Source organism: Rutilus rutilus (assembly GCF_951802725.1).
Source record: "Rutilus rutilus genome assembly, chromosome: 24".
Taxonomy (NCBI): Eukaryota; Metazoa; Chordata; class Actinopteri; order Cypriniformes; family Leuciscidae; genus Rutilus; species Rutilus rutilus.
The window spans coordinates 9,125,036-9,269,214 of NC_140228.1; the positions used below are offsets into that span (position 1 = coordinate 9,125,036).

Sequence of the window (144,179 nt, forward strand, 5' to 3'; positions counted from 1 at the left end):
CATTGGAGTTTCTAGTTGTAGGTATGCAACTACAGAATAAATCTTTAAATGCAAGAGACTAGTACTTTTCAGTTAACTCAAAAAAGATGTCATTCCTCAAGGTTGGCAGACTTTCGCATTCATGTATGCGGCTGGGTAGAGAACTAGTTTGCAGTCAAATTCTGTAGTCATGTAGAAAAGTGTGCGTGTAAAATGGAGATTAAAACAGTGGCGGTCACCATCTGTTTGAGCGTATGTGGAGAACACGTTTGGAGATGTCTGCTGAGACTCAATCTATCGCCTCAAAGCAATGTCTGCCTATCCACTGGCAGAAGAAAGCTTGCGCAGATGAGGATTGATTTACAAAAAAGTCATGACTGCGGCAGAAGTCTCGAGCCCCTTTATCCCCACTCCCGGCTCCCAAGGTAAACACTCATTTGCTGGTATAAATGTGGAGAAAGCAGACAGAAAACTCATCCCTGATAACCTGGAACTAAAGCAAGACGTGTTAAACCACATCAAAAGTGACATCTATCCACAAAACAAACTGCCTTTATGTACCCACCTCTATCCAGATGAAAACATCTTTGACATTTAACAAAACGCACTCTTTTTTTGTTTTTTTTCTCTCATATCGAGTGAGCCTGTGCCGTGCACCCCTTGGTATTTTGATTAATATACAACGGTCTGCAGAGGATATTGTTTTTAATAATAGAGCACCAAGCTCATAGTATTTGCTTTTTGCCCACAATGTCTGGTAGACGTCTCGGTAAAGATCCGTGTTGAGGAGAATTTGCTGCAGTGGCCATCTGGGACCTGTGAGTGGAAAAGGCAGTAGCCGACGTGTAAATATCAAGTCCTGCGGCCCACATTCACACACCCGCATGCGGTCCCCTAACGTATTAATAGCAACAACGTCACTGATCTTTCATCTGATCTTTCCGTCTTCCATCCTGTGAGCCATTTCAGAAAAATTCAATGGCCCTTAAGTTCCTCAATTGCACGCGTTCACTGCTGTAGCCGACTCTGCTGGTACTACTACAACAACAGCTCTTCTTTTGATATTTTACAATCTTTCTTTTCTCATAGCATGGGTTAGGGAACTATCATTGTGCGCTTTTGACGTTCATTCGTAAACGATAGCTGTGAGAACCAATGAGGTTTGTGTGCAGTTGCTTATTCTCCACCTTTTTCTCCTTATATGGTGCAACAGTGACTGAGCTGCAACAATCAACGTTCTTGTGTTTGCACTTTTTGTATAAATATGAAAAAGTCACACACATGAGTAAATGGAAAGATTTTTATTGCGAATGATCTCATACTCATTTTATTTATTATTTATTTTGTTTATATAAAATACCCATAAATCTCAAAGAAAACTACTTCATGTCTTCTGTTATCTGGTTGATAGTTTAGAACTTTTAGCAAGTAAAAGACCTTTTAGTATAATTCTAAAAATGTCCCCCTTCACATGTCTTTGCGCAAGTTACTGATTTTTACAAAGTAAATGTAAGGAAAAACCTTTATGTTGTTATATGAACACTAACTGGACTGAAGCAACTTTACAACTTTTAGCAAGGTTTTTTTGATTATCCAAACATGTTTTAGAAAAATAATGTTGAAATCTGAGTATCAAATATGATACAACAGGCCTTTAAGGAACATTTATTGTTTATTTATTTGTTATACATTTATTATATGTTTATAGGAACATTTAAGAGCTTTGATCATAAAACTAAGCATTTAAATATCATCTTACTAAGACATTGTTATTTTGCTCAGTTTGGGCCTCTAAATCAAATTGAGAGTATTGAGAGTATGCAAACTTTTGAATTTATATATATATATATATATAATTATAATATGTCAGGATTTACAGGGTTAATGCTTTGCAGTGTCTTAAAGCGTTACTGTATTTCAGCATGACCTGAGCATAAAACTGAACAGGACTGTAATAAGACCCTGAGGTCCACGGGGCACATTTAATACCGCATCCTCTGAGCTTAGCAACTCATACACGTGGAGTTACAGCATGATAGAATTCATCAGAATCCATCAACAGCAGATCTCTGTCATCACTCGGTGCGTATCACACACCGACAACAGTCTCGCGTCTATCCGGCACTTGAACCCGATAAGATAAGACCATCTCTGCAGTTTTTTAAAAGGAAAGTGCTGTCCGCAGCGAGCAGAATCTTGCCAGTGATCTGCTGAAGCTCTCAGTTGAGGGATGTGGCATCTCTCACCCTGCCTCTTACAATGTCTAGTTTTCATGTATCAGCGGGTGAGAAAAGAGATGCTTTCGGTCTTTTCTGCTACCGGATCCTGACATGTGTTGCTCTGCAGAGTCGAGGAAATCAGATTTAATACATGGATATTGGATCTGCAAAAATGACTGAACATATACTTGCATATAGATATATATATCAGGTTATACATATATATTTTTCTTCAATATCCTGTTTCACTCAGAAAGCCTCACATTGTGAAAGTGGGTTTCATGATTCAAAATACTAAATATCCATACTCAACTGTTCTACGTAGATTTGACAGCTCTATTTATTAGCCATTAAACGTTATGGGTCTAAGTAGTTATATAAATGCTTTAAACCCAAGATTGTCAGCCTAAGCGTCCCGATCTAGCAGGTTGTTCGATACACAGCAGGAGAATTACGAGACGGGAAAGATGCTGGTTTCTATTTGGTTCCTGAAGAACCATCCGCTCTGGCTGTGTCAAATCACTTGCACTCTTTCAGAATGCCTCCAGGTATATTCCACTTTCATTTGTCATCCAGAAATATGATGGCATCAGCTCTTCAACTCCACAGAGAGAGTTTTTCATAACACTGCTGCAAGACATTGACAATAAAATATCCACCAATCACTTCTGGAGACGGGAGAAGTCATTGTGGCCTAGGTAAGCAGATTTACATTTGGATGTTTTTAATGAAACACTTGGTTCAATATAAAATCTCACGTTTTGCTGGTATACATTCAGGCACATTAGTTTCCTTGCCTACTGTACTGTATATGAAAGGTGTTGCACATGAGGAACACTTTTATTTACAGTTTTCCTATTTTTACCTAATGTCTAACGGCGAGTTAGAATGTGTCGAGTTTCATGCAATTTGAAGCATGCTAACACTCTCAAAAACCCCTGAAAAGAATATTAAAGTTTGATGCCTTGTCATGATAACAACTTTATCAAGAATCCCAGTTTTACATCTGCAGTGTCTTGACATTATTCTGACCAGCATTTAAAGGGGTGGTTGATTATGATTTCACTTTTCTAACTTTAGTTAGTGTGTAATGTTGCTGTTTGAGCATAAACAACATCTGCAAAGTTACGACGCTCAAAGTTCAAAGCAAAGGGAGATATTTGCTTTTAAAGAAATCACTTTTTAAGGAGTACAACAAATGGCTGGTAGGGACTACACAACATTCCTCCCGGGTTAGTGACATAACCAACCCTAAAATTTACATAAACCCCACCCCCGTAACACGATTTATAGATTATCAAGACAGAATATGCTAATCAATGACTAGAAGATAACTACACATAGGCTAAATTCATCAACTAACCAGTCAGAAATGTTCTGTTGCATTCTACATGTTGCACTTCTTCTTGAGTCTCTCCATCATTGTCTGAATCCGGTTTGAACATAAAAGGCTAAAAGTTTTAGTGCATGTCTGTGTGAGTGCAAGCTGTTGAAGCTCCGCCCCCCGTGCCGTAATCAAAATTAGTCAATCTATGCGGATGTTATAACACACTTCCTGTTTCATAAATTCATTGTCTCGCCACAGCCAAACCGTGTAAAGGCACACTATGCAAGATGTATACCTTAATATAACAGCTTCGAAATCATTTCGAAGGTAAATGAAGTCATAGTAGGGCGAATCATCCCGTTAGCAAAGCAGGGGGGGACGCCGCTGGAAAAACCAGCAATGCAAGTTTTGAGAGGTGTCGTCCCGACAAATCTCGCGAGAATCATGACTTGCTTTACGGCACGACGTCGCATAAATCAACAACATATGAAGCAGCCTCTATGGAAGACACTAGCATGCATTTCAGACGTGAATCATGGCAGATTCAACGAAGTAAACGCGTCGGAAGAGTCAAGGAAAAGAAAACGAGAAAGTGAGACACAGGAGTCCCACTCGGTCAGGCTTTCACTCGTTGGCGAGAGCTAAAAAGCAGCAAAGGATGCAACAGCGATGCTGACCTGGCGTTCTTGTTGATGGACTAGTAAGTAAATCTCTTATTTGTAAACTTGCTTGCGTTCTGTGTTGTATGTTGTTGCACTTGCTTGTTGTATGTCATTTTTATGTTTTTATTTTTATGTTGTATGTCAAGTTGTTCAGTCATCCATTGTTGATAATAAGACCAGTCCACTAATTTCCACATATGTCTAGCAAGCTGTTGATTAGCAGACTTGATAACAAATACTCGTTTCTCTTACGTGTTTTTGCGATATGTTTTATTGCCCAGCTTGCCTCACGAGCAAGTTTACCAGCTGAACTCAGGTGTTGTGATGTGTATTTATCACATAGTCCTTTGTCTGGTTCAGGTTTCGTGTGGCATGTGTACTGTGCTTATGCAAACTTTAGCTGGCATATTTGTATGAAATCGTGAAACATTACCTCGTCAGTAAACATCTTCGGAGGCTATCTGTGCCTGTACGATGTCCGACGCTTCCATCCTGCTGAACAGGTATCGTATACAGGGGGAGGGGGATCAGGTTGTGAGTGCAGAGACTGCTCTGCGTGAGTGGTATTTACGACAGTAACGTTAAATACAAGTACTCCACAGCGACTCTAGGGGTCGCTATTTGACCAAAACGGAAAACTGCATAGTGTGCCTTTAAGAAAACTTCGCAATTTAGCATCGTAAAGGCCTTTAGATGAGACTGACCAAATATGATGTTGATCTGAGTTAGTTAAAGTTTGATGCCTGGAAATGGCAAAAACTGCACAAAAATAGAAATAGTGTATAATGTATTGTTTTTTAGAAATTTTCTTTTCACTTTACAATAACTCTGCAATAACAGTTGGGTTCATGCAGTCCTCTCAAAATGTCTTGGCATGGTACTATGAATTTTAAATCCGATATTCACATTCACAAAATTATACTAAAGTGTGCAAGCTCTGAATCTGTGACCTTTGCATTATTCTTTGTTGCGCTGAGTAGAAACATTTGTGTGAAAAAACATGTGCTTTTAAAATAATGTCCCGGGTTGCACCATATGTTCTTCACAAAAAAATACTACCACTTTTTTTTTTTTTTTTTTGACACATTTGAATATATGTGTGCATAATGCTAAATCCATCGAGAACAACGGCACGGATGGGGCTGTTGGCAGTCAGACAATAAGCACATGAAATTACAGTGTTTATGTTCCCCATGGCTCGTATTCAGCGCCAAGAGCTATTTTTTTTTTTGCCAAAAACCTCACGTTGCCAATTGTGACTATAGGTAAGTAGAATCTGTATTTTTTCAACTTATTCCAAAGGCTGATGCCAGTTTTCTTTCCAGTTTCTGACGGAATACACCAGTTTCTTGCCAGTTCCACTGGCAGCTCTGGTCTTGGTGCTTGTTTATTTCTTTTTTTTAAATCCTTGACTGATCTTTATCCTAGACAAAGTGATTTTGTCCAGTGATTAAATGGAAAGCAAATGAAGATTTTTGCTGCCCAAAAGTGATCTCATCAATGTCTCGACTGTGACCTGAAATGATACCAAATCAGCAATGAAAAGTTTTTCAACTAATTATTCCAAGACCAATTAATTTGAGCTATGCCATCCACATTCATTATATTTCTGCCCTGTTACTTTTTCAACAATTTTAATTTCCCATTTAAATCTTTTTTTTTCCAATACACATCCATGTGTTGTGTTTTCATGTTTTATATGACTTTCTATAGACATATTGATTTTTATGCTGTACAAAAACTGCATATTCTATCCTTTTACACTAACCATAACCCTAAACCAACCCATTGTAAGAAAAGTAGCGATTCTTTTTAAGAAAAGTATTGAGTAGCAACTTTTTAAAAAAAGTATCAATTCTTTTTTTAAAAAGTAGCGATTCATTTTAGGAAAAAGTAGCCTTTTTTAAAAAGCGATTCATTTTAAGAAAAGTATTGATTCATTTTAAATATCGATTTGTTTTAAGAAAAGTATCGATTCATTTTGAAAAAGTAGTGATTCATTTTTAGGAAAAGTAGCGATTTATTTTTAGAAAGTAGCAATTCTTTTTGAAAAAGAAGTGATTCATTTTAAGAAATGTAGCAATTCATTTTGAAAAAAAGTATCAATTAATTTTAGGAAAAGTATCGATTCAGTTTAAGAAAAGTATCGATTCATTTCGAAAAAAGTATCGATTCATTTTAGGAAAAGTATCGATTCATTTTAAGAAAAGTAGTGATTTATTTTTAGAAAGTAGCAATTCTTTTTGAAAAAGTAGCGATTCATTTTAAGAAATGTAGTGATTCATTTTGAAAAAAGTTTCAATTAATTTTAGGAAAAGTATTGATTCATTTTAAGAAAAGTAGCGATTCATTTTGAAAAAAGTATTGATTCATTTTAGGAAAAGTATCGATTCATTTTAAGAAAAGTAGCGATTTATTTTTAGAAAGTAGCAATTCTTTTTGAAAAAGTAGCGATTCATTTTAAGAAATGTAGCGATTCATTTTGAAAAAGTAGCGATTCATTTTAAGAAAGTAGAGATTCTTTTTGAAAAAGTAGCTATTCATTTATAAAAAAACAGCAATACATTTTTGGAAAAGTAGCGATTCTTTTTAAGAAAAGTATCTATTCGTTTTAAAAGTATCGATTCATTTTAAGAAAGTATCAATCAATTTTAAGAAAAGTAGCGATTTATTTTGAAAAAGTATCGATTCTTTTTAGGACAGTAAAGACTTTTCTGATAACTTTTTTTTTCCAAATAGATGTTGTTCTTTTGAACTTGCTCATTATCAAAGATTCCTGGAAATATTTCCACAAAAATATTAACCAGCAAAAACTGTTCTCAACATTAATAATAAGAAATGTTTCTTGAGCACCAAATATTAGAGCATACAGTTTCAGAATGATTTTTGAAGGATCATATAACTGAGCACTAACTTGTTTTATATTTTTTTCACTGTTTTTTGATCAAATAAATGCAGCCTTGGTGAGCATAGCACAAACTTTTGAATGGTAATGTTACACATTGTAAGTATTTAAACAAATCTAAAATTAGTCATTATAAACACTACAAGTGAATTTAAAAAAAATGCAGTCTTGGTGGATAAATAACTTCAAAAACATTTTCAAAACGTACTAACTCCAAACCTTTGAACGATATGAAAAAGTGTGATGCATGCAGTGTGGTGAACAAAATGAATTTTGGGCCAGAGGTTTCCACAGTTCTACAGCAGCAGCTCATATAGTTTTAGTCCCATCTCTGATCGTGCTGCACTAGTGAGAGCTGTCATTAGGAGGAATAGCGGGCTAGAAGCAGGGAGGACTACATTAGCCTAATAACAGACATCTGGTGGCCATTCATTAACTTCCATCCTTGATGTCCTCGACCCTGAATGTCATTTCTTGACTTTGTAGAGATTCAACTTTGGTCAAATCAACAAAAGAGAAGGTGGAGAGGAAAGAAGCTTTAAAGGGAGGGCAGAGGGACAGTGGTAAGACGTTCATTAACTGAGTGGATGCCTGTCGTGGGACGTCTTAGAACTAGTGATCAGAGGGATGGACAGGTTGGAGGATGAGAGGCTCTGATCTCAAATGACCTCTGATTAACTGAGGGGATTTTTGTGCTTGTGCAACATAGGAGCTTTAAATTTTGAAATCAGACTGATTAGTTCAGCTGTATGAACAGAACTGCTCTATCCAACCTAAACCTGTTGAAAGGTCTTATTTTATCCATAACTGTATATAGATTTTCTGAACAATATAAATAAATGTTTGAGATGTGCTTATCTGTACAAAACCCAGTGTTGCTACACATTGCTAAGTGGTTGAGTGAGTGGGCTAAATGGGTGGGTCTTAGAAGTGAAATGATGTGAAGACCACACATACTCAGAATTTGTCCTCTACATTTAACCCATCCAAGTTAGTGCACACACATTAAGAGTCTGGACCAATAGCGATGCTTTTCTTTAGCAAACACTTATAATTACGAACTCAAACAACCAACATTTCTTTTCTTGCAGCTTAATACAATAAACGAGTGTCTTGTGGCAGCCCATTCTTTAGCTGTGTAATACAGTAATACACTACTGTATATAGTAATACAGCTGATAAAAGCACCAAAATCCAGGATTATCCTTAATTTAAAAACTAAAAATATAACAATGTATTTATTAATTTAATAATAATAAAAAAAGAGATGAAAAACTTAAATACTAAATAAAAAGGTTGCCTATAAGCAACACATATATACTAAAATTACAAAAACTAAACCCAAAAATAAATTAGGAGCAAAATAGATTAATAAAACATAAGCAAAATAATTAAATTAACCAAACTTAAATTAATCAAACCTTAAAATATAAAAAATAAAAGCCAATTCAAAATATTACCTACTATATATAAATAAAACACCTTTTTTTAAACATTGGGAATATTATAATCAATCACAGGTTTAAACTTTAGCATTTTCGATCCTGTTGCAATGTTTAAAAAAAAAGAATAGCCAGTTCCATAGTGACATCATCCTACAGGAATCGAAATCATTTTGTGGGAAAACAACACAAACGTCAGTAAGTATTAGCAATGGATTTGATGAATTTAATTTGGATTTCTGACATATCCTGACTAAAGCATATTTCTAAAAGAATACTTTATCCTTTACACTATAAATAAATCTCTTTAACAGAAATACAGCCGTAAATTACAAGCATTTGCATGAATTTGAAGTTCAAAAGGCACTGCGTAACAGAAATGACTCACATAATACACATTAGAGCCATTGTTTTCATACACCTTGTTCTTTGAATATGGCTGCCAGATTATGAAACAGGAAATGGTCATCTTCTAATGAGAAGAGTATTTAACCGTTCAGTTTTAACACTTAGCTGCATTGTTGTTCCAAACTATGTGTGTGTGTGTTATGTACACATCCATCCATTGAAATTACATCCACAATGTCTGGTGTTCACACTTCTTGCTTATCTACTGCTGGAAAGGGCATGCCGTAGGTCTAAATAATGCATTACATCTTTAGTTTATCTTGGCCATACTGCAAAAGAAGTCTATTTCCCCACTGCCAGAGAAAATATGCTTGCAGTGCTGCTAAGGTGTCAGTGTGTGTGTACCTCTGAGACACAGAGAGAGAGAGAGAGAGAGAGAGAGAGAGATGTAGTTCTTGTATATTTGGATCTCTGAGTTTTGTATTCTGGAGAGGTGTGAAAAACTAACTTGGAAAATGGCAAGAATAATCTTCAGTCATACACCTGCCTCTGCCCCAGGGACTCGACCGTGCCAGGAAATATTTTTATATTTATTTGTATGTATTTGTCACATGAGGTTCGGTGACTTAATGAAGCTGTGCTGGAGTAATCTGGACTATATTAGTTGATCAAGTTGAGAAACTGTTTTACCCCCAGTTTTTCTCTAATGACAGCACTATTTTGCATTAAATCATAGTAAGGAATACGTGACTTAGTGTACCTTTAAATGAAACAGTGGATTTCCATATTTCACGTCTCTTGATTGTGATTGGTCAGTCGCTGCATTCGGTGCCCAGACATTTCCCAATATCTCATCCGAGTAACTAACCACCACTAGTGGCTCCATGGCTCTCGTATCACACTGGACTCGCGCTGTCTTGTTTCATTCAAACGCTTTTGGAACCATCTTGCGCTATTATTAATTCTAGTGAAAATGAACTTCTATTAGCATTGATAGATCCATGAAGAACTGTCACAGATAGACTGTGACCGCTGACTCTTATTTTGAAAGGACTGCTGAAGTGCATGTACACCCATGAACAGTTTACACCAATATATACACACACAATCTATATGCTGACAAAACAACATCAGATATACAAGATGTGTGGTTATTTTTCTGCTTAGGTGGTATATAGGTCCTTTATATAGGTTATGCTTATATCATTTTCTTTTCTTTTGTTGGTTGCTTGTTTTGTCTCAACGTTTAATGTTTTGTTTTGTTATATGATTTAACATTCAAAGAAAGCACACCAAACTCTTTTACAAATGTTAACATTTTACAAATATTTATTTCCCCGGCAACAAACATATACATATAAAATACTGTTGTACTCATATTGTGGGTCAAATCTCAACTGGGAAACACATGTGTAGCGATGGCTGCCATTTTAAAGCTTCCATTTGCCAAGTAGGAAGGGCACTTCCATTGTCAGGCATTTTCCTTTGTTTAGACACCACTTTGTACTTAATAGTGTGATGCATAGGTTGCATATTAATGCCATTTGTTTTGAGTATTTGTGTAGTTTTATCTTGCTTTAAAATGATCATTTACCTCTACATGGTATCTTCCAGAAGTGGAGAAGCCTAACTCTATAAAAGGGCTCCTGGTAGCCATTTTAGGAAAGAATTTTTAGAGCGTGTTTGCGTTACTTTTTGTATTTTTGGGCCTGGATATTGGCATAGCCAGAATGCACACGTGAACGACTTATAAATTTGTATATTTATATTTCTCTTTTTTCCTTTACTTTATTCATTTGCCTTAGTTTTTGTCACTGTATATATTTTTGCTTGGTAATCACGACTTTTGCACCAAAATAAACACCCTGGACTGTGAATTTTTCTCCATCGTCATTGATTTTACACCTTCACCGCCAGTACACCCTAACAAGAACCTTTAACATTCAAAGGTTCTTTATAGTAGAAAAGGGTTCTTAAGATTATTAAAATGTTCTTTACACTAAATCTTTTTTTTTTTAAGAACTGTTAACTGCACACCCAGACAGTAACATAGTGTCGGCCCAGATCCGGGTCACATCTGGTACATGTGGATTCCACGCGTACCAGAAGTGGGCCAGATCTGGGCCGACAATATGTAACTGTCTGGACACACTTACACCCCAAGCTGTCTTATCTAGTTACTCATTAAAAAATGTATGTTTTTAATGTGTTTTCGCTATGGGTAGTTTACGTTGTTATTACGTTGTTATAGTCAATTTATGTTTACCACATGCTTTATTTTACTCATAAATTGAAAACCCCCATAGGAAATACCAGCAGCGAATTCGACTTCCATGTTCTGACGTCATACCTGCACCACTCTATAGCCAACTGCATAATTAACTGGACAGCTTTTGGAGTTTGACATGTAAATTCCCGCAAGAAAGATTTCTTATTATTGTGAGAAATTAATGCTGTAACAGATTCTAACTGATTTCCATGATTCCCATTTCAGTTTGCTCGCATTTTATCGCCTCTTATGTTTAAAACATTGAAGGTTACGAGTCGTGAAGTTTCCGCTGTACATATTCAGTGCATGCTTGTGGGATTCTTGAAACATTTTGAATTCTATTAAAATGTTCTTTGTTTTAATACTATTCTTTGTGCCGGTGCTACTCGCACATTCCGGTAGCTTTTTCTTTTGAATTTCTCATTCTCATGAATTCCATGCCAAACAATCTTGAATACCTTTTACATTTCCACAATGGTTTGACCTTCAGGATTCTCCAGCGCTCACACATGTTCTCCAGCACTGTACTTCATTCAGGTATTCTACCTTAAGTGTGAAAACATGAACCCATGCACATTGTTGTAGGCTTAGATTCTGTATTCCTTCAAATCTGACAAATGAACATCCTCATGCAGCCAAATACCAAATGCAGTGTGTGTTCTTCCCTTTTGAAAGTGCATGTTGCCAATGTTTTTGCAGAGATATTCCCATTAGCAGCAGAGGGAACAACATCACCATTACTCCTCCAGGAGAAGGACTTAGATGCCAAGCCAAAGTTGGGCTTTTGTTCTGGGAAGAAAAGCGAGATGCTGAATGGTGGATAATGATCTTACCCAAGCCCGTTGGCTGTCTGAGTTCAGGCGGCGTTCTTTGGGTAACCTTGGTTCACTTTTCCTTTGTTATCAACTTCAGACGGGTCTGAATGATGGTTAGCAACACAAATATCTGAATACTTCCATGAGTATTAGTATGTGATATTAGCTGATACAAATAAAAGTGTTTGTAACTTTGAAAGTCTTACCCTGAGTAGGAAACCATTAATCAAAACCCTGAAATGGTCAACGTTAAATGAATCCTCAGTTTTTAATTCCTGTTATCAGTGAAAAAGTTGGATGTGCCTAAAGTAAAAAATCATCATGTTTACTGAAGCTGAACTTCTTAACAAATGGAAAAGCTGATTTAAAAATCAATAGACTGCCTTGTTCAAGGGCAGATTAACTCCAGATGCAAGAACAAACTGACACGTTGCTTTAAGGGGAAGAAATGCAGAAATGAAAACATGCACTAGATCTTTTTAGAAAATAATCTGCAATATCTTTCCTCCTATAAATAGGAGTGAACAAATGGAACGATGCAGCTGATTTTGGCTGAGCCTGTTTGCTGGCTTGGTTCAAAGAATTTGTTGAATACACAGTGGATCTGCTGAGTATATAGATACACTGAATTGTTTATTCTCTTTGTCAGTGTTGCATCTGTCTGCCATGATAAAGGGAATGTTGCATTTCTGAACCAATATACCACAAACGTACACGAGGTGATGTTGTGAACAGCCAGGGAAGAAATAGAGCGTCTCCGGACCGTTGATCTGTGTTAGGGTATACAGTTAAAAATAACTTTGTCAACACTTATGTAAATGTACATATATATATACCTGTAGTGATTATACAGTATCATTGTTTAAAATTAATTTCCATTAACTACCCATTTACTCAGATTCAACAGTTTCAAATTAACAATATTTCAAATTACATGATTAATCCACCTAAAAACAACCATGATTTTTGCAAATATATGCCATCGATTCCTTAAAGTAGCATTGTAACAGTTGATGGATTATTATAATTTGGTCACAAATTTCCAAAATGAAAAATGTTTGATTGTAGTTCATAAAGAACATAAATGTGAATATCACTTAAACGGCATTTCTTTTGTTTTCTAAGCAGACACACAAATACACAACACATGAAGATTCATAAATCAGTATCCAGTTTCTAAAGAATCATCGCAGATAAAGACAAATGCTCCTGAAGCATCTCCTTCAAAATGAATCATTTAGCAGGCCTGCGTTGTCACACACTCTATAATCGTGAAAACGGCTGTAAAACTTTCTGTTTAAAACAAACCTGCACGATAGATGGGCAGTTTAGTCACAGGCAAAACCAACTCCATAAAACAGGCTCTCAAAGAGACATCAATAGCTGTTAATATTTAATTTTGCCCATCCGATAATGCGTTTCTCTGAAACGAATCATTACTGTATTGAATTTGAGATAAATGGTGTGCAGAAAATTCTGAGGCTTAAAGCATTTTCCACTGTTCTGCAAAGTATGCAATTTATATGCATGTTATATAAAGACATATGCGATTATTTATTACGCTTTCATTTCAGGGACAATTTAGATTCTTCATTTTGCAATAAAACACACATAAAACAATACAACACCACTACATAAAGTCCTTTTTTAAGTTTTATTCACTTAAACTTTTCAGTGTTAAAGCAACAAGAAAACATTTAGAATGTCCTTTGGTGTGATTTTCTTTTTTTACATCTCAGTATATATACTGTATGTAAACTGATATTCTTTGATGCCAGCACGTTGCCAATATACTTTAGGTAAACTTCACAATCAAACTGAAAAAAAAAAAAGTGTAAATGAAATAAAATTTCAGACAAACGTAATTTAATATTTAATTCTGTTTGCACCTTGATTGAACGCACTAAAATATTGCCCTTAAACATATCAGCAATAATACAAAAAGGTTTATGCTCAACATCATCTTTACTCTGTCAAGAAAATAACTTCTGTATTAATACAAAAATTAAATACACTGATGACTGTCTAAGCACTTCATCTGTTTGGGTGAAAACACATCTTTGACCGTGGCCTCAGCAAACAGTCTGTCACATTTCAAAGTCATGAGTTTTTAATCATATTTTTTTGGAGGATAGGGGTTGTGCCACATGAGTGTGACTAACATCACACAGACTGAAAGGAAACCAAAAATATATATATGAAAAAAAAAAAAAATATCAAGAGTTACAGAATTACATTCACAAAAGCACATGGTGGAGGAAGGACGGGGCTCTTGACACAAAGGACACTCTAAAGTTTATTTTCGAGGGTGGGGTCGGGGGTGTTGGCGGGACGAGCTCAATTTGAAAGCAGATCAAAAGTGACATTCTCAATAGATTTCCTTGTATCCACAATGCACTGACAGCAAAGAATGCTTGTTTCTTTTCTTAAGTCTTTTTCCATATTATTACTGCTTTATCTTTATTTATTTTTTGTAATTGTCCAGTTCACACAATCCAGACAGTTTTCCATCGCTCTGTGTCACAATAGCCGAAAGCAGTCTACAGCCAACATGATACCCAGAATGGCTCAGGTGAGGGGCGGCAGCTGGCTTTACTTGTACATGCCGCTGGCTGAACGCAGCTCCCGTTGCCGTGGTGATAAAGGGAGGAAAGGGATGAGTATTGTCCGCTCCGATCCCTGTCACTCTCTCGTTTTGTTAGGGGAGTGAGTATCTATTATGGCTTGGTTCAAGTCTCTACTTCCTCTTATTTGCTTCATAAAGCATATGCTCAGGTAAATTCTATAAATAACACCTTGATTTTCTTTTTTTTTTACTTTTAGATTTTTGTATTGAATAAATTTTTATAAATGCTATTTTTGTTGATGTATTTATTTATTATATTTTGTCTGTCATCCTCTGAAATTTCGCTTTGATATTTGGGCACATTCCACATGGCCGGCCGAGTGTCGGTGGGTCTGGTGCGCTGCTCATACAGAAGAAGCTGGATAGTCAGAGATCTGCCTCTCAAAGGACTGTGACCCAGCAGATCTCCATGAGGAGAACGGGACCCAGGACGAACAGCAGCAAAAGCAGGATCGGCGCAGGGGGGCGGAGAGAAGCCTGGCCCGAGTCCGACCCTCCGCAGCCGCCCGGCTCGTTCTCACACCGCGGTTTCTCACACAGCAGGCCGGTGTACGCCGGAGAACACTGACAACGGATGTTGTTCACACACACACCACCGTTTTGGCAACGCAGAAGTTCATTGTCACACACCCGGGCTGTGGTATTGAGAGGAAAAGGGTAAGCAGAAGACAAACACACACACAGGCTACACCCAAACAAGTATGAACACTTCTATGATTACATAGAGCTCTATCCTGAGATATCATATATTCATCTATTGCTGAAAATAGACAGAAATAGTCAATACAAAGTGCAGGCAAAGTATTGATTGAAATGAATCACAAGTAGAAAACTTAATATCATTATTAATAGAAAATCACAAGTAAAAAAAAGATTGATAGACATTTGTTTTACAGAAACTCTTCAGCTTCGATTATTATAATTTTGTTTTCCCTCAAAAAGTTTACTTGGCATCCCTGCTCATCGGCCACCTCAAAATTGTTTGAAAAAAGTTGAAGTACTACAATTAGTCTGGTTTCATTTGAAACATGTCACTCAAGAGACCTCAGCACTGCCATTAACCCAAACCATTAACATGGCATAGGTTTCTACAAATCCCCGACAATAAATTGCATTCTCCATTGCATCGGGCATCAGTATCTTTAACAACAGGGACACCAAGGCCAGACCTGCTCCCTTCAGATGCAAGCTGTTGAGCAAGCTTCAGGCAAATAAATTCCAGTGCAAACTAGCAAAACCAACACAGACAAATAAAAACCCATGAACAAGCCATGCCTCTCACATCTTCATCAAAGCTTGAAAAGCACTGTAAACCTGCTGATTGGAAAATAATCATCTAAAACACACAAACATTGACCTCTATCAGCTTGCGAGGAACGGTTCTGAGAGGACTTGTGCGTTGCAGCATCTGTTTAATGGCTGTTACTGAGCTATTTTGGGATGGACTGAGCTGACAGGGAGGGCTGGATGATAGAGAGAGGAGGTGTAACTCTCCCAGTCATAACAGGCTGATTAGGGAGCTGGCAGAACTACATGGTCTCCAGCTTCTCTCTCTCCATCTCCTGTGTGGATACGGGCTTTATGGTTGAGTCAGGGAAAAATGAGCCCCTGTTTGTGTCCATAATTCCCCCTGTTCATCACTGCCGAGTCTTTTTACGATGCAGATCAATCGTTCCCTGGTGAAAACCCACACTCGTACCACAAAACAAGACTCAGACACTGGACCTGCAAGATGAACAAGTCTTAGGACCTATCAGTGATTAACACACATATAGATTGAATGCGTTCAATTAGTATTAGTCTCATTAGTATTTGTTAGTAAAAACAAGCAAATCATACATTTCTAGACGTTTGGATACACACTGATATCCGGAACCCGCACATGATATGCAGGAAATTTTTTTACGACATTAGGACAATTTACGGATTCGTTCCCTTGATTTATAAATCATGTGCACATTTTACTTATTCGTTCCCTCCATTTACTAAATCGTGCACAATTTACTTTTTTTTTCTTGCATGTCATGTGCGGGTCTCCGTACTGATACAATTTAATTGTAATAGAAATAATTATTATTATTAACAATACAAAATGATCAGTGTGTATTCAAATGTTAAGAAATGATTATGACAATAAATTAAATTGTGCTAAAGTATTAATTCAATTTAGCAAAATTAATGCATTTGCCTAGTTAGACACTGCAATAGTTTCGATCTTCTCTGTCTGATCTTTAAAGACTTGTTGAAATCAGTGTCCAAATTTAAAGCAATATATAGGTGTTATAGAACAAACTTAATATACAGTTACCTCTGAATACTGTTGAGCCTATTTTCAAAGGTTTTAATGTAATCATAAAAATGATCAGGTCAGTAAAAGGGAATGCTATGTGATATGCTTCTTTTGTTCTATTGCTCTCTCTTCACATGTTAAAAAAAATTGTTTATATAACAGATCGCAGTAGGTCAATTAGTTAATCTAGGTTTTTTTCTTAAAATAATCAAAATATTAATTTAGACCAGTTGTTTTACTTCTGGGGCTCTGATGTAGTCATTTTCCGAGCACATTTTTAACTTGTCTAGCCTGCCCATAAGAAAAGATAAAGAAATTATGGATCAAAAGATGAAAAACAGCTGTTTTAAAAAGAGGCTTGTCTATAAAAGATGCTTTATTGATTCAATCTTTGTAAATCTCCAAGTTGCCCAATGCTCTTTTATAGACAAGATGTTTCCTTTTATAAATTAATCTTATTTTTAAAAGATGTGTAGGACATATTGACTCTTTGCAATTGAGACATCAATGTTGCCTCTTACCAAACTGTACAGAAAGAGGTAAGAGATAATGAGTTGATTGTGTCTGTGGAAAGACTTTTAGAACAGCTCCTCTTTGCGGGAAAGAGCAAATTGATCGATTACCTTTTCCACAACTGTGGCCTTTGGCAAAAGTGTTCTTGTGCTTCATCTAAAGAGAGACTTAAAAGAGGCACAGTTTTGTAGATAACGTATCTCTCAAGAGTTTGGGTCTTTTTGGTTCACCCTAAGAGTTCAACTCTTTCTTTCTCCTCAGTTTGATATCCCCTGATGACCAGAAAAAGGTGCTGAGGCAAGAAGAGCCCCGTCAGTGATTTATAGCTGGTATGGGCAAACAAACGCCTTTACCTTCCAAAAGAGGGGGGCATGGAAACTATTTACTCTGCTGTTGGTTGAGAATGTATCTCTCATATCCTACAAACAGTTTAACCTCTATATCCTACCCCACGCTCTCTAGAGCCCAGGCACAAGAAGGCGTTTTTATCTAATAAATATGAGAACCTATTTTAAGAGAGCAACAGAAGGTCTGTTTATGTTTAAAGCATGTGCACTCACAACAAGGAAAAATGTGCTCAGCCTCCAATTCTGCATTCCTAATTTGCCTGCATGTAAATAAACCGTAATAAGAAAATAAATTGAGCCGTTTATTGGGTTTGCTTTTGATAAGAGGGATAATATTTATTGAGAACAGCAGTAGATTGGATGGTGCGCTGGGAAGAAAAGGCTTATTTGAAGAAAGATTTGAGCTTTAATTGCAAACCGAAACCTGCATACAGATGGACGGGATAAGGAAAACAAGCGTTAGATTGCATTTATCACACACGTTTTGGCCTTTGGGACTTTTAATAAGACAAATGCAACAAACGTAATCTCTTATCTAGGACATCTTACAAAAAAGCGTCTGTGTTGATGACAACATCAAATTAAAATGGTTATGGTGCTTTACCGTAGTGCATACCATTGACTGAAACAGTCACATGATAATGCATCTTCAAGCTGGTGGGAGATGGATGTGTATAAAGAACATGTCTCTTTATTTCTCTTCGAGTACATCTTCTAGAACAGACAGTAAATGGGAGTGCATTTGCCACGTCACCACTTGTACCAAACTCTCTGGTTTACTTAAATCTTGTGACATGTGATGGCGTGAATTTCTGCTTCTCACACTAAACCATCCTCGTACTGTTACATTCAAAGCCGCTTGGAACTCAACATACACATTTGCTGGACTGTCCATCTTACATTATTACAGCCAAAATCCCTCTGTGTTATCTGAGGCTTTGGTAAATATTGACCTTTGATGCTAGGAGGCCATTGAAGAATACAAATCAATGCTTGACCTACAGATCGTTTCAGACCGCAACACTTGGAGCCAAGAGAGAAAACCAACCATCATAATGTGGCCATAACAGCAAACAGCCAGAGAACACAGCGCAGGCGTCAAATGTTCTGCTCACTTCAAATATTAGCTCAGCTGTCTGCGTTCATCTGCTCAAATGCACATGCATGGGATTATGCCGAGATTTGTTTGCATGATTTATCTCTGTGCTTGAGAACAATTCTATTTGTATTAATACTATTAATAAAAACAATTCTGATAAATTCTGATAATAATTCCCACAAAATTAAATCTGCAGTTAAACCACTAACAAGGCAGTATAACAGGTGTGACTGAGCCTCGGATGGAAGTCAGTCCAAGTTTTTTTTGTTCCCAAGTGCTGTAAGCAAACCAAGCTGCTCATTCCCGGGTAAGCCAAAAAAGCAGCAGCAAACAGAGAAAATAGAGGGAGAGAAGGGAGAAGGGAGGGGTTGAGAGAGAGAGAGGGAAAAGAGAGCAAGGGACTGAAGCTGCAGGTTGGTTGGAGGTTCTACTTACATTTGCAGCCATTGTCCCACAAATATCCTTGTAGACACTCATGGCACTTAGCCCCTGTCGTTCCCTCCTTACATTTACAATATCCTGTGCCATTACAGCGATCAGTGTCTGAGCCAAAGGGATTACAATTACAGTCTGTAGAAACAAGACACACACATACACACAGTGGAGAGATGGGGTCTGTGGTCTTCAGCCTCTCAGATCAGCTCATGAATAAAGTCCCTGTTTTCTACACAAAAAGCATTTTCGCTCAAAATGGGCCTCTGCTGCATCCTTCATGCACATTGCTAGTCTACAAAGGACAGATTTATAACCCGTATATCTGAATATTTACCTTACATCTTCCATTTCAAAGGAATAAAATGAGAAGCATCAGCTGGGGAAGGTGAGTGAGGGTGGAAAATGGAAAAAATGGCATTTAGTTTAGTGAGGAAAACGTATATTTGTGACTGTTTAACGTCTTGGAAGTCCCATTATGCAAAAGTGTAGGGCGATGAAGACTATTACAGACTGATTGCACTGTGCATTATGAATCATTTTATGAAAATATATTTCTATATTTAGTTTAGCACTAAAATGAGTGGCATGAAGGGAAGGAACATACAAAAGAGAAAAAGAAAGACAGAGACACGTGGTGGAGGGTTCCTGATCAGCCAATTCGTTTGCTGTCCACAAGTGCATTAAGTCAAATACTGATAATACTGATAATTTCTTAAAATTATCTCATAATTAAATCCTTTGATACTACAGGAAATGTCCGTGAAGGGGACCATTTTATTAAAGTCAAAATGAAAAAGCATTTGTAACACATTTCACTGCATAATTTTAAAACAAGATACTAAACAAACAAACAAACAAACAAACAAAACAAAACAAAAAAAACCCTGAAAAATACAAGTAGATGTGTGTAATGGCATTTCACAACTCAAAACTGCATTTGTTTGTTTTTTGTTTTTGTTTGTTTTGGGAGAAATACTACTTCTTTTCAGTATAAATTCACCAGTATGCCCACAACAGAACTCTCTATATTTAAGGTTTTGCTACAGATCAGATACTTGTTTCATTTCTACAGTAAGTAGAAGACATTAATGCTTATTAATTATCAATGCTTTGCTAAAACACTAACACAGACCTCTCCCATGAAGCACTTTTCACATATTTTGACAGCTCTGTGGCCCTCCTGTGAGTACAGAATTTGCTGGGTTGAGGTGGAGGTCAGAGTCTGTGACCTGTAACACCTAAAGATGTGTGTGTAAGTCACACAGCCATGACCTGCTCCCAGACACCTCTCTCGCTCTCTTCTTTCTCTTGCTTCTTCTTTCCCAGAGTGACATATGCAGCACGCAGCACCTTTTTTGTGGGTGCGAGCCCTCCCAGACACCTCACTGGGGAAGTGTGAAGGCAGACATCACCTCTGTCTCACAATGACACTTTTCTGACTTTATAGTCTGTCTTTTGTTTTTTCTTTGTCTTTTCTTGTTCTTGGTTTCACGATATTTTTTTCCTTTTCCTTTCTGAGCGTTGTAATAAATATAAAAAATTATGTTTTATTAACAAAGTTTGGGAGGAGCACGTTCAGATAACTAACCTACGTAATTAACACGGGAGGAGCTCATTCAGTTAACCAACTCAATTAGCATCAGGAGGTATATATACAGCAGACTTACCTCTGTTCTATGACAGTTTTCCAGCATCCCTCCACCACCCCATCTCCTCACTTCTAACTATTCCTATCCCAACCTGGGATGGAGTACTCTAGGTTCGGGCCAAATTCCGAGCTCGGAGCCTTCCCCTCGGACAGCACGCCAAGTACGCATAACCTTTACTCTATTTAATTATATGTAAGTGTGAACTAGTGAAACACTAATAAACATGCCAATTTTTTTCCTGAGAGTGTCAGGAAATATAATCTGCCATGGATCATTGTCAGATACTTGCTGTTTTTGTGGTCAAATACCAGAGGGATGTGGTTCAACGTGACGTTGCTGACTCACACAAGCATGCGTGAAGAGACTCGGGTGATGACAGAGAGATGGACAGACACAGAGAAGGGAGTGAAGAGATGAAGGATGATGGAGCAATAGAAAGGGAAGGCCATATGGCAGATTTTGGGAGGGTGTGTGATGTGCGTTGGTGGATGGGAGTGCTGGAGGACTGACCTATGCAAACATTCTCATCGTCCAGCTCTGCTGAGGCATTGCGGTAGTATCCAAGCTTGCACAGTTGGCAGTGCTGCCCTCTAGTGTTGTGCTTACAGCTCACGCAAATGACGGTGTTTAGCACCTCGATGTAACTGCAGCGACTGGAGTGACTGAAGCATTCGCAGTCTTGCAAAAAGGGGAGAGAGATGTGGCTGTGTTTAGGGTAAGTGTGTGCGAGTCGCGGCGGCGCTGCAGAAGAGGGGCACCATGGCATGCGAGGTTTGGATGGTCTGAAATAGCGGTAGGGTGGCAGGCACTGCCATGGATGCAGCCAGTGGTGTTAGATGTACGATCACCTTAAGATGAATGGAGAAGCGGTGTTGTTATTAGAGTTCGCCTCGAGCACACCACAGCAATGGAGAGGAAAATAAGAATAGGAATGCCACATGGAAATCAAACACGAGTAGATGTAATTTTCAACCTCGACAGAAGGCGAGTGCAATTTGAAATTTACATCTACAGTATTTATATTCTATTGCTCATGGAGAGTTGTCTGAAATAAATGATGGAGGGGTGTAGTGAAGGAGCTGGAACTTTCAAACATGAGAATAAAACAATGGCTTCTATTTTCTATGCCCCCGAAATAACAAAGCCTCTCAGGTCGAAAACGGGTACACAAACTGTATCCTCTCCACAGAACTACTGCCATAAAAATGAAAGACAAAGCACTTTTTTCAGTATTGATTCTGTCAGCTCCAAAATGAGAAATAGCTCAACCAAATCAGAAATAACTTCCTATCTATTTCCCCACAGCCTCCAAAGAAACCAAACAACGTTTATCCAGGACCCGCAAGGAGTCTGTCCTAGTTTCAAAGTGAAGTTGAATCTCAACGCACGGATGCTGCTCTTGGCATAACATAACAAAGTGGCGCCCTGACCTGCCAGGGACACTTGGTCAACCAACTGGCCAGAACCCTCAATTCAACGGGTCTGACAGATCTTCTCGTTCATAAAGCCTCCATGTCCTTCCCTCCTGAGATGATTCCAGGGCTTTCGGGAGAAATGGAGGGATTCTCATTATCAACATCTGGATTGAGGTCAGGCCTCCTTCAGCAGCCTTTTCCCCCGTCCCCCGACTGGAGTCGTCGAGACAGACATATCTCCTGAAAAGCGATCTCTAAAGCTGCCTGGATATGTCAATCATTCTGTCTGAAAAATGTTTTAGACGGCCCACTTTAACAAAAAAAATGTACAGGCTTCTCGTCTGTGAGCCACTGTGGAGTTATATCAGATTCAATGTTCTCATCCAAACTCGGATCAGCAACATTGACTATAAACAACACATTAATTTCAAAGACTCGTGTCCCAAAAGCATTCGGGACAGAGTTTCCATGCTGATTCAGGATGGAGTTAATTAACAAACTAGTAATATAAACAAATTAAACAATAAAGTAAATACAATAAAATCAATATCTTTTTAATGGTACTATTATACTATGCAAAGTGGGAAAAGTAAGGTCAGGGATAGGTGTTCTGCAAGTACAGAAAGTACAGGACTCACTCTGGATTCATTCAGGGGATGGTGGTGGGGGGTAATTCGGATGACATACACTGACACAGTAGTGAGAGGATAAGAATCGAGTCCTCCTACCTCTCTTACTGTTTGCAACTTGTACAGAAGGAATGGTTGACAAAGCAACTTGAGGAGCTACTGGACAAAATAAAGACAAAACAAATTAAATGAAAACATTAAATCAACAGAAACCCTACATTTTATTATGAACATTAATGTTCATACCAAAAGAAGAATGAAGTAGAAAGAATGCAGACTATTTAAATCCAGTTTCTCTGTCATAAATGATAAAAATAGACAAAAATGTGCACAGTGCACGTTCCATTCCTTGCAGCTGTTGTGGTTTGGAAGTTTCAACGGCTCTGGAAAACAAAAAGCCTGCATTGCTGGCAGAAACTGCTCAGCTGGCATTAGCGTATTTGAGCTTCCCAGGCTTCTTGTGTGAGAGCACGTAAGGCTTAGATCCCTACGTCCCGCTGCCAGTCCGACACAACAGCAGAACAACAGGGCTCAGAACAATCCCAAAGTTATCAGCTTATCATGCATTCACAAATCAACCCAAGTTTCAATGAGCACTATGTCCTTTACTAACCTCCAACCCCCAATTCAATCAAAACCACTGTTTATTCAGGCATGCTGTTTGCATGATGTTTCTCTTTGGCCATCTTTCTGCGCAATGTATTAACTTGAATCAGTATATTTAAACAGCCATGAAAACTCCCTGGCAGGGCTGAGAAAAGATTGAGAGGGCCCAAGAGAGAGCGTCATTCCTAATTAAAATGGAGGGCATAATGCTTTAAATCATCTTCGTGTCTTTACGGCTGTTCAGCTTGTTTCTTAGAAATGCTGATTGCTCAAAAATCTCACAGCTTTCAGACATGTCAGAAACTCGTACGCGAAAGAGAAAAAGCAAAAAGAACATGTTTGTCCATCTGGAATGAGTCAGTATACAACAAATGTACAAAAAAGACTAGCTGTCAGCAAACTTCTGCTGGATCTGTTTCACTCTTATAGCAGTCTAAAAATTGTTCTGTGAGTCAGATCAAAGGAAATTTTATCCAAGTTGAAAAATATACCCTACCTTGATTTCGGTTAGCGACACCTAGAGATGAAATGTTCTGCCGAACTGCATGCAAGCAGGAGAAATCAGGTGTTAATTGAATGCACTGGCTGTCGGATGTCAGATGCACTAGGACGGGTCAAGTTTGGACTCATGTACACATAAACAGCTACACACATCTCCAGATGGGTCATTCATAAAGTTGAGCTGATAGGCTCGATGAGGACAAGCAACCAATGGACCAATCACAGGTCATCTCTAGAGATTGTATGTAATTGAGCTGTGTTTTTTGGCTTACTCTATATTAATACATGGGAAAGATGGCTGACAGAGATGAAGGGAAATTGTGTCAGTGTTTCGGATGCACCATGTGAGATTGGATTGTGCGCACGTGTAATCATGGTTGCTTGAGATACTTGTTAAATTCATCAAATTGATTAATTTGAAGTGTGCTTCTGGATAAAAAAAAAGGTGACAACTGAAATGATGATTTGATGGGAATATCCTTATAATTACATACAATTAATTTCCTTAGATGCGGAAATATTAAGACTGGGAACGGGGCAGTCTCTCAGTCAACCTCAGAGGCAGCACTAAAGCGAAAGGACCAAACCAAACGTTCCTTCCCTCCAACACAAACATGGTTAAGTCCCTTATGTGCTGCTTCATGGTTGACCTCAGTGTGTGGGAAAAGTGTGTAAAACGAGGACAGGGTGCAGGAATTCCAGTGAGGACACGTCTATGAATTTGAATTCGATTTTTTTTTCACCAGGGACATAGCATGGTGTTTGGGGACTCGGAATGCATGCAGACGCAGGTTACTGACAGGGGAAACCCATCTTGAAGACCCATTATGAAATGGCCTCTATGTCCAATCACATTGGGAGAAATGACTCTTTTTCCATGTGATTCGGGGAATTCCGTGAAAATAACTATGAGTTTTCAGTTCAAGCTCCAGTAATATTTTATGACAGAAATTAAAGATGAAAAACAAAGAATTGTTCTTGTAAGATTAATAAGATAATGTTAGCTGAGGGTGTGTCAACATTGTAAAGTGTTTCTCTTTCTTTAGATTAGTGTTTGGCATTTCAGCATCACCTCATTAGTTGAAGATTTGTTTGTTTTATGATACTCAACCTCATTAAAACACAAACAAGAAAAAAAGGAATGTGTTTTTACAATTATTTCAAAATGTGATTAGGCATTCTTTTGTAAACTAAAAAAAAAAACAATTTGGATCCATCAAACTAATCTAATATTTGGAGAAACACTTTTTTTCCCACAACTCTTTTCATAGAGGTTTTGTCTCTTTATTTTTAATCCAGTTAGACACAAAGATTGAGAACACAGCAGTGAACAACCATTGGAGATACTATCAGTTTGGAAGCTATCAGCCCTCATAGTGACGGATGAATCCAGTTGTCCTCTTTCATCACATTACATGACACTCACACATGCAGAAGCCAGTGTCATGATACCCATGGGACAACGTTGAGCACTTTATTATTGATATAAATGTGATCCGTATTACCAAATGATTAGGAGCGATGCTCATCACATCTGCTCTTCATTAATGTTTTTGTTGGTGAAAATTTGGATAAAAATTGGATAAATAAGAAGTGACAGCTTTTAATCAATGCTGTGATGAAATGCAATCCTGTACAGCCAAAATCTCATCTTAAAATATTAATTTTGCTCTAATGCCTGCATTAGGCAATTCTGGCAGGCTTAATAAACTTGAAATAGAATTGGGAAAAGTCAATAAAGAATTCAATTACCCTCAAGCAACTCTGAGGAAACTGCAGTGTTTTCTTTTTCAGTCTCGGGCAAAACATCTCCGGCCTCAAGGACTCTCTTTACAAGCTCTCTCTCTCTATAGTTTTTATGAAAGGGAGAGAATGGTGTTTATAATTGTTATAGTGATGGTCAGAGGACAGTTTTTATGGCTTCAGCTCTTTTTTTGGTGATAAAGTATCATCAAACTGTTCAGGACCCTAGTTGTACTGTGAGTGTCTCATCTTTGTGTCTTTCTGGATGGAGGTGTGTAAATTCACCATGAGGGACAGTGAGTGGATGTTCATGTTGATGATTGCATAAGAAATAATGGAGTGAGCCCATGCAGAAATGGCACAGCTCAGGCCATGCTTTACAGCCAAAGACAAAACACACTTGAGGAGAGTGTCCACTTGGTTTAACGTACATTTCTGATTAAAAGTGCAACTTGTAGCGCAGGTTTTTTGTTCACTAATTTCTTCTCAACAAATGTTCATTGGTAGTACTATATTGTATGAATAAATCAGTACAATATGAATATTGTAATGAATATAAAATCCTTATCAGCCTTATCAACAATAATTCCAATGTTCATTTTTGAATATTTGATTTGTGCAATGTTATCTCATACATCTTTGATATGTTATACCAATCTATCCAAAGAGGAAATGTGTATATTTGTCCTGGCCCCAAGAGAAGTGAAGCGTATGGAAATATTCAAGGCTCTACATGCATTCTGACTTGTTCAATATCTCTGTGGCTCCAGTTTTCACATTCAACCTCCCTGCACCTGTAACTCTATCTGTCTGCTGGCTTATGAGGCCCCTGGCAGGACCAGATAATACCAGATAGACCTGCATTTCTCATATTAAAATGATATTCTCCCCTTTCTGCTTCTAAGCCCCTATCTTATTATGTGGCAAAACTGCTGTTTGCTAGAAATAGCTTACCTTAACCCTGTTCTAATTAACTTCAAAACTAATCACATTAGGTTGCACAGTTTATAATCAATTGGTCCAATGAAAATCAGAAATCAACGTTTAACCAGAAGTGTACTTGAGGTAAAGTGAGAAGCAAAGCTGTTCATCTCGCACTTCCTGTTGATTTAGATCTATGAGTTTGTTTACTTACTAACTGGACCAACGCTATTTGGCAGACCTAGAAGAGAAATGAGAGAAGAGATTATATTAGAAACAGTATATATCAATAGCAATGGCAACAAACAGCAATTTTAAAATGTAATAAAAAGTGAATTTTTTTTTTTTTTTTTTTTATGAAAAGCAATAATTACATTTTACATTCTAGAAATATATATTTCCATAAAAATACTTAAATGAAATAATCATTACACAATAAATATTAATAATACATATAAATAAATATTGATAAAAAACACATACAATGCACATAACATGTAATATAGGGTGTGTTCACACTTATAGTTCGGTTCGTTTGGTCCAGACCAAAAAAAAAAAAAAAAAAAAAAAGTTTAGTCCTGGTCCGCTTAGCATTCACATTTGCATTTTAACACCATATAGGGATTCATTCACAACCTGACTGATCAGCTTTTATGATGTTTCGAGACGGAACTTCCCGAACATCCAAACCAATGCTGTGTGCTGGGCTAAATTTGCTCGTTGTATGTGTGTAGCCTACATATGATGGTGTTTTGACTCGTGAAGAGCTTATAAAATGGTTACATGGTTTACATGCCTTTGGTCTGTGTTGCATTCATAATTGATTCAAACCACACCAACGTTTGGACGGAGACATCTTTTCAGCGGTCTCGGTCCACTTGTTTGGTGCGCACCAGGGTTTGCATGGTAGCGTTCACACTTATTCAAATGAACCGCACTAACAGAGCAATCGCACCAGGATTCATTTTAATTGAACCAAAAATGCCAAGTGTGAACACACCCATAATCTGTTTTTTATGTAATAAAATAGTTTGCAGTGTACTGCTGGACTATCTCTCACTATACTTGCTACAGAACCTGAAAAAATAAACAACCTTGGTAAAACAACTATTTCAAACAACTGATGACAGCAGAGAACCCCTCTAGGATAATTCATAATTTTTTTTTTTAAAACACAAAGCAAATCCAAAAGTAGGAACAGGTTCAAGTATTATATCTGCATTCCTAATAAATAAAAATAAACATAACATGGTGAGGTATAAGATTTTGTGCTACGTTTCAAACAGACCATTCGGAGAGCAGTGAATGAAGATTTTCCTTTGAACGATGGAGAACTCTTGGTGAGCTGAACTCACGCCCCTGCAGTGTGCCATTGATCAAGTGTGCGCCATCTAATCTCTCTCCCTGATCTCTGCTTCATATGGACAGTTAAGAGTCAAATTTATGACCTTTGGAAGGAGGGTTGAGAAATCACTTGGAAAATAGGCACCTCCAGGCACCTCCAACGAACATGTGTGAAGACTGAGACAGAAAGATAGAAGACGGAAAGGAGAAGAGAGGACAACCTGCATAGGGAAACATAAACTATAACATCATGCTTTTGCATTCACATCTATTATGCCAATACCAAAGAGAGATTGGTATCTGCCAATACCTTGATTTCATTGATGAAATCTTTCACACTTCATGTACTTGGTGTGTTTCAACCGCAGGATCCTAAATGAAGTTCCGGGTAAAAATGTCCCCCTCAGAAAGTCCCTGCTTGTGAGGTACTACTTTTTCAATGTTCAGGAACTTTCAGGGGTGGGACTTGGGCACTGAACATGCTAATTGGTTGAGTTCATGCTGCATTTTGATTGGTTGACTCCACGCAGCATTTCATTTCAACCACCATTTTTAAAAATCTGTTGCGGTGTGTGTAGTCCTACGTCACCGGACTAATTTGCCTAATCTTCACAGTACTTTAGACTGCAGTGGAAACGCAGAAAGAAACAGGTCTGGGGGGAAAAATTGCGACAAATTGTTCCGGGTAATTTCGGTGGAAATCTCTATGATATTCTGGTCCACAGATACAGTAAGGCTTGGTTCCCTCTTTCAATGTCTTTTTTTACTTGAACTTCATCATGGAAAAATTACAATGATTGATGCTGCATCTGACACCACAGAAACAAATACAGACGTCTCTATATACTCTAAACAGCATCAACAGTGTAACACAGCACCTCTCATAGCACATTGTCCGCTCTCTTTGCTTTAAATACAGTCAGGCTTTTAGTCATGGTTCTCATTCATCCTCAAGATTCATGTAAGTGCTATACAACCTCATTTTTATTTATTTTTATTTATTCACCTCTCCTCTTTTGAGTTGGACAGTCGTCTGCCTGAGACGGACACAAAATATCATGTGTCGTATCATTAGATTATCTTTCAATCAGAGCGGTTTTCAGCCCCCCTCACCTGCTGGAACTCTCCATTATGTCAGAGAGCAGGAATCAAATTGTGAAGCCTGATGCAGAAACACATTAGGCTGCTTATGTTTATTGCACACTCCATTGATTTTTACCATCTGAACTTCTGCACTCTGGGGTCACTCGAGTCTCCAGGAACAACTGATGATGGGCAGGAGTGTGTGTGTGCTAAATGAATATATATCCAGGAGGATTTTTCCAATTTTCCTGTACCTGATTTTACATGTTATGTTGTCATCTTTTATGCTATTGTTTGTTTAACACACCTAAAATGACTGAATGAACTCTCTACACTGCCAGAAAATGTTTGCAAAATTTTTACCTTTAGTAGCTTAATGGCTTATTGTGTTGTTAAGTTTTGCTTATTGAATAATTATTGATGTTTGTGTGTGTATGAGAAAATAACCAATAGTAAAAAAACAAAACAAAATGCAAATATTACAAAATGTGACATTAAAAGTGTATAAATCACTTGTTTTTCTAAAGTAACACTGTCCAAAAGTGACACCAGGTGGTAATTGGTGAAATACTAAATACTTATATAATAAATACTTGTTTAACATTTATTAGGCTTTAAATAATATTCGCCTGCCCTTCAATATATTAGGGCTCAATTCTTTCTATGGGCCCAGTCAGACCGGTTCAGATTTTTACTTGCCCTGTCAAAATGCACAAAAAGTTATTGTTTTCACTGTTTTTGTCCAATGTAACCTTGTAGACGGTGCTTTAAGATTTTTAGGTAGGTCTAACAGGTAGGATATATACAGATATTGAATAAAGTTATCAAACACTTCACAGTCTTCACTGCATAAATGATAAATTAAATATAGATTAATCCTTATTAAAGCTACAAACGATTTTCTCTGTCTTTTGTTCTTTGATTAACATTAAGCGAGCTTAATAGGCTGCTGTCACTTTAAGAGCTGAAGCATATGATGCAGATCTGACACACCCTATTTTCTCAACTCTTTACGTACATTTAAGACTTTATTTAACTCATTTAATTAAGACTGTGCTTGCAAGGATACTCCACAAAACGGGCATGAGTCGTGTGTGTGTCACACAGACAAGAGATTCACACACAGATGCAAGTATATATTGCACTGTATTCTCTTTAAGGTCTTATCACATGTGAATGTTTAAAAGCATTTGCTTGAATAAGAGCGTGATCATTTAACGTAATGTAACGCTAGCCAAAGGATGATGGAAAAAACGGATAATGCGTTAATTGCGTTAAATATTTTTAAAGCGTTAAACTGAAAAGAATTATTTACGTGTGCTAACACGTTAAATTTGACAGCACTAATATATATATATATATACATATACATATATATAGCAGTGTGTGGGACTTATTCCACATTCCTTCTATTCATATTTTAGACAAATACTTCCTTGATTTCGTGCAAATCCACCTTTCCACAAATTAATAAGACCCTTTTCTCACAATCAAGCAATTATGCCATCAAAATACACCTACAATGTTATATGAACCCGCACAGAATGATAAAGAATAGACAGTCTCTCGGGGGGAAAATCCATCCACACACACCTAAACACATGTTATACTGACAGTTAATTTTTCAGGCTTCCTCCCAGAGGTTGACGGGACGTAATTAACCCAACCTGGGCAAGATACCAGATCTGTCCTGCCCTACATAACACACTCACACGCCTGCCAAGTCATCCAGCTTGAGGGATTCCCGCTGGACGGCATGGAAATTGTGACGACTTCCTTTTTTCTCATTTGAAAGACAATCTGTTCCTTAACCGCCCACTTCCGTCGCCAACAAAAGGACAAACCCCTCTATGATGCTTTATTTCATGTTTCATGTTGGAAACGGAGCTAGTTGAATTGCTGGTGGCCTCATTATTGTTGTTCTAGTAGAACAACTTCCTGACCTTCACATAGTCTCATCTGTTTGCTTTTTCCATCCACCTGGACTTTCCGGCAAAGCTTATCTACAATATTTCTACCCTAGGCAAAGTTTGTAATTACTTTCCCTGGCCACTTACATCTCATGGCCATCCATCATCCATTTTCTACACGGATGTGAGCCGTGACATACACAAGCAACCGCGCGGCTCAAAACGTAAGGAAATGACAACCCACACCGGTAGAACTTGTCGGCCAACCTCTGCTACAGTAACGGCACCTCCATCTGAATGTTTTACAGGGCAGAGTGAATAGATTTGTACGGGAGATGGCAAGTATGAAAAAGTGCCTGCGATGAGTCACAGTCACAGTTAAGATTCTGGGAATGCGACACGCGGCGGAAAATCCTGTGATGGAAGAAACAAATATTTGAAAGAGAGATTACCGTTGCGGCAGCACAGAGAAAGATGTGGAAAAGGCAGAGTAAACAAACCAGGTCTCATGGGGGAATAAGGAGAACATAACACAAAATAAAGAAAGAGAAAAAAGACAGAAAGAGAGAGGGAGCGTAATATGCTTTCGGAGTTGACACTACAAGAGTCAAGATGGAAATGGTAACTGTGGTGGTTGTGGAGGACATGCAGCCAGGGTGGAGATGTTAAAATGAATAATTAGATAACACAACTCGTACAAAATAACTCTCCTCTTCTGGGAGAAGACAAGATGGCCACCTGGCCCTTCAGATAACACTAATTAGAGCATCCGTACGGGCAGTGGAATGAGGATCGAGGACACGCTTAATTACACTTCAAGATCGTCCATGTTACAAAACAAGAAAGGCAAACATCTTCTACAGGACTGCGCACGTTCTAAGGCGGGAACTGTCTTCCTCACTTCCTCCTTGAGTGTATGATTTCCTATAAGAAAGTTTGCATGTCTGAGGATGGCAGGTGGGGGAGGAAGGGTACAGCTGTTATAGTTTCAGCCCAGGAACGAACCATTTGATTCAAGGACGCCGAACAACGGCAGGCGAACACACTGACATCTGGCAGCCCTTTACTTATGTACACTAATTAAAAAACAAAACCAGCCATCAGTCGTACACTACGGCACCGCTGATAATAATTTACTCTCATTGCGACTGTCATCTCCAGATGTGTTGGGCTGTCTTCGTTAGCTAGGCTGAACAGAAGTAAATGAGGTATTATGAATCTCCTCCCTCGGTGGATCCCGCTCAAGCATGATTTCCATGGCTTCTGTTGTGTGCTGAGTGGAATTTTGTATCCAAAATTAAATGTTAAAAAGCTGTAAAATCAATAAGTCGCATAAAAGCATATATCATGTTCAGCTTTTATCTTCACCGACTGAAGCCGAGGTCAATGAGGAACGATAAAAACCGTTACTGAAACTGTGTCGGGACACATCTCTCTTTAAGTGCTTTGATCACAAGTAATTTACAAGGCCAGACCAGTTTGATTTGAAGTTTCATTTGCACAGTTTAATCCTGCCAGGACAAGAGGAATTAGTCAGTTCTCTGTACAGAAGTGCTATATTAAACCACAGAGTATTACTCAGCAGAGACGTGGAAAACAATTAGCATTGCTTGCTAATCCTCCCATTTTTAAACTTTAACAGGGGCTTGCTGATCTTATGTGCGTGAACCATACCAAATGCCATTGCTTCGCTTGGGAACCAGCAGGCACAGTGCAGATCAGACCTTATTTTCACTCGCGTCGTGAAACCCTACATCAATCTGACAACCCATAAAACACACAAACATTAGTCAAGTTTAAGAAGGCATTTTAGATTCAGATCAGCACAGGCCAGAACATTGTGTGTGAGTCCCATTGCCGCCTTTTCCAGGAGGGAGAAAATGGGGGCGCCCTCATCACTTCCCCTCTCTTCGAGATCAGAAATGGTCTGTCACTGCTAATTCTCCAACTGATCGCTCTCCGACTCGCCGTTCTGATGTGAAGCGAGAACCTAGCTACTTCCCAGAAGTCTGAGCACGCTTTGACGAAGAGTGATATCCAACACTCTTTCATCAATCTCAAGCTCTTTTCTTGATTTGTCTGACCCAGTCGGACTAAGAGGAACTACTCTGCCTTCCAACGACACAAAAAAGAAGAACTAACACTACATACAATAAATTACCAAACTACAAATTACTCATAATTTCAATTAGTAAAACTGCAGTCAAGATACCTGTATCTATTAAAAAACAATGTATCTATATATAATATCCCTCACAAAACAAAAATGTGAGTAAAAATGAGCTTAAACTAAGAAAAAACAATAAAATAGAAAATGCAATTTTTTACAAAGTGCCACAAAAAAAAAAACTTTTTTGAAAGCATTGTGATAAACAGTAGCACTTATTTAAATACATATTTTGCTTCAATAAAAAGAAGACCGAAGCGAGAGAGCAATACACTGTTAGCAGTAAAACATTTTTTTTTAAAGCATAACAATGCAACCTGTAGTAAAAAAGATGCTATTTGTAATTATTTATGTTTGTCTCCATTGCCCTACCGCATGGTATCAAGCACAAAGAACTGTTGTAAAATCAGCTGCAATTGGTTTTAAATCGTCAAACTGCTTTTCTTCTGTTTGAAATATTATTATTATTGTTTAATCTAATTATTTTTAATCCAAAGGGAATGTTCTAAGAGCCTGTCTTTTACCGCATTATTATGTTATGGACTTCTCACTCTCCTCACACAGGAGGACCATAATAAGGGGTTTAAGGTGAGGCTATGTTTTATAGTGGGTCCAGAGTCTGCGCTGTCTTTTTTTAAAATAATGTCCTGTCAATCTCAGTCCTTCAAAACACTCCACTGGCTCCTGGAGAGTCATGAGGTACAACAGCTGCCAGAAGGCACGCGTCGCTCCCCTTATACACACGGAGGGACACACAAACACACGGAGGGACACACAAACACACGGACAGACAGACACGCACGCACGCACGCCCGCACACACACACACACACACACACACACACACACACACACACACACACACACACACACACACACACACACACACACACTCTCTAACCTGCTGAAGACTGAAAAGAAAGTTTTGGTCATATCTGTTATATGTGCTGCTGCTTTAGTCCCAGAAGCATATGTTGAGTGCTAGTTTATTTCAGGGCAAACATTCTGTGTGTTGGATTGAAGGCTCTGTCTTCTGTCATTTGAAATAAACTGCAGTGGTCCCCAGGCTTACAGACAGCACTGGTTTTATAAAGGCTAACTGTCCTTCTTTATAGTTCTAACATTTGATATGCGCTGTTTTCTGTGAAAGAAAGGTCCTACAAGTGTTCTGCGTCTTTCTGAAGGGTAAACACTCCTTAAAGGGATAGTTCACTCAAAAGTTAATTTCTGCCATCAGAATTTTTTCTTCATTTCAATGGACAAAAACAACTGAAACCTTATTCAAAATATCTCATTTTGTGCCCCACAGAAGAAAGTAAGCCATAAAGGTTTGGAATGACATGATGGTGAGTAAATGATGACAGCTTTTACATTAAACTATCCCTGTAACCAATAGCATGGTTGCTTAGGCACTTCCATGCTATTGCTGTCATTAAAGCTAAAGGACGTACCAAATAGAAAATAATGTTAACTTTTCACTGAAATGGTAAATGGTGGTAAATTATTTATTTATTATTATTTTATTTTTTTACTTTGTAACCCACTTTATACTACGGATAAGAATACCATGGTACCACCACAATTTTTGGACTTGGTCACTACCATCTGTAGTAAACAATAATGACCATATAGTTTGTAATTTAACATAAGTAAATCAAATATTAAATATGTCTGATAGACCTTCTTAAAGTTGAGAAGTTACTGTGATGTGTCAGAGTTCCTGTGAGGACCTGGTTTTAAATTGGAAGTAGGGTAATGGCTTCTGGGGAGACACCATGAGCGCATTGTGAAAGGTAGGACATCAGTAAGAGAGATGGTTTATGGTCAGAGTAAAAGGACATGTGAGCCTTGTTATCCACAAACATAGAGCCCATATTGTTCTTTCCAGTAAGTGGAATGGGAATGTGTGTGTGTGTGTATACTCACAGATATTTGCTGTGCCCTTGGGGATGGGGAGATAGGATCCAGCGCTCCAAGCTCTGGCCTGATAATTCCTCTTACAGCGGCCACAGTCAGGCCCCGTAGTGTTGTGCTCACATTCGCAAGTGAGTTTCTCTTTGTCAAAGATGCAGCTGTTGGCATGAAGGTTGCACTTGCACCTGTCAGGGTAAAAAAAAAAGGAAATAAAACATATGCCCTTGTGGATTTTCAATTGTGGGGTTCAATTACACCCGAGAGGGGAGAAAAAATTGGAACCAGCACTTAGAGACCAGAGTGACCTTGTAAATCATTTGCATTTCAAGTAAATGTGCATCTGCATGTGGAGGTATTCTGAAGCTTCCAGAAAGTGACTTCAAAACCTTGCACACAGTGTCAAGGATTCTGCAAAATCCACATCATTATTTTTCAGTTCTTTTTTTTTCCCTTCTCGAAAGATAGGTTATTTATAATTATCCCACAGGAAAAGAAATAGTTACAGACAGGTCACACTTTCAAAGAGAGAAAGAAAACAGTTAAATAATCAAAAAAAAATAATTAAGTGGTGTATATTAGGCGCATATGTTGCACACTTCTTTATTTACATATTCACATATTAATATATATGCTGAAGCACTTGTGAATGATTTTAATCCACAGAGGCAGTCATGCTTTAAATGTTGGTTATACATTCACTATGGCCACTGAGGACAACCCCCATGCAAGTGTCTCACAGCGAGATTTGCTCACCCCAGTTTCCTCTCTAAGCACGCAAATTGATTTTGTATGCAGAAAGTCAAAAGATGGATATTTCTGTGACACTCATGCAGAACTGACGTAAAGAAATGTGATGCGGTTAAGTGAAACTGTTCTGCAGCTAGAATTGAGTAGCTTAACTTGTTTATATGTGTGCGTCTGTGTTTTTCAGTTCACCATGCAATACTTTAAATTAAATTGACCATCACTTGCGCAAATATTTTTTTATACTCATAAACTGAATAACATAATAAACAATATGTGGTAATAAACAATATGGTCCCACTTTATATTAGGTGTCTTGGTAACACTTTACAATAAGGTCTCATTTGTTAACATTAGTTATTGCATTAACTAACTAGCCTGGGTTTCCCCATGCTGCCTTGAGCGCAGCGCGATTTTATTCACGCTGCTAGGCAGCCTGGATACCATGGACCAGATTTTCGCCTCAGCTAGGGAACCAATCACAGAACGGGGACGGAGCAGCAAGACGATGACGACATAACCGCGCGCGCGATCTGCTTGCAGTCGTCGAGATGGATGCTAAGGAGTTGAAGAAAATAATAGCTAGTGGAGATTGTAAAGTTGTCGACAATACGTCATCAAAAATCAAGTCCAGTGTGTGGGAGAAATTTGGAGTTATCTGAAGAAAATATTGTGAAAGGCTTTGCTGCAAACATTTTCGTGTTGGATAGCCGCAAATGTGGAACTTCATCCCTGTGGAAGCACGCAGAAACTGTGGTAACAAAGCAGTTCTATCGAACGGTATTTTTCATATTTAACACAGTATGTGTGGTGTGCAGGGCGTGTTTGAACCCAAAATGGTCAGATGTAGGCTAGACGAAATTGCGTGGCATATAGTGTTGTAGCCGCGTCTGTTCGATTGGTAAAATGTTATAAGGCTACTCAGTTTTGTGGTAACGTTAGCCATGTTCTTCATGTATCGGCCTTTTGACAGCTTCGGCTGAAGTTGTCCTTGTGTTAATTGTCGTGTAATAACTTCTGTATGACCTGGCAATAAACATTTTTGTAAGTGTGTCTATAATGTGATAGTCTAAACTGATTTTATTTCGGGTGCGGGTCGGGTGTCGGTTCTATTTTAAGCGGGTCGGGTGCAGATTTTAATTAGTGCTGCTGTTGGGAAACGGGTCGGGTGCTGTTTTAAGCACTGCGGGTGCGGATTTACAAAATCGGACCCGTGCAGGACTCTGGTGTACACATAAATCTCTGACCCATCGTCGTCTTCTTCGTTGAATATCTGTTGCTCTACATACGTCATCTGGTATAATTGAAACGATTGGCTATGAGCTACGTACAGGCGCATTTGATAGACATTTGTAGCGTCCAATAAACCGCTCTGGGCATTCGTAAACCACGCCTCAAATACGAGAAAATGAACATGTGGTTCCCAGACCACGTCTCAAAGAGAAAGAGGTCTGACGTTAGCCAGGCTATTAACTAACATTAACTAACCGAAATTAACATTAACAAAGATAAGTAAATGCTGTAGGAGTGCAGTTCATTATTAGTTCATGTTAACTAATGTAGTTAACTAATGTTAACTACTGAAACATTATTGTGAAGTGTTACCAGTGTCTTAAACTACTATGTACTAACATTTACATTTATAATGTGATGCAATGCACTTATTATGCACATACATGTTTTAACATTGTACTTATAGTATTATAAATACCTGCATGTAAATCCATCTGAAATTAATTTCCGTAATTACAGCTATAATTACACTGTTTACCCTTCCCTTCCCTTTTAACCCAGCCTTAAACCTACCTATTCCACTAAACCTGTCACTAACCTTACCCGTATCCCACCTCAGTAGCAGAAAAAGTGTTTTGCAATACAACATCAACACAATACAAACAAAAGTACATTGTACTTATTTTTTGATGTAAGGACAAAGTAGTTAAAGACACCTACTATAAAGTGTGACTAACAATATAAAAGTACAACTTAATATTTGAATATTAGAAACCAGTAAGGAATAATCCCCGGCTAGCTGTGCATTAAACTATTTTAATGCATGATGTGGAGGCAAAGACCATCCGATGGGAAGCAGAGGCTTGTTGTCTCCACAAAGTGCATTCAAATTGTTTAATGCACAGCTAGCCGTGAATTAGCCTGCTTATAGTATGGTCATTTGTCAACATTGACAACTTAAAGATGTTTTCAGTGCAATATTTGACCAGAAGGGTAAAATTGATGGTTATTTTCGTCAGTTACGGCTTGTTTGTTCTAGCATTCAGCCTGCTTTCAAATCAAACACAGAGATAAAGTAGTTCGTGAGATTACATTTATTTGAATGAATAAACTATAGGATTCATTTGAATTAATTATTGAGAGAGAGATGAGAGATGGGTACCTGCATCTGTTCAGCGTATCTCTCTCTATTAACAATGAAGCTGTGAGTTTAATTCCTTCAGAAATGCTGAGAAATATTAGCCTGGGTTTCCCCATGCTGCCTTGCACGCAGCGCGATTTTATTCACGCTACTAGGCAGCCTGGATTCCATGGACCAGATTTTCGCCTCAGCGAGGGGACCAATCACAGAACGGGGAGGGAGCAGCAAGACGATGACGACGTCTATGCGACACACCGAAGCAGTTTGTTTATATCTATGGATCCAACATGGCAGCAGACATGTTTGCTCATGTTTGTCTTGCACAAACGGCAATAGTCGCTGAACGCCATCGTGTACACATAAATCTCTGACCCATCGTCTTCTTCCTCGTCGAATTTCTGTCGCTCTACATACGTCATCTGGTATGATTGAAACGATTGGCTATGAGCTACGTACAGGTGCATTTGATAGACATTCGTAGCGCCCAATAAACGGCTCTGGGCATTCGTAAACCACGCCTCAAATACAAGAAAATGAACATGTGGTTCCCAGACCACGTCTCAATGAGACGAGGTCTGACGTTAGCCAGGCTAGAGAAATATAATGTAGCGATTAAGTAGCGAAGCCCTGGCCTGGCCCACTTGCCTGCTAATATAAATGTATTAATGTAAACATTTTTATGTAATTATTATAGCTGAAACTATTCCTTGTGGTAACATACAGCATGTCACAGATGCTGTCCATAGATATTATGTAAAAAAAAAAAAAAACGGAATTCCTTTAAAGTTGATCAGCATGATTCTAACAGATTAAAGTAACACTGTAAAAAAAAAAAGCAAAAAAAATAATTATTATTTTTCAAAAGCTGATCAGTCTCTAGTCTTTGATCTAACTTTTTCCAGACTCATGATGTCTGCCGTCTCTCTTTCTCACACAGGTTTACGATCTGCCAAGTGTGGGTACAGAGGAGCATTATTAAAACCATTGTGTCCGAAGAGATGTACATGCAGGGGCTGATAAATGTGATGCACCGAATCACGTTTGGAAGTGACAAATGACTGCTCAGTCCCTGCACGTATACACGGGTAGAATAAATGAGGGGGCATTATTCTCCAGACACCCTGATTTGCATCTCATTATCTATAGTTTTTATTTATTTATTATTTAACAGAAGGGCATGTCAAATCTCAATATCATAGGACATCCTCTTTAAAACTGGCACCTGTCAGCCAAGCATGAATCTGTTGCTTCTGTGACATGTTAGCAAGCTTGCACACATAAAATCTCCAACCAAATAATGACACATGATGCAAATTAGTTGCTGATATTATGGTGGGTCATTAAACTGCATATAAACAGTGAGTAATAGACTTCTGAGACATATTAAAACCACACAAGAGTAAAAACCATAAAAAAGGGCTGCTTTACAGGGGCATGAAACAGTTCCAGTGGGCATAGTTTTTTTCTGAATTATAAAGTACCTCATTTACTTTATTCATAAAAAACTATGCATTGCAATGAACAGCTCGCTAGCCTTAACTAACAAAGCTGGTCCAGCGACCGAGCAAAACAAAGCCATCGAGCTGCAAGGAGTTAAAGGCATGCATGGCATTCTGATTAGGCCTCCTTATTCAGTTCAGGTGGAGGTCTCAGATTCCATGCACTGCACTTCTTGTAGCTTGACCTTCATATCCTCTTATCACCAGAAACATTTTAATCACGGTGTTGATATGAGGCAGAGCTGTGCTGCTGATGTAATGAAGGGGACAGAGCAAGGGCCTGCTGGGTCCCTTTGCCGTCGGCATGGTAGCATCGCTAACAGAGACGAAACATTCTCGTTCCAGTCTGGTCACCAGGGGAGATGAGGTGCAATAGCTGCCTCAAGGAGAAGTGCAGTAAAAAAATATATTTAATTAGACTTTAATGCCAAAGCTGCTCTCCAGGGCTCCACCATAGAAACTCTCTGTCTTAATTTAGCCAGGCTTTGCCATATTCACAAGTACTGCCGTGTTCTGATAAAAGATTATGATGCATGTGCATTTTGCTTGTGTGAGTTTCCACAACAGTCTAAAATGTATGCAAAATACACAAAAGAGCACCACAAATGTGGTCCACATGACTTGTGCACTATACTAAGTCTTCTGAAGTCATACAATAGCTTTTGTGTGAAAAACAAAAATGCATTTTGTTATTTACTGGAAATCTTCCCCTCCACCATAGCTCTTAAATTTTGCCCTCGTCTGTGTATATTCAAACTCAGAACCTCAAGATGTGTTAAGGGACAGCTCACACAAAAATAATATATAAATCTGTCATTATTTACTCACACTCAGTTTGGAACAACGTGAGGGTGAGTAAATGATGACAGAATTTTCATTTCTCACTTGTTATAAATTGTATAGACGGCTAACATGCTACAAAGAAGAATATGAAGGAGGTTTTTGTTCAGTCAGCTTTGAGTCTAACAGAAAAGTTTAAAGGCTGAATGTCCTCCTTGAAAGGCAGGAGGCAGAACATGCTTATAACGATTTATTTCTTTATTTATCTATCTTTTATTGAAATTCTAGCCTGAAGCAGTCTGAGTCTGTGACCTCCAAAATAATAGAAACTTGATTGACATCGAAAGCACAAACAGCACTGTAGTCTCTCTTTAAATAGTCCCCCTCACAACTGACCTCTTGAAAAAAAGAGCTCATCTTCATCAATTCATATCTTATCTGCTCTCGCACCAGTTCAGAAAACCGACAGTAAAACAGCCCCCGTTCTCTAGCCGCCTTGCGCCGTACTGACTTATCAGTGGATAATTATTAGCAATTATCTCCAAATGAAGCTTACACATGCATGGCTAGGCATGCTGATCCAACCAAAACAGGCTGAGCAAAGACAGGATGGCCTGTGAGTGAGCAAAGTAAGTGAAGTAATTATGTTCAATTAAATGTGCAGGTGTTATTGTAATACAGAGAACATGGTCAAAACTCTCACTAAAATAATTATTTGATCATGTCAGTGAATAAAAACCATTGTGCAAATCATTAAGATACGAGGAGTCAAACAAACTTTAAATAAATAATAAGAGTGTTGCTGAGTAACTGGGGTATCGCACAGCTTCAGAAGACTTGGAATATAGCGCACAAGTCGTATGGATTCATTTGACTTTTTAGATTACCTTTTGTGTTCCACAGAAGAAAGAAAATCATATTGGTTTGGAACAACACAAGATCACTGTTAAACCTTTTCCACCGACACGGTTCTGGTGCGGGTTCCCGGCCTTTGTCTGTTCTCGAACCGTTCTGTGCATTTCCACTGCAAAAAAAAGGGGGGTTTCGGGCCGGAAAGATCTATTCAACTCCGGCCCTAAACGAACGGACCAGGGGAGCGGGGGGCGGAGAAATACTGTTGTATGGGACGCGTTATGCATGTCACATTTGTTGTTTAAACACCTTTATAATGATCACGTTGGTTAATCTATAAAACACGACGGGAGCCGGATCTGTCAGATTTAAGTCACTTAAGTTCATCTATTTCTCCTGAAATACATAAATGTAAGTGGCTGGTGAACACGGTAAAGAATAGAGTAAACTTTATAGTTACTGTGTACAGTATCTGATATGAATAAATCACAATGTCAAATTCTAATTGAAAGGATTATTATTGCTGCTTCCATCGACATCAGTGTATTTAACAAACAAATTTTTTTTTTTTTTTGTTATTGCCTACATGTCTGAAACCTAAATGAAACATTATGTGATCGAAAAAACGGAATAGTTGTGATATAAGAACAGCGCTGAGCATGTCCGTCTCTGGCTCAGCACCAGCGGAGGAGCAAAGATACATATTAATTTAGTAGTTTATCACGTCACGCACTGAACGTTCCAATCACACTGGTGTGAATGTTAAAAGGGTTCAAATTTCTCGTTTCGGGGGGTGGAGAGGGGACAGATTGTAACTGAGGGGGCAATGTCATCATTAGACTGTCAGCACTGAAGGCAAAGTGCTTTGGTTCTGAAGTGGACTTGAGTCCCCAAAAGTCTAAATGCAGAACTCAGGTCTGTAGCCATTCAGGTGTGGTATCTTGGGCTTTTTGAGGAACAATGGCTGCTCTTTTGAAGCAGATGGGAAAACTGCAGTGCTGTGCAGTGCTGCTTTCAAACATCCAGTTACTTTGAAAACGTTCATACTAACACATCCTGGCCAGCACAGTGTTACATTTCTATCCTTTATCTTTATCTTTTAACATCCTTCAGTAATTTTGTTCAGCAGCATCTGATCTTGCTTTTCCATTTTTTTGAAGATGTTGGCTAAATTTTGATGATGGGTTTGGTTGACGTAGGGTGCTTTTGGGTTTTTGAGTGAGGGCTGACTGTTTCTCGTCTTTGTAGTTCATGCATTCCTGTAGGCTTCCCCTATTTTAGATAGATAGCTGGTTCAAAATTGTTTCCCCAAATATTAAAAATAACCATGTTATGATTCCTCTTTCTAGGATGCCAAGTTCTTAGACACCTTTGTTTCTTTCCGTTCTGATCTACTTGGCCATCTGCTGCCACACTTCTGATAAACAAGCTTCAAACTGGATGTAGACACCAAACAAAATTGAAGAAGTGAATCTCTGAGGTGATTCTCTGCTTTGGTCTACAAATTGCGGCCCCTTTTCTCCATTTTTTTAAAAAACATTTTCTGTAAAGTGTTTACTTCTCCATCCACTGTAAAGTGGTTACTTCAGCCAGTTCTGACTCTTTGTGATTGGCTGTGAGCAGTAGCGTGTCATAGGCTGACAAGGTGAGGCCTGAGTACCGCACCTCACTCTGAATCTGAGATAAATGAAACAGAGCATCTTGTGTGCTGACTCTAATTGCCTCCTGACAAACACAGACAACTGCTCCACACCACAGCATAAGGAAGTGAGAAGTGGGTGCAATCTCTCCGAGACACATCTGTGCAACTATTGCTTTTTGCTAAACTGCATGTACTTGACAGCAAGAGAAGTTAGATTCAGGGACAGCTTAATGCCTTGGGAGCCGAAGATGACCATCTGAGAAACCAACTCCTCTGGGTTCAACTAGACACAACAATATTTACTAAAAACAGTTGATAACAACCTGAACCACATTCATCCTCTCACTCAACCGCTAATGAGTGACAAACATGACAATTCAAAGTGGCCATGGTGGATATGTAATGGATATTCTGTACTTTGAAAAGAGGACTGTGGATGTTGTCTAAGGCTCTAGGCTCACAATTATCAGACGGCTTCACATTTTCTAAATATAAACAAATGTTAGCAGAATGCAGTGAGGAGCTAAATTGGAATAAATCTGAATGACCCTGAAGCCAAACATTGCCACTGAAATTACAACACTGTATTCACAATTCATTTAACAATTTAAAGAACATTCAGTCGTCCTACTTTTGTTTTGTGCAGCAGCCACAAGCTATTACAGATTGTTAATGTAAGCCCCAAGACATTCATATTATTCAGGGGTCAGTGAACTAATCACAAGATAAAGAAAACCTGGAGAAACTGGAGAGGCAAAATATATTCTGGGCTAATGCTGTATTCAATTCAACTTGAAAAGCCTGAATTTCAAAATGACTACTTGAGAAAGTGCAATAGAATGCCAAATGAAGTTGGACTTCCATGGAAACTTTGTCAGAAATCTAGAACATTGCACAGAGGCCAGGTGTATAACATCATGCAAAAAAAAAAAAGAAGAAAAAAAGGCAAAAGTATGAAGAAGGTTGATAAAAATAAACGAGTTTAATAAAAATGATAGATCAATAGGCTGTATGAAACTTGTGTATTGTACTGGTTATAATAAAGGCACAGTCTGGGGAGGGTTGTGAGATAAATGTCAAGGAGATTCTGCTAAAATGAAGCAAGAATATTCCTTCATTTCTCCTTGAGTGAACCTTTACAGGCACCAAAGTGTGTTTCATTTCTTTCTAGCGCCTTCAATCCTAGAATAAGATTGAGAAGCTAAAATGTAGATGCAATGTGCTTGCAGCATGTCTAGCCAAAATACTTCAACATAAAATTGATCATGATCTATCTATCTATCTATCTATCTATGATTCAAATTTGAATTATTTCAATCAAAATTCAGGAATAGAATTGAAATCTACATTCATTCTCAATTCAATTCTGTAGTGTGCGATGGGTAAAATGAAAAAAGGACAATGAAATCATTGTAAAATCTAAAAAAAAAAGAAGAGAAAGAAATTCCTATTCATCTGTAGATTTGTGGTTTACAACGAATCTCACAGCGCAGGCACCAGAAAAGCCCTTATAAGCCTGACAGCCGAGCTCACCACACGCCTGCCATGACCATACAGATGACATGGCTCTCTCTGATGGAGTATCGCTGTGGGAATTCGTTTTAAACAAAACTCACGAATCTGGCTTTACACAGCCAATCTGTTGTCTTGTTTCCTGTCCCTTTCACACCACTGCAGCAAACAGCTTGTGTTTCAGTATTATCATTCTGGAAAAACAAGGGTTCGTGACCTTCTTCGATTGCTGAATGTGTAGTGTGGTGGATGAGGGATGTATTTAAATTTTAATGTGTCGGGTCTGAAGGAGGTGGGTAAGAGGAGGTCGGAGGATATCTGTGTTGTAATGATGCATGGCTGTATGGGGCTGGTGAATTGGCCTGGCTCAGATTGCCAAGTTCTCCCCAGACGCTCTGATTAAAGACTCTTAATCCATCATCAGAGGCAGCCTGAACCGCACAGATGTGCCCGGGGTCAGAGGGCAGTTCGCGATTGGAATCCTACAGCGCTTTGCGTCTTAATCTGTCCCATACAACAGGCATCAACCCAGAGTGAGAGAGAAATATTAGATGTAAGCACCTCATAAATTTTTAGCTAAAACATCTTGAGACATAAAAGATGTTCATAATGCATGTAAAAGCTTCTCACGCATAGTGATTGAAAGAAACACCACAGTAATCTAACCAGGGTGACATCTAAATATTGTGTATATGTGTGGGTGGGTGTGTCAGATGGTTTAGGGTGGGGTTATTAGAGGCAGAGATGTTGAGTGAAGGTGAGGTCAATGAGGGGATTACTCAGATATCCATCAACAGTTGTATTATGAGTGATGTGTTTCATGAATGAGGCCTAATGGATGACCTCATGTGCCTTAACGTTTAGTATGGACCTTGAATGAAGCAAGACAGTGAATAAAAGCGGCCCAAACTTTCCTCCTCAGAAGGAATGACAAAGTTAACCCTGATTTTGACACATTAACATAATAATTCTTGCGTTACAGTGCTAATCTGGAGGTAGGCTAATAGCTTTATTCCAGTCAATGGCTTTGAACGGGATAGGGATTTTGCTGGAACCTCTAAATGGGATCAGCCTTTCCGGGGTAACAATATGGCTTTGCACTGTAAAAATCCTCCCATCACCTCAGTATTAGCCCTGCTCATGGTGCTAAGCTGTGTACATTTGCGTGCATGTATGTGTTTATGTGCATGTGAATTTGCACATGTCTGTGACAAAGAACGTCTGTCTGCATGTGTTGATTTTTTCACACTGTGTTTGTATACAATATGAATTCACTGAGGTTTTCTACCCTGAAACACAATTAATCCATTTGTGTAGTGATTGCACACATGTTCCTTTGCTGAACGCTCTGTAAAGGAGGAGGAACAGAATAAGGGCTGTGCCATCTGTGAGTGATCAGGTCAGAGAGAGATAAAGAGAGAGACACAGACAGAGACGGTATGAGTGAGTGGAATGCAAATCAGCTCTGCTTGGGAGGAAGGAGACTTTGTGACAGTGAGAGAAATGTTCATCTTCTAAACAGTGATTCAGGCACACACACACACACACACTGAAACTCAAGAAATATTCACACTAATTGCCAAGGCACTTTCACAAAATATACAGAAATCACTGGTCACATCAGTTACATTTAATGTGCACATGAAATGACTGATTTCAAAGTGGATATGTGCAACATTTGTGCTTGTAAACACACTGGGCCTCTGATCTGCAAATTGCAGGGGAACGCTGAAATATACAGCACCTTTCGCGGTCTTCTTTTTTAATTAATTTTAATATTTGATGTAGTCAACACTTCTTTTTAAAACCCCTTTTAAATCAAACATTAGCAGGAGGTTTTTGCAAATAAATGTCACCCTCTTGATTTTGTGAAATGTGAAATGACTATAGCAGTGCTCCCACTACACGGCATCTGTTTCTAAAACACCTTGTTTCTAGACAGAATTGATATATGTGGAGTTTGCATGTTCTCCCTGTGTCTGCATGGGTTTCCTCCGGGTGCTCTGGTTTCACCCACAATCCCAAAACATGCCGTATAGGCGAATTGGATACGCACAATTTTTGGTAAGTGTGAATGTATGTGTGAATGTGTGTGTGAGTCCCGACTCCCAAGCCATGTAATGGGGAGGATTGGTGAAAGACCTGGCAACCTACCCAGAAAAAAATCATTGCCAAATAAAATCATCTTGCGTGTATGGCGAGAATAGGCCCATAGAATCAACAAGAGTCAGATAAGACTGAAATGGTTAATGATCGAATTAATATATATAAATTAGAGCTGCACAATCCTGGATAAATTGAGAATCATGATTTTTTTGTTTCAAACAGAGATCACGATTCTCCCACGACTCCGAACAAACAACTAAACAAAATAACATAATTTATAAGAGGTTCTGACAAAATGTTTATTGCTGCAGTCTATTTAAAATTAAAGTTAAAAAACTGTTTGAATGAATGATTCAATGACATACATTTTTTAACAGTCACTTGTCACCACCTGGTCGCATAAAGATGTTATCTTTACAATTGTTTTTTAAAGGGCGTGATACTTTCAAAAGGTGATTTACTCTATTTTGACCGCTACCGTAACATCAGTGTTTATAACCGAACTATACATTTATCTCAGTACTTATGTGATAATAATAATATTTGTAACAGAAATAATGATATTGTGTGGTTTAAAAGACTGTTTGTGAAGCTGTTTTATTCTTATACATGAGAACTGCTTATACATGAGAATGCTTTTTTGCATCTTATCGTGCTTGAATGTTTTAATAGCACTTGAATGAATGATAGCATCATTATAATGTAACGCTAGCCAAAGGATGCCAGGAAAAAAAAAGATGCTGCAATAATTGCATTAAATATTTTTAACACGTTAAACTGAAAAAATTACTCACATGCGTTAACGCGTTAATTCTGACAGCCCTAATATATATGTATATATATATATGGGCTCGACATTAAGCCTTTTTCATGTAAATCTGTCATTAGGCGCGTTTCCATTACAGATTTGCACAAAACTTTTGTGATTTTTTCTAAATGTCAAGAAAAAACGATTGCGGAATGACGGAAATACTTATGAGAGGCTCATATGAGGTGTTTCTGGGTGTTTCTCCCTCATTTCTGCTTCGAGGTCTTGATTGTGGCATTTATTTGAGGTTTAGAATCCATTATTCCTGTCTTTTATGAATTTAATAAAGAACTCTGTCTCGTATTCTGTCCAAACATACCGCCTCATCTACTGTACGTCAGGTGACCTGGAAATGCGCAAAAACTGTTTCCATTGCAGATTTGCGAAATATTTATTTCTCGAATTGCCTGAAAAACCACCTCATGCGAGCGTTAATTTTTTTTTTTTATATAAATGGGAGCCTTTTCCGAAAATGACGTGTTTCCATTGGGCGTATTTTCAATTCGCCATTTCAATTTGCGCAATTTGAAGGGTAATGAAAACGTGGCTATTCACTTGTCCGAGAAAAATAAAAAGTTGCTTGTCCGTAATAATTTTTTTTTGTGTGTGTGTGTGTGTGTTATATAATTATAGCCTATATAATTTATTCTGAAGCAATATATTCTATAATATTCTCATCAGTGTTCAATCAGCTTTTATATTTAAATCTGCATCCTGTAATATCTGCACCTAAAAGATATTAGAGTTTGGCCGCATAGTACTTCAAACGGTTTTATTTCAAAAGAGCAAGAAAAAGTCTGCTATGATTTGGCCTTCTTTAAAATAAATTGCTGTCTTCAATCTAAACATAGTATATTGTTTAAGAAGGGTCAAAGAGTTTACAATACAGGGAGACTGGTTTGCTAACACCCTCTAGGCTATGGTCTGTCTCTCTTCTGACTGAATGTGCTGGATCAGGCAGTCGCTGGTAATCAGTAAGGGTGTCTAGAGGCATCCAAACGTTCAGCATGTTATCATTAACACAGTTCTCAGTCAGTCAGCAGAGTCCCAAAAGACACAACATTCTCTTCACGGTGAAGCGAATGCATTTCTCAGTCTCTGGATGACTGCTGCATTAATGATAAGTCAGAGTGGTTCAGCCGTTCTTCTTACTTAATGTCAAACAGGTGAAATAATTATCAGCATGTTTACTAGGCTTGCTGGTTGCAGGAATCTGGAATGCAACTACAAAATGTTGGGTAGTTTTTTAAATTAATTTTTATTTAATGAGAACACTCAGTCTCATGAGCTTGGTTTCTTTTTGATGGACTTTCAAATACATATTTTAAATCAGTGGTCTGTGTGTGTGTTCATTTGTGCATTAACCAAAACTTCACCTTCTGTGAAAGAAGTGAAGGAGAAACCACTCGAGCCACAACACTGACAGACTTAACAATAAACACAAATATTCAAATTAATCTACAGATGTCATTTTCATTTAATTTGATGAAATCAGCACCGTTCCAAAACCTAGTGAGATATTTACCTATCCAGTATTTCAAGGCAGCGGTTTAAGATATCACCCAAATTTTCTAATTATAATTATACTTTTTATAATTAACACAAATGCTGCCTTTTAAGATGCCTTCAATCAGCACTTCAAATATATGGCAGTCACAAGAATTCACTGTGACATGCTCAGTGAAAAAATATAAGAGAAATGCTGATTATAAATATGTCATTCAGTCCTTGCAAGTATAAACTAAAATATTCCAATATAATTATAAAATTTGGATGTTTTTTATTTATTTATTTTTTGTGCGTTTATTAATTGATGCCTATTTAGAGTGTTCTCAAGCTCACTGGGGTTTGGGACAGGACTAAGATGTTGATCCACTAATACTAACACATATTCACTAGGGATGTCAAAAGTACTAGTATGATACAAACTGCCTGCCAATACATATAATTAGATATATAACAATATGTGCAGTGCCAGGAGTACTGAATCCATATAGCCTACTGTGTGACTGACAGGCTCCTTTCCGACTTGCTTGTCGGTCAAATGTTGAACAAAAATATTTTTTCAACACATTTTTAATTCATTTGTTACTGTATTAATAGCTTAATATAAATCAAATTAAATATTAGTTTGATTTTCATTAAAATTTATATTAAAAGTCAATTTCATTGGTATTGGAATTACTAAAATTATAGTATTGTGACATCCCTAATATGCACTGAATGTAAAAAAATATTTTAAAAATCCCTGCAAAATGTGATATTTGATGGAGGTTTCCTCTAGAGTGGTGCCTGCATTTAGTTTGCCACCATAAATTGCTCCTTTATAATTCATAAAATCAATTGGCCAGACAAACAAAGAGCACACCAGCAATTTTTTTTTAATAGGAGCTAATTAAACATGTGAACTGCGGAGTGATTCACATGGAACAGAGAGAGATTAGCCCTCCCCCTTTCAATTCTGACCAAGCATGGCAGTCACGCATCAGCCCAGCACGACACACACACATGCACACGCGCACACATCTGGGACCTGGCAGCTGGGCTACCCAGATACAGCGCATTCTGCTTCTGTTTTGCCGCACAACCCTTCTCCTCTTCTCTCCCTCATTTTTTTCTACCTCTACGGTCTGCAGGTGCACTGCTTGGGGAACTCTCAAAGCAGTGGGTATCTTATTATGGGGAGGCGATGGTGAAGAGAGACAGAACAGTGAGCCCCATGTGCTCAGACAGGAAGTGCTGGGCAATATGTGAAGCTCTTTGTATGAAAGCCGGTGAAAACCACAGGCTGTGAAACACCAACGAGCAGATCTGTTATCCGTAAATAAGTTAAAGAGAGTGTACAGGTCAGCTAGATGCAGGAGGAAAAGATCTGAAAGCAAAACAAATGAACTGAGAGATTTTCTGGACTGCAGGAGTGTCAGTGTTTCTGTTTTTGTCTTGTTAAGATGCTTTAAATGAGCTTCTGCGGGTCTAATGGTAACAGGGCTGACAAGCCAGGTGTCACCTTCCATTTCCTTGAGTGATGCTACCTGTCTGTTATTCATTTATTCTGAGATATACAACTGCCTGCTCAAGAACAACAGAGAAGATGAGCCACAAAGAGATGCTGTTAAGTTTGTGCATGAAAAAAACATTTACTCTTTATTGTGTTGCTATTCTTGTTTTTATTTTTGGTTTGCTTTCTTTTTCTATATTTTTATATGTTGAGTTTTTGACATTTGAAGTATTTTCAGCTGCTATGAAAGATGCTATACATATACTACCACTACTACAAATAAATAAATATTATTTTTATAGCATGATCAAAATATATAATATGTATAAAAAGATATATAAATATTAAGACAGTTTAAAATCATATATATTCTTAAAATGGTTCTAACAAGCACCTGCTTTAAAACTCTTTAGAAAACGTGTACGAGGACTGCTGAGAAAGGGCCGTGGTCTTCAGAAGATGGACCAAAATCAAGGTCAGGATTTAGAAAGATGTGGACACAGGTAATCAGATGCAGAGAACAGAACGACTCATCAATCATGGGGAGAGCAGAGTTACTCTGAGGAATTGCGAGAATTAATCCATCACCTGCATTTGGTTTAATTCCCAAATCGTTGAAAGGAGAAGTCAGCTAATGCACTCTTATGAGTGAGAGGGAACACAAGAATGCAAGTTAAAACAGCGAGAGATACGACTGATTCAGGCTGTGAATTCTGGGAGACTGAGAATAAGAGCTGAACATTTCTTGAGTTGGCTCAAGGGATGCAGTGACAACAGCTATGTATCTGCAGGGTCAAGTGTGTATTTTTACACATTAAATTGTTTTCTTAGCTGAGTTGACGCCTGGAAACGGCGTTTGTGAATAACATGATGACTGGGTGATGAACGAGGTGCCAGAATCAATTGGGTGTGTAATTACACTTCATCATTTGGATCTCTTGTGCTCCGATTCTGTTTCTCACAGTAGAAACACACGCACACACACACACACACACACACACACACACACACACACACACACACACGCGCGCACGCGCACACACACACACACACACACACACACACACACACACACACACACACACACACACACACACACAGTCTCAGATTAACTGCCTGGGCAGCAGCTTCCTGATCTGTCAATGGTGTTAAGAGGTCAAATGGAATTTATCTAAATCGGTGTCCATATCAACCAATATAAAAAGTTGCACTGGAATTCTTCCATCTCTGTAACAATAGCACAAAATCAAACACTTTAAATAAAATCACAGAAATGCAAATCGGATTGCAATCATTTGAGGCCGGGAGGTTATAACATGATTAGATTAAGTTTTGTGGTGAAAGAGCATGTGGAACAGAAGACTGCTGAAACATCAGATGACCGGACCAATGAAATGTGCTGATGTGGAAGAGCTGAAGTGCCGAGCGCAGCACATGAGATGGCAAGAGGAAGATACAGAGTGGAATGACTTATTCTACAAGGGGCGGGGGTGTGGGTAGAATCTCGAAATTAGCACAAATAGATTATCTGTCCTCCGGTTCCTGGCCTCAGCACGGTCTAAGCAGGCTGGAAAAAAAGAAAAACACATTGACTCCTCAGCAAACGACTGCCCATCAGAGCAACCAAGGAGGACCGCAATTAAGCGATCAATCACCGTATCATCGATCCCCAAGGGAGACAACTGTATCCGGGGCCTAACTAAATATGCAACGGTTTTGCACAGATAACAGTAAAGCATTTGAAATGGAGTCTAACATTCTTTAACAAGACTAATGCATTCATCTTTTAGTACCCACTGTTTTTTTGTTTTTCAGATGAATAAGTAACCATTAGGGGTGTGCCATTTCATACCATCCACGATAACACCGGTATACATATTTACATAATAAAAAAGTGTCATATCGCGATATCAATGATGGCGCATGCGTCTTCTCTCGCTCGTCTCTCAAAATGGGTTGCACAAGCCAAGCGCTACAGGCGGCGATACTACACTATCGCGTTTAGGAGTCAGGACATGATGGAATTGTCACTTGCACAATCAGGCCAGCAGTGATAATTTTCACGTCTTTTTAAGTCTTATCAGATTAAACATTCAAGCGATTTTAAACTATTCAGTACTCGTGCGCTCTTTGAAAGATGGTTTTCTCTGCGTGCATAAATACAGTAAAGCCGCCTCACAAACAGCTCGTGAGTAACAAAAGTTATTTTTCGCGGATTATATCGCTTTAACGGGGAAAAACACGCAAAATTGTGTCAAAATTCCAGTCTTATCCAGTAAACACAGTCGGTTATGTCTTAAATAAACATAAAACACATGTGACAGTGTGACAGACAGTATAATGAAAACGGTAATGGATCCGTGCACTAGCTCTAAAAGTGACAGCAGTCATGTGACTGTCATTAATGTTGTCGTCAAAACAACAAAAGATAGCTTTGATTGTAAGGAATCAGAATTAATAGCCTATGTGTTTAATTTAGTCAGGACTAAAAGACTACCAGTGTTATTTTACATTTGATTACTTTTTTCAGTTTCTGTAGTATTTCTGAATACTAGTCTTAGACCTACCAAAAAACTTTTCTCTTTATTTGTATCTTTATTATTTTGTATTATTTTTTGCTACTTTTTTCAATTTAATTCAAAGATTGAAATCAAGCTTCCTCGTGTTGTGTAAACTCTTAACAACAAAATTACACCATTGTAAAAACACAATGAGTGAGCAAACATTTAGGTGAGATAAATGTAATAAAAAAAGTGTCTAAAAAAATGCCCTTTTGTTTGCACTAATAAATGCTGCTGCTTGCCAGCTGCAATCACCAATAAAACGTTGTTCCATATATTTCTTTCTATATCGTCAAAAATATCATTATCGCAAAATATTGTGATATCATTTTGAGGCTATATCGCCCAGCCCTAGTAACCATGTAAAGACGATCAAGTATGGACTGTATACAGTATATGCTACTGTGCAAAAGTCTTAGAGACTTTCTGAAAAGAAACGTTCTGTTTCTTCATGTAATAACAGACTCCCTCTTTTAGTCAATAGGGAAATGTCAAACAGTTAATAAGCCTGTACTGGTCTGCTGAACTGACACAGACAAAGACCTGCTCAATGCACTAAATGACCCATTCAACCGCACACTACTCAAATCACTTAATAAAAAATTAATGCTTATCTGTAAGATTTGCTAATTCAATTTCTGTCCCAACTGTTTATCATGTGGCACACAACGATGCATTCATCTCAAAAGACAGCATGACAGTTGTAATTCAAAAATGTAAAGATCGTCTTTTAGGCTGTTCAATGAGACATTTACACCCATCTTTGTCTTCACTGCAAACTAACAGGGAACAGTAGGAGTCTTCAGTTCTCCTGCAGAGACTATGGCTGAGCTCGAGAGAAGGCTGATGTATAATGCATACATTATACATCAGAATGAGTGAAGGCCAGCAGTGTGTCAGAGGAGACAGAGTCAGACTCAAGCTGTTCCTCCAGGAGCCAGCTTCATCCCTCCTTTAATTACACTCTATTGATCAAACACAGATGGAGGGGGAATGAAGGATGGAGTAAAAGAAAAAAAAGAGAAAGACATGGAAGGACAGAAGTGAAGAAAGGGAGAAATGAATGTTGTTTTCAGACTGAGAGGGAGAAAAAGAGACTATTTACTATTGCTGCAGTATATAGTATACACTGCACAGTATGCAAATTATATGTGACTTACTACATTTGCCAAAATGCTTACTACATGAAATAATGTATCTCACAATGCAAAGTGCTTGACTTGAACTACCACTGTGTGATGGATAAACCTAAAGTAATATCAGCCACAAAAATGTAACTGAAAAATAAAAATAATCTAATAAGGTTCACATCAGGGCTTTTCAGCATTACAAAGTCTCTTCAGAAAAAGGTCAACCTCAACAAACAAGATGCTACCTTTCAATTTGTATTTCTAACATTACATATCAATCTGCTCTTTCAACACTTACATACTTGTCCTTCATAATTAAATATTATATTAAATCATTATTATTCATTCGGAATCTCCATACAACAAACGTTAAGTGTGCGACAAAGGTCTAAAGTGTATATTCTCTTCTTTTCTCTTTCATTTTGCTGACCTACTTAGCTCTCTGTTCCAGGGCTGCATCTTGGCTCCTTTGTTTCATACCGATATAGACTGAATCTCTTCTGAGATCAGGAATTTCTGTGCTTGGGGTCATCCGCCTCCTGCCAGACTCTAGTGGCTCATGCACCGTGAGGCAGAAACACATTTCAGGGGATGAAGGAGTGTATGCTTCCTGTGAGCATGTGGAGGGAGATGAATCATGATTCTCCATGACAGGGAGGCTCGGAGAAAAACCCGCTACAACGAGCATGCTGCTGAACTCTGGATTACCTTTTAAGAAACAAAACGACAAGTCACTGCTCTCATAAATATCTGTCAGAGATGACACTCACCGATCATCATTGTGCACCATTAATGAGAACACAGCCTTGAGGGAGGTATAAAATTTACAACCTTTTGTGATCAACTGTCATCTTCACCAAGTAGGGTTTAGAAACATCCACACACTCAACACACAGCATTGTACACTCTGATGTGAAGTTTACGGATTAGACTTTCTTTTCCTATGCAGTCTAATTTCCCTATAATTCAACAATACTGATTGATTACTTGTTAGTAAATACTTTTCAGCATATCATCATCATAATCATAACCAACATCATTATTATTATTAATAAATTATATTTATTAAATTATTATTGCATAATTGTTATTGTAATTATATTTATTTCGCATTTTCGGGTTAATTTGTTGTGGGAGATATTACTTCTGGTGCATCCTTTAAAAAACAGAAAGGTACACCAACATTAGATACATAACATTTTCTGTTACCTGTTAAAGAATTAGCAAGTTTAGAAAATAGCAAACTAAAGAAATGGACAAGCAGGGATAGATGCTGAAATAATTAGTCTCCTTTTTAAGACCCCAAAAAAAAAGAAAAAAAAAAAGAACATTTAAAGGTGAGATGAGATGGAGGCAGGTGTGGCCCCTGATATGTGTATAATTAGAGAATGAACTCCTGTTTATAGCCTGGGTGCCAGAACAGTGAATTTCACAGTCTTGAGATTGATCACAGAGTGTCAAGAAAGAAAGTATATTTCAGAATGCTGCAAAAATTCTGACCATGCAAGAGTGTAACAAAACATGAAAAACACTCCAAGGAAGCTTTCTGAATTCAACAAGGTTCTCGTAGAAATGAAAGAGTTAATGAGGATGGTAGTTAACAATGCTTGATTTCCAAGGTACATATTTGCACTTAAAGCTACAATATGTAATTTTTTTCGCTGCTAGGGGTCGCTAACCTCTTACAATAACAAAGGCGTAGGTTGATGACGCATTAGTGGAATTATGGAACTTGTCGTTATGCTGATGGATCTAATAATGTTTATGGATGTGTGAATACATTGATGTTTTTAACATGACTGTGGTATGAAGCATGGCACGATTGCTAATGAGAGACATCAGCGCCACACGCGAGTCCCGCAGATATAAAAGAATAAGGACATTTCATTCTACCGAACTACACGCAAGTGCAGAATTACTACTCGCACATGTCAGTTTATTTGACGAATTAAACTTGTGAGGTAACGCAGAACTGTTTCACTTGGGTCTACACTATCACACTAAACTGCATTTAAGTGTGTTGAAAGTTATAATGTTATTCTATGTGTTAGTTTGTTGGCTGTATGAGACTAGCAGTAAGCTAGATCAACATTAGAATAACATGCTGTTGATATTCTAACATTTCATCATGTTGAGCTATATAACATTGATTAGTTTTATGTACATTTGCTCACCTGTCACCTGTGTACATTTGCTCAGCGGCATCTCTGTCAAGTCGAAGTTAGTCGCGGACGTGGAGCTCTTGGCATCTAGAAAACGCCATGCCGATATCGATCCTCATTTTAGTTCTCCTTTTGTCCTAAAGTCTGCTTGCCATGGTCCATAATGTTTGAACGAAACAACAACAGCGTAAGCGTGCCGCTAGACGTAACGCAGGTGTCCACGTCTGTCACCATGGTTACTATGGCAGTTCGAGCGGAAACCAGGGATAACGCGGATATTACGTCATTGACAGGCGACAATGACCAGGGACGAGCCATTATTTAAAATTGGAATTTCTCTGAAATCTTTGGGAACTTTTGGGATATTGTAAGTACACAACTGTAGGAAATATATCACTGTGCAAGTGATTTTTGGATATTTTATTACAAAAATCTAACATATTGTACCTTTAAACTAAATGTTTCACCCAGAATGTTATCTTTTTTAATGCATTGTTAATACTAATTGTAAGACAGAAAAGGTGTTATACACTGTAGTTCTGTCTAGCTGTTTATATAAATCAAGCCTATGCATTATGGTGCGTTCAAGTCCTCCTGGGAAGTTCATACGTGCGAGGTGGGAAGCCGTGTTTACGATGGCATGTGCGCTCAAGTCACTTTCGTCGGAGTAAGATGGCGGAGTACTTTCTCTTAATTAATTACACAAAAATACAGTAAGGTTCTTAAACTCTTGTTCTAGAAAATGAAGAACAAAGAAATGTGCATCAGGTGTGCTTTGTTTTTTTATGTTTTTAATTAATTTATGATGCCACTGCCGACTTTATCGTTACATGTTGCATTGTTATATTATAATGCCATAATATTCTGTGCCGGGAATTAGCTTACTGCACTGTAAATAGAAAAGCCTGACAATATCACTAAATACCTTTAAGTATTGTGGTATTCCGCCATGTTTCTCAGTGACACGCCCACAACTCGTAAAGATCGGGGCTTAAGAGAAAATCCAGAGCTCCCCACTGGTATTTACGACATTGTGGTCGCACCATAACACATAACGCACCATAACACATAACCCCTAAAATATAAAGCAAAGTACACCTACCCTGCCTTCCAATACACAGAACTACATAATGAGAAACGGATTGTTAGGAAAATTAAAAAAAAGAGCCAATGGCAACAATCTACAACCAAAATTCGACTGCAACAACAAGTAAGCCAAATGTCTTACCTGCCATGTACTTTAATGTCAGAGATGGCGTAGAAGTATCTTGAAAGGTTGTTCTCATCCACCATGGTGGCGCCCGTGGCAGGCCTGAGCAGACGTACGCGCAGGTCAGTAATGGTGAAAAAGTCTCTCAGGTTCTTGGTGGTGTCGAGTTGTCCATACAGCGAGGCCATATTGTGCAGCTTAGGCCCGGCGAACAGTGCGAAGCGGTCTTTGATTTCGAAGCGTACAGTCTTGTCATTCTTCCACACGTAACCTCTTGAATATTCCTCGGTACAGATAATGTCCAGCAATGTGTGCTGAGTAATGTCTTTTACCGTCTTGGGCTCCATAGTAAAAGCATCAAGGCAGTCAGTAGCGTAGAACTGGTAGGGCTGCCAGCTCCGTCCATAGTCCAGAGACTTCTCCAAAACCATCTGCTCAGGCCGACCTGACTCAAAAGTGATGACAATGTCATCAGTCAGCTCAATAGTCTTGTTCCACGACAGGGTTATGTTGACCGCCAGAGGTTTAGGGTATTTCTTCCAGGAGGTGGACTGCCAGAAGGTGGTGGGGTTACGGCCCTCAAAGTCGAACATGAGCTCAGCAGGGTGGGCCAGCTCATCTGTGGCTGCGTCACACTCGTTGTTGCACATATAGGGGTTTTCCTACAAGATAAAGAAAATAAAGAAGACAACAGTTAAATAAGAATCCAAAAAAAAGTGTTTTTTTATTAAATGTATCACATGTTTGCAGAAATGGGGTATAGGTCGGTCTAGGCAAATGAGATGAAGAGTACTCATATTTACACATAGTACGCACTGGCCTTGGTGGCGTTATTATGGAAAGGATGCAGTGGTCCAATCTATTCTCCAGCTGTTGGCTGAATCTATATAAGGACCGGCCATTAAACGCACAAAGACTCATAGATCTTTTTTAGAGCCATTTAAAGTCAAGTTCCCTCATGCACAACCAGTAAAACCAGTCTTGTTTAGCACATAATTTATTATTGCCTGTTTTAAGTTCCACCTATCCATGATAATAAAGAACAAGAGAATTTAGTCTCTAAAGAGCTAAAAATGGACATGGATTCATGTTAAAATGCTCATTAAAAAAGTGAAAAATATGAAGGTCAGACTGACAAAATGTGAATAATACACTCTCCTCAAGTCATTCTTTTGCATACAGGCTACCTTGTTCAGCACCTTGAGGTAAGGACACCCAGAGGTGCACTTTTGTCACAGCCACCACTGGCAGGTGAAAAATATACCACGGATCTACAATTCAGAAAGAGGCATTGAAATAAGTGTGCTGCTGGCTTGTGCGAAGACTGTTGGTGCCCTCATGTCAACTGCCCTCCTTCACCCTATACCATCCCCCTCTCAAACATTCACACTAATCAGCATACTGGTATGTTCTGCTGCGCCACATGCTGGTGTGCGCTAAGCAGGGGCTCGTGGGGCTGTGATACTGTAGGGTGGCTGTGTCGTCCTCCAGGAAATACCTCTCAAGAGGAACAAGCTCCAATTTATCTGAACAAGAAACACAGCAGCTGATTAAGTGGGAGATGTCTGTCTCTCTGCGGGAATCCACAGGCCTGGACACTAGGGATAAAGGCACAGTGATAAAGGATAGGTGGAGAAAGGGACTGCGGAGAAGAAAATGAGTGACACAGAGGCAAAAGGAGCGCTTCTGCTAATAGGCTTTTCCTCTTGCCTTGTCCTCCAAGGCAATGAGACAACAAAGCCCTGACAACCATTGAACCTCTTAATTTTGACAAAGTGGCATTAATATGCTCTCCAGCCAGCCCATACAGAAAAAAAAAAATTTGAAATATATTTTAAAGTGTCAAAAATATATGTGGCATATATTCCAAATACATTGAAATATATTTGCATTGTTGGTCACTTATATTTATCATTTTGAAACATATTCTGAAATATAACAAAAATATATGATGTTAAGTGTGAAATTTATTTACATTTATAACATGTAATGTAAAATATATGACAAAAAATATATAGTCATAAAATGTTTAGCTTGCTAAAGAAGGGTCGAAAATGTATTTTGATCATAGTAATTCCTCTACCTTTTCCCCTATACACAACAGTAGGCTACCATATTTCACTACTGTATTATGACACACAGCTATAATAAATACTGTACTTACATTTAAATGACTGTAATGTAAAATGACAGATAGTTGCTTTCCTAGGACTATTAGGCCATATTAGGTGGCACGTACCTAACACTAAGTGCAATTATTAGATTTATTGTTGTGTTTTATTGACATCTTTCCTGAAGTCATTATATTGAAAATATGCACAATATTTATGATGCAAGTATAACAGTGACACTCCAACAGTGAAGTACACTTAAACAATAGATAGAACTCAGTGTCTAACACTGCATACACACACTATTAAATAACTGTATTCAAATTTCCACAGGCCACCAAGGGACAACTGGGGACAGCTGTCAACTCAAAAATAGCTGAACTCAGATTTAAAATGAAATAAATAAAAATTGAAAAAATAAATTGAAAATGTGTTGTTTGTTTGTGAAAATGTTAACTTTAAATTTCAAAATATATTTCAAATGAAACATTTTGCAAAAGTTAAACCATATATGACCATATATGTTGTTTATCGACATATAAATATATTCACATATTTAACTAAAATATTTTTTCAAAAAAAATATCAAAATATATTCTGAAAATATATTTCAAATATATTTCTTTTGTGTATGGGAGTCCTCTACAGCTGTGCATATAAGCTTGGAGAATGATCAGACCCACCATTGAAGTACACATGCCTCTCACTAGACAATCCAGTCAAGAGGCAGAGCTGTTCATGCTGTTCTATCTCAGCATGTGCTTTAGGCACTAGCCCTCTTATGAAGAATTGTGATTGGTGTCTATAGCACTCTATATTTAACTAGCAAGCATCAAAACTACTATTGCTTATACTTGGAATGTAAGATTAAGGGATTTTAACAAACCCCTACCCCTAAGAATTAAGCTTTAGTGCATAATTTTCCTGCAAATTATGTTCGGGTTTTGAACATGAATGATACCATATATTGCACAGCTTGTTGAGGGGAGGTATGCAATTACTCCTGGCAAACAATAAAACAGGCAAACAAATTTTCATCGATGTCATATCTAGAAAGACTTTAGGATGGGCTCTTTTGACTCTCTAACAGCTAAATAGCAATGGATTAAAAACACTCTTATCATTTTAGTAATCCAGCATTGTGCCATAAAGTTTAAATGTGTGGCGAAAAAATGTATTAAATTAATGTGTGAATAAATAAATAAATATATAAACATTAATTTCCTTGTAAAGAACATGCCAACTGTACACATTTGATGTATCATTATCATTGGAACATGCTCAATGAACATTGAGCATTGCACACATACTTGAACTCATCCCATATCTCTGCTCAGCACACATGTATAAACATATTCTGACTCATAAAATGCATTATGAAATTATTATGAAAATTAATAAAGAAAAATAATACTAAAAAATAACATTAAACAGTAAACGTTTAGTCTTCAGTCACATTCATCAAGAGACATCTTTAAAAGGAAAAAGTTCTTTCATGCCACTGAGAGCATGTTAAGGTTTGACTCACATTAGAAAAACTGATGTAGCTGTCACATTGACAAAAATCATTAACTACTAAAGATGTTTCTATTGATCCTAAACTGATCAGGACACCCAGGATACTTGGAACGGGGGTTGCGGATTTTGAGGGCTGGGCTCAGTTGGAAAATAAGACAGCTTTCTGTGAATTGGTGTTAATGACAGTGTAAGGCTCCAAACCGTGTAAGGTTAATCCCATCCACAAAGAGCTTGATGAACAAGAAAGAGGTCCAGAGATAGAGAGAAAGCAAGGCGAGAGAAAGAGAGATGTACTGCACATGCACTCAGCTGCCTGGTTCTAATCCGAGCGAGCCTGTTGTCCCCATTAAATGTGTTCTGGGTAATTTCACACCAACAAACACGCACACAATCATCATGAATCACCTCTCACTTGCTTACTAAACACAGCCTTAAAAAACCCACCCATCCTACAAACGCCGTTTGTCTGTTCAGTGCCTGGCTGAGTGTTTTTCTCACGGCTGATCACACATCTCTGTGGAATGAAGATGTATTATCAATGCAATAATTTGTCTCGAACAAAAGAGTGCAAATGAAAGCCATGTCAAAAGCCTGCCTCTTCACAGCCACAATTAACAATGTATGCTTACACTCAGTAATGACTCCCATTATTTTCCTGCTGATAATCTCACAAATTGCAGGATCTAGACTGAAGGCTCTTTCACATGACTCATGTGCACTGAACTCTATGTAGCGTCAAGCAACAGCATTACCACTGCCCAGCGTGCAGGGCATTGTAGCATGACTCTCAGAGATCAGACAGTATTAACTATGACCTTGTTTGCCGACTGACCACTAAGAGTTGCGCACCACTCAGAATTTAATTGAGAATGCCTTTTCATTTCCTGAACTGTGATTTGAAATTGAATATTAGGAAGTAGAATTAAAGCAAAACAAAATGTAAAGAAATAACTCATTTTTAACAATAAAAGCAAAGTTTGTCAAGACAAACATTGAATGTTGCTTTGACAAAGCCTAGTTCTGTAAAGAAAGTGACGCAGTCTGCAGTACTTTTCATAAGGAGGTCAAAGTGGTGAATGAAGCTTGAATGTATGAAAATGAAAGGTGCACTGAAAGCCCTGTCATGAGTCATGTGAAATGGCCTCAAAAGCGTTAACTGTAAAGACAAATATTAGTAGTTTAGGACCTATTCTGACCAAGCCACGTGAAAAATTATTATTCAGCTGGGAATTTCTTGTCGAGGGCAGAAGTGAATGAGATACGACTGTCCCACTGGCAGGCAAGGCTTCAGATTACCAGATCACCAATGTGACTGAGTATAAATTTACTGTGGCTGACAACAGACTGAGATATATAGGACCAACCAATCAAACAAATCCTTTTGTGTGACAGATGTTTGTGACATGCAATCTGGATCAAAGTTTGCTCTCTCTGTCTCCATTTCTCTCTCCTTTAACAAAACACGTATGTGCAAAAATGCGTACATACAATCACACTCACACATGCCCACACACCAATATGCGTCGCAACTCAGCAAGCGTTTTGTCTGTTCCATCACTCTCTTGCCATGCTTTTCACGTATTTGATTGTGGCTGTTTTGAGCTCTTCAGAAATGACAAATAGATCAATATCGTTTCATTGGAAATGAAATTACTATGCAGCGGCCACACTGAGATCAGTGCTCACGTTGTGAAATCTACTGTGTAATTGTCTCAGCTAAAGGAGACCAGTGTGAAGAGCGATTTCTCCTCAATCATTTCAAATGTTAATGTCTAATCTGTCAGATGCCGTTTTGCCAAACCGTATGACAGGCTCAGGTCAGTTCATTTGCATATCTCTTTTTCTGGTGCTAACATGAAATGATTTAAATCAAACTTGTTCATATGACACGACATTAGCCACTAAATTACAAAGGAGCAAATTTGATTTTACGTGTTACAGATAAACATGAGGGTTTGGGCATGTGATTTCTTCTCTTTTTCTCTTTTTGTCTCTCTCCATCTCTCTCTCCCCCCAGACTGCAGTTAAATCCATCACTTGTGCATAAATGAGACCTTGGTGGAGTGATAGATTTCTCCAAGGCCTTCGGTTTGATTGAAGCTCCGACTCCTTTTCAATCTGCCTCTGTGCTCTTGCAAACACCTTTGAGCTCGTCCTGCAGAATAGCCACAAACGCACTTGGGCTTCACCGCTACGCTGCTTGAATACAGGAAACACCGATTACTGTGTGTAATAAAGCCCAGGATAAATCCCGCCAAGAATTACAGTCGCATTTTTGATCTAGAGGTCAGCGGGACGAGATAGCAGACGAAAAGTGACGCCAGTTCAATTCCTACCTGCCAAATGCATGGACACATAAACATGCTGCCTAGATTTAAAATATACATTATTCACACATAAGCTTTTAAAGGGTCATGAAAACCTAAAACACATTTTTTGAGATGTTAACAGATATGTACAGGTTGAACATCAATGAAAATAAACAATTGCACTTTTATTATTTATTATTATGGAAAAAGTGGTTATTTTTTCATTTTTCTGCGCTATTCCGTTCTTCCAGTTTAAAAAGTAAGTTGAACCAACGTCACAATAAGTCAGGTATATGCATTAATTCGGAGTTGCGGCTGGAGAGTACGCGTCTACGTCATCAATTTCTGAGCTTTTCGTTTCAGCGCTGTTCGTTCACCTCTGTCTCTTCAGCTTTGCATTCAGACACGTGTTGTAAGTGTCCATTTCCTCAGTACAGTAGCACAAAAGTGTTATTTGCATTTCCCCACGATGCGGTCAGAGCTGGAGTTTGACTACCACCAACACATGGAAAATGACTGTCACAATATTTAATATACCAGAAAATGATAGATAGATAGATAGATAGGTTCAAGCTTGTGACAGGTTTTCTGAGGCTTAACACAATCTGTTGCAGACTGTCCCCACTGTGTTTCATTGAAAAGCAACAACGTATCATTTTAAATGGCCTGGGCGACTTCCCTATGGACAAACGGTGAGAAGGGGGAAAAAAACATCACGATTCAAAAGACACCACTTAAGAGTCTGTATTCACAGATGCAGATCACACCTACTGACTTCCAATATGTCAAGATGATTCCTTGAGGGATAAAAAGTGAACAGCTGCCTGCACCTTTACGAAATGGACTTGGTAAAGCATGTTAAAAATAAAAATAAATAAAAAAAAAACCTTGAGAGCAGAGCTTTGAAGATTAAGCCTCATTCTTACACTGTAAAACTTTACTGTAAATTTACAGCGAATTTCCTACAGAATTGTACTGTATTTCCATAATACAGTATTTGGCTGTATCTTTTACAGAACAGCTGTAAATATACAGCACATTTCTGTTTTCAACCCGATAAATTCGTAATACAGTATCATACTGTAAAAGCACTGCATTGTGGGATTGATTTCTTTCGCGCTCAATTCAGTTCAAATGTGACGCGAGCAGACAGTAGCTACTACAGGCAAACTTGTTTTGTCAGCGGGATTCAACTGAACAGAATAATCATTCCTGTTATCAAGATAAACAGTGTCTGCGAATCTGTGAGCAATTTTTAAGCTTTTGTGAGCTTCGGTTCGTGTTTCAAACATTAGTTGCCTGTGACGCAGCAGAAAATGGGAGACATTAACTTTACATGAAGACGGATGGAAGAATTTGTCATCTGAATAACCTGCGCCTGTGACGATTAGTGGGATTTAGAGTTTGAGAAGATGGAAAATTGTTCAACTGAGTGATACGGTAAGCCAATATATATATATATATATTTTTTTTTTGCGTTCGCATTTCTAACATACGTTGATTTCACGAATGCATTTGGTTTGATTCTGCCGCGGCCGCGCAAACAATTCACTCTGTTCCACCTGTTTACCAAGTAACGTTAACTTCGATATTTCACATAATAGGCAACATATACCATGTTATTTGCATGACCTGCTTTTGATATATATATTTTTCGTTTCAGGCTTTGTAATCTGATGACGGTCCAGTGCTAATGTAAGTACTTTTAAGTAGTGTTACAGTTATAGTCTATGTGGTAAAAAAAATTCTATCAAATGCTGTCAGTTCTGTGATCGTGCTTTTGAATCGTTGTCATAATTTTGCTAGCACAAGAAAATCCATGTTCCTAATGCTGTTTTCAAATGTAGTATTCCTGATTGCCATGCCATGGTCCTACAACTAACAATTCAAAGAGAAGTTAAGACGGTGTTATCCTTCAAGCAGATAAGTAGAAATTATTCAACAAATCTCATTAATCTGTAATATGTTTTATGTTTTGGTTCTGTTGATCATGGCTGTGCTGTCCTTTTTAAAAATAATTTCAGGAATTTGCATCGCTGATGTCCAGCAATCTACACTTGCCAGAGAGTCCAGGCCTTATTTCCTGGTATGTAGCCTAAACATTAAAGGGGTAGTTTAAACCTAAAATGAAAAGCCATCATTTACTCACTCCACTGCAAAATATATTTTTCTTAATTAGTGTTTTTTTTCTATTTTCCAGTCCAGATATATAAAATTCTTACATGAAGAAGCATTTAATAGACAAGTAAAAATTGTCTTGTTTTCTGAAAGAATATGTCAAAATTTAGTGAGTTTATGCTTAAAACAAGCAAAATAATATGGCAGTGCGTTTTATCGTTCTAACCCTAATCAATTTACATTTTTAGGTGAAAATTTTAATTTATAGAACTATGAATAGATAGACAACTACATCGAACCACAGTGGAACCCACAATAGTTATTTTAATTATTAATATTATTTATTAATTCATTATATTATTATTTTTTCAATTACAGGTCAATCTCTAAGCAACCAGTGCTGGACATTACGTTTGGAAGGTCAAGGTGTGTGTGGAAAGGATCACAGCCTAACTTCATCATGGCCTGGCAGCGCTGTTTGCCTCCTCCTATAACTTCAGCTTGCAGTACAGGAAGAGGCAGCACCTTGAGTTTGTTCAGAGGTTAGTCATTAGCATATTTGCCATTCATATAAATATTAGACTGAATTGTGACTTTTCGTTACAGTATTTATTATGTTGACTACTGGTATGAACAATATGGCCCTGGTTTCCATACTGGGCTTAGCTTAAGACAGGTCTAGGCCTTAATAAAATTAGGGTATTTAAGCAGCTTTTATAAAAATGTCTAATAAAAAAAAAAAAAACATTACTGGTGTGCATCTTGAGACAAAACAGTGACAGTCACATATTTCAGATATGTCAGTGCAAGTTGTTTTCAGTTGAAGGATTAGTGAAAATTCTGTCATTAATTATTCACCCTCATGTCGTTCCAAACCTGTAAGACCTTCATTCATCTTCAGAACACAAATGAAGATATTTTTGATGAAATCTGAGAGGTTTCTGAACCAGCCATAGACTGAAACATCTTTGTAACTTTCAAGGCCCAGAAAGCTAGTAAAAACATTGTTTAAATAATCCATGTAACTACAGTGGTGCAACCTTAATATTATGAAGCGATGAGAATACCTTTTGTGCACAAAAAAACCCAAAATAACGACATTATTCAACAATCTCTACTCTTTCACGTCATTCTCCTACGCTGTTGACGTAGTGTAAACAGTGTCAAGTCACCTTCATTTATATAGCGCTTTTAACAATATAGATTGTTTCAAAGCAGCTTTACAGTGATAATAGGAAATTACCGTAACATAGATTGTTTTGGCTTTACAGCAGCTCTAGAATAAAGTTATTAGATCGACTATTTTTGACTGTCAAAATGCAGGCGGACACAGTTTCCGTGAGTTGTTCAAAATCTTTCTTTTTAGTAAACTCTGTGTACACAAACAATGTTCTCAATGCTGGAGTTCATGTGTAGAGTCTCTGGTGATACTGAGAGCACAGTTTCATGTTGTGTCGAGCCTTCTTAGTGTTTTAAAAAATAGCGATTTTTGATGCTATCATAGTCGTGCCCCAAGCACTCCCATTCAAAAGGCAATTTGAACGAAAACGAAAATACGGTCAAACTTAAAAGTGGCGTTTCCATCCTAATTATGCTTTTAAACGAAGGTTTGCCTCGGGTAGATTAACAAAAAGACCCTAGGTTGCATTTTGGCAAGAGTTATCCTTTAATACACTCCGGCCCACTCATCCTCACAAAACAGTGTAGGAGAATGACATGTAAAAGAAGAGATTATTCAACAATGTTGTTATTTTGCACACAAAAAGTATTCTCGTCACTTCATAATATTAAGGTTGAACCACTGTAGTTATATGTACTATTTACCAATGTTTTTACCACCTTTCTGGGCTTTGACAGTTGCAATGACATTGATGTCAATGGAGGGACAGAAACCTCCCAGATTTCATCAAAAATATCTTAATTTGTGTTCCGAAGATGAACGAAAGTCTTAAGGATGAGCAATAATGACAGAATTTTAATTTTTGGGTGCAAACATGCATTTTAGTCTGGTAAATGTCATGTTTAACATTATCATGTAGTCATGTATGCAATAAACATTGCAAGGCTTGCAATTAAAGTTAAATTATTTCTGTCACAAAGGTTTGGGCTGGATTCTGGCAATGTGTGCTCTATATAAACAGTCTATGGCTGCCTTTCCACTGATACTCTGATGGGACCTGATGAGGGGATGATATTAAAAGTTGTAGAATAAAACTTTAAATCTGGCAACCCCACTTCCAAAAGTTTAGTTAGTTGACAGTGCACATGTAAACAGACACATTGAGTTGATGTATTTTAACCAGGGCAGAAAAAATATCAGTTATTGATCACAACATCCAACATTGCATTTTTTTTTTCATGTTGTTCAGTTTTATCCAAACAGTTTAGTCGTTAAAACCGATATCTGGTTTTTATTTACACATCTTTTGTGCTGTCTCTCTTTGTCAAAATATATAAACTCAGTCCATAATATTTCATTGTTTTTTTTTCCTTTCTTTTCTGCCTTTTAGACGATTTCCTGACATCAATCCTGAACGTGGATCAAAAACAAAGAAAGGACAAGTAACTTCAAAGAAAACTGGCCAAGTTGTGCAAAAAAAGAACACTTCTGTCCTCACTTCTGCGAAAACTTGAAGACTTTGAATGGGATTTCGTTTGCACTTGAATGGACTTCAAAACAGAAACAGGAATTCACTGCCATTATAAAGCTTGGAAGAGCCAGGACATTTTTTAATAGAACTCCGATTGTATTCGTCTGAAAGAAGAATGTCATGTAGACCTAGGATGACTTGAGGGTGAGTAAATCATGAGCTAATTTAAATTTTTGGGTGAATTATCCCTTTAATTAAGTGCTAAGTGTTACCTGTTTGTTGTTAAGTGTTAAAATTGCATTTTATGTTTAAAAAAAATTCAGCCAACATGTTCACAGAAGGCAATTTTCTGATCTTTGCTTTTAACCAAAATAAATGTTTTAAAACCCAGAAAATGTTGTTTTCTTTTTCATAGTGTGACTACTATACAATTTATTGCTGTAGACAAGTTTAATATTGTAAAATTATGTGGTATATACTGTATTTGGTAATTACAGTGGAGTACTGTAAATGCTGTTTACTGTACTAGTGCTGTAAAAATACAGTATGTGGCTGGCAACCCAGCTGCCAGTATTTTACTGTAAATTTACAGTACAACGTTTTACAGTACAATACTGTAAATGCTGTTTACAGTACTAGTTCTGTAAAAATACAGTATGTGGCTGGCAACCCAGCTGCCAGTATTTTACTGTAAATTTACAGTGAAAAGTTTTACAGTGTATATTAGTTGTTTATCAAAAGCTCACCACTAATTATTGATGGCTTTCTGCTGTCATTTAGCATTTAGAGAGATTACATGTCAGATCTCAAGCTGATGTGTTGTGACAGCAGAACTCTCTCCAGCCTGCAGTTGTCTGTGTGTTGTGCTGGGTCAGCATTATCAGGGCCAGAGCTTCAAGCCCCCTTTGATTGTTCGAAAATGAGAGTACAAATGAAGTCAGGATGAAGTTAGATCTTCCACCCCTAATGTTCTAAGTATTACAGAGAACTTCAAGTGGTAGTAATTATTTCCTCTTTTCAATGCAATAAAGTGTGTCCATTTCTTTTCTTCATAAAAGCAGCAGCCATTACATTCAGGGAAGCACCTACAGCAAATCTCATTAGACAATCACAAAAGATCAAAAATACCACACAAAGTTGTCTGATGACCTGCCCCGCTCAGTTATTCCTTCTTTTGATCTGCCTGAATTAATCAGTGATATTACACAGAGCTCAGACTCACCACACACACATTGCACTTGCACATAAAATGAAAAATACTAAACTCTAAACAGAAGTCTGACATACTAAACATAATGTACACACTCTTTTTAAGGTGCATACAATTTTTTAAATGTATTAATATTTTGGCAAAATGGTATTTGTTATCTTACTATTTTAATTTATCATTGTAATCATAAAAACAGCACAAGCAGTTTTAACAAGCTCAAAACATAAAAAAAAAAAATCTTACTTGCACTTTGAAAAATAAAGGTATTTCATTCTAAGAAAACTGAATTTAAAACCAGAATACACGGGGCGCATACACTGCAGCCTCAGGATCATGCTCAGTCGTGGTGAGGTAGTAAGAAAGAAGTAGGAAGTAGATCTTAGTACCCCAAAACACCAGAAAAAGATACTTTTCCAATTAGTTGCTAGTTGTGGGGGACGTTTGCCAAACATGTAGCTATCTTTGTATAGCGTATGTCGTTCCACACATTCTCCCAAGTTTATTTTTGACCATCGTCCCTGATAATTTCACTCTGACCTAACAGTTTGTGCTGCATATTTCAGCATGGATTGCTTTGAGAAGCTTTCACAATGTAGGCTTTGCAAAGAGGCTGTTATTGAATGATGGGGCAGCGCCAAATTTATTGGACCTGACAGCAAATTTGAAACATAAAAATGTGTTACTCATTCACATTCAAAACATTTAGCCAATCAAAGCCTGCTAGCAAAAATAGCCTGTTTAATTCTAAGGGAGTTTTTGAATCAAAATTCAGAATTGGTGCAAGTTGCTAATATATTTGATACTCAGCCAAAGCACAAAGTAGTCAAAAACATACTTTAGTACAGAAACTAATTACATTTACTCAAATACTTTACACCACTGATTATAAACATTATAAGAGGGTTTGAGAAAAACATGTTAAAAATACACAGTAAATCCCCTTTAATAAAGCACAGGGACTGGAACAGTTCAGAAACGTATTAAAGCAAATTCATTGGCTTTTACAGAATTATTTACACACTCTTTCTCCGTGCCACCCACTGTGATCATTCTCATTTTGAGTCTCTCGGCAGTTAACATAGCATCATTAAATAGTGCATGGCCACAGTGTCGTAGACCTGATAATCCCGCCTTTGTCTTGAACTGACTGACAGATCATATTTCCTCTTTCTTCAGTCCTTCTTCCCTCTTCATCTGTGTTTTCTACCTTCAGACAGACATACATGTCTGCTTCGCCGCTATGGCTGAATAGCTGAATGAACAAGTGTCTCGGTGTTGACTGCACCCTCCTTTGAGGGCGCCCAGGATAGAAAACTCATTTCACCTAGAAAGGTGTTCAATTTTGCAGCATTTCCAAAAGACTAATATTTTTATGATAATAGAAATGCGCTAGATGCGAGGAGACAAGTGTTGGTTGTAGAGATCCGCAAATAACATTGCTGCAATTCATAATGTCTCATAAAGATCTGTGATATGGACCCATATTGTTCCTGCCAGCTACAACTTGCATTTTAAAAGTAATTTCTCAGCCATGTCATTGGTGAATCTCTGTAAATAGCAGCCTGAGGGTTTCATTCAGAATAATTTCATAACAACTCTTCCGGGATTTTCTTTTCTGACAGGGAAATTGTCCCTTGATATGAGAAAACATCCTTTGAAATCTTAGGCCCCTAGAACAGCTATTTAAATCATAATATAGTTTTAATATTTTGTGTCTGCTTAATTAAAAGTCATTCATTACTGTTGGCTAAGATATCTCCCTTTGTGTTTAATCTGGTTTATATTGCAATTCTGACTATCTCAGAAAAGCAAAAGTGGTTTACTGCTGAAGGTGTCAAAAATATTTAGTCAATTTGACACCTTCACCATTCTTGGATATAACAACTCTTTTTGAGGCTGTATTTTGCTCATGTTTTTCTGGGTAATGGAACACTGTGGGATGATTAAACTCAATATGGCTTTGAATGTCGTCTGTTTGTGGCAGACTGCTTTAGTGGTCTTTAAATTCAGCTCCTACCACCCTTGCCGATCAGTGAACCCTTTTTGGACCATCCGCCGGGGATTCTTTTACTCTTTTTCACAGCTGAATGTGAAAAATGATTGACAGATGATTCTAGGGACCAGAGAACAATCCTCTGTACTCTGCTAGACTTATTCATGTGTGCACACAGCACACACACAAGCATCTTTTGTGTTTACAGAGAAAGAAAGGGGTGAGAGAGACAGACACTGGGGACAATGGGAACAAAACAAAAAAAGTTTGAAGGTGAATGTGCATTCTAAGCATGGAGATGGTTTTTTTTCTTTCACGTGTAATGAAACCAGGATGTCTTTCAGTCCAGACGGACTCATTTGCTTCCTGACAAGCTGCTATTAAGAACTTTAAAAGGACCAACTTGGCTGATTAACTCCACTCCTCAGAAATAAAAGATGAATTAAGCTCTCTTAAAGTGACTAATTAAGCCTTGAGACTAATCTAATGAGATAACCCAGAAAATAGCATGAAAAGCCCTACATTTTCATTCTACACTTGTTAGAGCTCAGCGTGGGGGTCCACAAGAGTGTGTGTGTGAGTAGAATCAAGTATGGAGAGTTCAGTGTATAACTTTAAATATACCTATATGTCATATAACTTTACAGAAATAGCAATAATACAGAAATATATAAAAATTCACACAAAAAAATAAAAATAAGGATGAATTCAAATATCTTTATCTGATTTTTTTCTACATAAAGTGTATCCTTGCAGGTTTTGAATAGCACCACTCAATGAAAGATGTCCATGAATTTGACTTTCTACAAATTCATGAAAGTTCTGTGTGAAAAAAAAGTTTCTTTTCTTTTTATATCAATAAATAAAAGAGCAAAACAATTCCTTCTCTCATCTGGAACAGTGAGTTCACAACAAACATATTTATCATACTTCGGATACTGGAGATAGCATCCTAACAAAACTACCTCATAAACGACTGGCTCAAGGGACTATGAGGAGGCACAAATTTTGTTAACAGCCACTTGTGCACTCTGACTCACACAATAGATAAACCTAACATACGCAACTGATTCTGATGTTAGCATGTGACTGCCGATATGAGACCACAGTTGATTGAGCACAACACCCACATCAATGCTGAGAGCCATGCAAAATACACACTACTATGTGAAATTTTGTTTTTTTTTATAATATCCAGCAAGGATGCATTAAATGAATCAATTGTGAGGGTACATTTTTACATGGTTACAAAAACAAAATCTATTTCAAATAAATGCTGTTCTTTTAAACTTTCTGTAAATCAAAGAATCCTGAATGTATCATGGTTTCACAAAAACAAAGCAGTAAGACTGTTAAATGTTTCTAGAGCATCAAATCAGCATATTAGAATGATTTCTGAAGGATCACATGACACTATGGCTGCTGAAAATTCAGCTTTGCAATCACAGGAAGAAATTGCATTTTAAAATATATTTCTAAAGTATATATTACAACAAGTGTCTGTGCTTTCCGTGAGTAAATGTTAACTTTTGGGTGAACAGTCCCCTTTAGGTCAATGTTTTTATATGTAGAGTCGAGTTAGGTGTGTTCCACGTGTTTTGTTTTTTTAACTAATCTAAAGCCCTGGAAGAACTTGTGTTTTTATCATTGAACAAACTATAAAAAATAAAACTGTGTGAGCCCGCGTAACCCTGCAAGCACTTCCACCCCACATTTTTATTAAATTATTTATTTCCATGTTTTAAATCTCTGTCACAGACTGAACATTCTGCCATATCCTTCTCCTTCTGTCTCAACCCTTCTTTTCTTTCTCTGATGTTTATTGTCAAACTTTTTTTCATTATTGATGTTTATTGTCAAACTATTCATATCTCCTTTTCTGCTATTCCATCTGTTTCTCCAACAGGCCCCTTAGCTCCGACTCTCAGCCACTTCTCTCGACTCTGTCTGACACATCTCTCCTTGAGATCGATGCAGTTGACAGCTCCGACTGAAGTTCTGCGCGGGGGCTTGTGATTTTTAGATGCGAAACGGCACAAAAAAACCTCCCTATCCTCTACTAAAACATTTTTCTTGTATTTCTCTCTCACACTCTCTTTATGTCACTTTCCCTAAGAGAGAGAGAAAAAAAATATTTCCTTTGGTTTGTATCTGAATTATTTAATTAGTTACGAGTCAGAGCGTAAGGCCAGAGGTAGAAGTGATGCACATGTGTCTTGTATAATGCTGGCCTTACAGTGAGGGAGCTAGACCAGCACTGATGCAGCTATTCACAAGCACATGCTTACACATACACAGAGTGATCTTTCCTTCCCACACTCAGTACACCACAGTAGCACCTGTCTGTAGTATCTGCCACTGTATGTCTCAAAGCTGCCCCAGATTTTGCTGCAGACTTTTGGCAACTGGAAAAAAAAGAAAAAAAGAAAAGAAAACCCACTTCATTCCGTTTCTTGTTTGTTGCCGCAAAGATTTGGATTTAGCAAGCAGATAATATCCATTTCTCAAAACATGTTCTTGTCTGTAATTGTGGACTTCTGAAGTGTCATCAATCATTGTCCAAGTAAATATAATTCCAAGTAGTACAAGCCAGGAAGTCAAGTCAAGGAATAGTAGAAAATCACTTCCGGCAAGCCTTGACATTACATCTCTCTGAGGTAAATGGTCAGACCCAGCAGCACCTTGCATGACTCAGGGAGAGGTCCGAATGAGTTTTAAACACCCTTTTGAGTGGAAACATCATCAGCCATCAATTTGAGGCGTTTTCTAAACAACAGCTCACTCTGAAAAGATAGATTTAGAGAGGTACAAGCACAAAACATTTAGCAAAAATCCTTAAAACAATCCCATGACTCTCTGTAAAAAGCACAAGCTTTAGGTGAATTAATCCTGAATTAATTAAATGAATGGTCCTGTTATGCCCTTTTATTAAGTCTTGATTTAGTTTTTGGTGTGTACTAGAATAGGTTATGCTTGATTGTTCAAAAAACACATTCTTTTTCACTTATTTTACATTATTGCAGCACCTCTCTTCCCAGTCTGACTCAAACACACCGTTTAGTTCCTGTTTCGATTAAGCTTCTCCTATATGAAATGTGCTCTGATTGGTTAGCTGGCCCAGGTTGTTGTGATTGGCGAACCACTTAGAGCGTGTCCCGGAAATGTCATGCCCCTTACCATAACCGTGAGTTGCATCTGCTCAGGTGTAAATATTAACGATGCTGTCAATTTTGCCATACCAATACGTGCCTGATTCAGACCCTGAGAATGTTTATGAACCTTTGCAAACACAGATTTTACAGGACGCTTCAGAGTGGTAAGTTCCTAAAGATCGGTGAACAGTCTTACAAAAGCGAGAGCTTAACAAACGAAGGGGTGGAAAAAACTGTATCCCTTCGACATGGCAACAACATGCTACTAAAGGTCTTCTTCTTCATCTTCTCTAGCGCAGCTCAACCAGGTCTAACCCCCTTTTTTTGCGCATTCAGTGAGTGGGAATTATTTAAGAGTGACATTGTGAATTCAAAAGATCTGGAAAAAGCGCATTGTAGCCCCAACAAGCCGTTTATTGTTTAAAAGTGTTTTCTGTTTAAGAGAATATCTCCCTTTGGAGTGGACTTTGAGCTTTGTAACCTTGCAGATCTTTTTTATGCTCAGACAGACAGACAGATAGATAGATAGAGCATATGTGAGCATCTATCAAGGCTTCTTCACTGAGAAATTAATACTTCCCTCCAGCGGAGTGTGTGTGGGGCTCTAGCCAGCGGCAGGGGGAGCTTGGCTGTTGGCAGAGAGGTGTGATATCCCTGCCAATCCCCCTCTATCCCTCCGCCCTCTGATGGGAATATGGAGCTCGCTACAAGTAATTAAATCAGGCGCCATTCAGCTGCATAACTGCCTAAATTACAAGAATGACAGTGAAAAGGAAACATCAAAAGAATCATATTGTGGATCTGTAATTAGTTTGGATTTAATTTGGCGTGCTACTGACGTATTTGCAACAGATACCTTCAGGCATTATCTACAGCCCAATCAGTAATTTTGCAACAATTTAAAAAAAAAATTAAGATATCTGGTGCCATAGAATTGTGTTAGCTAACTGCGTGATTTGTATACACATTTCTGAAATACATTACTTGGACACAGTTATCTCTGATAAAAGAAACAGATCACTCTAAATTTGTAACGTAGACGTGCATTTTCTGTAAAGCGGCTTTGAAACTATATGTATTGTGAAAAGCGCTTTACAAATAAATGTGAATTCAATTGAATGGCACAACCATTCAACTCAAGAGATCTGATGGACCCTGCAGGACTTATGAACCCACGGGTTCTATCATGCAGTCTGAACAAGGGTTTGAATAAGGGTCTCTTTACTCAAACTGTTTAGCTGAGGCATGCTGTGAAAGCGATCCTTCATTTAATTTTGGCAGACAGAGAGGAAGAGAGAATGCATGGGCTGAATGTAGACTGGAGTGGTTTTAACTGTACCGTCAGACAACACTAAGGGTGCTTTCACACTGGGCTTGTTTGCTGCAGTCCGAGCCCGAGCGCGATTGTTCCCGGCGCACCCCGCAGTGTTGGTCTGGTTTCACACTCAACTTGATTCTATCGAACCCTGGTGCGTTTGCGTGCATCTTACGTCATCACAAACGTGCAGATAGAAAACAGAACGTGGGTCAATATATTGTGTTTTTTATTCATTTGGTGCTATTATGCACATGTTTACTGTGTGTTGCATAAGGTGGCTTTCTGCTGCTTGCAAACGGACTCTTTTGAGGAGACAGTGGATTTCCATTAATTTGTTGCCCTGATTCCACACGCTATGTGCGAATACACTGCAGGCTCACTCTCGCTTGTATCCAAGGTAAATCATCAACACTATCATCCCTTACATGTGTTTTATTTAACTAAATACATCATAATCAGCTAAAACGGATGCGCAGGTTACTTCCGGAACAAAAGCGCGCACCCGAGTGTGTGTTGCTTTCACATTCACGCGAACCGCGGCACGTTTCGAGTGCCAATTATAAGACTTCCTGGGCATCTTCATGATGGGTGTTTGATCACTACCATGTCTATGTTCTGTGCGGGTTTTTTCTCTCTCTCTGTACTCCTCTTATTTTTGTGTTTTTTTTGCGATTGTGAAGCACTTTGGGCAACAGCTGTTGCATTAAATGTGCTATATAAATAAATACATTTAATGAAATTATCATCTTGGCTTTCGTCGATACACAATAGCACAACCCTAAAACTTTCCATTGATGAGTGACAATCATCTCCTTAATTACTGCAAGAAAACGCAACATATTCAACTACATAATCTGGGCAAGTGAAACACCCCCTGGGAAAACACTGCCTTTATCAAGCTATGTAACAAAACCACACTAAATTAAAAGGCAATGTGGCCACTGTGATAGTCAAAGGAAAGAGCGTTTGTTTGCTTATTAATTTTTAATTGTTGCACTTAACTGAATGGTTTCGTAAGATAATGCAGCACTTTGCTACTTCAGTTCATCTCCCGAGAGTTCGTTTGTAAATGTGAGATAAATCATCCCAGCAAACACAAACTCAAGGCTCCTTAGCTCTCGAGGTTTTCAAGAAAGACATTTTTTCACATAGACAGTAAATTTGTGAATGGAGATAATATTTGTTTCCAAATTTGCACTGGTACAGTAGCAACTACCAGTCTTAAAAAGATGTGGGGTATAAGAAAACAAAGTACACCGACAGAAAAGGAGCTCTTATTGGTTTTCATGTTACTGCTTGTTTTACTGTTGTTTCGTAACAGCTCTGTAGTGACTCCCGAGTGACTGAGCACACAAAACTATTCTGCATGGAATAGTACGAGCTGCGGCTTTGTGATCATCTAAATTTATCTACAGAAATCAATAGTCCTAATGAGCAAAAGTGAAGAGCATCAAACGGAATAGAACGAGATGATGTGTATCAGAGCTCACTGTATTGGCTGCTTTAACAAGGCTTAGAAGAGATAGATAAATTGATGAAAAAGAGGGAGCGGCAACAAATTCTGATTAGAAACAGAATTACTAATTGCAAGAAAATGAGAGACAGATATAGAGCTGCATTTTTTTCTTCTAATCATTCAAACTGGATTTCAACTTCCTGATACTGTTCCTGCCACTACCATATCTAAATGAACCCCCACACCTTTGCCTTCTCACTCTTTTTCTCTCTTGTCTCCCAGGGCTGATTACTTCCCAGGTTGGATGTCATTTATCCCCTTAGCTGTCGAGGTGTGGGCCAGACTCCTCTCAGCTCTCTGTCAGCTCTGAGGGACCAATGTTCTGAGGTTGTGACCGTGGTTAACTGGCTGTCCTTTTTCGCCCACCCCGGGATGGCACGCACTGACACCATGAGTCAGCCTCCTGTCTGCTCCTGCACACCCCCTGGGATCCACTGGCCTGGCTGAGGATATTGAGTCTTATTTTCAAATTGCACCTGATTATAGTATTTTGCTGTCAGGTACATGGACATATTTGACTATAAACTGTGTGCAATGTCATGATGGTAATGGCCCTGCTGAGATAATGTGTAATTGTTTATAATTCAACGCAGCACTGAATAATATTGAATGTCAACAGATTATGGGTATGTCAAAGTTTTTGCTCAGACCAATGCATACACGGGGGGCAAATTATATATAGTTTTGAATCCAGTGGACCTAAACCCATCTGCTCTTGAAACCGAAAGCATTACATTTTGATGACTCCCAAAGGTGACACAGAGAAAAATAAATGCATAAAATTCAAAAATTCACTAATTGAGAAAAATAGAAAACTCAAAATAAATAAACTAAATTTGTCAGTGTTTGTGACAGCTGTCAGCAGTATTATTGAGTGAGTTTGTAATTGCCATGCAGCGGATGGTTCACGGCCGAAAGGGAACGATTGAAGATGTTTTGGTGCTGCCAGTCAGAGACATATCAGCCTTCCAAAATGATCCACTGAATATTCATTAGGTTTAACTCACTGAAAAAGAGGTATGCCTAGGTTTGCTTCATAATAAAAGCTGCAGAAACATTAGATGTGTGTAAGTTAATGAGCGTTGGTGTTCTTTTCTGACCTCCTTTGATAGTGGTAGCATGCCTATGCATTTTCATTACAGCTCAGTTATATGAATGCCATGTAAAAGGCTTTCTGAATTATGCATGATGACATTGACAAATTCCAATATTCTGAGCAACCACACAGAAATGTTTGAAATTCTGCAGATGAACACATTGAATTTTATTAAATCTCTTAATTAACCGAAATGTATTGAACATTTTAATTGAAAAATAAAAAAATAGTGCTATTCAACCAGATATTTTTTTTTAAACATGAATGGCACATTTAATTTCATGGAACACAAATGAAATGGTAAAGAACAGTTCAAAAGAACCAATTTGTGAAAATTAGTATAAAATGAGTGTGAAATGAAAATGAAAATGAGTTAGCTATAAAGAAGCCTATATTTAATACAAATAAATAATACTAAATTATACATATTAAATGATATCCATAATTTGAAATGTAAAAATATATAATATCAGAAATAGCTCCAGAAATAGTAATAGGCCGTAAACTTAATAAGTGCTGCATTAAAACGTGCCCTGTGATATCCAGTTTTCATTTCAACCTCTTTATACAATCAGTGGTTTTGTGTACAAAATATAAAATGATTGATCAGAGCATGTTACAAGGTTGCATCTGTTGATTTCTTTTCATAATTTTAGAATTAAACAGCTCTTTTCCATTTCACTGAAAAACAGGCTTATTGGAAGTTGAGGAACAGTGGTAAAATCGCCACAGACTTCAAGAAATAAGGCAGACAGAACAGTGTTCCAAACAAGATTGGAATGGGATAGTAAAAGCTTTGCTTGTGCTGTCTTTAGTGTACACCATCTAACTTAACATGGACTTGCAAAATGCAGAGATAAGCCAGTCACTCAGACGGCAGCCAGACTACATATCACCATTGCATGCTAAGAAGACCACTTCATCTCACACCTTAATCCAGATCCTAAAATCTCAGCCTTTATGTTTCCTCTGCCCACATCTGAAACAGTCACACTTAAAGGAATGGTGAATGGGAGGTGAATCCCCCAGTGAAATCACCTGATGCCCAGTGTCAACAGCAAAGCTATTCCTGTTCCACTTTAAGCCTAGATAAGCAACACAAGCAAACTGATAGACATACAGAGATAATGGTAACACTTTACAATAAGGTTTCATTAGTTAACATTAGTTAACTACTTTAGCTAACATGAACTAAGAAGTATTTATCAATCTTAGTTCATTCATTTCAACATTCACTAATGCATTATTAAAATCAAAAGTTGTATTTGTTAACATTAGTTAATGCACCGTGAACTAACATGAACAAACAACGAACTGCAATATTTTTATTAACTAAAATGATTTATAAATACTGTAACAAATGTATTCCTCATTGTTAGTTCATGCGTTAACTAATGTTAACAAATGAGACGTTATTGTTAAGCGTTCCCGAGATCTCAAATCCGATCCTAAAAACACAGTAGCCATTAACCCCAATATGGGTGAGAACAAAATGGATTATTTTATAGCAAATAAATCATCGACTAAATGCAAATTTTCATATAATAATAGTACATTAAATGCACTATAACAATTAAAAGAACCAAAATTAAGATTTCATTAATGTAAAGAAAATTCGGCAAAAGTCATCAAACTGACAGCTATGCTGCACATAACCTAAAAACAATATCTTTATCGAAAAGAGTTTACATGAAACGATTATGGCAGAAGACATGCCTAGACTTCCAAATTGCCTGTTTAAAAATAGACAGCAGAAATAACTTTGGACAGAGATAATTCCATGGAAAGGCCTGTCGACTGGGGAGAAGAGCGGCTTATGCTGTGTTCTTATCTACGAGCAGAATAAACCCCGACGCCGTGACACATGGCACGCTGGCACACACCTTTACTTTCATCCATTCTCTGAAAGCAGAACAGGGTTCAAAAGCATTAGAAGAATTCAGTGCCAGTGTAAAGCACCGCTAGAGATCTTTAGTGCTCACATACTATGACATTCTAAATAGGTTTGCTCTCAGCAGCAGCAGCAGCAGAAAAAACACACTCTGATAACATTGACGTCCAAGCTAAAGTGCCATTAATTGGCAGAAGGCTATTGCAAAGTTCATAGAGAGAACCATTTAAGCCTGGTTTTCTACCATCCTTGTTTGCCAATCGCAAGAATATGTGCTGCAAAGTTTTTAATTAGAGCTGATCATAGTTAAGAGTAAACCACACCAACAACTTTAAGCAACCATAATGGGCACTGCACTCATGGCTCACTCTAGAGGAAATGTTTGAGGGGAAATACATTAGGAGGAGTAATTAGGATTATTAGCAGGGTGTAATTTGCTCAAGAGGAATAAAACAAATTGCTGAGGCGTTTCTAAGCTAAATCGAAAATGAATACAAAATGAATGGCATGATGAATAGAGGGACTTTACAAATGTTGACATGAGGGGCCATGGTGTCACCACCAAACCACCTAATAAGCGGAGAACGCCACAGGGTCCAGGGATATTGTGCCAGATACCGTAAATGCTAACCTGTGGTTTTCATGCAGCCATCCTTTCTAGGTATATTCCAGCCTGGTCTCATTGGTAATACGTAGGTATTAATACATAACTTTCAAAGACGCAAAACATAATTTTTTTGTACGCTTGGATAGATGCTGAAACGTACAATATGTATCGGAAACATTTAAACATTGTTCATTTAAAAGCGGCGCTCATTAATCAGTGTATTATGTTACCATTAAAGATGCGCGCATCAACCGTCGCCGAATCCGCTGTTGAAGGTGACGATCATCCATTTATAATCACGCGTAACAACACAGAATAATTGTAATTTGACCATCGGGTGCGGATACTTAAATCAAAGAAAATGATTGGGGCGGGTGGATGATTTGTTTTTGGCTGCGGATTTGGGTGACTTTGCATCTCTAAAGCAGTCAGACTCTGCCAGGCGTTAACAGCTCGGGGTGAAAACGGCTAACGTGGTTTATCAAGTTAGTGGTATTACCTCCTGCATATTCTATTTGTGCGTGACATGAGCGCACACAGCGTGTGTCTTCTGCAGGTCGTGCTTACCAGGTTGTTCATAAAAGCCGAAATGTGCCCAGATGTAGGCTTTTAAAGTAGTTGGAGCATTTTTTATTTTCTCGCACTCGCGTCTCACCTCCCTCTGCCATTGTATGCTACCGCGACAAACCACGTATGCGACAAATGACGTCAGAAAAGCGTCAGTACATTATAATCGGTTATGGTCTATTACTGAACCGATACCGAATCGTACCTCGTCTGCATCGCGATGCATCGTAGAAACGATTCATTTCGACACCCCTAATGAATAGTAATACAAATTTGTACATCGGTAAAGTTGTTCATACATGAATTATGAATGGTTTTAGTGCTGTCAATACGTAAATATTTAACGTTTTAGTGCTGTCATGAACTACACTTTACATCGAGATATTAATTGGCCCGTATGAGTTATTAAATACAAATAAAAGAGTCATCATCACTTGTATGCATCTGAATTGGGGTTAAATGTCAGATAAAAAAAATGAATTAATAATATTTTGTTTTAAATTCAAACCGAATAGAAAAATCGGTACTTTGTAATCATATTTTCTGGATAAGGGAAAATGAAGGGAGTTTTTTCCTAAGCAAGCAAGTCAGTCCTCTATACAGATTTACATTCTCACAAGTTTTTTCCTCATGCATGCAAGGTTTTGTTCTTCTCTCTTTAAGGCTGATTCACTGTGAAATAGCAGCTTGAAACAATAGGAGCTATAAGAAAAGGCTCTAATGAGATTTCTACAAATTCCAGCATACATCAAAGAAAATAGCCCGTAGTATGGCGGCTGTCGTTTTGAGCTATGAAGTTTGGTGGGGTGGGAGAGAACGAACACATTAAACACCATTAAAGAGCCCCTTAACACGCCCCGAGATGAGCCGTGACTCCCAGAGCAACATCTGAGGCTCAATGTGTGTCACTAAATCACTTCATTTCTATTCTCTAATGTGCAGCGAGAGGATACAATACATTTTAAGCCAAGGCTTTTGAAAACGACGACCCGCTGAAGTTACGAGAGTCTCTCATTACGTTGTCTTCTCTAACTTTGGACAACGACAGCCTACATCCCCCTGTAAAATATACAAGGATATTAGCCACGGAAACGATGAATAATGCTCTCATTTTCCTCGGTGAGATAATTAAAATGAAAGAAAAGCATATAATAAAAGGCAATGCTACGTTAGACAAGCTGTGTGGTTTGCAGTTAAGACAAGAAAGGAGAAATGGAGGTGAGAAAGAGGAGGGGTCCCTCCCCAGTACATCCAAGCTACTTATGATAACTAAACTGCAAAAATGAGTAATGCTGAAAATGGCATGGTTATGGTGTCACAACTAGGGGTGGGCGATATGGCAAAAATATAATATCATGATTTTTTTCAGAAAAATAACGATTCACGATTGTATCACGATTTTTTCATGTTAGTTGAATTTCAAGTGACTGAGTATTGCAGCCAAACTAATGTCCTTGTTTTAAAACCAAAGCCTACAAGGTAACAAAATATAAAATAAAAAAGAATGGCAGACATTTAGGCCAAAGTGGCGAAGATAAATAATTAATTTATAAATTATAAATTAATAACAAAAGAAAATAAGAACAAAGATAAACATTACATATACACAACATTCAAATTAAATAAACAGTGCTTTATTTTTTCAGCTACAAGTGTATTTAACAGTAGCATTCAGGAAAGAAATTAAATGAACAAATATTAAAATATAATACTAAATAGACTTCACTGTATAAATTATACATTGGTTCTTATTAATCCTAAAGAGCAGTGAGTGATTTTCTGTGTTTTGTTTTATTAACATGGCTAGCCACATTCTTCAAAATATCTTTTTTTGTGTTTAGCAGAAGAAATAAATGAATGCAGGTTTGGAACAACATTAGAGTGAGTAAATAATGACAGAATTTTCATTTTGGGGTGAACAATCCCTTTAAGGACAAGCGGCAGCATGTTTACTGTTAGGCTATGCTGTCACTTTAAGACCGGCACGCATCTAATAAACACGCATATGACACGCACCCGTACTGTGTTTATGCAAACCTTGTGTGTATTTGACAGTATAAGCTCAATAAGACTCGAAAGATAACGTAGTCCAGTATACAGGCGCTGTTTGACAGGCTTTTAGTGCCTGTGAGCTTTGGGTTTATGCGCTCAGAAAAGCACGTTAGAACAGCAAATCAGCACGCAAATTAAATGTTTAACCGGCATGGCTTTAAAGCACATGTAAATAATGAACTTTTGTGAATTGCAGTGTCCCGTGAGTGTAACTTTACCTCTGCCTTAACATGTGATGTGAATGCAACTGATAGCACGATACTACGATATTTCTTCAAAAGTAGATCGTGGAGACATTTTTATCATCCACGAACAAAAATCGTGATATCGCACACCCCTAGACACAACCACAAGTTCACTAACAATATTACCATATTTACATATCAGCACCTATTCAGCATCTTGGTCCGCCCTGATAAACACCAGTACACACAGGTTAGCCATATTGGTGGGGGGGGTAAAATGCTACAAATATGTAGAATGTGTTTGTTTGTTTGTTTATTTTTTGAAAAGAGAAGAGTAGATAGGGAAGATGGGAGGGGTTGAAGACAAAAAAGATGTCAGTATAAATAGAAGGGAGTGAAAAGGGAGAAGTTTAAATGCCAGACATGTGCTGGCTGCTGCCTGCGGGACACAGACTTGCAGACACTGCAGTCCATCCACCAACAGACTCAATTTACAGATTGGAGAGCAGCAATAAAGAGCTAACAATCTCACTACAGACAGCACTTCTGTAACCGTTCTGTGGCACGTCCATTTCTCTTCTTCTCCTCGCCCTCCCAAGAAACTGTAATTTGCTCCTGTTTTTTAATCAGGGTCTCACTAATTAAATGAAAGCTCTTGGGCCTCTCCTAATTTGGTCCTGGGACAGTTTCATTTGCGCAGTAAATACTGATTATATCAAAAGAGTGTATGTGCGATATGAAGGTTTTGTCTCTTTAATCAAAGAAAGGGGGATTTTTCTGAAACTGACTGCTCTTCGACAGTAACAGGACTAAAAAGGATAAAAGACAGTGATGTTCAGAAAACAACGTTTACATTTTAAACATGTATTATTTAAGAAAATATTTCTTTTTTATGAATAATTACAATCAGAATTCTTTTATTCAATCAGAATTTTACCAAGTAATGCAGTTTATTCAATCAGAAATCAAAAGGAATCGGAAACATTCTCCTGGACGTTTTTACTTACAGACAGAACCCATCCATTAAATGTGAATGAAATTGAGTAAGTGTCATAAATATTTGTATGCAATTTTGAGCTCTTCTGCAGCAGTAGTCACACCTGACTGTGGGCTACTAGCAATAAGCTCAGAAGCACATCAGCAATTCATCAAAAAAAGCAAATGGCATTCTGCAGTAAATGTCTAGGGAAATATTTAGCATTTGATTCTCATTCTGATTGCATTGTCATTGATTTTGAATTTTCTCTGCACTGCCTGGGACAGACATAAGAGATCATTGCATTTTTTAACTGTCAGTCAGTTGAGGAGCTCTGTCTGGGGGCCAGTGAAGACAACCAGTCTCTCTCTCTCTTTCCTTCTGTCTTCACACGGCTCTCAGAAAGAGAGATCCAGCCCTCGAGGCCTGCAAAGAGCCTCCTCAGCCCTTTTCTCATTGCCTACTATACCTTGAAAAGACAGCTTTTTCTTTTTCTTTCCTAGCCCTATTAATCCATCCTCCACTGACCATTCTGAAAAAGATAGAAAATGAGAGAGACGGCTTGAATTGTGTTTGTAAAGTTTCTTTTTTTTTTCGTCTTCTTTTTTAATCAATCCCCTTCACCTTGGTCAAGAAACGTTGCTGTTCGTGGTCCATTGCCCATTTAAGGAGATCAATGTTTTTATCGATAAGGTCCTTCCTTTCCTCAGCTGTTTCTGTCAGTCTCCAATTAGTAAATGGCTAGGCTTTGACATCTAGAAACCGCACATTCTTTGTTAATCTCTCTGTCCCTTCACAAACACACACACACACATACACAAACTGCTGGCGGTAGATCCTTCTCCTATTTAGCACCTAAACTTTTGAACAGTCTTCCTAACATTGTCAGGGAAGCTGACACACTCTGTCAGTTTAAATCTAGACTAAAAACGTATCTCTTTTACCTGGCATTCATGTAGAACATTACATTTCTATTATTCAAATCAGTTAAATGATTATTAGGCTGCATAGATTAGGTCAGCCGGAACCGGGGACACTTCCTATAACACCTGATGTACTCGTTACATCATAAGAAGAATTGCATCTAAGCTAATGTTGGTCTTTCTGTTTATTACGAGGTTTACTGAAGTCAGCCGGGCCGTATCCAGATCAGATGGTGGACCTGCGTCTGGACCCATCCACGACGCATCCCTGAAGTGCCAGCCTCATCTGCCCCGTGAAGGCCTCATGGACACCTCAACAAACCCGCCTCCATACCGGCGTGATGACTCCGACTTCCAACCAGATGGAACTGGATAATATTCTGAATGTTCTGATCCAATCTGACTTCTGACCTGTAATGCTGCCTGAATCATAATCATACACTTTTCGCTCGTTGGCCAGAGGAGAACTGGCCCCCGACTGAGCCTGGGTTCTCCCAAGGTTTTTTTTCTCCATTCTGTCACCTTGATGGAGTTTTGGTTCTTTGACACTGTTGCCTTGGCTTTTGGCTTGCTTAGTTGGGGACATTTAATGTTCAACAATATTATTGATCTGCCTTACTTAAGGTGGATGATGACGCTATTTTCTTCTAGAAACAAACTGTTGTACTATTTTCATGTTATCACTGTGTAGCTGCTTTGATACAATCTGTATTGTAAAAAGTGCTATATAAATAAAGGTGACTTGACTTGACAAACAGGGTCCGAAATTAACATCCGGCAAGCGCCAAATGCGGGTAGATTTTCCGTTTGGCGAGTAAATCTCAAAAGGCTATTCACCACACTGGCGGGTGAATGTTCATACCAAAATATGAAATATTCAGCGCGCCCTTTTCAGCGCGCACGCGCTTAACGCTCTCATCTGTTGACAGCGCTGAGGAAAAAGGATATGTGAAGCTCCCGCCACTGGAAGAAGCGGTCGCCGCCCATTTGTGTCCTCCCACTGCTGGCAGTTGGAGAGCAAAGGCCGCGCACCCATCTAAGCCGTGCAGAACGTCTTCAGCACTCGCGGATCGTGCATACTCCGCCGCTGGCCAGGCTGCTTCTGCTTTACACACCATGGCCGTTCTTTTCTCGAGAAAAGGAGTTTTCTCCTATTTCCCCAATGATAGTAATATTTCATATATTTCTCTCATTTTGATCAATATATAGATTTTCTTTATTATTCATTTCAAATTTTGCTCTGGACAATTTTTTATGTTTGTATTCAACATAATACCTTATTATCTCAATTAAATGTACTGAAATGAATGTATATGTGACAAAAAAAGGCTGTTTATTATTTTGGCCGGTAAAAAATATGCTTGGCTGGTGGATTTTTTGCCGTGGCAGGTGAGCCAAAAAGTTAATTTCGGACCCTGCACACACACACACACACACACACACACACACACACACACACACAGTTAATGTGGCTGAAATAGTGGATCCATGTGACCCAGTGCAACACTGTGAATAATAACGGCCTTCATGGATCTAATTCAGCAGTGCCAAAAGCAATCCGTAAGCACACCGGATGATTCATTCAAGAGGGTAAAATATTATAGGTGTCTTAGCAGTTAGTGTGTGATGCATGTGTCTATGTTTAATGTTTTTGGATAGTAGTTTATTTTCTGCCTCTTATTGAATCATTTTACGTTTCACAGTCTTTTCCGTTTTTGAATGCCAAACAGACTGTGAAAGTCACCATGTCTGCTCAGCCAACACAAGCATGATGGTGCTACAGTAGTAACAGATAATGAGACAGACAAACAAACAAAAAGAAAGAAAGAAAGAAAGAAAGAAAGAAAGAAAGAAAGAAAGAAAGAAAGAAAGAAAGAAAGAAAGAAAGAAAGAAAGAACGAAAAGAGAGGGAGGAAGGGAGGAAGGGAGGGAGGGAAATATCTGTAGCCTAAAGGCAGAGACAGCAATTAAAAGTAAATGGATCCCAGGGCCCGTTTCAGATAGGCTACTACAGATTTCTGCCTATTCTTAGAAGCTGTCCTCAGAGAAGGTTTGAGCTGAGAATTTTCCATGCGTGATGAACTGTGGAAACCAACAAAAGCCCCATTACCAGGAGAGGGATTTAGCCTCGTCTTGCATTAAGAGAGGGAGAGAGAAAAGAAGCCCTTAGTCAAATGGAATACATTAAAGAAAATTCCCTGTGTCATAGAAATAAAAACTAGAAGCCAAATGACAGTGCTCTCATTATCTGCAAACTAAGAGCTCCAGTGGGACATATTCATAGAGCAAATTACAGACCAGACAAAATTATTTTCCAATATTCTAATGTACAGTTTGACAGTGACTCAGAAAAGTTTGCGTTAATTTAAGGATATAATTTTCAAGTTGAGCAGAATTTGGTAGTTATCTTTTTTGTGCCATTCTGTAAGGGTAAATGTCAGGATAAATGTTTATATGAAAATCATTTTAACTTAAGCTACCTGTACTTCCTCCAATCTTAACAAGAGCAAGATAAGATGGTACACTGCGTGTGTGTAGGTGCTAGGGTTGTGCCAACTGACAATAATAACGTGTAACGACAATAGTCAGAGATATGGAGATATGGTCAATGGCTGATGCCTTTGATGATATCAAGACAATAACTGGCTCATTTTCCCATTGATGTATTAAATGATTATTACTCTTATTATTATTATTATTATTATAAAGCTAGTATTTTTATTATTATTATTATTATAAGGCTAGTATTTTTATTATTTTAATATTAGGACCCACAATTCATTTGCCTTCCCTAATTTCATAACAACATCACCACATAACCACACTTGTAACACCGAAACGCACGTATGAGGATTGAGGACTCCTCAATGAAAATGTTATTAAAACTGACTACAAAACAAATTTGAATTGCAAGGTGATCTATTCACAAACTGTCAAGAGTGCTTGTTATAAAAGAGACATCATTCTTATACTGTTGTTATTTAAGATGAAAATGGCATCATTGTTCGCCAGCATTTTATTTTGTTTCCAAAGCACATTAACAAAACATTTAATGACAGTAATAGCAATTACAAATTATTATTAATAATAATAATAATATCACTAAAATTATATGTGTTTAATAACAGTCTTTAGGTCTGAACACAGCACAAATCAGTCAACTGTGAAAATCAAAAGCAGCTTCAAACATGACTTAAAATACAATAACTTGTTTAATAAAGAAATATTGATTCTCCAAATTTTTTCGCTGTCATTAATGTGGTCCACAAGAGGAATATTAAGCTAGCAAATTAAGATTGATATAGGCTACAGTTACCAGCTTATGTTGAGTAAGAATCTCGTCATCTCTGAGAGAATGCAGCGTTAATGCAGCGACAGATGCCAAAAGCTCGGTCAGTTTTTTATTTCACTTTTACTTTCAGGGAATAAGTGAGCGTGTTTACATGTACGCTCTAAACCCTATTTTGCTTAATAAGCCGACAATGTTTGTGGTCTTGTAAATGCATTAACCCGTATTCCTTTACCGGAGTAAAGTCATTAATGCTTTATTTAACATCACAAAAGACATAATAAATGGAATAGGCCTACTCAGAATCAGATACACAAATGATTAGGCTATGTTTTTACCACCTGGAAATAACCTGATTTATTAACACTATTAATAAACACTCCATCTTTACTAGCAAAATAAAAAAAATATTGTCATTTTCCATGATTATAACATGATTTTGAATTATATAAATGAGTAAATAAACAAGTAAATAAATGAGGAAATTTATCAAACTACCCCCCCACCCACGATAATATTGTGTATCGACAATCTCACAGGCTGACGATAGGACGATATGAGGCATATCGCCCAACACTAAAAAGCGAGCAAACTCCTAAACCCCAAAAATTTCTAAACTCAAGAATATGAAATGTTTCTGCTAGACTTTCGAAGAGATGATGTCAACGAACTCTCTCTGAGAATTTGAAATGTCAGACATGCTCTAAGTCTTATATTTTTGTTCTAAAGTGTTGTACTAAAGCCTGACCAAGATAGATAATTCCATCTGATTTGTTAATATTTAGAGTGTTAGGCTCTGATACAGAGCAGCCACTTCAGTTTGTTGCTACCGTAAGCCTTTGATTTCTATCAGCTCTACGACTCGGCTAAAAAGAAAAGAAATAAATATATCAATCATGCAGCACAACTCCTCAGATGTTTAACAGCTCTATTGAAAAGTAATTAGTTTTTCAATAGTGTTAAAATGCAAATATTAGCCTCAGTCCATTCATGAAAGTCAGCACTTTTGAAAAGCTGCTTTGTGGCTGGTTTTGTGCAATCTCTCAGCATGAATTCGGCATGAATAAACTATTTGATTAAAGTCGAATGTCACCATTTGTCTGAGACAACACTGTATTGGCAGGAGGCTTTTCCCCTCGGCTTTCATCGAGATGCACATTTAAATATGAGAGGAGGCATATTGTAGCTGACAGCACACTCAAATCTCACTGAAATGTCAATGCTAAGCCACTTGAGGAATGGCACCGCTCTGAGAGAAGGCTGATGAACCAAAATGTCTTCCATCACTTCTTGAGCTCTGCAATATCATGCTGAAATATGCAGGAAAAGGTCAGAATTATATATCAAAACATAAATAAAGTGGTGTCACTTTATAGAATAATGAAAGCTTGAGTAATGCTGCAATGGGACAATCTTCAGATAAAAGCCATTATGATTTTCAAACCACAATCTAGTTTTCTTTCTGCAACTGTGTAATTGTTTGATTTTCCTTATTAGAAACAGCTCTCTGTCATTCTGTTCTTCTTTTTAGGATGTAAAATATCACATGATGAAAGGAAAGGTCCTTTACGGCTGTTGCATTAGTGAAGACGTCTCTCTGAATTAGTGTCATGCCACATCACTGATGAACAAGCCATTTGAATTATATCTTTTCTAACTGTAGTCTGTACGTATAAAAACCTATTTCATTTCAATAATCCTTTTAGTGATGCATGAGGTCAATCTTACAAATGTGAGCCTTTTTTTTTTACTAAAACTGGCTGAACTGAAAGCTAGAGAGTTAAAATCCAATACCGAGGGGCAAGTGTGGGGAAAAAAAAATCAGACCATAATGAGTGTGAACATGGAGAAATTGAGAAGCAAGGTGACAGAAATGGCTGATAGCAATGACCAGGTTGGAGCCGTTAGATTAAAGTCTAAAGGTAGTGATGGCACAGACCAAAGCACTGTTTTAGGCCTGTCTTAAATTCATTCTAGCAATTACTGGAAGCCAGCTCAGAGACCTGAGCAGAAGTGTAATATGAGAGAATTTCCAGAGGTTAAATACAAGGGCCAATTTTTTTATATGCTCAAGGGACCAGGAGCTTGAGGTGATACGCATTTATAATGAAATGCTAGAGAGATTTCCTTTAAAATTTCAGATGCTGAGACAGAGAATGAGACAGAGATTTGTGAGCAGTACGTGGTTTTCTGGTGTAAATAGAGAAGAGGGGCCAACTACCACCCCACTAGTGAGTGCACAAAGGGTGAAAAAGTGGATGTCTACTGACGTGGCATGTTTGGCATTATTTTCCCAACTTTGGACAACAAAGGCACAAAACATTCAGACACAAATAGCACTTTCTACAGCACATCCTTCAGCTTAAAGAACGGCTGGATAGGCATTAATGTGGTTTAGGCCACAGAGGGTCAAGTTTTTGCCATAGAGAAGGTCATCACCCATGGCAGTATAAAAGCTTTTCACAAATGGATCTGTCCAGCTTCCTGCACTTCAGATTGCAGGGTAAAGCATCGGTCTCTCCAGTGCTCGGTTCTCTCCAGCCCGCAGCGGGTTTGCTGTCTGCCTGCGATGGCTGTTACGGGTCTAATCAGCCCAACAGCCTCAGAGAGGGAGAGAGAGAAGCCCATGGCCAGCCTGAGTAGAAATCAATTACGGAGGATTGAGCTCTTGTATAAAGAACACTAATGGCAATTGCCGGAAATAAAAGAATGATTACAGACATCATAAAAACTGTTATTGGCATAATCAGTATATCTATGTAATGTCTGCTGCCAATTTATGGCTAACAGCTCAGAAATTGATCGGTCTCGATGCACTGGCAGAAAACCGAGTGGGCTTCAAGGCTGGACAATAGCAATTTATGTTGCTTGACAACACAGGGGCCTGATAACCTAGCAATAAGAGAAGTTTTACAATAAATATTGTATGTAAATATTGCCTATAACTGTACTCAACTGTTAAATCAGGAACTATATTTCTATTATAAACACCACAGACTTAAGTATAGAGTAATACTGAAGCCAGGAATGAAGGCAGGTATGACCACAGTGCACGTTGTTTGTCAGTCATCTGTTATTGCAATAATATCTGACTGGTGTACTAGGGTGAAATTATGTGTCAATTTTTTTTTACTCTGGGCCCTTGGGAAACCAAAGAGCGGAGCTATATTGTGACAGTGACCCTCCAAAATGGATAACAGCCCTTGCTATAACCTTGGGAATCTATCAGAGGGAGTCAGCATTTTCAAAAGTGCCTCCCAGATATGGCTCTGAATAATGTATCCTATGAATAAAACACATTAGTGACAAAACATACTGAATAATTCACTTTTCATTCCCTGCACGCCAGATATTAGGTCCTCTGTCACTCAGCGGACTTTCATTGGACTGTCCCACTCCACTCGTTATTTTCACCTCTTAAATACTGTAAACGGCCTCTCGCTGACTCTCTCTGAACCTGTAGTAAAACTTTAGAGTCTTGAAAACACACACATACACACTAGGCTAACACAAGTAAAACTGATAATAATTAACTAATTTCTAATAGTGCAGGCCAGCTGTGAGTTTCAAACAGCATGTGTAAATGAGGAAATGACATTTTTCTAATTAAACACTTAGTCCTGCCCATTAAAAGACATACAGCTCACCTCCTCAAAGAAAGCCAGATTTTTGAAGTGCCTCTTTCATCTGTCTCTCTCCTCTCCTCTCTTATTCTTTTCTTGTTCTCATTTTCAATGCTAATGACAGACAGCATTTTGTTCACAAAGACCTAATGAAGGCTTCTACCAAAGCTGAACTAGATAATTGAAACAGTCAATGGCACAGGAAATGGACACCACTTACATTGACACAAATTTGACGTTAACTGAGATTTCAGCTGCAATACTTCTTATTAGCAGTTCTAATGACTTTGTCAGGTACTTTTGAGCATCTCAGTTCCTAATGGTGGTAGATTTCACAGATCCACCCCACATCCTCAAAACTATTTAACTTCCATTATAGTCTGCATGTGGCACCATGCATATCAAATGTGAAGCACATAAATAAGTGAAATAAAATTAGATGAAGCCACAACAAGTAGTAAATACACTGTAGGTGAAATCATATGATTCATTCACTCACCAGGGTGCAGTAGGTCTCTGGTGGGTCTCCACAGGTGATGTTGGGTGGGTCAAGAGTGACTTTTAGGAACTTGGTCATGTCCGCGGCTTCGGGCTGACAGGCCATGTAATACCAGGTCGGGCCTTCGTCCGTGTAGCCATGTGACTTGCACAAGTCATAGTGTCCCCAGGTTGTGGGATAGTGTTGCGTGGCCTGACACACAGTCAGCCATAATGCCTGCAGTGTCAAGAGCAGCGGGAAACGCATGGCTGCTTCCTTTATTCGGGCCGCCCCTCTAATAGACTATTCACTGTGATGTAAAGTATCCGTCTGCTCCCTCCTCTCAAAAACGCATGAGAGAAAGAGAGATAGAGAAAGGGGGGTGGAGAGGAAGCTCTAGGTCTGGTTTAGAAAATAATCCAACTTTTGCTGAGCGTAGGCCAGAAGAACTGCGGCAGCATGCCAGCTTCCCTTTGGTCACTGTAAGGTCGTCAAGTTTGATGCTTCAATCTCCACCTCTGGTCTTTACTGTGTCCACTGGGAAGGGGCAGGATGGCAGGCAGGGTCGGGGGTGCCAGCAGAGATAAGAGAAGTGGAGGCAGAGAAGACAAAATGATCAGTCAGGGTTGGAGAGAGAGTAAGGCTTCTGAACCTCTGGTGAATCGACTCTCTGGCTAAATGTTGATTGACAGCCGTCTCAGCTTTGCCTTCTGTCAATCATCCTCTATTGCAGCTTGGCATCTGCACTCTGCACAGAAAAATGAGAGAGGTGATGGTGAATATCAGTTAGGGGATAGAGTTTGACAGCAAGAGAAAATTAGCGCTCTGACTCCTCTGAGGTGGTGCCATTCAGGTGTCTGGTGTGCGTCACAGCGAAATATCATATATCTAAACGGCCATCAAAGAAAACGTGATCTTGAGAGCTTTCATTCATTAATTCCTGGCTTTAGCCATAATCCCATGCAGGCCCGTTCACTTCCACCATGCCTACACTTAAAATGTACTTTTGATACTATGTATAGACCAACAGCTACGTGTAACACTCATCGAAATGACAGGATGTAGAGGGTTCAGGTCAGAATTCAGAGAATAAGTGCAAAGCTGATGATTGCTTCTGATGCCTTTTGTATGGGAATTGATTAAATTCTGAATAGGAGGCAGACTCACGAGGTTACTTTCACAAAAGTTACTATAGAAACACGTCATCTTCTGCTCAGCAGCAAGCTGAAGTCACTTCGGATCCCCTAAATGGGGACTGTAAACTGGCTGTGTAGGGAGATAATAATGTGAAACACCTGTATTACATAACATTAAATGCTTTTTCCCTGTTATTATGAAAAGAAGCTCAACATCTAAATATTTCACAACATGCACTGCACATAGAAACCAGAACCACCTGGAGAATCCAATGCATTACTGACTGACAGTTTACTCACATAGCTGAAGAAGCAGGGTTGATCTGAACATGAAAATAGCCCTATTAGGTTAAACTAATGCTTTTTACACCAGCAAGTGAGTTATACCATTCTAACCATTCTTTACCATACTTTACAAAAGTTCAATATTTAGCTTTTAGTGAAGATGAATATGGTTTTTAGCTGACAATGAAATTATTGATGGATTGTTATGGTCCCACGTTGCCTCATCTTCGTCATCTTCACTCATGATCCTACTATAATGATTTCATTGAATATATGTAATCAAAGTTCTCTATTAAATCCAGAATTATCCAGTGACTCATTCACTCAGGGATGTGTGGGGCCTTTGAAATGCAAGTCTGAAAATACAAAGCTGCAACAAGTAATGGAACTTGCAGGAAAAATTCCACTTCAACAAAATTCTGCTTTTATCTGTTGTGCTTCAGAAGTTCAGAACAATAAAACGATGTACTGAAATAAAACCAAAATACAAGAGACATACTAGAAGGATGAGAAACAAAGCAAGAAAAGAAGCCATGCCTATGGTTGCATGATATCTTTATCTTTGTACAACTGAGCGGTTTAAAATAATAATAATATGAATCTTCAAAAAAGTATCCTAATAGATAATTCACATTTTTGTTTTACTGTATTTGATACTAATACTACAGCAGTGTTGGGAAAGCTACTCTGAAACTGTAGTTTGACAAGATACTATAGCTACTGATAAATGAAAGTAGTCAAGATACAGTCAAGGTACCTTAGTTAGAAGTAACTACAACAACTATCAAAATGTAGCTAGCTACATTGAAACTACATTGATTTGTTTAGTTTTTTACAATGACATTGTATATTACAAATAACTGAATAATTTTTAAAGAAGAATGTTTTAGGTAGGCTAAAAGGTAGGCTCACACATACCCCTTTTCCACCAAAAAAGAACTGGTTCAGAACTGGTGCTGGTTCAAAGTTGGTTCAACTTGCGAACCTTCTCAGACCCTGTTTGTTTTTCAACTGACTAGAGAGCCCAGCGAACGACGTCGTTACGTCACTGTGTACGTTGCCATAGGCTACGTCTTAGCTTTCCTAGAAACGCTTGCGCCAAATTCAAGCATAACAATTACAATGGCGGACTACATCGTCTTTCTGCAAATGTTTCTCCTGGCTTTGCGATCCTATATTGGGGTCAGAAGAAGACGTTTAGAACACATTTGTGCTGCTCGTCTGGATTACTATAGACACAGGTTACGTTCGAGAAGAAGTTCGACAATAACCCCGCCCCCAACGTAAGCATGACGTGGTAAAAGAACGGTTCTAGTCCAGCAAAGAGTTGGTGCCGCTTTGGAACCAATTTTCCTGGCCGAGAACCGATTCTTTGGCTGTCGAAACACAAAGAACTGGTTCGCGAGTAGGCACCGGCTCCGAACCGGCACCAGCACTGCCTTGGTGGAAAAGGGGTTACAGTGCGCTTTGCTCTGAAACACGCTGTTACTCCCCAACACTGTACTACAGTACAGTGTATATGTTTACATGCATAATCTTGATTACGATTAATATAAACTGACAAAGTTTAAGGTAATTTAAACACCTTAAAGGATTAGTTCACTCCAGAATAAAAATTTCCTGATAATTTATTCACCCCCATGTCATCCACATTTTGGCAAAATATATGTTGCTAGCAAAAAAATAAATAATAATAATAATAATTAGAATATATGGTTGCTGATGAAAAAAAAGTATTGAAAAAAGTATTGATAGTCAGCAGTGTTTTGTTGTATGCACATCAGAAGATTCTGTTTATTTAGACAATCAATATACCTGTCACGCAGAGTCTAACAATTTCTCCAATATTATATTATTGTTTGTTAGATTCAATCAGTTCGTAACCCTTGCTAAGAGCAATCAATACGGAGCATGTGCGTTTCGCAAAAGCACGGTTTCTGCACAGCACAGCTACAAAATGAAGAGGGAGCAAAGGTTGCCAGTTCCCCCTGATGGAGGCTGGCAGGGGGATAATTGACGACGACTTACCAAACGTTCTAAAAGCGGGGGCCAGGAGCATTTTAGTGCTTGTTAATCAGTCTGTCCAGTCAATACAGATGCTGACCCCACACTCATCCCGTCACCAGTCCCACAGTGATCAATTAACCTTGTGAGCCCCAAACGAGTTGAGGCGGTGAGTCAGATCACAGCACAGTTTCGCAGTGGACCACCCTCAGATAGGAGCTCTTTCCTCACCAGAGCAGAGCTCATGCACATTGTAGTGCAGAAAGGATCATTTGCACAATCACTGTCACCGTAAAATCACAGAACAGGGAGTTGAGTGGGGTGTCTGAAATAGAGACTAATCTCCATTTAGAAAAACATGGAGCATGAAATCACATCTCAATCTGACTGTTGACCAAAGCTGCCTAAATAAAAGGGTGTTTGGTGCCAAAAATCTGGATCAAAGAGTTCATCATAAATGAACTTCAGCAAATATTTTAGGATCAGAGATGTACTTAAACTTTGAAAATCACAGATTAGTCATATTGGCTGTTATGAAAGCCAGACCAAAACCATGCCTTCAAATATGCATTAGGGAGGAAAAAAGAAAAACAGCACTGAATGAAAGTACATTTTTTTCCCTGCTTAACTAAGACATTTAACCTAAGGATTAATCGAAATGAATACAAACAGAATTGGAAAAGGTCAGTTTTTTTAATGAATTTTAAAGTATGGCCATGCCTTATTAAAACTCATCACATCCATCACAATGACCATTATTCAGAACTATGGATGGAGGGCGTGATTAGATTCCTCCAGATTTAATAAGGACAGAGTGAGGAGACAGTGAGGGAGAGAAAGAGACAGCAGGGAGAGAGAAAGAGTAGGTGGGACGGACTTCTCAACGGCTGTAATGTTGAGAACAGGGACCAAAAAACGAAGGAAAAAATAAGGCAAACTTGTGGCATGTAGCTCTCTATAGGCACAAAATCCAAACGTGCAGGAACGAGGCACTGAGGGAGAAAGACGAGGGAGGAAAAGAGGACAGTGTAATGAGCCATAAGAGATACAGGGAGGATAAGTGTCTAGGGCACATTAAAGATCACACAAGCCCGCTTGTTATCACTTTCCATGATCCATATACGAGTCCTCTTAATTATTCTGCGCTGCCTCCGGTGATGTGGCTGGCGCAGAGTGGAGGATGCATTATGACACAGAGCGGGGTGATTTGAGGCAGGTCACCTCATCTAGCATCAATCGTATTTAACACGGGACCCTGATGAGGAGATTCACAAACAATCTCATTGTTTAATCCCACCATTACAGGGCAGTCATATTCATATGCATCATCTGCTGGTTTAGCATGGGAGGGGGAACAAATCCTGGTGACCATATTTGTATGTTAAATTTTATGGGGATATTTTTTTTTTAGCCAGTGAAATGAATGAAAGAAGCTAAAAAATACATACTGCTGTGAAAACAAACAATTCAGCGGCAATATAAGAGTGCTTTTATAATTTAAAAAAAAAAATGTTTTGCAAGAAATATGAATGATTACTGGTGATTTTAGCTGTTCCAACAGGAAGAATGTGACACTAATGTTGATAAAATAATTACATATTATTTAGCAAACCTTGAAATAGTCTAAGTGCATGCTGCATTCCATGGTCATTTTCTGACATTTTTTCAGGCATATCTTTTATTTTTTTCTATACTGTTTACTTCTTTTAAAATATGCAGAGAGACTTTTATCATTTTGTCTCTAAATTGCTTATATTCACGCTTTTTCTTTTTTCTTTCTTTACTCAGATTGCAAAAAAATGTTTTTTTTTGCTTTATTTACTTTAAAAAACTTTAGCCAAACTTTCAACAAGACTTGATATAGCAAAATCAGATTTCTTTTCATATCGCATATAGAAATGAATTTGCTTTCCCCCCACAGGTGTAGCAGCAGTCAACAAACCAAGAGTCAAATGACAAACATGCATCCCTTCACTCAACTGAATATGTATTTAAGAATGAGAGTTTCACCAGTAAGCTACATGTCAATATTAGATTTAAACTGATAAATCATTCTCTGATTTCACATGACCACAGGACTAAAACTAGAAGCTCCGTGAACACACCCCTCCTTTTCTTGGTGTCCACTTCGATCTTGTCCCCTGGGCCATTGAAGCATGCCTGCGTGTCTAAGCCTCAGAGGTGCTCATAAACAATGGCCTGCTAAACTATACTTGCCAGAACAGATACATGTCTGCTTTTAATTTCATTAAATATCAAATTCTATAAACCAGCCTCCATCTTGTATCCCAAAATCCTTTTCTCTTGTCGCCACATTGCTCGTTCTGCCATTCAAGTCTCGGCCTGTGATAGAGAGGGAGGTTCAGCGCTCGATGAGATCTGCACTCTCGGGATTTCTGCGCCCGCCTGCACGGGATCAGTGATTCTACCATAAACAGCCTGCCAATATGACAGGTCTCATAAATAAACATTCAGTGCAGCAGGGAGTGAGTATGTTTTCCCTAAACATGACAGCCCGACACATACACCCACAGAGTCTGATGATCTCTACTCTAATCCAGACTTAACCACAGCACAACCATCAGCCATGTCACCTCTTCTAATATTCAGGTATCAGAGATATTTCTTTCATCGTAATGTGTGGCAATTGCAAGCAGAAGGCATGATGATGGCTGCATGTGACTCAGCCTGTCAGTAGAAGGCAAAATCAAAGCACAGGTTTGTCTACACTTCATGAGAGCTATTGGACCTGGCAGACGTCCTATCCCATAATGCAATCTAATTTTCTGCAATAGACAGGTCCCTGGCCTAGGAAGAAAGGGATCTCCCTGAGCACAGCTGCTAAGCCTGGCTTGACTTCTCCCACTCTTGCTCTTCATTCTCTCTTTCTTTCGCTCTCCTCGGCATGTTCTGTCACTTTCTGTTCATGTGTGAAGGCGCAGGACGCTTGACAGGGCGACTCTCGACTCTAGCAATGGCATTTGTGTTGTGCAGCTTAGCTTCAGGGGTTTGTTTCTCAAGCTCCGCACACAAAAGCCCCTATAAGGCTTGTGTTGTCACAGACCTTCTCCCCTACAATCCCCCCTCCGCTCAAGACATCAGCCTCCACCGCCAAGCCCACACTTTGCTGCGACATCGGAACATGTTATGCATTATTAAATATACTTTTCCTAAAAGGCTGCTGTGGCATTCAGTTTTCATCGCGATATGTCAGACTGCTCAAAATATCCCACTGGAGAACGAAGCTTGAAATCATTATCTTGGGATGTTGAGAATAATTTTGCACTAAACTAAAGCTCAATGCTCAAGTGCATGCTATTATTTCCTCATTCCATATACTTACATGAGTGATTCTGCTAAATCTGAGATGTCATAGACGCCTGATGATGATGATGATGATTGATACTTACAATTCCCCCATTCACCATACAAATATTTTGCAACAAAGCATGACTCAAACGCAACCTCTACCCTATGCCTTTTTGCTTAAATTAAGACTGAATAAAAGTAGATTGTAAAGATAACATGCACTGATTATTTAAAAAAGAAATTATGTTTTATGTCAGAATCTATCTAGTCATCCATCTATCTATAGCAACAACATTTTAAATGTATATGAATGTATACACGCAGCATGCATGCAGCATAATATTTACATATGCATTCCTATTTAAACAGAATTATTGTAAGTCACATCAGTCAAGTTCTGTTAAGCATTCCATTTCAACTAGTTCAGATTTAATCTATATAGCTACACAAAAACTAACATAAAATCCATAACAACCTAAATCGGTTACGGGTGAACAAGGAAACGCCTATAAAAACTAAAGTTTATAATAATTAATTCAGTTTGATTTTTAAAGTCAATTTACAGTAACGTTACATGTAACATAAACTAGAAATGGACATTATACTAATCGCACTCCAGCAGCATTTGCTAACCACTATCGAAACAGTACTGTGCAAATGAGGTACTATAGAGTTTTATAAAGTTTTCTATACAACAAAGTTGCTTACTTTGACGAATTAACACAAATTAGGGCATAGCAGGTAAGAGTTAACCGTGCGTGAAAGCAAGCAAGACATGGGCAATAAAAGCATGTCGACCGCAAGGGGGCGCTTCCATTCGCATTTTCTCAAAGGAAAGTCCACTCTCAAAGGTGATAAAATCATATTCAGTTCGCATACATTTTCTACGTGTAGGCTATGTCATAAATAAACGTTTTCAAGGTTACAGTAGAGCTTGCACGCCAGTATCCGGTTAAAGTAAAAGGCAATAAAACACAACTATTCTGAATGAAAGCTGTGAAAAGTTAAAGCTGAAGCGAAATAACATCACTAGACCCCATAAGTAAACTATTAACGTATGGTAAATATACAAATATACTCACAAGCCAACCTAAACTTAACAAGGAAGGGGGATAACGTAAACTGTTACTCACGTCATTGAGATTCACTCTCGATATGAAGGGTCCCGCGGAGGACTGGGTGTTCAACAAGTTCATGAATGACCATAGAGGATCCTCTTAAAGACGGCTTGTTAATCTTGATGTGATGAGTTCGGGGAAAAAGGAATCTCCCCCACCTCCACCCTATCTAAACGGGCTGACTAAACAACGACTGAAGATGTCAGGCGGCACGTCAATCTTCCCTTAAGACGCGTGCCACATCTTTCTAGTTCGAGACGTTACTGAACTGAAGCATTCATTTCTGAGGTAACGTTAAACTTCAAAGGAAATGTTATCAGTGCCAACAAAATGAACATAAATTCAACCTCTGCGTGTGTCCCAAACAGTATAAACTCATAAATCCCACATTTTCTCCTCCTTCATCGTGTTTTCTTGTGTGAGCATCATGACAATCACATCAGAGCCAATAACCGTCCTCACTAAACTTTGAATAGCCAAGTGTCCGTTCCTCCTGACGCCTTTTTTCAACCGACCTATGTCCCAAAAAAAGAGATTCCCTTCTTGTTTGAGGGGATAACGAAAAACTGTTATTTTCACTATCTCCTCGACGTTTTGGTCGTGAGCGAGACACGAATCGCACCAATTAGACCCGCGCGCACCGAGAAGATCCTCACGCGCATTCCCTTACGCGCATATTCCGCGAGTGTTCGGCGGGAAATGGTGGCTGGGGAAGATTACGCACTTGGACACTCCACACACACTCTCTGCTTTTACACATCCACTCAGCCCTCACTGTTTTCTGCTCAGCCTCTCACTTGCTCTCTCCCAGCAGTTTAAAACTCAGATGGGACTTCAGCAAAGACACAAACGGGACAGAAAACAGTCCCCGTTTTTTATTCGGAAATAAACAGATAGCCTAGTTTTTTTTTTTTTTTTTTTTTTTTTTTTTTTTTTTGGTCTGATGTGGGGATCTCTTCACTGTAAATACTAAGTAGGATATACCATCCACTGGGTCCTAAAGGTATGCCAGAGCTTCCATCTTTGGTGATTGCAATTCATTATCTATCCAACAAAGAAAATTATACTTACAGCCTACCTAAAATGTAGCAGCTTTTTCTATTAAAAAAACTACTGTATAATTTCACATATATTTTGTTAAAAGCCTACTATTGATTGAATGTTAAATTAAATGAACTAACTAAAATTATGAATAGCCTATATTACAAATAATATTAAATATAATATAATATAATATAATATAATATAATATAATATAATATAATATAATATACTCATTACTCAAATTATTATATTCACTTTACAGAGAAAAGTTAAAAGTAAAAAAAAAAAAAAAAAAAAAAAAGATTGGCTATATATAAAAAAATCCAATAATTTGCTTTAACTCACACAGACCAGAAATAAATGCGACGAAAAATCACTTGTATTGCAATACTGAGTGGAGAACGATGGCAATACTGAGTAGAGAGCGACTTGGAAATGTTGTAGATTTTAGCTGTAACGTCTACAAAGTAGAAATAAAGTCCAAAAAGAAATAAAATTAGTTAATTATTAGAAACAATAAAAGCTAAAGTTATTACTATCTGGAGAAGCTAAAGTGATGCATTGCAAAAAACACTGATTCTTTTCAGGCGTATGTTCCAGTCTCCAAATTGTTGTAAAAAGCCAAAGTGGCCTTCTTTTTTTCTTTTTCAAAACAACAACTAAATTACCGCTAGTATCTAAGTTCAAGCACCCTATCAATATGCAATTAACTAATGGCATTTAAAACTTGTACTGCATTATATTTATGAAAAGACTATCTTATAAAGTGTGGAAAATACTCCAGAAGCTACTGTTGCAAGTCAACTGGACCGTCACTGATCAGTGAGGACTACATAGATAAAAATGAACAGCTAGTGATAATCATTCATCTCATAAAGAGGCAATGAGTTCAAGCTCTGCTCATTTATGTAGTTGCTGTCAGAAAGCTTTTTATGGAGAGCCAATAAACTGATTATTGCCAGTGGCAGTGCGAGACATCCTACACAAAAATTGATTGTGCTTTTCTTTTCAACCTATGAGTAATATCTGAAGTAAGGTAACAGCAATTTAGCAACTTAAAAAAAAAAAAAAAAAAGATTTTTACACCAGCAAGGTCCGCTGCCAAAGCCATAAACAAAAAGAGACAGAAGTGCGCAAAAGCGCATGGTAGATTTTACGCACTGCAGGCGAAGGAGAATAAAACCATCCATTTAGGGGGGAAAAAATCAGTAAACAATAAGACTCGTATTGCATTAGCGTGTTAAGTAGCCTAAGTTGCATTTAAATGATGCTTTAAGAACGCCGACAACCCATGGCATTCCCATAAAACACCTTGCGCAGATCAAAAGTTTGGGCGAGAAGCACCCATTACTCATGCATGCATTGAGATAAAAAGTCTTCATTGGCCTCACCTTCACTCAAAATCTTCAATCCGAAGCGTCAATCCGAACAGTCCGATGAGATCTCATGTTGCACACCGATATTTGACGGCTTTCAATCGGGACATCTTGGAGACGCGGAGCTGAACTCAAAAGCGACCACTCCTGTCCTCGGCTCCGGGAGAATGGTGGTCTAATCGAAGGCACAAATGGCACTTCAGCGAGTCAAACAACTCAGCAAACAAATTCGACGGCGGGGAAACACTTTTTAGGTTTTAGCTGTTAGGTTTTGGTGAAGCCTTATTTCTTTGAGGTGAATGTGACAGTTGAGATGCCTTGGGAAGGTGGGATTATATTCAACATGTGATGTGGCGGATGGTCGGAGGTGCAACTTGAAAAAGATGGATCATTACACATATTAAACGTAAATCATTACAATAGTGATGAAACTATTATCACTATTGCTATAAATCATATCTAAAAAGTACTATATATATATATATATGTATATATATATGTGTGTGTGTGTGTGTGTATATATATAATATGTATAGGCCTATATATAAACACACACACACTAGAAGCTTAAATACATTCTTCAGGTTTTTAGACCATTGCTAATGTCAAAAGTCATGTCTAGAGACTTTTTTTGCATATCATAACTGCATATTCAGAAATGGAAGGTTGTATGTCCTTTAAAATAGTTGTCCTCAAACTAAATGAATGCCAAAAAAATAATTACTTGATTAAAATGTTTTATTGCATGCATGAAATTAGCAGATTTGTCTCTGACTCAAACCTGCACATCTAGATTAGTGATGGAGAAAGAAGATAAACTTTCTGTCATGGACCATTTAACCTAAAAGTGGCCAGTCATTAGCTCAGACAGGAAGGTCAAGTCGCTGATTTGAAAACCTATATGCTACATAAAAGAAAATTGAAGGTGACTGCAATACTGAATAGAGTAATTCATGTAAAATATACTAAACAGCCTTCAGCTTATCATCATGCAAGTCAACAGCAAACAAACAAAAAATCCTATGAACACACTGGTGAGAATAAGGCCATCTATACAAGCAGATAATGTATATCACCAATTGGTGTGCGACTCCTAAACACACGCTTTAAAAATCAATTGATATTCTTCCTTCACAGGCAGTGCACATCCGCTGTGTGTGTTTACCATTTGATATTCCGCACAGCCATGCATCTTAAAATCTATCATAAAGTTCAATAGCTCACTGGTGCTGCAATTGACTTGGACAGGCAATCACGTGACTGCATCAGCCAGTAGGAGATGACGCCTGCGTTTCCTTCAGCGCTGTCATACCTTTCAGTTATTTGAGAATTGATGTCTGCCTCTCATGTGGCTCATCACTGTCTCTCACATCTGAGGAGAGTATTGAGTTTCATCTGTTCCGTCCAGCGCATATGTGTCACATGGCAAGAATGAAGAGAGATCACTATGAAGTGAGATGTTTCCACCGATGGTTCAACCCTTAAATAAACAATAGCATGTTAACATTTAGACTAATTCCTCTTCTGATTATCCAATAAGATGGTTACACTTTGATTTATTGTGACCTATAAAAGACTTTACAGTGAAAGTTGGATAAAAGTCAAACAAGTTTTGATCTTTGCTAATCGAAATACTATATTAAGCATTTGCTATGTTAAACCTTTTTGTTCAACAAAAGAAAGTAAGAGATGCTGGTTTGTAACAACACAAGGATGAGCACAATTATAATTAAAATTTTGGGGTGAAAATATATGTGGCATGTAATCATATCTCTGCTAAAAATGATTGGCACTGCAAAGAAAATGTGTCACATAACAGTGATTTTATCAAATAAAGCCATATATTCCACAAAGCCTTATTAGCCTTATAGTTTTAAGCCTGGCACTTTTCAACACATTTAAAACTGAGCACCATTTTATATTTAAGCTCTAGCCTCTTCTTAAGTTTACTGACATGGAAAGGTAATATTCAGCAGCAGATGATGTTCCTCCAATACTGATCTCATCAAACACACAATCATACACTCATACTCATGACTCATACAGTCAACAAAATAATCCCTCAAAATTCTAATTTGTTTTTTAGCTGCTGTTCATTAAATCTATCGCCTTGAGGGCAGATATCACACCATGAGAGACCTTGTCACCATTGTTAATGAAAGCAAACTGGCCTGCTAATGATGATGATGACAAATTGAAGATCCGCCTATAGTGCCTTGGGATCTGGTCTTCTAAATTAGGATTTGTCAATAACATGCTTCCAATTTGTCTTCTCGCGAATCAAAAATATTGGTTACTGTAACTGGCAGGCGGCAAATGATTTCCCCTGGTTTATTTACAGTAACATCATTAGCATACCAGGGGGATGTATTGGATAAAATGATATGCCTTTGTGGATGAAACTCATTGAGGCTGTCTAGGAGACAGAGACAGCTTTGATTTAATTTGCTCCTACTAAACAGCTATTAATAGCAGGATTCAATTAGATGCATTTAATTCTTAAATATGGTAAGATATTTTGATCTATTGGTATTAAATGGAATACATCAGATCAAACGTGGCTCTGAAAACATGTTAATGACAGATTGTTCCAATTAATCGTAACATAACATCACATAAATCCAAAGAAAATGAATTTACTTTGCAACAAATCACTCTCTGCGAATTTGAGGATTAGTAACTTCTTGCATCCGAAATGCATTCAATGGTAATCCGAATCACAGCTAAAAACTGATGATGATTGCGTCATAGGAGGTCATTGAGCTTAAGCTAATACATACAACAAATGAGAAATTAGTTCAGAATGGATTCCACAGCCACAAATGTCCCTCAGATCATCACTTTGAATGGCCTGTACACATTTCACTAAATACCTTGGGCTGGATCAGAAATCGCAATTCAAATTCAAATGAAGTACCCCAAGAGAGTATGCGATTTCAGACACAGCCAATGTTTGTCAATAGTGTTCTTTGTGCTAAGGCGCACTGTAAATATAAGTTATGCCAAATTTAGTACCCATTGGTCATGAAATGTGTTTATTGGGTAACTTTATTATCAATTGGCTAAGGCCTGCTCCAAAAGGGATTATTTTGCTAAATGCAAGTATTAAATTCAGATAATCATATAATGCATTGTTAAACATACAAATCACTGTACATATAGGTTCATCACCCTTTAAAATGTAGAATAAAATGCATACAATATCATGTTGTTAATGTCAAAGGATGTGCATCCAATTAAACTTAAGAGAGGTCACCTGATAATAGAACAAAAAAATGGGTACTTTGCTGGCAAAAGGGGCTTTCAATAAAACTTCACTGCCTATACAGTAAAAAGGTGAAGAAATACGTTGAAATCGGTGCTGACTAGAGAAAGCAGAGAAAATAAATGCCGTTTTCTTCCCTTTTGCCAAGGTAGGAAAACTTCAACACCCATAATGCACCAAGCATGTTGGCGTACGAGGCCACTCCCACCAGTCTGCTATGGATACGCTTATCAGAGTCAAACAACACCTTGCTTTAGCAGAAAATACTTCTTAGCAAACTTTTAGACATAATGGTGTCGATATTGTTCCCGTGTTCAAGAATTCAAAGAGTAAACATTTAGCGGGGGGTGAGTTATTTCCAGTGAAGGATCCAGCGCATTGTAGGCAGTGGCTAAAGGCTGTAAAGAATTGTAATTACGGAGAGAATGCCGAGATGAAAATCTGACATTTTTAAATCATCTGTTTTTGAAGTCTACATGTGACCCTGGATCACAAAACCAGTCACAAGTAGCACAGGTATATTTGTGGCAAAAGCCAACAATACATTGTATGGGTCAAAATTATCGATTTTTCTTTTATGCCAAAAATCATTAGGATATTACGTAAAGATCATGTTCCATGAAGATATTTTGTAAATTTCCTACCGTAAATATATAAAACATTTATTTTTATGAGTGAATGCAGCACAACCGTGAATCGATTTTTTTGCACCCTCAGAATCCAGATATTCAAATAGTTGTATCTTGGCCAAATATTGTTATATCCTAAAAAAAACATACATCAATGGAAAGCTTATTTATTCAGCTTTCGGATAATATATAAATCTAAAATTACAAAAATTGACCAATGTGACTGGTTTTGTGGTCCAGGGTCACACATTTCAAACTAGATGACCAGCCAAACAGAAGGTACTTGTTTTTTTTTAAAGAAACTGCTGTTCTGTCAGTTACATTTTAAACTAATATACAACATCTGGCACAGTGGCTGATAAATCACGTTTCCCTTGTCGTTTATACATTTCCAAGTGTCAATTCTCCTATTCAGCTTATGTTGTGGTATTTAATTTACCAATAAAAATATTTTCGCACAAAAAGGGTCACCAGCAAGCAAATCCAAAACCAATGATCTAACCTAACCTCAATGACTTGCAAATATTTTCCTAAACTTTATCTTGAAACTGAATGGTTAGATTATAGCCAGTTGTTCCTGATGTCCTCCACTACAGGCCAAACAAAAGTGGAATGATTGTTCCATTTTTCTTTTTTTACACAATACGCAACATTACAGAGCTCAGGCAAGCATTGTTTATTTTTGCACATGTGCTGTCCATAGACAGGAGTTTAAATCGGATTTCCCCCCCAGGACCCTTAACATACAATTTCAAGGAATAATTCATAATGAAAAGTAGGTCATGTGTGAAACCAAGTGGGGGGGGAAACAAAAACAAACAAACCAAAAACAACCAAAAGGAATGCTAATGGCATTTATCATTATTTATTACCATAATTTGAAGTGAATCACAAATTATTTTATTGAGAAACTGCCAACACAGAATATCCTACTGGATAAACTTAAATTCTAGAGGTGAAAATAGGAATTTCAGTGCATCCAGAAGGATTCTTTATGACTCTTTTTATCGTTTATTTGATTAAAAATACATGAATTCAAAATTACCATAAAAACCATTAGCATTCCTTCATTTTTTGACTAGGTAAATAACTACAAATAGGCTATATAATGGCCGAACTTCTATTTAACTTCTAAATACTGATCAGGGATAGTAAAGGTTTTGGAGTGTTTTTTCTGTTCACCTATCACATAGTCCACATGGATGCATATGTGTCTAGAATTCTCCTCGGAGGGATACAAACTGATCTCCCCCTCAACTTTAGTGTCCTGCATCACATCCACAGCATCATCCAGATACAGCACAGCCTGCTTCCAGTGCGTCTCTGGTTTGAATGGAGATGTGGAGAGCACCAGGGCCTTCTCCTCAGCGGGGAAAGTCACGGTGAACCACACGCACAAGGCGTGGATGGAGGACGAGCCGAAACACTGGCAGTGAAACACTCCCCTCACATCTCTGAGCTGCTCGAGTGTGACTGTGTTCAAATCCAACTCGGCAAACTTGCACGGGTGGGAGAGCACATCCTCCACCGTCACCGGATTCACAGTGATGTCTTTGTTCATGATGCACTTCCTGGCAAAGTCGTTCATGCAGGACATGTCCACGCCGTACTGTCCTTTAACGGTGCTCCAAAAATTCAATCTGCCCTCCACCACCAGATCGTTTATGGGAGCGATGTAAAGATCCGCCCGGGACGGTAATATGAGGCCACCGGGTTTGAGCCACTTATCCCGGGCAAAAATCACAGAGTTCAGCATGGATTCGTGGAGGAGCGCGTAGCCCATCCACTCGCTGACAATCACATCCACCTGTTCGGTTAGTTCGATCGTCTCTAGTGTAGCTTTAATGATTTCTATTCTGTCCTCCATCTGGTTCAGTTTTACTATTCTCACAGCCTGATCGGCAATCGAGCTCGCTTCGACTGCATACACCTTCCTGGCACCCGCTTGCGCACAGAATAAGCTCAAGACGCCGGTTCCGGCTCCCACATCGAGCACCACTTTCCCCTCTATTGACTTACTGTTTTTAAAAATGCCCATTCTGTACGTGTTCGTGCGCACTGTGTCTGCAATCATCTCTTCGTGAATGGTGACATCGGAGTAGCTGTCAAAGTACATGTAATCCTCTGTACTCCGGTCTAGTTTTCTTTTCTTAGCACCGTGCTGTGACATTTTCCCCAAGTTTGCCATGCGTATATTATTTTCTCCCAAGTAGCTTCCGTTTCTGAAACGCAGCTCGAAAGGCATCATGGGACATGTAGTTTTTAAACACGAACTTGTTCCTCGGAAAGAACGTCAATTAGTTTAGAAATGAACTACACTTCCCATGAGTAGACAGATATTCTTAATAAAAACGCATTTTTTCCCCCATTAAAAATAAATGTTCCTATAGCCTATACATTTTTGGGAGCTTTCTTTGCTATAATTTAAAAAAAGTTATAATGTGACAAAACAACCACATAGAAAGAGACAATCCCATAATTCATAAATAAACTAAATCATGATGTTTGTTAGGTGTTGAGTTAGTCTGTTTAATAGACAATAATTATTGTTATCTATAAACAATACTGAGAGAGAGAGAGAGCAAGAGAGGGAGGAAACATTTTATAGGCTACTTAAAGAGACAAAGTCAAGCATAATCTATCAGAAATTCCTGATATGCAAGATGAATGTACTAGCCTAGCGCTTGTTTGTCACAATATATCCATGGGGTGATTTAAGTTAATACTGCATTCTGGCCCACACAAATAAGTGGATTAAGCATGATGAATTCTCACTTCTTTTTTTTTTTTACAGTGAATGTTAGCATTGCTGTCTGCCTGTTTGGCAGAAGTTCCGGGACAGCTGTTTAAACTGACTGTGCCCAGCTGTAGCCGTACTAACATAACACCAGGGCTCCGTCTGAGCCAAACTGCATTTTCCACCATGACGGATAGCATGATCTGCTTTTAACCTTAATAAAATAGCTCTGCCTCACCCTGGGCCGTCACTCTCTCAGTGCACGCTAAAGGCTACACACTGACAGCAGGCTATTCCTCTTAAATACAGTGTGTTTTATGATTTCTTCTGCTTTATCTATGGTGATAAATGTTCATGGTTGGATTATAAGATCTGCCCTTTTTTTCAGCATTGTCCTTAGATTGAACTCATGGAGTAGGAAGTTATAGGCCATGGATGCACATTTGTTATCTATCTTTTAATAAATGATACCTACACAGATTTCTTTTAACAGAAAATTAAAATATCACATAAGGACAGTGCATATACATGCAAGGCTGGAAACCTTTCAGTTTAGCTTTGAGTGAAAATTATGGATTAGAAGACTACACAATGTTTACATGGTACAATGACTACTGTACAGCCTCCGGGTTTGAGTGCAACACCCATATCTGAAAATCCAATCAATAACCGATACATAGAACCAAGTCCCCACTCTACTTTTTTTTTATATATATATATATATATATATAGAAAAATGTGCATAACAATACAGAGGAAAAGATCTGTCACTTTGGATTCATTGCGACTTTAAAGTGAATATGAAATCAAAATGGACCCTATTTACTTTGTTAATGCACGTTAATGGTCCTATTGTGAACAATGCATCTATGCAAAAGGTCATACAGGCTATTAGGTAGTTAACCACTAGCTATTTAGGTATTGTTTCAGCAAACTAGCATTTAGTCTGGCTCCATTCTGGTACGTAATGCTCAATTTCCCTGTCCAATCATTTCCTGCCAACTTTGAATATTTATTTTATTTTCTCATCCTTTTAAAAAGTCGATAAAGGTATTTCCTATAGCTATTTCGCATTGTTTTTTTTTGTTTTTTCCACCTGCTGTCCGTGAGCTTATCCTGCTGCGACTCACTTTTAGGTGTCACCCGTTGAGGAAAAGTGTATTAAAATGTGCTGTTTTGCAAATTTCCCTCTACTGTTTCTCTCTTTCCATATCTCCATAGTTCTGAGTCCTTGCAATGATAACACAGAATTTCCACATCCTGTGAATGTTGATTGGGGGAAAAAACTGTGTTTGCACAGACATTGGCACCTGATCTCGTTTTAATTAAAATTGCACATCACTGTTTGCCCATCTAAAGCACAGACTCTGAGCTGATTGGAAGGGGATGGACTGGCAATGAAGGAAGAGACTTTGCTCAGTGGTCCTGAAACATGTCTGGAAAACCTGAGATAATTTCAGAGCAGAAAGATGGTGGCTTCTGCGAAGGGAAGAGACTGGTTGTTCAAGCATGAGTGTAACAGCGGGAAACCAAATCACTTTGGACAATGAAGGATGTCCTGAAAACATTTGATAACACAGCTCAAGCAGATTTTTCCTGGGTGGCTCATGTTGTTTCCAATCCGCCTGCTGAATCTTGTTTGGTTGGATCAGTTAAGGGTGAGGACATGTGATAAGTCTGCTGTAAGGATGAAACTAGAAGGGGAAGTTGCAATCACTGCAGCATATTGGTGGTTTGATTCAGTTGTAGCAGTGCCAGCCTTCCGGCACGAATTTGATTCCAATCTGAAACAGCAAGCACATTAAAATCTTTGGAAGCAACCTGTCGAACAGTCAGTCAAAATGTTTCTTTCAGTTAAATAAAACAATAATGTTTTCTGCTTTTGTTTTGGCCTCTTTTGAGAGGATGGTGCGCTGTTGTACATAATCAAATGCAGTATTTTTAACAACCTAGACTTATTAGGAAAAACAGGCCTCTACTTATATTTTTGCAAAACTCCCCCCCAAAAAATTACATTTAGGCCTACATACAATTCCCTGCAGTTTCAAGCTAAAACATATATTAGTTGTAATAAAGAAAACACCAATTTTTATTAGGGGCTGTTTATCTATTAATAAAGACTTATTTTTGTGCAGCTCCTTGCATAATACTATGACCTCAAAACACATTTACCATAGTGCGTGATTTGTAAACTAATACATTTTGACATTTGCATCACATAACCAGCTCCATTTGTCTGGCTTATCTGACATTGTAAACTTACACATTAGCTCACCTGGTCTTGCATTGCACTTGCATTGTGCTCTGAGCGTTTTGGTTCAGGAGGATCTGTAAAAGGTGGCTGCTGTTTCGGTTGTGGTGATCTGTCTAACTCTGCATAACATGAAACGCACTGATGACGTGTGATATCTTCGCAAGCAGGTGTGCAGCGGAGGTATGGAAATACATATGTTGACAGGCAGGTAGGACATTGTATCATTGCATTCAGACCGAATGCAATGACTGGACGAACATTTTGTGGTCTTACGCCTTCCACAGACGATATATGCATATAAATACATTTAGACCACTTAACTTAATGATTGCTATTAGAATGTGAAGGGACATTCAACCAGCATAACAAAAAAAACATTGTTTTCTGGAACAAATCACCTACCCTGCCTTTAAATACTAATCAAAAATGGCATGGTTGCTTCCGCAAATGCATTTTCTATCTCACGTTTGATGATTTTGTTAACACTATCTGTTAGGTTTATAGCAGGTGTAGGTAGTAGGTCTACATTATTTTCAAATGCTATTTACAGCATTAACCTTTTAGCACCACTCACCAGACAATTGATTACCGAACTGCCTCAATTCTAATAGAAATAACATTATATAAAACATTGCCAGATTCACGTTGATCTGTTTGAAATAAAACTGAAAGCGCTTTTAGCGCCACTCACTGGACATTTTACTTTGAAAGTGTCTCGAAACGTGCAAGAGGCAAACAATTCTCCTCGTTTTCAATTAAATGGATATACGGATGAGTGCGCTAATCCCTCGCCCACCAATTTAAAATGCAGAATTACAGCAAAATTACAATACTTGCTAAACAATATTAAACACAATGCATGAGGTAACACATCAATAAATGGTTGAAACTGATGAGCTATGTAAGCCGGGGTCAGACTACAGGAGTTTCAGGCCGATTTATGCCCGATTTACCCCTCCCTACACTCAGAGAAAAAAATCGTGTCCAGGGCATCAGTCAGTTTCCGATGTTGTTCAGCCCAGATTATCTGGTAATGTGAGGCGTTTACAGACCAAACCTTAAACCTCCCGATCTGTCTGTGGACACATCAGGCACAATATCAAACATGTTCCACAATAGCCGTGAGACAAGTCTACAAGGAAACGGAAGTGACAGAACTTTTGAAATGGCGACCGCAAAACAGCAAGCAGCTGTACAGGTCTGGTGGACAATAGAGGAGAGGAACGGCTGGTCGAAATGTGGCTTTATGATGTCTCCTCAAAAGACTTTCTTCTTTAGTTTTTCTCACTACAAAGAATACGTATTAATACAGAGAGTTGACTTGACAGTATCCATTTTGTTTACATCCCCATGAGACTACGTGAGGTGCTAAATCTGGCATGGTAATCTTAAATCTTACAGTCTGTGATGCTCCATGATTTTAAAATCTTGTAGTGTGTGCAAGTTTGAGATTTAAAAGAAGAAAATCTGTGAAAATTCTCCTTATGTGTGTGATGCCACCAGTTTCACAATCGGTAACGATTTAAAAACTCCTGTAGTCTGAGCCCGGCTTAAGTCGCCTCCGGAGGTGACCCTAGAAATCCGTTCAAACCAAAGAAGACTGTTAAAGTTTTATGAAATCACACTCTCATACATTGTATTTCAAAATGTGTGCGTGTGTGTCTCACTTCTCTTGCCAGTTGCTGTCGGAATTCGTGTGCCTATGGGGAAATCATAAGTGCTGACAGCAGGACTGAACCTGTCACCTGCCTGACCATCGTGTGTGGCTCTCCATCAGCGTCAGGCCTGCGGGCAGTACCGCCTGCCAATCTGCCCACTGTCGCGCTGGCCTATTCAAACATAAAACCCTTCTGAGAAATTAATATGTGATGCTCTGGCTGAAGATCGATTCCAGCTGGATCAATATGGAAGTGCCTTGATATTTTACTCTCGTAGAGAGGCGCATATTAGACAACAGCAGTTTGTTGAAATCTGCGTTTTACTGAACATTGATTATGACTGCAATCTCTTTCCAACTGACAAATAGGTTGATAAATAAGAAAGAGATTAGTTGGCTTTGTAAGCTAAACAAAAGGCCTGTTACAGATGTAAGGCACGTTGCATTCTTTATTATCCTATAGCAATAGCAACTGTTTTTATTTAGAAGTGAAAAGAAAGAATTTACCCCTTAAGATTGGAAAATAGAATAATTCCATTTAGTATTTTACAATAACGACAAGACATAAATAGATATTAATAAGAATAATACCAAAAGTCTGTAAAAGTTTACCCAGGAGGGGCTTCTTGCCCTAAACAGGAGGCCATATTAGCCCAAGATGGCCTCTTTGAATATTTGTGCTATGACAACTCATTTAGCAAATCTTTTACTTATTTTATTTTTATTTATTTTTTAACACATTGGCTAATGAATCATCATCCTGCAGACAAAAGAAAGATCAGTAGAGTTTTTCCCCCACAGTGTTGCTTCATGTTTAGAAGGTATTTACAGAAGAGATCTCCCCCACTGGGCTCTAATCAGCATGGAAGGACGACACACTGGCACTGCCGAGCACAAAAAATCAGTTCACAGCATCATACGAGACTCTCAGAACAACTGATATGTATTCTGAGCCTGATTCTATTCTATTCTATTCTATTCTATTCTATTCTATTCTATTCTATTCTATTCTATTCTATTCTATTCTATTCTATTCTATTCTATTCTATTCTATTCTATTCTATTATTTTCTATTCTATTCTTTTCTATTCTTTTCTATTCTTTACACAAATATCATGTTTTAAGCATAAATAATATAAGCCTTATGCTTAAAACAAGAAATAATTTGCCAGTGTGGTAAGAAAATAAAATGTAAGATTGTCTCTGAAAACAAGTCTTGTCATCTAAGGCAATTTAGCTTCTCAAGTAAATGATGTTTAAAATTTGTGGTAAAATACTGATTAAGATTTTTTTTATTACCCAAAAGAAAAAAAGAAAAGAAAAAATGCAGTAAGAGCAGCGTTGTGGAGTGCCAATTAAGCATCAGATCATTTTGTGGTGTTTGGTCTACGGTTTGCCAGCATGAGGTGAAATCTGTGCATCTATTTTTACTTCCAAAGGCTTGCACCCTACTGTGTTCATACTGGACACTATCAGAACATCACCAATTAACAGGCAGGTGCTAATAAGGTAGACAAAAGCCAGATGGAGCAGAAGATGAAAAAAGACAGGCTACAAGACGTTGCTTGTTCTTTTCATGATCAGAAATTAAAATATATTCCTACATGCACATTTAAGTGTAACTAGAGGAAATCGTTGCACAGCACATCTCACAAGGAATCTCCAACTGAGAGGAAATTATTTATATATTTATTTTAACCTTTTATTTTCTCCTTGTCTGAATTTGGATGTGGATTATTCATACTGTAGTCTACTCACATGGACAGACATCAAGGCATTCAATGGGATTGGTGTCATGGAGCATGATTAGGTATATTTAAAACAAAGCACAATTATCGTTAAAAAAAAGAAGAAATGAATGATTTTAACCTTAAAATAATAGAACAGCTTAAAGACATTGGGTGAAATGCAAAGTTATTCCAACTACTGAGGTCTTTAAAAGCCTTATATGAATCTCTGGTTCTGTCTGGCACCATGCACTATACCAGACCATAGAGTGAGCCAAACCTCTCTCAAGGAAAGACTGAAATTAAACTCCTTGAAATTGCTCTCCACAAACCTGACCTTGAAGTTCGGATAAACAAAATCAGTGACCCTCAGATGGCTTTGCAAAGAACACGACTCTCTTGAGTGAACGGCAGCTGAGAGGGTTCTTATGAGACGGTTCCTTATACAGACCTGGGCCCGCTCTCTAAACAGAACGCCATATTTCATAAGCAGCCAGACTGAGCCTGTGAAGAAAACGTGAAGAAATAAAAGGAATCCATTTAGTACATTAGCAGGAGGTATAATTGGTAAGATCCGTTTATGTAATTGCACATATTGATTTTAGCTGTGATGATCAAAGTTAAAATTAAATTAAATTAAAGCAATGATGAAACATTGGGAATTTATATTTTTGAAACCCATCTCCAGTGTACTGAGCAATAAGATAGATAGATAGATAGATAGATAGATATTTACACACTCCCAATCACTGTTGCAGATCTGAAAAAGAACACGTTAGCTTTCTTATTCTCTGTGGTCTGTGGACTTTTCCCACATGCATCTCTGACTCAGAGATTCTGCTCCAGGTGTTGGGATATCAGCAAACACTCCTGGGTATCTCCGTTCTTGGCCACTGAGTTGTTTGTGTAAGCTGTGTCTTTGTGAGGTGGAAGACTCCCAAGGCGTTTAATCTTCCAATACCACACGCTCTTAAATAAATCACAAGTGTGAGTGATTGGACGTTGGACACAGTGGACGTTCAACAGGACTGTTCCTGACAGAAATCACTATTTATCTCAGGTATGCAAGGCATGTTCAAGGTTCCAACAAACCACTGAAATATTAACACTGCCCACCTGCACTTTTTCTCCTCGCTGTGAATTATACAAGACGGTCACAAAGTTCTAGCCATTTGCTATGCTAGCTAACTTACAGCTACCTCTCTCAGCACATCCCTTCCCTCATTCTCACTGGTTTCTGCTATCTATCTATCTATCTATCTATCTATCTATCTATCTATCTATCTATCTATCTATCTATCTATCTATCTATCTATCTATCTATCTATCTATCTATCTATCTATCTATCTATCTATCTATCTATCTATCTATCTATCAGACAGACAGTCAGATAGATAGATAGGTAGATAGATATTATCTGCACTTTGCTTGTTTGGAATTTTGAATCCTAGAACATTCTATCGATAAAAAACATATTAAACTTGGCAGTATAGTTGTAGCTGGCTGTTAATGTTTTGCTGTGGCGTACGACACAGCTGGTGAAATTTAGCCTGGGGGAGCGAGTGATGGCCCTACACAACACTCAACTGAGGGCATGTGCCCGCGGGGCACCAGAGTGAGTGGCCACAGTGAGGACAAATAGACTGCTGGATTGCACAGACACTGGCCTTTATCTAAAACAAAAAGAGAACAGTATCTCTATTTTCATCCACATATAACTAACACAAACGCCCCTATGAATGTGCTAAGTGTGCCTTTCATTTACCATATTATTCTATTAAATCAAACAAGCACACAGTGTTTTGAAAGTTACTGCTGAATAGCCTCCAGAAGTCTTAAATAATTGCAGTCCTAATTGGTGCCTTGTGTCACCACTGAAATTTGAAAACAAGCCAGTGGCGCCATCACAATTTTTTTCTCCCCATCTTTATAGCATGGGTAGAATCCATTCCTCCATTTTTTTTTCTTGGGAAAAGTACAAACACAGTGAGGGAAAACATTTGTGATGATAGAATTATCCAGTGAGGTATGGGGACACAGGCAGGATGGTGGCGAGCACAGCATGTCATTCCGTAACACCCGGCTGCATTCAGTTAATAAGCCCTAAATAATATCCTGTGACCAGCTTGGCCCTTTATCACTGGGATTTGCCCTGTGTAATAAAGTCAAATTAAGCTGGATCAACCATTTTAAACTGCCTTCACAGTGCACACTCAATGAGTCTCTGGACACAATGGACTGTGCCGGTTGTTAGCTGACTGTTCATAAACCATTGGGAATTATGCACACACAAGCATTTCCACTGACATCATACAGCCGCTCTCAAATGAATGCAGATGGTTCCTATTTCAGAATTATTTTCTCCCAATTAATGTTACATTGCTCTGGATATTTGGTGTTGTAAGGGAATACACAATGCACAAGTGTTATGTATTGATAAAAAGTCTTGTTCTCTTGATGTTCTGTTATGGAGTCAAAGTCTTTAAAGGGACAGTTCACACAAATTGCAAAGTCTGACATCATTTACTCATTTACTTTTTGTAAATAAAATGAAAGTCAATGAGGTCTAAAACAACATTAGACTACATCGACTTCCATTGTATGGACGAAAAATGTCTCATATTCTGCAGAAAAACAAAAATGAATCAACATGCAAAATTTTCATTGTGTGAGTGTGAACGTTTCCTCTTTACTTTTATGTACTTCTCTTGTACGTTCATTTTAACATAAGGATCATTCATTTTCAGTGTTCATTTATTTTTACTAAACATTCATTCATTTGGACTCATTCATGTGTTGGTGGGAATCTCAAGTGATCAGACTGACTGAGAACGTATAGATAAAAGATGCTGACATATATAAAAATCTAAAAAACATTCTTCATAAGAATTTCCTTGTAATATTTTCGATGACTATGCACTTGTATCTTCATAAAATTACATGAATTGATTAAAAAGAGGAAGACGAGAGGAAACTTGCATAACTCTTCCCTCCAGAATTCATGCAAACCAAATGAGACGTAATAATGTAACATGATAGATTACGCACATCGGTCACCATTCTTTGCATAATTTAAACCACATAATGATCTATATTTAACTGTTCAGAATCTCCTCTCAGAGTCTATAAATACAGTGGGAAGCTACAGCGACGCTGACATTTGTATGGCCACGCTAATGACCAAATGAAGAAAATGTAATACTTTTGCTAAAAAAGGCTGAACTAAGTTTCCTACAATAGAAGCGCATTAGATGATGAAAACCACTCCCATCTTTCTTATCACATAATACGTTGATGAACTAAATACTTTCAAAGGACAATGTGCAGGTTTAGAAAGAAATAATAAGAAAGACACAAAACAAACTTTTCAACTTAAACCCATTTAGTCATTGTTGCAGAAACACAAGAGTGCCAGACTTTCAACTATCAGGTAATGGGCTCTCTGAGTTACTTTTGTCAGGGTTGTTTCATTCGCCGTCAGAAACATGCTTGAATTATTGTATTGATTTGTTTCGGTGTCAGGCAATCTGAAGTATAAGATTTTGACCCAGTCCGTCCATGCATTACCAGGTTTCTTTATCTGTGGCATTACAACTGGCAGCAGTTTCAGCCACGTTCAGCTCTGCCGTTGGCCACGAATGAGACATCACACTTCAGTTACGTCCAGCACTATCTATATAAAGGGGGCAGAATCCAGTTAGTAACAGAAAGGGTTTGTAAAAAGGATTTTTCAGGGCGTCTTAACCTGACTTCCCTCCGCTGCCCAAGGTCCCACTGCTCTTCAAGGTGACTAATTTCATTTCCCTGATTTAAATGACCTTTGGCAGCGATGTTTTGACTGTAATGATTTCCTGTCCCTTCTGCTCAGCCAGTGGAGCGTTCTGAGTGGACAGGAGTTCTGCTTTATGTCCTGGTGGCTCAGATAAAATGTGTAATGAGTTGTGCAAAGATGTTCGTGTGACAGAGGTAGTGACTGCCAGGTTTGGCACTTCAACACACAGTCTCAACTACCATTCACCTCATCAATCTCAATTTACACTTTGATGCTGCGGCAGACTGCCTGGCAAAATATTTTTGGGTTGGTTTACTGTCCTACTGGTGGAGTTTAGTGATTATCAGCTATATTAATACTAAGTTCTGTCATGAAACTCTAGACGGCAAAGACTGATAGGTCCTTAACTCAATCTGCTTGCAATCCCATCGTTCTCTATAGGACACAGCTGATTGGTTCCTGTTGTATCAGTAGCCAATGAGCTTTATGCTCATCTTTCAAATACTTTTTCAGAGGAACCCTCCACCTTCCCCAGCTCCACCTGCATAGATCTGCTATGGGTAATTCGTGTCTGCTTTGTTCAGCAGCAGCATGTCTTACTTGCTCACAGCAGCATATCTGTGTATGTATTGGCAGTAAGCAGCAGCAGGAATATCCAACCTGATCTCACGGGAAAACGTGCAAATTCTACGAGGTGGCTAATTCGTACGAATTCATCTACCTCACTCGTACGAATTAGTATTCGAATTTAGTATTAGAATTAGATTTTTGCAAAATCGTACATATTTTACGAATTGCCCAATTCGTATGAATTCATACGAATGACCTACCCCTGACCCCGCCCCTAAACCTACCCATCACGTGGGTTTAGACAAATCGTACAAATTCGTACGAGTGAGGTCGTACGAATTCGTACGAATTAGCCAACTTTTTATCATTCGTACGAATTCGTACGAATTGGTCGTGAGATAGTGTTGGAATATCCAACAGTAGCAGCATTGTCATATCCATTACCATGCCAAACCCTTCAAGAGTTGTCACGACAGAAATGTTTTCAGACGTGTTTTCAGAGCTCTGCTTTTTTGCCAAGGGGATTTTCTGTTGCTAAATTTGATCAGTAAAGTTGCACCTGCACAAATGTCAAAACATCTCCAGGAATAATAAAAAAAAAAACTCAGACCCCAGAGGGTTAAACTGAAAATGTTGACATAATCTACCTACCCTCACTTATTCTATACAACAAAAATGCATGATGATTTTCAGGGTTTATTAAAAACCATATATTAGTTTGGGATTTGAACCCTGGTCCCTTTGCTTGCTAAACAAAAACTGGAACCACCTCTTTCATGTATCACATACTATACATTTAGCTTCTCAAGGCACTTTAAAAAGACAGAAAATATAGCCTATACAAGTTTCTGGAATATTTACAATAGAAATAATTACAATACAATAAAAATTTTTTAGTACTATATATATGTAGATCATAACATATTAGATCCACTTAGATGCAAAGTTAGATCCTTTGCACTTAGACACTTAGATCCTCGCCTCACCTCTTTCTTGCACATTCGCAACACACTGGATGTTTTCCACACTTTACACTGTAAGCATGTATTAGCTAGTTCAGTATATTTTTGTGTCAACTCTGCAAACATCTGTAGGGCACCGAACTTTCCAGTGATTTCCGCATGACACAGATGTCCTTCAGAATTCTGCATAAAGGCACAAGAAGAGACGGAAAGTTTATGATTTATAAAATGTGAGCAAGGAGGGAAAAGATGGATAAATTGTTGAGTCGTTTGAAAATGTATTCATATCCCGCTCTCCCATACCACACAAATTTTTCATTTGTGCGGAAATGACTCTGTAGTAGACTTTAGATTTTTTTGACAATATTGAACATTAAAGTTATGGCAAAGTCGTCCCCTGTAGCCAAGCTTTTCTCATAACGCATGAACACGTCAATGCAAAATGAGCATTTTGCAGTACCTGATAGACAAATGGGTTGGCCAAGCTCTCTGGAGGCACTGCTCTCTGGAGAGGAGAGAAATATTTGATGTCAGGTTGCTAGGGCTCTTTACGTGTGTATTAATACAGGCAGTATGAAATATGAACACACATTTTAATATGGTTAACATTGAGTTCTCCATACTGCCTTGTGCAGTCTTGGAAGCATGACCCGGGGAAAGAGTGGCTCTTTAACGTATGAAAATGCACTCTTTAAGTGCTTTGTTCCACTCTATAACAGGGAGGGGAATCCGGAGGCAGTGAGCAGCCTGGAAGCCCTGGGAATATCATCTTTAACAAAGAGTCTGTCTTCGACAGGAGCCCAGCAACCAAAGAGCTCATCTCAACATTTCAAAAGTGTTCCATCACGTTTCATATCCAGTGGCTGCTCTCGGAGTGTGGAGCTGAATTCAGAAGTCACATTTCTTTGTTTTCTCTTTTTTAACCTGTTACGAAAAGCCACAGAAGTAACTCCGGTGTTAGTAGCCTACTGTTAAAAGTTTCCATAATATCATTCTCACTTCTTTTTGAATTAAAAGCCCAAAAGTGTCATGCCCATTCAAACATGCTCTCTTGGGTTTTTGATCCAAGTGGAAATTGTAATGTAACCTCCAAAATAACTTACTAACTAACTAAAGATTGTTTACTTGAAACAATTATGTGAAAAAACAATATTTTCTTTTAGTATATATATTAATATCAAAATGTCAAAGTTGATCTTCTTCATACAGCGGAAATGAATGATGGTAACTGGATGTCTGGGTTTGTTGGTTTGTTAGTTTGTTTTTGGATTATTTAAAAAAATATATAAAAAAATATAAAAATAATCTATTAGACCAGGATTTGAACCTATCCCTATAGTAAAATCTTTACTTTATTTTTGGGTCATGTCTTATTCATTATTATTCATAATAAATTAAGTGAACCAGTACTTTGATATGCGGCCCATATAAATGAAATGAAATGTAAGCTTCGCGTTAAGTTCTGCCAGGAAGACTCAATCAGCGCATCATGTATTAACTCACTTCTAACCAATCACGTGTTAACACTCTCAGTATAAAAGAATGGTATTTACATTCGTCTGAGTTCGCAGATTCTGATGGTGCCAATTACCTCCATCCTCCCCAACCACCTCCAAGATGGTCCCTTCCCTCCATCCTCCCCACCACCACCACCAGGATGGTCCCTTCCTTTACCTACAGGGGGTCGGCTGCGCCCCTTCCTTCATCTTCAGGCGGGATTTGCAGATTCCGTTACCCTTGCATTGCTTGCTAAGGACGGGGCCTACGCCAAAGACTTTATAAAATTATGCTTGCTGAGTTATTAATAAATTTACACTTGTTATATAATTTATCTCCCGAGTCTTTCTGGTAGAAATGAAATGAAATAATGAAATCAAATCAAATAAAAAATATTGTGTGTTTGACAGACACTTGAACAGACATTGCCGCTTTTCGGTTCAGGCAAGCTGTTTAAGGCCAGAGTGCTGACTCAGTAGCCCTGGAGGCTAGAAAGAGACTGGACCATATAAAGCTCTGCTGCTTTCATGGGATATAGTCACATCTGCTTCCCACGGTAGCCTACTGTCTTCCAATCATAAAGCTGCATTTAGGAAAGAACAGATGAGCTGTTGGACTGCTTGAACACTTCCTCTGTAAGCACATCGAGCTCCTCGGATGAGTCGCTGTCACAGAGAACAGAACAATTCCCTTTGGTTAAAATCATACTGTGGGAAAAAATTTTTTTTCTAAATGTTATTTGCTTTTCAGAAATAGATACACCTTTCAGAAGCACTGTACTTTTCTTCAGCGAGCATCATAATATCATATCCAAAAACACTAATTTAGGTGACTTAAACATCTATTCAATGTGTACACTACTGTGCAAAAGTTTAGGGTCAGTAAGATTAATACTTTTACTAAGAAAGGACCCATTAATTAAATTGATCAAAAGTGGCAGTACATGTTTTACATTGTTATAAAAAATATATATATTTTAAATAAATGCTGTTCTTTTGAGCTTTCTAATCATCAAAGAATTCTGGAAAAAAATGTAACATGGTTTCCAAAAAATATTAACAGCACTAATAAGAGCATAAGAGCAGCAAATCCGCATTTTAGAATGATTTCTGAAGGATCTTTGTCTAGATATATTGATCTGGGGAGAATTTGATGAGAAATGGTCATAAGTTCATATTGAAATCCCTGACCTGAGCACAATTTGAGACATTGTTGAGATCTTTGCTTAAAACCCCGAAAATACATGGGGTCTTTTCTTGGCACAAACATTTAAGCAAATTCTCCAGTTAATCTCATTGCTGTCTAAAAGAAACAACTGAGATTTTGAATCCATATGAATCTGCTCCTTTTTATTTAAATATTAATCAGATGTTTGTACAAAAATACGATGTTTTAAATGCTTTCCACATTATCAACTGGCGACATTCCCTCTGCTAATAAACCCAGCTAACAAAAATATGTTCTAGAATGCTTTGCTAATGTTCCCATTAAGTTATAAAACCTTAATATTTGAATGTTCTCTGAACAAGGTCTCAGGTTATGGCATCATTGCCATAATTAAACACAAGTGGCTCTTAAATCAGGTCAAGCAACCGTTCTTAAAGACGACTTACAAAACTCCGCTCTTATTGTGTGACTTGCTGTGGTCCCTCGGCGCCTGTGATTGACAGGGCCTTCTGAGGACTCAGGAAGGGCTGACAGTGTTCTCCACACCTCTTCCCACACGTCTTTGAAGCCCAGGAGCTGAGCAGCGTGCCAGAGCTATCGAATGATAAGGGCTTGAATTAAGGTTCAGCATGAGTTTCTGGCAGGGAGAAGGAGAGAGAGAGCACAAATTAACATAGAAAGGGCTTGTTCAGCATGGCCCCCTGCATCCCGGTAAGGTCCCACCGCCTGCCGGCGTTGCCAAAGCTTTGTGATCAGAGTTACTAACTTGCTCGACCACTCTACACATTCCAATGAGCTCATATAATCACAAATATTTGTATTTGTTGTTCTGATATATTCTGAGTGAGAGCTTGTCACCTAAACACCTCATTAAATAAAGTGATTTCTAATGTTTCATAAGTGGAACAGACCTCTGAAGACCCCTAATGTTTTACATAATTTATCCAAAACACACTTTCAAACACTAAGCAAATATATTTTCTTATGTAAGTCCAAACACTCAAGCTACTTTGGAAATGAGGTACACAAGTCGTCAGGTATTGCACAGTAGGTTATGCTGTAACCGAATTACACAAATATACAGTAAGATTGGCCTCATGATGTTCGTTCAACAGTACATTCAGACTAAGATGGATTGGACTGCAAATAAAATGGTCAAAACCTTTTATCCAAAGCGACTTACGAATGAGAGATACGACAAAGTGATTCAATCTAAGGCAATAACATGAGCAAAAAAGTTTAAAAAATTTGGTCTGAAAGAGTACAGTCTGAGTACAGAGTACAGAGAAACTTTTTTTAATGTAACTGAGTCAACATCTGCACAATACATGCTTCAAATCAAACTGTAAAATGATAAGACTACACCAACACTACATTTTTTTTATGATGGATGGATGGATGGATGGATGGATGGGAGAACAAAGTACATTAAATACTGGATGGATGGATGGATGGATGGATGGATGGATTTATGGATGGATGGATGGATGGATGGATGGATGGATGGAAGAACAAAGTACATTATATATTGAATGGATGGATGGAAGGAAGAACAAAGTACATTATATACTGGATGGATGGATGGATGGAAGAACAAAGTACATGATTACAGTATATTGGGTGGATGGATGGATGGATGGATGGATGGATGGATGGATGGATGGATGGATGGATGGATGGATGGATGGATGGATGGATGGATGGATGGATGGATGGATGGATGGATGAACAAAGTACATTATATATTGGATGGATGGGTGGGTGGGTGGGTGTATGGATGGATGGATGGATGGATGGATGGATGGATGGAAGCACAAAGTACATTATATGCTGAATGGATAGATAGATAGATAGATAGATAGATAGATAGATAGATAGATAGATAGATAGATAGATAGATAGATAGATAGATAGATAGATAGATAGATAGATAGATAGATAGATAGATAGATAGATAGATAACTTATGATTAACACAGGCCATGAATATGGTGACAAAGTACACATCTCTATGGCATTGCCTTATGGATATTCCACAATAAAGCTCACAACAATATGTATTTATGACAAAGGCTTTAGTTTAACAGTGTGGAATTGATAAACTTTTCACCATTCAGTGGTATTACCAAAGAGTCTCACCAGGGAGATATTGAGATGTCCCTCTCATAATGTGCAGGGTTCAGGTAATTTCCCTGCAGGATTTGTATTCTTCCTCTTTGATGGATAGACAGGCTTTCCAGGAGGATTAAGGGGGGCTCTCTGTGATTTCTTTTTCATTTCTTTTTAATGCCAGTGGTCTGTAATCTGTCATCCAACATCCGACTGCTGTGACACACAGAATTTGGGGCTATTTCTGCTTTGCTGCTATGTCACTATTATAAATTTGACTGTTTTCCGGTTTGTTGCATGCAAACTGATCCAGAAGATTGCAACGATCTTGTTTGCATGTGAAATGCAAACTGTGAATATGAATAAAATGATTGGAAGAGACAAAACTGTCTTGTATTCAGTAATTAAATAACACATCCTTAAGATGATCTGTTAACATGATCATATAGCTTATGAGTTAAGCAAATTAAAGAATATTAAATATCAGCATTTACCCATTCTGTCCTATTGCACAATCAAACCTGAATTATAGAAATTTACTAAACCTGTAAAGACTGCAAGAGGAGAAATAACTCACATAACGGATTAAGGGATAATGGATTTGCAAGAGCTTTGTTTGAAAGACTTTATTATGAGTTTATTTGGAGGAATGGGGATTTAAAGGTGTAAATGATGTCTGGACTCTTAGACTTCTGTCACTGAGCTGCATGTTCATTTTGTCACTAGTGTGATTTAATATGGCACAGGCTAATCTGGCTCAAAACAGAACTCTTGACTCTATGCTGAAAGATTTCAGACAGATTCAACTGCCTGTGCAGAGACAACTTTAAGGACAACATTCGTAGGTCGCTTTATTGGTAACATTTTATTTCGATAGTCTACTTTAGACAATTTAATAACAATATGTAACTTTGCAACTACATGTCAATTACCAGTAGTTAGAGTATTAAAGGGTTGGTTAATAATTTTCGTTCCTCCATTGACAGCTACGCAACTACCATTTTGAAGCTTCAAAACTCTCATGGAGATCATAAAACTAATCCATATGAATTGAATCTCATATAAACATTCATCAACTCATCAGTTGTGGTGGAAGCTCAAACATGTTCACTTGACATGCGAGAACCAATGAGGTTCATTCTCGTGTTACGTAGCACGTTTGAGATTCCGCAAGAACCAATGTGGTTTATTCTTGTGTTACGCAGCACGTTTGAGCTTCCTCAAGAACCAATGTGGTTTATTCTTGTGTTACGCAGCACGTTTGAGCTTCCTCAAGAACCAATGAGGTTCATTCTCGTGTTACGCAGCACGTTTGAGCTTCCTCAAGAATCAATGAGGTTCATTCTCGTGTTACGCAGCACGTTTGAGCTTCCGCAAGAACCAATGAGGTTTATTCTTGTGTTACGCAGAAGGTTTGAGCTTCCGCAAGAACCAATGTGGTTTATTCTTGTGTTACGCAGAACGTTTGAGCTTCCGTAAGAACCAATGAGGTTCATTCTCGTGTTACGCAGAACATTTGAGCTTCCTCAAGAACCAATGAGGTTCATTCTCGTGTTACGCAGCACGTTTGAGCTTCTGCAAGAACCAATGAGGTTCATTCTCGTGTTACGCAGAACATTTGAGCTTCCTCAAGAACCAGTGAGGTTCATTCTCGTGTTACGCAGCACGTTTGAGCTTCCTCAAGAACCAATGAGGTTCATTCTCGTGTTACGCAGCACGTTTGAGCTTCCTCAAGAACCAATGAGGTTCATTCTCGTGTTACGCAGCACGTTTGAGCTTCCGCAAGAACCAATGAGGTATATTCTTGTGTTACGCAGAACGTTTGAGCTTCCTCAAGAACCAATGTGGTTTATTCTTGTGTTACGCAGAATGTTTGAGCTTCCGCAAGAACCAATGAGGTTCATTCTCGTGTTACGCAGAACATTTGAGCTTCCTCAAGAACCAATGAGGTTCATTCTCGTGTTACGCAGCACGTTTGAGCTTCCGCAAGAACCAATGAGGTTCATTCTCGTGTTACGCAGAACATTTGAGCTTCCTCAAGAACCAATGAGGTTCATTCTCGTGTTACGCAGCACGTTTGAGCTTCCGCAAGAACCAATGAGGTTCATTCTCGTGTTACGCAGCACGTTTGAGCTTCCGCAAGAACCAATGAGGTATATTCTTGTGTTACACAGAACGTTTGAGCTTCCGCAAGAACCAATGTGGTTTATTCTTGTGTTACGCAGAACGTTTGAGCTTCCGCAAGAACCAATGAGGTTCATTCTCGTGTTACGCAGAACATTTGAGCTTCCTCAAGAACCAATGAGGTTCATTCTCGTGTTACGCAGCACGTTTGAGCTTCTGCAAGAACCAATGTGGTTTATTCTCGTGTTACGCAGAACATTTGAGCTTCCGCAAGAACCAATGTGGTTTATTCTCGTGTTGCGCAGAACATTTGAGCTTCCGCAAGAACCAATGTGGTTTATTCTTGTGTTACGCAGCACGTTTGAGCTTCAGCAAGAACCAATGAGGTTCATTCTCGTGTTACGCAGAACATTTGAGCTTCCGCAAGAACCAATGAGGTTCATTCTCGTGTTACGCAGCACGTTTGAGCTTCAGCAAGAACCAATGAGGTTCATTCTCGTGTTACGCAGCACGTTTGAGCTTCAGCAAGAACCAATGAGGTTCATTCTCGTGTTACGCAGCACGTTTGAGCTTCAGCAAGAACCAATGAGGTTTATTTCTGTGTTACGCAGCACGTTTGAGCTTCAGCAAGAACCATTGAGGTTTATTCTTGTTACGCAGCACGTTTGAGCTTCCGCAAGAACAAATGAGGTTTATTTCTGTGTTACGCAGCACGTTTGAGCTTCCGCAAGAACAAATGAGGTTTATTTCTGTGTTACGCAGCACGTTTGAGCTTCCGCAAGAACAAATGAGGTTTATTTCTGTGTTACGCAGCACGTTTGAGCTTCCGCAAGAACAAATGAGGTTTATTTCTGTGTTACGCAGCACGTTTGAGCTTCCGCAAGAAACAGTGAGGTTCATTTTTGTGTGCTAAAGCAAGTAAGGTTGAGCTTCTGTTTATGTTTGCTGATCAATGTTTAAATGTGAAAAAAAGCCTAAATTCAATCTGTTATTTCCAATAAAGCAATCAATTCTCTTTAGAAAATTTGGACTAAACCGCTCAATTCATATGGATTCGTTTTAAGATTACTCTCTGAACTTTTTGAAGGGTCAAAGTGGTGGTTGCATAGCTGTCAATGGAGGGACAGAAATCTCTCAGATTTCATTTAAAATATCTTAATTTGTGTTCCAAAGATGAACAAAAGTCTTTAGGGTTTGGAACGACATGAGGGTGAGTAATTGATGACAGAATTTCCATTTTTGGGTGAACTATCCCTTTAAGCTGCTTTTCCACAAGAGTTTACAGACGGAATGAGATAAATACATTTCGTAATCGTAAATAGCGACCGCGTTTTGGACGATGGTCAGATATTTATTTTAATTCTATAATTAACTTGGTCTCATTGACTCAAAGGTCTCATTGTCAACCTTGATTCTTACCTATTAAAACACCTGTTAATCTCATAAGAGCAAGTGAAAGAAAAAAAGAAAAACATTCTGACACTTAATGCAGACTCACATAATATTGAGCTTTTTCCAGATTACAGAAGTTCGGGATATTAATCAGTATAGTCATAAGACGCTGAGATGACAAAAATTCAGAAATGTCCTTCTTAAGGAACAAGAAGAAACCGTGACATTCACATTAAATGTGTAACACTTTGGAGCACAAGTTGGGCTAAGCACGACAACAATGTTTCTTAGATGAACTGGGATACAACACACAGCAACATAAATGAAACATACAGATCACCGATCCAGAGATATGGAGTCTGGCTAACAAAGGTTTCCAATCTTGGAGAGTTTTTTAGTTGTTTTAGTTCAATTGACAGATGTGTTTGTCCAAAAAGAACCTAATTTGCATCCGTAATTTTAAACAATTCATGCATTCATGGGTGTCAAACCAAGACCTTGATGTTGCTAGCATCATGCTGTTGTTTCTGAGATACTATTAAATGCAAATTGACTGCTAAACGCACAGCATAGAGTAAAAAAAAAAACTGTATGTAATATTTAGCTTCTAAGTTTTGTGTTCCTGGAGATAGAGAAATCTGTGTGAACAACACATTCCTTTATTTTGAATATATTTGCAATATCTAATGCCTCAAAAACACAATAAACATGTGGGAAAACAACAGAATTGAGTATATTTGATGAGCGCTGGAAACTGATGTCAGGTTGGATGTGTCATGGGAGAGTTTTAGGGCACAGATCAATGGTGTATGCCCAGTCCTCACTCATGACATTTTGAACCTGTGTACAAGGTTTCAACCACAACTATTCAATGCAACTTAATATATCACAGCTCCTACTGTTTTGACAGAGATTACAACCCCCCCGTGATCTAGTGTACAATTGATTTCGCATTGGTTTTTACAAATAAACCAAAGGGCAAAGAGGGGCAAATAAACAGACAACAAATATTCCTTTAGTTATTTAGTATGGAAAAACAACACAGCGCGGAGTTAGCATTTGGAGGATTATCAATATCCGAACAGACAAGTAAAACCTCATTGACATAATCAACAACAACAAATCAGGGATGTTTTAGTACAAATTGGCCAGATTAAGGATCGAAAAGCCTGTGCACCTCCAAATTGCTTTGTACAGGTTTCACCGGTAATGCCTAAAGTTCTGCGACTGCCGTCATATTTAATTTCATTTTGTGTAAAGCTGCAACAAGATAATAATGCTTGAATACTGTATAAACCTGACATTTTTACACATTTAACAAGACGTTTTAATTCAGCTGATCCGATTTTCTTTTGTCTAAGAGCACTTCACTTGAAGAAAGATGGATTAATTGTGACTTGTTTACATAACAAATTCATCTATCTATCTATCTAGACTCTAGTTACACAGACTCTCACAGTTGAATTTCTTTGAATTTCCATGATTTTAATTAGACTTCCTTACATTCCAAATTTCAAATCTGCATCTTGTTTGGTACATCAACTTGCATTTAGGAATTTAATTGGAATTTACAGCATTAATTGAATGTTTGGGGTTCAGTAATATTTATTTGTTGTTAATAATATTTGTTTGCAAGAAATTATAATTCTTTTGAATGGTAGAGTAAAAGGCATTTTCAATTTAATTCTGAAAAGCACAAACTAACCTTTCTTTCTACACTTTATTGCTCTCCCTCTTTCATGTCCCAATAGACAGGAGGAGTACTTTACAGCGAGCAGTGCGGTGACGCCTACAGACTTGATTCCAGTCAATACAGAGCCACTTCATTGATCAAACATGCATCTGAATGAACTGCAGGCTGAGGTGTTCGCTTTCACGTCCCAGACGGCCGGTGCTGCCTTCCCTAAACCTGTAGAACCACAGCCTTAAACAAAAGTTCAACTCCAACAGGAGAAGCCCAGAGCAGTACGAGAGAGGTGCTAGAAAACAAAAACTTCTTTCTCCCATGTACCCGTTCGTTATGAGCCACATGAATATTTAGTTCAGTCATAACACTGAATATTTAGTTCACACGTGACACTAGAGGGCGCATGTTGATAGGTCACATCATTAACACATGGCACAAGCTGACTGGCCTTTGCTGATCCTGCAAGCTAGTCCTGCAGTACACCATCAGAGTTTCTTTGAAACCCTCCACCTTCCCCAGCTCCACCTGCCTAGATAACACTATCTCACGACCAATTCGTACGAATGATAAAAAGTTGGCTAATTCGTACGAATTCGTACGAATTCGTACGACCTCACTCGTACGAATTTGTACGATTTGTCTAAACCCATGTGATGGGTAGGTTTAGGGGCGGGGTCAGGGGTAGGTCATTCGTATGAATTCATACGAATTGGGCAATTCGTAAAATTCGGACGAGTGAGGTCGTATGAATTCGTACGAATTAGCCACCTCGTAGAATTTGTACGTTTTCCCGTGAGATCAGGTTGGCCTAGATCTGCTATGGAATTTATGTGTGTCTATTTATGCAGAAGCATCATATCTTACATGCTCACATCAGCGTGTCTGTGTATCTATTAGCAGTAGCAAGACCATACTTATTCTGCAGCAGCAGCAGTGATAATCCACAGCAGCAGTTTAGCAGATCTAGTCGGCTAAGACCAAGTCTCTTGCTCTTTCAGCTTGCTACCTTGTTTGTCAGGGGTCGCCACAGCGTAATAATCCACGTTTTACACCGAATGCCCTTCCTGCCGTAACCCAGCACTGAGAGTGCATTAACTCATGCAATCCCAGCGCTGAGACACAAGACCAAATACAGTAACATTGCCATATTTAATAACATGAAAACTATTCAGAGAGTTGTCATGATTGGAATCTATCGCTGTTTGGCCACCCTACACCATCTGACTTTATCCAAATACTCTCTTGTCTCTTTCAACTCAAACTGAAAAGTCCTGCAGTCTTAGAAGAAAAGTTTCTAAATAAAACCTTCTGTCAGGCGTTTTATTTAGGGTTCCCATTAGGGGATCATTTCATGGATTTAGTTTTGATAAATTAATTTGGTTTAAATCATTTTTAGTTTTAATTAAATTTCATGAATTAAGCAGCACATAAACATATTTTATCACTTGAAAAAATGGAAATGACTTGCTAAACATGAATGTATTATGAAATCATTTAAGACATTTCTCCTTATATATAACCTTTTTGGCATAAAGGGTTCTTTATAATTGAGTCAAGAGCCCTAGGGTTCTATTCAGAACCCAAATGAAACTTTTTTGAGAATGTGTGCTTTTCTCCATTGCTTGTCTCATGTTCCTATTTACCAAGGGACATTGAGACACTATTTTGAGCCCCTTCTGTAAATAACTAAAACGACTTCAAAAAATGGGTCAGCGAAATGTTATTTGACCTTAGATTTTTAAGTCTGGACACGCTCATGTGAATTAAACATTTCTTCCCCCGTCTTTATGACAGATTTCCCGAATCATTAATTTCTGCCCCTTTTCCCAGAATTAAGAATTCAGAGGCCCCTGTGTGAACCAAGCCCCGAGCCATATGCTAAAATTAGCACCTTCAGAGAGGAGACTTTAGTTACCTTAAACTGCCTGCACACTCTCTCTCTCTCTCTTTCTCCTTTTTTTGCTCCCTCTTGGAAAGAAAAAGCACTGGATGTCATGCTCCAGTTTGTACTAGATTGGCCTTAACTATACAATCAGAAAACAACTTACCGTAATCAAGTTATTTTATGCTAAGCATTTTCAATTGGTAGTGTTTAAGAATTAGATTATGTAAAGAGTATTACTCACCCATGATGAGGAGTTCAGGAGACCTAATGGAGTTGTTACATTTATGTATCAACTTTGTTTAATGTGCAAAATGGAGTATATTACTCATGTATAAAAACTTCAGTCAAAATATATGCATTTTAAGAACAACGAACAATTAACTAGTGTGCAAAATGGAGTAATTACTCATGTATAAAAACTTCAGTCAAAATATATGCAATGAAAATCCTTGGTCCCCCGAGGGCTCCAGCCAGGACTCCAGACTCCGTGTCTCTCACCAGCTCCTTTTATGACTTCTGCCTTGTCTTAATGCAACATAGTCTCAGCTTGTTTTCACCTTAAAGTAAAAAAAAAAAAAAAAAAAAAGACAATTTTAAGACAAAATTGTCTAAATAAAGTCATATTGTGAGATACAAAGTTGCAGCTGTAAGACAATAAAGTCACAATTATGAGAAATCATTATGAGAAATAGTCACACTGAAATAAAGTCACTTTGTAAGAAATAATATTGAGTATAATGTTTTTGAAAAAAAGTCTCTTATGCTCACCAAGGCTGCATTTATTTGATCAAAAATACGGTAAAACAGTAGTATTGTGAAACATTAATACAGGTTAAAACCACCGTGTTTTATTTGAATATATTTTAAAATATATATATATATATATTTCTTTTTTTCCTGTGATGCAAAGCTGAATTTTCAGCATCAATACTCCAGTCTTCAGTATCACATGATCCTTCAGAAATCATTCTAAAATGATCTGATTTGCTGCTCAAGAAACATTTCTTATTATTATCAATGTTGAAATCTACGGAAGCGTATTGCATTCACTTGAGGAAAAATAATCTACTCTGTTTTTCTGAATTAACGAGTTAATTATCTCAGAATTACGAGATAATTTTTCATGAATAAAAAGTTTTTGCTCTGTTTTTCTGAATTAATGACTTAATTATCTCAAAATTATGAGATAATTTTTCTTGAAATAAAATGTATTTGCTCTGTTTTTCTGAATTATTGAGTTAATTATCTCAGAATTATGAGATCATTTTTCATAAAAAAAATATTTTGTTCTGTTTTTCTGAATTAACGAGTTAATTATCTCAGAATTACGAGATAATTTTTAATGAATAAAAGTTTTTGCTCTGTTTTTCTGAATTATTAAGTTAATTATCTCAGAATTATGAGATAATTAAGTCATTAATTCAGAAAAACAGAGCAAAAACTTTTATTCATTAAAAATTATCTCGTAATTCTGAGATAATTAACTCGTTAATTCAGAAAAACAGAGTAGATTATTTTTCCTCAAGTGAATGCAATACGCTTCCGTAGAAATCAGCTGTGCTGCTTAATATTTTTGTGGATTTTTTTAGAATTCAAAAGAGCATCATTTATTTGCAATATAAATATTTTGTTTTGTATGCATCCTTAAATAATTTATTTCTTCCTTACTTAAAAAAAAAAAACAAAAAAAACCCCACACAATTACAATTACAATTATTTTCTTGTTTTTATTCAGAGGTGGAAATTAGTTTCCATGTTTCTCTTTAAATTTCTTAGGCGAAAAACCAACAGACAACAGAAAAAGACAATTATTGACATGCAGTAAGAATATAAAGTAAAAATAAATAAGAAAGTCTATAAAATTAACATGGATTACAGACTTTAGTGACACTAAATGTGTAACTCAGATCTTTTTCTCTTGCCAATAACATGCAGCAGTCATATTATTTCCCTGTTATTGTTTAAAAGAAAAAAAAAAATGGAGAAAGACAGAAGGGGAGAGAATGTTAGAACAGAAGACAGAATCCCAGGAGCATGACGAATGAAAAATTAAAGCTGAAGTATATTCCTCACGACACATTGTAAAGGCTGTCAAAGCGATGACGACACTCCCCAGCCTAAGAGCAGGAAGTGTGGAACAGGACAAGAGAAAAGGGGCTCAAATGTGAGACGTTGGCTGCCAGGGTGAAGGGACAAAACGCAATCAGAGCTCATAGGCCGGTCTCAGATGGGAGGTGGCGTGCTGGAAGAGCGGAAAAGAATTGTATCGACATTCAGCGCTGTACAGGGCCAAGCTGAAACCGTCTGTGTGGCTTCAGAGTCAACAAGCAAGACTTGGGAATTGAAGAGTTTACCCAAGGCTAGGTATTGATTTCTGTTGAGGGAGGCAAAAAGTGTCTGAGGTATAGGAACTGAGAGAGAGAGAGAAGCTGTCTTTCCTGCTTTTTATCTGATGGCATTTGCGGCTGTTCTTGAGGTGACCCGAGGTTCACTCTATAGCCTAAAAGGGCTTCCAATTTGCACATTTTCAAGGGCAACCCCCCCTCTGATTGTTAGTATTCATATTAAACTTACATGAGGTGACTGGAAAATATATCCAACACATTATAGTCTCAAAAAAGGCCTGTTTGTGCTCATATACATGTAACATACATATAATATATTTCACATTTTCACAAAAACGTTAAGCAGCTCAAACATTTTCAGCATTGATAATAATAAGAAATATTTATTGAGTACCAAATCAGCATATTAGAAACAAGTTCCATCACAGTCATACATAAAAAAAAATAAAAAAAAATATACAGTATATATATATATATATATAATGTTCAAATAGAAAACAGCTGTTTTAAATTGTAACAATATTTCAAATTTTTTTACTGTATATTTGATTAAATAAATGCAGACTCTTTTTTTTTCTTCCAAACCTAGAATTAAGAATTAAGATTTTTTAATGTTCTAAATCTAAAAAAATCTGAATTTTTGAACACACACATACACACACGCACACACACACATAAACACACACACATAGTACATATTACTACTATTTGTGCAAATTAATGATATGTACCCATATTTCTGTGTGGTTAAATTGTCAGATATAAAGCCACAATTATAAGAAATAAAGTCCCAATTGTGATGTGTAAAATTGCTATATTAAAAAAAAATCTAAATTGTACACAACTGTGAGATATAAGGTCAAATACTGTCACAATTGTAATATATAAAGTCACAGTGTTAGATATAAAATCACATTGTAAGAAATAGAGCCACAGTTATTAGATTTAAGGTCACATTGTAAGATATCAAGTTGCAATACATTTATTTTTATTTTTTTTTTACTTTGAGATGGAAACAGACTTTAAAAAACTAACTTTTAATTATTTTAGAATTTTTCAGCTGAAGGTCACAAAACATCTAAATCAGCCAAATACAACAGTGTGTTGAAATATTTTTGCGAGCTTGTTATAAAAAACTCTTTCCCCACTTTGGAACAATATTGTGTTTTTTCGCAGAGAGATCAGTAGCTGTGTCCTAAACACACGCATGGGAATGCGATAACGGCCTCATCAAACACTCTCTGCGCAAATAGTCCCGTGTGCCACCACACACTCTAAACACCAGCACACACATCTCTCATCTGCAAACCTGGACACGAAACAAATATGAAATCACCCGGACGATGTTCATTTCTCCTGTGACTGAGTTTCATGCGAGATGCATCATCTGTGCTATTTTCTTCCATATGATAATGCAGCGCATTATTATATCATATTCCAAAAATGACAAGCGCTAGCAGACTGTGGCGCTCTTATCTCTGAGCTATGAAAGCAGGAAACACATTAATCTTAGAGGTTGTTGGTCTGTCTATATCTGTGGTTGAGTTTCTTCAGCTTCCACAAGGGCCTATGATCCTGTACCGGGCTCATGTTCCTTTCTGTAAAGATTTTTTTGCAACCGTATAGCCTTGCAATCTGTCATTCATAAATATTTGCCATCAGAATGTGTTCAAGTCTAAGATTTCCTCCCACATTTCCCAATAGCTACATCGTGGTTATCCAAGTACAAGCCTGGAAGTTGGTGATGTAGGTAAGTATCATTGGAAATATTCTATTACAATAATTAAGGCCTCCGGTTCTAAAGTTAACATTTGGTTGAATGACTAACAGGAGCAAAGTAGTGCAAAACCACAAGAAGTCCTTCACGACACATTCTATGATATAGACTTACATATACAGTTTGGTTCATTAAACTTTGGTTAATGAACAAATGTTCTTCCAGTAATGTTAATAGAACGTTTGTTTAAAGTTATTTGGTCTTAATAATTAATAATGTTCTAAAAATGTTAGCACAAAAACATTATTCATACATTGCTCATGGAAGTTTTTTTTTTCTGAAATGCTTTAGTTTGATGTTCATTCAACATTTTTTAATTGTAACTACTTCAAAGAACATTCAAAAGTATTCCATAATGTGATCAAATGGAATGTTTCCTTAACATTTGCATAATCAAGAAAAATGTTTTTAAAACATTTGGAACTTTCAGAGAACATTCAGAAATAACATTTTCATAACTGAATATGTAAAGAAAATGTTCTTCGAGCATATTTTTGGTAGCTGGGACTAAACTAAATCAAAGTAGCAAAACTAAAAGTGCAAGAATAGCAGTTTTCAAAATAGTCAAAAAATACAAGCCAACAAGTAACAGTGTAGCATGAGAAGCTGTTGCTTTGTCACATTATATTCCATATGCAGGCATCAAACATTTAATATATATATATATACTGTATATATATATATATATATATATATATATATTAAATGTTTGATGCCTGCATATGGAATATAATGTGACAAAGCAACAGCTTCTCATGCTACATGCATTTTTACATTTTCTAAAAAGCATCATGTTTATTAATCCATTTGGACCGCTGGCTTGTCTCCACAATGTAGGTGATCTCAGGTTTTATCCTTGTGGTCCTCACGATGTAGGTTAAACAAGTACGCACACACACACACACACACACACACACACACACACACACACTGTTGTTTAAGTGTTCTGATCCACCCGAGTTTCCTTTGATTTCCTTTCTCACATGGTTGGTTTGCTGCTCTCGGTTGCCTGTAACACAATATTGAGGAATACATGGGATAACATGAGTGACCATGTTGATTGTTGTGACAGCCAGTATATCACTGCAGCAAAATGCAATTTTAGTCTATAGTCCCCTTAGCCTGTAGATCTTATTAGCTGACCATGAGAGAGGAGACGAACAGCACAACATATAGGCCCACTATCACACGGTAAGGTGTGTGTAGACAGATGGAGAGGAAGAAAATATATCTTAATACCAAGATCACTGAAGATTTTTCCCCTCCAAATTTGCAAGCAGTTGTCATTATAAAGTGACAGAATTAGCACCACTTTAGCATGCAGTATTTCTGCCCAAAACCTGCATCTTATTCACTATTAACTACCCACAATGAAGTTGGACTAATAAATATATATCATGGTTTCCACAAACATATTAGGTAATCAGTTTTCAACAATTGTAATAATAAATGTTTCTTAAGCACCAAATCAGCGTAATAGAAAGATTTCTGAAGGATCATGTGACACTGTAATAATACTGAAAATTCAGCTTTGCCATCACAGGAATAAATTACATTTTAATATATAATAAAATAAAAATCTGTTATTTCAAATTGTAATAATATTTCACAATATTACCGTATTTTTGATCAAATAAATGCCTTGGTGCACATAAGAGATTTCTTTCAGAAACATAAAAAAATCGTGCTATACTCCAAAATGTTGAACGGTAGTATTTCTTCCAAATACTTTATAAACGTATCTATATTTCACAACTGCAACTTGATTTCTCAAAAAGTGACATATCACACGATGAAGTTTACCTAGGTTACTTAAAAATAACATCTAAATTAGTCAAGAATATCATTTAATATTGCTGAATCAACCTAAATACATTGATTTATTCGAACAGTTTACCACATTTTACGGTGTAGCAGCTAAATGCTGAAAAGGTGCATTCTTCAAATCATTGTCTTTTCACTAAACATGTCCCTTCATATGCAAACTAGGCTTGTAGAAATGATTAAGTATGTGATTTTTGGCACCATTAAACCTTCGAACAAACTGATGGTAACACATTTGAAGTGGTCATGAACTAAATGTTGGCACAATGCAATCAAAGCTGCTGTGGTATCATCTAAATCATATGAGTGAGTTAAAAGGCCCATTATCAATAATCAGACTCTTATGAGACCACCAGTGTAGTGATTTACCCAAAAATCCATCTCTGCCGCAAGACGAGGTCTTAAAAGCTAAGAGAGGAAAAGACTGCTCCTGATAGTCAGCATGATGCTTTGACATTTGGACAGGACTGACAAATAGAAAAATTGCGGGGATGAAGGACACGTACTAACCCGTGGCAGCTGTGGTGGAAGAGGGAAGACATCTGTCGGACTCTGGTTTCATCTCGGTTTAGGCTGCCAGACAGGGTATTTGATACGAGACATTTTGAATAAGACATGGTGGACTGATGCTCTTGAAAGATGTGACTAGAACGCTGAGTTTGATGGCGATCCATTATAGCTGATAACAGGCCATGTAACATTTCAAAAGCCTGACCTCACTCAGAAACCCAGTAGCACTGAAAACATTGCATCCGACTTTGTCATTCTCCAAACCCAATTACTCATCAAATTTTTTGGGTTATTTTGACATTTTTAGTTTACATATTTTTTTCTAGTTAATTATGTATGAATTCGGTAACACTTCGGTCTCATTTGTTAACATTGCTTAATGCATTAGCTAACATGGACTAACAATGACTAATATATTTTTTAGAGCATTTATCAATTTATGTTGATTAATAAAAATATTATTTTTCTCATGTGAGTTCAAAGCAGATTTTAATAATGTATAGTAAATGTTGAGATTAAAAGTAACTAACAAGAATTGTTCATTGTTAGTTCATGTTAACTCAACGAATGTTAACTAATGAAACCTTATTGTAAAATGTTACTATGAATTCTATAGCATACCTGGATAAAAGGATAATACTGATGTCAATGATTTCTTAAAATAGATCTCATGCATTTTTTTTTAGCAGATGTTAATCCATAATATGTTAATGCAGTGTTATTCACACTCACTGTAAAAGGCAAATTAGATAGAATTATACTTCAACCCAAAAGCATCTGCACCATGTCAATGACATCACTTCAGTGTTGTGCTTCTTTTCCCTAGGGGGAAAAGAGCATCTTAAGTTTGTGGGGGAAAATAATCAATACATGTCAATCAAAAGTTAAAACAGTTTTTAGAAAGCACACTAGAGAAAAAAACAACAACTATAATAATGATAATCAATACTAATGGTTGCTTATTAGTACGTTGCCTTTAAAAAAAAAATGCTGTACAGCACTACTCTGTTAATGGATTTTCAATTATAAGCAATTTTCTGGTCCTTTTGGCCGTTCATTTAGCCTACACAACAATGTTTTGGGGGCCTGAAAACGGTGACGTCAAGCACATGCGTATAATGTGTTCAGTCTATAGGTGCATAGTGTCTTTTTCTTTACAAAGTGACATCGCGAACTACTAGCCTGACAGCATAATACAGCGTTTTTAGATGCTTTTTGCGGATCCGTATGAACGGGGAACGGTTTGACAACGTTATCTTCTGTAAATTAAAAAGGCAACGAAAAAACTTTTCCGTTTTTAGTACATTGTTATCGTGTAAACGTACCCTTAGTCTAATCAAAACCATTCATCTCCGGTCCTCTTCACGACATATGTCTCGGCAGAGGCCGGTGTTGTGCCGAATTTCGACACCCGCCAAATTATTACCCACCTAGCATTGGTAGGTTTAGGATTAGTTGTGGGGGAGGGGTTAGGATTAGGGGTGGGGTTAGGATTAGGCAATCAGGTACTGACTTCAACAAGGGGGGTAATAATTTGGCAGGGGGTCGAAATTCGGCACAACACCGGTACTAAATTTCCTCCACAACTGACTGCAATCTGACATTCAAATCTGCCCCCGGTTGGTTAGAAACGCCCACCTTCCTACGATCCAATCAATTCACGAAGGACGAAATCAAGCCCCGCCCCAATGTGTTTCACTCGAATACGTCACAATAGAAAAGACTAGCGCAACTTCCATTGCAAAATGCGGGACATTTTTACTTTGAAGTCTTATAGGAACTTTAAAACAAGTTTTAAAACAAAATCAGGGTCTGAATCTCCTGATAACATAAGTAAAGATCATGTTCCATAAAGATATTTAGTAAATTTCCTACCGTAAAGATATAAAACATTTATTTTTGTGAGTGAATGCAGCACAATCTGCAGCACAACCATAAATGGACAAATTTAAAGGCGATTTTCTCAATGTTTCGACTTTTTGGCACCCTCAGATTCCAGTTGTTTCTCGGCCAAATATTGTCATATCCTAACAAACCATAGCATCAACGGAAAACGTATTTATTCAGCTTTCAGATGAAATTTACCCATGTGGCTGGTTTTGTGGTCCAGGGTCACATTTTATTAGCTCACCAAAATGAAATTTGACTTGCATTTGGTGATTATTAATTTTAGATCCCGTTAAGTGTGATCGTCCTGAACTTTAAAGCTGGATTTATAAAGTACTGTGAGCTTGCTCTGAACACTACACACTCCCAGTCATTTTTTTTTTTTCTACCTTTGACAACCGCAAACAAAATATTAATGCATATAATTTTACTCTGTCCTTTTGTCTGAGTGACAGTGAAGTTTTGCACAAGTGGGAGATTCATTGGGAATTATAAATCTGATCAGTGACAGGTCCATAGACACATCTACTGGCAGATTAATGAGCCGGATCTCCATGTGGGCTTCTGGTGCTGTTCTGACAGGCTTTGCTTCAATGATCATGCATTACTGAGGCATGAGGACCCCACCTCAAGTGTGTCTAAAGGGAAAATCAGGGTCAGCTTGTGTTTATTTGCATTTGAAGATTTCTCCCGTGATGATGGGGAACTTGGATGATTTGATTGTGAGAGAGTCCTTGGTGAGGCAGGAGCCATTTCTTTCCTACATTCACAGCAATTTGCCTGTCACGTCGTCCCAATGTCTGCAAACCGCAACCCCACAATTTCATCAGATGAAATTTCATCTGTTCTCTGCCTATTATTTGCAAAAATTTAATAACAGTTGCCAGACTAAGAATGAGCGTAAACAGAATCATATCCCTGCTCGCTCTGAAACGACCTGGATTTTACTTCTGATGTAAAGCTCCTTCTCCTGATTATAAAACAATCTCTCTCTTTCTGTTAAAAGTCCATTATGCTCATTGCCATTGTAAATACGGAATCTGAAAATGACATGGTGATCCCATGATGCTTTGGTTAAAGTACCTATTCTCAATCACAATCATTTCATAAAAAAGTGTATAAGTATATAAATATATCAATTATATGCCAATCAATTAAAAATAATAATAAAATTAATTACATGACATGTTTAATAAAAAATATAATATCAAAATATCTGGAATGAAGAATATAGTATAGTATTAAAACATTACATTAACATACACTCACCTAAAGGATTATTAGGAACACCATACTAACACTGTGTTTGACCCCCTTTCGCCTTCAGAACTGCCTTAATTCTACGTGGCATTGATTCAACAAGGTGCTGAAAGCATTCTTTAGAAATGTTGGCCCATATTGATAGGATAGCATCTTGCAGTTGATAGAGATTTGTGGGATGCACATCCAGGGCACGAAGCTCCCGTTCCACCACATCCCAAAGATGCTCTATTGGGTTGAGATCTGGTGACTGTGGGGGCCATTTTAGTACAGTGAACTCATTGTCATGTTCAAGAAACCAATTTGAAATGATTGGAGCTTTGTGACATGGTGCATTATCCTGCTGGAAGTAGCCATCAGAGGATGGGTACATGGTGGTCATAAAGGGATGGACATGGTCAGAAACAATGCTCAGGTAGGCCGTGGCATTTAAACGATGCCCAATTGGCACTAAGGGGCCTAAAGTGTGCCAAGAAAACATCCCCCACACCATTACACCACCACCAGCAGCCTGCACAGTGGTAACAAGGCATGATGGATCCATGTTCTCATTCTGTTTACGCCAAATTCTGACTCTACCATCTGAATGTCTCAACAGAAATCGAGACTCATCAGACCAGGCAACATTTTTCCAGTCTTCAACTGTCCAATTTTGGTGAGCTCGTGCAAATTGTAGCCTCTTTTTCCTATTTGTAGTGGAGATGAGTGGTACCCGGTGGGGTCTTCTGCTGTTGTAGCCCATCCGCCTCAAGGTTGTGCGTGTTGTGGCTTCACAAATGCTTTGCTGCATACCTCGGTTGTAACGAGTGGTTATTTCAGTCAAAGTTGCTCTTCTATCAGCTTGAATCAGTCGGCCCATTCTCCTCTGACCTCTAGCATCAACAAGGCATTTTCGCCCACAGGACTGCCGCATACTGGATGTTTTTCCCTTTTCACACCATTCTTTGTAAACCCTAGAAATGGTTGTGCGTGAAAATCCCAGTAACTGAGCAGATTGTGAAATACTCAGACCCGCCCGTCTGGCACCAACAACCATGCCACGCTCAAAATTGCTTAAATCACCTTTCTTTCCCATTCTGACATTCAGTTTGGAGTTCAGGAGATTGTCTTGACCAGGACCACACCCCTAAATGCATTGAAGCAACTGCCATGTGATTGGTTGATTAGATAATTGCATTAATGAGAAATTGAACAGGTGTTCCTAATAATTCTTTTTGGTGAGTGTATACAGTATATGTGTGTGTTAATATAATTTAATAATTTTGTTAATTCATTCATTAAAATCATTATTAATTAATTAATGTAAATAATCTTAATATATTTAATTATAACAATTAAAAATGAATACAATTGCAAACAAAAATGCAAACCTTCGAAAACGATACAGTTATTGTCTCCATAAACTACAAAAACATGAATTTGTGAATACGGTGACGTCATGTGAATGTGTATTACCTGTTCATTCTATACGCACATAGTGTTTCTTTACAAAGCGACATTGCCAACTACTGGCCTGGCATGAATATACAGAATTTTTTGTTGTTTTCGCAGATCCCTGTGAACGAGGATAGTTTTGACAACATTGTCGCCTTTATGGAATATATAGTGGTATCAACGTGATACAAGAAACCCTATGAGACCTCATACTGTCAATAACTCTTGCCTAGATAGGTCATCATGTCAAGGTCACCACTTGCAATAAAAACTAACCCGCATGCTCCTCTAAATTACACAGTGAAACGACGTCACAGAAACCCAGACTGGTCGTGAGATTTGTTACGATGTGATATAGATGTGTTGAATGAGCCCTTC

The 144,179-nt window shown here is 38.0% G+C and overlaps 2 protein-coding genes and 1 long non-coding RNA gene across 14 annotated transcripts; 1 reads left to right on the top strand and 2 right to left on the bottom strand.

The window, feature by feature from the left end:
- Positions 1-13,606: 13,606 nt before the first annotated feature.
- On the bottom strand, positions 13,607-103,626 carry ntng1a (netrin g1a). 12 transcript variants are annotated; one of them, XM_084398332.1, is made up of 9 exons: positions 103,346-103,626; positions 93,080-93,806; positions 57,554-58,197; positions 35,170-35,342; positions 26,955-26,981; positions 24,072-24,116; positions 23,069-23,128; positions 19,277-19,411; positions 13,607-15,227 (listed from the first exon to the last, which is right to left on the bottom strand). In XM_084398332.1, the coding sequence occupies exons 2-9, from the start codon at positions 93,323-93,325 to the stop codon at positions 14,974-14,976; spliced, it is 1,584 nt and encodes a 527-aa protein (XP_084254458.1). In that variant the 5' UTR covers positions 93,326-93,806; positions 103,346-103,626; the 3' UTR covers positions 13,607-14,973. The 12 variants fall into 12 exon arrangements, with proteins under 12 accessions (XP_084254458.1, XP_084254455.1, XP_084254457.1 ...); XM_084398329.1 differs by lacking the exons at positions 23,069-23,128; positions 103,346-103,626 and adding exons at positions 21,436-21,603; positions 100,926-101,761; XM_084398331.1 differs by lacking the exons at positions 23,069-23,128; positions 24,072-24,116 and adding an exon at positions 21,436-21,603 and having other exon boundaries at positions 19,277-19,384.
- On the top strand, positions 64,118-68,577 carry LOC311283977. Its single transcript, XR_014626149.1, has 5 exons — positions 64,118-64,913; positions 65,137-65,168; positions 65,321-65,559; positions 65,970-66,133; positions 68,102-68,577. It is a non-coding gene; the product is annotated as an uncharacterized lncRNA (long non-coding RNA).
- Positions 103,627-107,896: 4,270 nt separating the features above from the next.
- On the bottom strand, positions 107,897-109,443 carry prmt6 (protein arginine methyltransferase 6). Its single transcript, XM_084399001.1, has one exon. The coding sequence runs from the start codon at positions 109,410-109,412 to the stop codon at positions 108,345-108,347; it is 1,068 nt and encodes a 355-aa protein (XP_084255127.1). The 5' UTR covers positions 109,413-109,443; the 3' UTR covers positions 107,897-108,344.
- Between the last annotated feature and the right edge of the window lie 34,736 nt (positions 109,444-144,179).

Excerpts from the sequence above, each read along its gene's own strand:
- ntng1a (XM_084398329.1), bottom strand. The coding sequence starts at position 93,325 with ATGCGTTTCCCGCTGCTCTTGACACTGCAGGCATTATGGCTGACTGTG. Across the intron at positions 35,343-57,553 it reads GACATTAAAGTACATGGCAG|GTGCAAGTGCAACCTTCATG; the intron begins GTAAGACATTTG and ends TTACCCTGACAG. Across the intron at positions 19,412-21,435 it reads CGATGAGAATGTTTGCATAG|ACTGTAATTGTAATCCCTTT; the intron begins GTCAGTCCTCCA and ends TTGTTTCTACAG.
- prmt6 (XM_084399001.1), bottom strand. The coding sequence starts at position 109,412 with ATGGCAAACTTGGGGAAAATGTCACAGCACGGTGCTAAGAAAAGAAAA.